The 126,711-nt window shown below is 47.2% G+C and overlaps 1 protein-coding gene across 1 annotated transcript; it reads right to left on the reverse strand.

The window, feature by feature from the left end:
- Positions 1–32,280: 32,280 nt before the first annotated feature.
- Positions 32,281–98,794, reverse strand: WNT9A (Wnt family member 9A). Its single transcript, XM_030971234.1, has 4 exons — positions 98,648–98,794; positions 55,722–55,981; positions 48,983–49,245; positions 32,281–39,040 (listed from the first exon to the last, which is right to left on the reverse strand). The coding sequence occupies exons 1-4, from the start codon at positions 98,740–98,742 to the stop codon at positions 38,567–38,569; spliced, it is 1,092 nt and encodes a 363-aa protein (XP_030827094.1). The 5' UTR covers positions 98,743–98,794; the 3' UTR covers positions 32,281–38,566.
- Between the last annotated feature and the right edge of the window lie 27,917 nt (positions 98,795–126,711).

Consider the following 126,711-nt stretch of genomic DNA (forward strand, 5'->3'; position numbering starts at 1 on the left):
ATTAAAGATGTTAAGGATGACACAGCCCCTGAGTGTACTGGGAAATGGGCTGAGACCACAAATTTGTTTCACGTCAGTCACCACCAACACTCCAGAGCCCTTGGCCACTGCTACCCAAACAGGCTGCTCCAAACTAGAAGAAAAACAGGAGAGGGATATTTTCTATTTTTCACAATAAAAGTGGATCCAACTTCTTCGGTGGCACTGCTTGGTTGTCAATACTGGGAACCTTTCTCAGAATGATGGAATAAAAACAAACACTGACATTTATTTTCTGGCCAGGTGTAATTCAGACAAATAACAGGATCTGTTTTCTGGTCGACTTCATGAATTGCTTTCACTTCATGAATTCCATCTTTCCAAGGCAAGTGCAAGTTAGAGGGGATTCTCTTAAGGGCCAGATCCAACCGTGGAATTCCCAGCTGGATCCCAGCTCAGTGACACTGAAGTGTGATCAGCAGCACAATTATAACAAAGCAGCAAAGCAAGAAATCTGAAAGAAAGGCTAAGACTAGACTTAGAGCTGGTTCTTGAGAGCAATTTCTTAAATTCCACGTTTTATGGGAAGTGTGGGATCAATTGGGATTAAAGCAAAGGTTACACCTCCCTCTTCCCATCATCCACAGTAACACTGCTGAGCCTGTGCTGAGCTGCACGTAAAGTGATCAGGCAAGGACGTTAATTACTTCATTAACGTGCTTTGTGCTCTCTCTGGGTGAGGATGGACCTGGGAATTGCAGTGGGATCAAAGGCAGGAGAAGTTTAGAGCCAGCCTGGATGATGGAGAAGCAGAAGAGGTCCTTGGTGGCAGCTGTGCCTCGTGAGCCATTCCTGCTCAGATTCTTGGACTTCTTTCAGGATCTTTCCACACCCTTCCCCTTCAAACACAAACATTCAAAAGTACAAATACAACACTGGGTGATTTTTAAGATCCCTTCCAACTCAAACTGTTCTACAATTCCGTTCCTAAAATCATCCCAGACAAAGTGCACCCACCATCACCAGGATGTGCCACACAAAATCAGCTTTTCCTGAGATCTCCTGGTGCCCTGGTGAGACCATGACACACTCACTGCACCCTCTGATCTCCTTTAGACTTTGATACAATTCCCATATCCTGCAGCTTCAGGAGGATCAGGTCCAGATTCACAAATGTTTCCTTAAAATACATGAGCCTTGTTTAGGAAAAAAAGGGAAGAAAAAGGAAAAAGGAAAAAGGAAAAAGGAAAAAGGAAAAAGGAAAAAGGAAAAAGGAAAAAGGAAAAGGAAAAGGAAAAGAAAAGAAAAAAAAAAGAAAAAAAAAAAAGAAAAAGAAAAAGAAAAAGAAAAAGAAAAAGAAAAAGAAAAAGAAAAAGAAAAAGAAAAAGAAAAAGAAAAAGAAAAAGAAAAAGAAAAAGGAAAAAGAAAGAAAAAGAAGGCAAGGCAAGGGAAAGGAAAGGAAAGGAAAGGAAAGGAAAGGAAAGGAAAGGAAAGGAAAGGAAAGGAAAGGACAAGGAAAGGAAAGGAAAGGAAAGGAAAGGAAAGGAAAGGAAAGGAAAGGAAAGGAAAGGAAAGGAAAGGAAAGGAAAGGAAAGGAAAGGAAAGGAAAGGAAAGGAAAGGAAAGGAAAGGAAAGGAAAGGAAAGGAAAGGAAAGGAAAGGAAAGGAAAGGAAAGGAAAGGAAAGGAAAGGAAAGGAAAGGGAAAAGAAGCCCCACCACAAAAGACCAAATATGGTGTATTGTGTTTCCTTCCTTTTCACCACTGACCCTGGTCCATCACACCTGGAATTATTTGTGTGTCTTCAGTTGTCCGTAGGAAATTCCCAAGGAGAAAAAACAGCCAATAACCCACATCAGGTTTTATGTAAAATCCAGGATTTGGAATAGGTGAAAGATCTGGGGGGAAGTTCTGCTCTCTGATGAGCAGTAATTTTTTAGTTATTTTTATCCCAGTTAGTACCCCTGAAAAGATTTGTCTTCTGTCCTTGCCAGTGGATCCAAGAGAGGCAATAGCAGAATAAATTAAGGAAAACATAGCTTTGGGGCTGGGCAGGAGAAATGCTGTCACACCCAGCAGATCCCTGCAGCTCACTGGAGTTGCTGGGCTGGGTGCTAAACTTATGTTTAATGCTCAGAGTGGAGCCTCCAGCAGATTCCTGATGAGGATTTTGGAAATCTGAGCACGAAAAGAGAACTCTCAAATCTTCCAGCTCAATCCAAGCTTAGTGTAAAACAGGAAAACAGGATTTGTGTAACTTAGTGTTAGGGTGGAGGGTTTCTCATGGATAAAGTTGTGCAGATATTCCCCAAAAAAAAAAGTCCAGAGCAGTAATAGATGGGAGTCTGTGGGACATGGTTCTAATATCCAAAGTATTTCTAATTTATTGGTTTATTGCTTTATTTATCTACTGTTTTATCTACCACTTGAACAGCTCTAGACATCAATGCTGAGATTATTGATTATAATCCATGGGGATATTCTCCAATTTCAAATACTTTAACCAAGAAAAGAAGCTAGTAAAAAAACTGAAATAATTATGATATAATCTAATTATGTTCTACTATATATAATATAATATAATATAATATAATATAATATAATATAATATAATATAATATAATATAATATAATATAATATAATATAATATAATATAATATAATATAATATAATATAATATAATATAATATAATATAATATAATATAATATAATATAATATAATATAATATAATATAATATAATATAATATAATATAATATAAATAATAAATAATAAATAATATAATAATCATTAAATTCTCTACAATTGCTCATTCTCACACTTTACCGGATATCTTTGGATATTCGAAATTAGAATTTTATAGGAATTCAAATAACATCAGGCACAAAGCTACCTAGTCCAGAGCAGGAGTAAGGACTGCTCTTATTTTATGGAATTACTCAAGAAATAACCAGAACAGACGTGGTTATTATCTCCTCATGCTTTGGAGATATTATCATTTGTTGAGATTTTCCCTTCAAAATATTTCTGACCAAGCAAAATTATAACTTCTTACTTAGAGCATGAGAGTCCTGCTCGATGAACCTGTAAATGCCACTCAGGTAAGATTGCTTGGAAATTTGCTTGGTTCCAAAGGGCTCCTGGATTATTGTTTGTGATGGAAAATTTTCTGATGGAAAAATGTCATTTCATCACAGAAAAATTTGTTCTTTCAGGAAGATACCACCTTAGACTGTGTCGGGTTCAGGATAAAATTTCCCATCAGAGCCTGAAAAATATTCCCAAGCTTGGGAAAACAGATTGGATGAGCAAACCAGAGTCAGTGACCAATTTCTGGGATTTATGATGATGCAGGAATTTTATTCTGTAGGCACCCTTCCTTCCTAGCTCTTTGCCTTTGGAAGTCCTTGGTTTCCTGAAAAGTTCTGCTGACTTCAGACAAAGAAACATCAAATTTCTCAGTTATCCAGGTAGAACACAAAAAATACTGGCAGTATCTTTCTGACTGCTATGGATTTTAAGAGAAAAGCTGAACTTGGCTCTATGCTCCATTTCCTGCAGTTCAGACCCTTGTGGTAATTCCAAATTCAGCCTGTTTCATTTTTAGACAAAGGTTTGAAGGACAAAGAAATATCAAAGAAATATCCAATTTCTCAGTTATAAAGGTAGAAAACAAAAAATACTGGCAGCATTTTTCTGATTATGGATTTTAAGAGAAAAGCTGAACTTGGCCCTGTGCTCCATTTTCTACAGTTCAGACCCTCGTGGTAATTCCAAATTTGACTTGTTGCATTTTCAGACACAGGTGTGAAGGACACTTTCCCAAATGCCAGTGGAAGTCCCAGCCCCAGGAGAGGATTCCTGTGGCAGAGTGAGGAGGAACAAGCAGAGGAAGGCTGAGGAGCCATTCCAACCTTGGATGCAGTTAGGATGACACCACACAGCCTTCCTGGGCGCTCAGGAGCCTCAGTCTTCCCAAAATCCCCAGGAGGCGGGGTCCTGAGCTGGAAGATGTGTGTGTATTCTGTTCCTATCAGAGGTGGGGCAGTTATCTCCTGTTCATGGGGCAGTTTTCTTTATCTCTTCCAACCAATCCTCTCTCCAGGAGATTTCTTCTGTTAATTAGCCATTAATTATTAATTATCTGCTGTCCATGGCCACTGAGTGTCCCTGCAGGGCTGATGCAATTCCAGCATCCCATGGGGAGATGCTGCGCCCAGGGGAGGAGCCAAGCATTCCTACCTGGATCCAATCTGAGCCTGGAGCAGCACAGCAGCCTTTGCCCACTGCATTGCCAGAGGAGCAGCTTTCTGCTGCCCTGCATTGCCAGAGGGAGCCCAGGCCCATCTGCAGCAGCCCTGGAGCTGCAGAGGAAAACTCCCCCCTTGTGCAGGATCCCTGCTCCAGCAGCAGCACAGCTGGCACTGCAGGAGGGCTGAGCCCCCATGGGATGGGGCTGTGCCACCCCCTGACACACAGGGGGGCAGGGCAGGGTCTGACTCTGGCAGTACGGGTTTTTTTGTGGTTTTTGTTCTGTTTGTTTGGTGTTTGTTTGTTTGTTTTTTGTGGGGTTTTTGTTGTTGTTGTTTGTACTAGTGCATTTGTATTTTTATTTTTCCTATTAAAGAACTGTTATTCCTACTCCCATGTCTTTGTCTGAGAGCCCCTTAATTTCAAAATTATAATAATTCAGAAGAAGAGGTTTGCGTTTTCCATTTCAGGGGAGGCTCCTGCCTTCCTTAGCACGCACCTGTCTGTTCAAACCAGGACAGGCAGGTAAATGAAGTTCACCATGAAGTCCCCTCCCCACGCCTCTGTCCTTGCCAGTGCTTCCAGAGCCAAATCCCTGAGTTGTGGAGTAAAGTTCTCACATTTCTGTGGCACCTCAGGCTTTCCCACCCTTCCTGTTTCCCAGCACAGCTTGTGCCCAAGCCTGCCTTGCACCGTGGCCAGCAGCAGATGGAATTGCAGAGGATGAATTCCCCCGGCAGGGAGGGGGCCAAGGAGCGCCCAGGAATTTCCCCCAAAAGCTCCAGGACCCCTCCAAGCTTCCCAGACATCTCCACATCCTCCAGCTCCCAAAAGCCGCAGCCCAAAGAGCCTGAGGCTTTGTGCAACCACTCTTGTGCTGCCCTGAGGGGAACAAGAAAAGCATTTTCTCTGCTTGTCCCTTAATTCTGTTGGCAAACATTCCCCACACAACACAGCTGGGCTGGGAAGAATGGCTGGAGGCACCATCTTGCATTTGCCCAATGGATTAGTTGGTAATTCCTGGGTGTCTCGAATGCGAAAGGGCTCCTGACTCCTGTGCACGGCAGGACAAGGCTTGGTCTTTATTTAATTTATTGGTCATTATTATATTCCTCCCCCTTTCTCACCCTGAGCTGTTTCCTAAATCCTTTTTCTCGGGAGGGAGAGGGAAGCAGGGGAGGGTTGTGGGGTTTTCATTAACAAAGCCTTGTGAGCCCCAGAGTGACTTTGGAAGGCGGGATATTGACCTTTATGGCTCCTAATGCCACCTTACAGCATCTAATCCCACATTCCAGGCTGGAAAATGGGGAGAGGATGGGCAGAAGAGAAAATGCCACTCATTGTGCAAAATGCTCTGAAGGAAATGGAGATCCTTGCAAGGGAGAGGCAGAGACATGGCCAAAAAAAAAAAAAATTGAATAAAATTACAGATTTTTCTAGGTTGGAAGAGACCTTTAAGATCATTAGATTTGGGTGGATTTTTTTATGGGGTTGTACAGAAATTTCCAATGCACAGACGAGCTCTGGAGTGATTTACCATAATGAGAATTTAATTTCCTCTCCTTGACTTCACATCACTGCCCACGTTCTCCCAAAATTCACCTGCTTATGACTCTTATCAAGCATTTATCACCCAGGAGGTGAGGCCAGGGCAAAGCTGCCCCAAGCAGAGCCAGGGAGGAGCTGGGCAGGAGGTGAGTAATGATAGATATAGGTTGGGAAAGCCGGAGCTGCTCATCCTGGAGAAGGGAAAGCTCCCAGGAGACCCTTCCAGCCTAAAGGGAGCTTCCAAGAGAGCTGGAGAGGACTTTGGACAAGGGCTTGGAGTGACAGGAAAAGGGGGAATGATTTTAAGCTGGGAGTGGGTAGGTTTAGATTAAATATTAAGATGAAGGTGAAGAAACCTGGCACAGGGTGCCCAGAGAAGCTGTGGCTGCCCCTGGATCCCGGGAATTGTTCAAGGCCAGGTTGGATGGGGCTTGGAGCAGCCTTGGATCATGGAAGGTGTCCCTGCCCTGGCAGGGGTGGAGCTAGAGGATCTTTAAGGTCCCTTCCAACCCAAACTATTCTAACATTGTGTTAACAGCCCTTCCTTCTGGATGAAGAGTGGCAAAACCCCATTTGTTTTTCCCTGTGGGAAATGCTGAAAGACAAAACCTTCTTCCTTTGTCCAGGGAGCGAAGAGGCTCACCCCACCAATCCATCCCAAAGGGTGACAGCGTCCAGGACAAGCCAGTTCTGCCCCCATTATCTCCCCAAAATATTTCCCTCCTTGTACATTGTACGGATGTTAAATTCTGATTGTCAGTCCATGCACGTCTGAGCAAAACATCACTGAAAGTCTTGCTTCAAGGCACTGTTACACACATAAACAAGGTGGTGGGGAAAGGAGGGATTTGGGCAGAGCAACCCCAAATAACCAAGACATCAGTCAAAATAGAATTTAAAAAAAAAAAAGGAGGTAATTTATAACATTTGACAGTCGACACTTGATACCTGTGACCTAAAGAACATCTCAAAAGTTTGGTTTGCATCCAAAAAAGAGCCAGGGATGTTTCCAGCACAGCCCTTCCCACTGGTGCTGACTGGGACATCACAACACTGTCTGACCACGGGCTGGTTATTTCTTACAGGGCTTTTTTGCCAGCAGCAGTGACAAAGCAAGGAACAGTGACACAATTTGTTAGAATCTTGGTGGCTGTCGAGCTCCTGAGAGGTTTTAATCTGGAAGTTTGTTTTTCATGTAAAAAGATGGAAATACGATGTGAAAACAAATTGATTTTGATAATGCTTTATTCTAGGAAAAAAACCCAATAGAAAATGGATGCTTCAAGAATAAAGTTTCCTTGTCTGCCATGTGCAGGGTGGAATGATTCATGTTTTTCAAGCAATCTGGGGGAGAGAGAGGGTAAGGAAGGGGATTAACTTCTTGGGAAAGTTTACAGTGTTCTCTAAGATCCAGAATTCTCTTCAAAGCCAGGGGCAGGCAGATCCCACACATTTTGTGTGCCTTCCAGTCTGCCTCTCTGTGCTGATACATCCCCACGTAGAAACCCAGACATCCAACTAATAATTAGAGTTCATTATTGCAGCCTCAGGAAGGCTCCTGGTGTCTTTCTTAGAGCCCCGACTCCCCTTCTTGTCTGGGGGCAAGTGAGAATCGGAGTTTGTGGCTGGAGATCTGAGAGCTGGGGATGAACACGCTGCTGGAAAATCACCCCTTGGTCCCTTTCCTTGATCCCATCCCGGCTCCTCTGCTCAGACACCCCACTTCTAAACCATTTCTGGTTTATGTTCATGTGAATTAAACAAAATAAACCCAAGCCAATCAGCCCTGACTAGATTTGGGTTTGCTCCCTTTCCACAAGACGCACACCAGAGCTTTGCTCGCAGCACAGCCAAAACCAAAGGACAATTAAACTCCAGGTTCCCGTTTAAATTAAACATTCCCTTCCAGGTCGTGGGTTCTGCTCCAAACCAGACAGTGAATCCACCAAGGGGTCGGTGAAAGAGTTCAGTGTTCCCTGAAAATCCCCCTCGCGCCGTGGATTTCAGGGATGCCGACCCCGTGAACTTCGGGATGGGAACATCCTGATTTTTCACCAGGTCTGCAGAGGGGGGGGAAAGGATGTTTGCTATTCTTGAGGAATTTTATTATTTTTTCCTGGATCCACAACGGCCCAGAGGCTTGGAGGAGCTCGTTGCTTTGCTAATGTGTGGTTTGCAACAGGAGCTGCGGGAAGGCTCCTTGAGGGAAAACCAACTGGATTCGGGAATGAGCCAAGCCCAAGCGTTTGGGAGGGAAGAGGATGAGGAGTGGGGATGGGGAGAGGCAAAGGAGGGTAATAAGAGCTGTGTGTGGTACTTCCACACAGGAAAAAAAAACTCCTGAGGAATGGATTTGGGATGCCTCCCTTTGGAAACAGTTGAAAAAAAGGGAGCAGAAGGCCGCATTTAAGAAGAGGTTAGAAATGTTTAAAGAGCAAATAGACCCAAAAAACCCCAAACCATGTCCTTGAGGGCTCCTCTCCCATCAGCATTCCCATTCCAGGAGAGCACACTGGGTAAGGCTACGTGACCAGTGAATGTGTCCTGACCCCAGCTGCACCACAAGAATAATAGAACTCATATTGTGCTTTCCTCTGGTAGAGTTCAGAACACTTTATGGGAAAAGTTGTGTTTTCCACAAAAAAATGTTCTCCAACAGGAACTGGAACCAGGAAAACAAAACAAAACAAACCCCAACTTTCAGAAATTTTCCATCTGAAATATAAAAATGGGAGGGAGAAGCATTTTAAAGAGGGGAAAACAGTTTTGCTTGAAACCAAAACATTTCATTTCTGAGAAAAAAAAAAACCAAAAAAAACCCCAAGGCACGGGGGAGGTTCAAGTGGCTTGTCCAGAATCCCACTTGGGACTTGCACCTACATCTCCTAAGCCACAAGTGAGTCTGTCTTCAGTTAAACTGCAACATCAACAGTGATTTCAGGCAAATATTGAAAAATGAGTCCAGTTTTACTGGTAAAGGCGCCGGGCTCTAAACCAGCCTCTGGAAGAGCTCTCCATGCCCACACACATTCCCCAGCCCTGGGGTGGAACAGCAGAGGAGGCAGGAAGAGCCCAGACAGAACATTTTAAACATTTAACGTTTTAAAATTTTGATGACAGAAATGACCTCTCTACCTCTATCAGCTGGAGGAGTGTTCATGTTTAGCTTGAAAAGATGGGAAAGCACTGAAAGTCCCTCTGAACACCCACAAGCCTTTCCCAAGGCTCCCAAATCCCTGCTGCTCCACTCAGGCAGCTCCTGGGAATGAATTCCCCTGGACGACACCGAATTTTGGCTTCCCCAGGACCTCCAGGTTTCCTCCTGAGCAAACAGCAAATCCTGCACGGAGTTTTCCCAGGGCACACAGATCATGGGGACTCTCAAGATGTCATCTGCCACTTCAGAGGGACTGAGAGAGCCAAGAATAGCAGAAAGCCAGAGCAGCACATACCCCTGGGTGCTCTACAGCTGTGCTCCAGCCTAAGACCTGTAATTTTCACACCATTTCTCACCACCCTACACTCAGACAACTCAATTTTCCCAGCTCTGCGGTCTGAACACCCAGATCTCCAATTTTTACATTGTCTTCTCTTTCCAAAGGGTTGGCAGAGCCTGGAGGCAAAGTGCTGTCAGTGTGCTGTGCTTCTTGCTCTGATTTATATTGGCTTCTGGAGTTAATTCTTCTGTTCAATAATTATCACGTTAAGCAAAAAGTGGTGAAAAATACCCAAGCAATGACATGGATGGGTTGATGGATGTTCCATGATGGTTTTACCACACAACAGCTGTGAGGGAGGTGGGACACTGAAAGCTGGAGAGGAAACCACAGTGGAGTGAGGCAGAGAAAGTCCATTCTACCTCCTATCCACCTCTTCCTTTTGGGGGTTGAAGAAATCTTTGGAACTTTCAGTCCTTTCCCCTCTTTTCAAGCTAAACGTGAGCACTCTTTCAGCTGATAGAGGTAGAGAGGTCATTTGTGTAATCAAAAATTTTTAAAAGGGGCGAAAAAAAGGAGGAATTCTTTATTTGGAAGGCAAATTTGTAGCTTGGCTGTTGGACCATCTGTGCAGTGACCAGTGTAACTCATCTCTCAGCTGGACCCAGCCACATTCCAGCAATACCCTCACCCTAAATGATGCAAATCTCTTCCAGATGGAGAGATTTCCAAAGAATTTTACACCTCAAACCAGCATGAGGTGTAACCAATCTAATCTTTCATCCAGTGGGAGAGTAGAGGATATGGAAAAACACCTTGTAAGGTGGATTTCTTTTCCTGACTTGGTGGGAGTTGGAGCAGAAGTGTTGGATCTGCAATGAGACCTTGACACAAAAGCCAAAGCTTGGTCTCTGCTGGGGGATATTGTTGCTTTGGGTTGACGATGTATTGTTCAGACATAGCAGTGTGTGATCTTGCCAGTGAATCCAATCTCTGAGGTTTTCAAACCAAAATGGGCTTAGATATTTAGATTTTATTTTTTTTTTCTTAGTATCTAAGTGAGTTTAGGTGCTGAAGACTCAGCGAATGCTATTTCTAAACCTCTTGTGGACTTCTGGAAGTCGTGCTGGAACCAGCTCTGCAGCCAGCCCTGAAACACAGCCTGGCAAGAGAAGGGTCAACACAGCACCTAAGGCACATCTCCAAAATGCAAATGGATTAAAGTCAGACTTCTGTGTTATTTACTGGCAGATACAGGATTGGAAATACATCATCCTTTACCAGTGCCAGTGGCCAATAGCTCAATGCACTCAATGATGCCTTGTGCAGGCTGCCCTAGAACAGAGGCTGGACAGAGCTAAAGAATAAAGCAGGGATTTATTCAAAGGATCTCCTCCATGGATGCACCTTGGGCAGCACAAGAGCCCAGCCAGGGCTGCACCCAAGATGAACCAAAATGGCCCCAAAATGCACGAGCGCTCCCGGGGTCTCTCCCTTGGATCAGTTCTGCTCCATTTGCATCTTGCAGTTCATTGTCCCATTCCAGCTTTAGCCCATCCAGTCCCACCCTGCTTGTTTTTCTCTCTCCAGCCCACGGTGTTTGTGCTCTGGGGCTGAGATTTGGATCATTTGTCCTTGGTGCCCAGCTGGAGCAGGAATTGTTTTGTCTCCCTGCTCTGTGCACAGAGCTCACCATGCCCTGATGTGAAGCTCAGACCCACACACTAAAGCAGCACAGAATCTGAAAATATAAAAGCTCAAACCTGAGGCATCATCAAATCCTCTCAGGCTCAGGAATTTCATAGAGCAGATTCCTGGTGTGATTATCTGCAGTTTTTTGAAGATGGGTCTTTCATAGAAGCCTAAAAACAAGCTCCATGTGAGGAAAACACCTGCCAGCAACTGAAAGCAAAGAGAAACTGCAGATTGACCAGGTCTGTCAGGGATGTCTTCTCCAAACTCCAGCTAATCAGGGCTGAGGGAATATCTGTCTCCCTGGATTACAGCGAGGGGCCCATCCCAATCCTCTGGGTGGCAGCCCCTGTGAGAGATGAGGGAATGAAGGTCAGCTCCAAGGATTCCTCTCTCAGAGGAGGAAAATGTTGTTGGTGTGCAAGGGTGCAAGATCCTCTGTGTAAGGATCTGCTGGGGATCATCTCCTGCCCTTTTGTCCTATTTTTGGGGTGGGAATGTTGTCTGAGAGGGACTGCACATCCAACACTCATCCATCTCAGCAAGGCACTTCCCAAAGGGCTCTCTCACCACCCTAAGGATGCCCATGGATATCTGTGTTGAGCCAATAGATTTTGGGTCAAGATATAACCAAATGAAATTCATTCTTCCAGGATCTGCATCCATCCCTAAAGCACCATGATGCACATCCTGGAACATTTGGGATGGAGGTGAAGAAAAATGTTTTTTGAGAGAGGGTCCCAGTGATTGGAACAAAAAGAAAACTGCACTAATTTAAATTAGGATATCTGTGTTGAGCCAATAGATTTTGGACCAAGATCTAACCAAATGGAATTCACTCTTCCATGTACTGTATCCATCCCTAAGGCACCATGATGCACATCCTGGAACATTTGGGGTGGAGGTGAAGAAAAATGTTTTTTGAGAGAGGGTCCCAGTGATTGGAACAAAAAGAAAAGTGCACTAATTTAAATTAGGACCAGACTTGCTCAGAAAATCAAATAAACACCAAAATCTACCTATCAATCCACATCTGAACTTTTCTTTTACTCTTTGAAAAATTTAAAGGAAAAAAATCCCAGTTTGGCTTGGATTGACCCGAGTTGAGTATGAAGACCAAAACCAGTCACTAATTAATGGTGTCTCGTTTTCTGGTATTTATGCACCATAAAAATTAATAAGGGACTTCTCTGGGAAAATAAATGGTTAGCTGGAAAGCCAGTTTTGGCCTTTGGTTTTTTTCCTGTTACTCATAACTCCTCAGTGAAATTCCTTGAAACTTTGAGCTGGTTCCTTCCCAGGAAATTTTAGCAACTTCCCAGAGCCAAGGTTTCAAATGAGGAATTGATGCAGCCTCCTGATATCAGTGGAGAGAGACTGGGTGCAAAATTTAACTGTTCATGCTGATTTCCAGACCTCATATTCTCAAAAAAAAAAAAAAATTCAGGAAGAATACACACAAAATTTTCAGAAGCTTGTGGATTTAGGTACATCCATATCTGTAATGTTCTGCATTTTAAGATTTAAGCACCAAAACTTCTGTTTTTAAGAGTGGTAATGACCTGTAGTGGTCACATGGAAGGCAGCAGCGGTTTCCTTTCCTAAAAAAGGTCCAAAACTTGGGAACATCTCCAGTGAGCAATGGAATCCTACACTGATACTTAGTTTTGTCCAATTTCTTCATATAATCCATTCTGGCACGACATAAGATATCAGCTTAATCCTTTAAACACCATAGCTGGGATTAAATGTTGTATCTGCGCTGAAAACTTCTGCTTTCCGGGAGGTTTAGATGGGGAAACAAGAGGAGAAAGCCACTCGTGCAGCAAAGAAGAGATTTAGAGCACCAGCAAAGACCAAAAACTGGGATATCAGATATTACCTGCCTTGCTGGTGGAGTTCCCAAATTCTTTATCAGCCTCTCAGTCCCCCAAGAGGCAAATCCATTCCACCAGCACCATTCCCACTGGTGGAGTGACCTCCAGCAGCCTGAGTGGGCTGGAGAGGGGAGAGAGAGCACAGCAGAGCTTGGGATGGATGAGCAGAGCTTGGTGGATGTGGAGAAGATGAACCAGGAACTCGTTTTTAGGGCTTCATGGGAAAAACCACCACTGACTCCACATCCTTGCATGGCAAACAGGAGCCTCAGGTGGAATATCCTGGGTGAATCTCCATCTGGATTAAGCAGGGATAACTTTGGACATTGTCAGAGCTTTGCTGGTTGGTATCAGCCCAGAACCAGCCCAGGATCCTCTTGATTTTTGTTCTGTTGTTTTTGTGGTTTTTTTTCCTCTGTACATGTCTTGGTTTGAAAAGACAGGTGTCTGCTAAGGAAGGCAGGAGCCTCCCTTGAAATGGAAAATATAAACTCCTTCCCTCTAAATTATACCTTTGACACTAATTTTTTATAATTATAATTTAATTAAATAGTACTTTGATTATTTATTAAATAATTATAATTTAATAAATAATTATAATTTGATTTTAATTATAATTTTGTAATTAAGGGTCTCTCAGGCAAAGATATGGGAGGAAGAATAACAGTTCTTTAATAGGAAAAATAAAAATTAAAAAAAAAATACATGCAGTAATACAAAACATCACAGACAGAGTCGGAATAAGAGTTGAGCCCCTGTGTGTCAGGGGGTGGCACAGCCCCATCCCATGGGGGCTCAGCCCTCCTGCAGTGCCAGCTGTGCTGCTGCTGGAGCAGGGATCCTGCACAAGGGGGGAGTTTTCCTCTGCAGCTCCAGGGCTGCTGCAGATGGGCCTGGGCTCCCTCTGGCAATGCAGGGCAGCAGAAAGCTGCTCCTCTGGCAATGCAGTGGGCAAAGGCTGCTGTGCTGCTCCAGGCTCAGATTGGATCCAGGTAGGAATGCTTGGCTCCTCCCCTGGGCGCAGCATCTCCCCATGGGATGCTGGAATTGGATCAGCCCTGCAGGGACACTCAGTGGCCATTGACAGCAGAGATCTCCTGGAGGGAGGGTTGGCTGTGGGAGAGATAAAGAGAACCGCCCAATGAACAGGAGATAACTGCCCCATGTCTTACAGATGGAAATAGAATACACATATCCAGCCACATCTTGCATTTCCAACTTAAAGCAGTACAATTCTCCTGGAATCTTTAATTCCAGCTTTTCCCCTTAATGAATCCTCTTCCTGCAGCAGCCCAGCACTGGAGAAGGAATCCTGCTTGGGCATTTCTAGGCAGCCAGGTCTTCTTTGAGGCCTGTGGAGAGCAGCGGGTGTTTGGCTGGGGATGAAAGCAGGAACGAACAATGCTGGTTTATTCCTGATATTTTGCTGCAATATTTCAGTGATGTCAGAGCCAAACCTTCAGAAAAAAAATATATATGTAGTACACAGGGTTGGGTCCAGTGGCTGGATTAAAAGAACAGGATTATTTTGATTACCTTGATTTAGAGCACCAGCGGTGCTGAATCATGTTCAGCCAAAGAAACATCACGGAGGCAAAATTTACTCCTCTGTACGGAGAAAAGCAGGAGAGGAGGAAGGCAGGGAGGAAAGAAAAATGACTCTGAATCAAAAGATGAAAATATACACCAGTTCAACATTTTCTCCTTGTAATGATTTTCTTTCTTAAGCAGGCAACCACAAAAGACAGAGATGTTTAATCCATTAAAAGTGCAGCTTTCTGGACAGAATAATCCAAGTTCTGTCAAGCCACCAGCCTGCTTCTCCCTGGGTGGGCCCAGGCTGGGGCAGGAATAGGTTTTTATTTGATTCCCTCAGAACAGGTCAGTGTGCAGAGGCTCTAGGGATGGTATCAATAACCCCTCCTGGCAGGTTGTCAACAGGAGCATGGGGAACACTGATTTTCATCAGGGAGCAGCATGAATCTGAATTTTATCTGGTACCATGGTGGCAAGAGGGAGGATGACTTTGGGGAGAGGGATGAAGTTCTGCTTCTCTTTCAATGGTTTCCTTCACCAGTCGTTCCCATTTTCTCCAAAGGCTGGAAAGGCAGAAGATTCCCCCACTTTCTGCAACACATGCATTCATGGAGAGAGGTTTTGACAGCCTGGCTCGAGTCAGAGCAGTGCAAATCATCTCTGGTGAAAAAGGGACTTTCCTTGAGTGTTAGCACTGGCAGGGACAAGGAATGGGTGGAAATCTCTCCTGTCCCTTCATCCTCTCCTCTGGAATAGGGAGGACAAGACCAGGATCACTGTGTGGCAGAATTTATGTACAAATACTGAGGGCCTGAGTGGAAAATAACAATTATTGGAAGAAGAGAGGGGGGGGGGGGGGGGGGGGGGGAGGGGAGGGGGGGGGGGGGGGGGGGAGGGGGGGGGGGGGAGAGGGGAGGAGAGGGGAGGGGAGGGGGAGGGGAGGGGAGGGGGGGGGAGGGGGAGGGGGGAGGGGAAGAGGAGGAGAGGAGAGAGAGAGGAGAAGGGAAGGAGAGAGGAGAGGAGAGGGAGAGGGAGGAGAGAGGGAGAGAGAGAGAGGAGAGGAGAGGAGAGGAAGAGAAGAGAAGAGAAGAGAAGAGAAGAGAAGAGAAGAGAAGAGAAGAGAAGAGAAGAGAAGAGAAGAGAAGAGAAGAGAAGAGAAGAGAAGAGAAGAGAAGAGAAGAGAAGAGAAGAGAAGAGAAGAGAAGAGAAGAGAAGAGAAGAGAAGAGAAGAGAAGAGAAGAGAAGAGAAGAGAAGAGAAGAGAAGAGAAGAGAAGAGAAGAGAAGAGAAGAGAAGAGAAGAGAAGAGAAGAGAAGAGAAGAGAAGAGAAGAGAAGAGAAGAGAAGAGAAGAGAAGAGAAGAGAAGAGAAGAGAAGAGAAGAGAAGAGAAGAGAAGAGAAGAGAAGAGAAGAGAAGAGAAGAGAAGAGAAGAGAAGAGAAGAGAAGAGAAGAGAAGAGAAGAGAAGAGAAGAGAAGAGAAGAGAAGAGAAGAGAAGAGAAGAGAAGAGAGAACCCAGGCTTTGCTGCCATGGCATGGGCACCACCAATCGGTCACCCTCCCTCCAGCACTGGCCTGTGTGAGGCTGCAAATCATCTTGGACATGGGAGGTCTAAATTACAATTTCCTTTGTCACTTTTCTTGGTACCAGTTCTTGGGCTGCTCTCCCATGGGCTTCATGCCTCTGATATGTTTAACAAGTGCTCAGGGAGCTCAGTTTTGTCTTGAAGTAAGAAAAGTGTGTGAAATCTCTTAAAAATATAGAATATTTACGGCACTTGGGGAAAAAATGTGTTTTCCTACTCCTATTATTTATACCTTCTGTTTTCATTTGCACGCAGGCTCGCACAGATGTAGAATCACAGGATCACAGGATCATTTGGGTTGGAAAAGGCCTTTGAGATCATAAAGTCCAACTGTTAACCTTGACAAAAGCAAAGAGGTTTTGCCCCTCTCTCCTTTGGGAGAAAAAGAACCCCAACAAAACAAAACCTCAGGCAAACATACAAAAACCAAACCAAATCAAAAAGAAAGCACCAAAAACCCTGAAAATAAAACCCCAAGAATTACAAGTTTCAGTTAAAACTTCAGTTAAGAAGATTTCCATATTAAAAATTAATTTTATTCTCATCAAAATGATCAAGTAGAAAAAGCAACACTGATGCCCCCCAACCCCCAACACAGCAGAGGGCTGAGGAAATGTGAGCTGAAATGGAAATGCTCCATCTACAGAGCTGGACTCTGATGACCCTTGTGGTTCCCTTCCAACTCAGGATATTCCAGAGTTCCCAAGAGGTCTCCACACTGAATCCAGTGCTGCCATTTATCCCAGCCTCTGGAGAGAGCAAACAGCAAAGCCCCCATGCTGCTGCACCCCGCTCTGGCAAGGGATACGGTGCCAGGGGGGAAAACAGGAAGGACTGACAGACAGAGGTTGAAGGTTGGGATTTCCTGGAAGGAAACTCAAGGAAAAATCCCTTCTGGGGATTCCAGAAATGTGGCTGTGGGTCCTTCCTCACCAAAGTCATCCTACATTTCTGTGTTCTTACCTGACTTTGGGAGGAGCCAGGTTTATCCCACCATGGGATTCACACAGAAGAACAACCAGTTCCTTATTCCCAAGGATTTGAGGATCAACCTTGGCTGCAGAGGTTCTCTGAATGAGTGGACACATTCCTGGCCTTATCAAGCCATTCCTGATGGATAAAGCCCCCCTGAAGGAGGGATAGGACTGCCAGGTACAGGGACAAACCTTGTGATGTGGTCCCAAAACCACACCTGAACTCCATGCTTTGGGGCATGGAGCAGATCTTGCAATGTCCATCAGGTCCCATGGGAAAGACATCTTCATTGCTGAGAATTTTCCCAGAAAGGTTCCAAGTGCCCCCAAAACCCTGTGCATTACCCAGGCATTAAACCACACACAAACTGAACCCCCGAGGACGTGGAATTAATTGCTCATTTCCCAGAAACCTCAGGCAGTTTGTCACAGGCTAATAAAGAGAATAATGGATCATGGGGGAAAATCATAATTAGGTTCACCAAACGTGGCCTAGGCTTCTGTTTTTGTTTCAAATATCAGTTCCACCAAAGTAGGAGTATTTTGTGTTTCTATGATTTCCTGAGTAAAATTGGGAGGAAATCGTAAAACGCTAAAAAACGCCCACAAATTAAAACTTCTTATCTTGACATGAAAATATTATTCAGAATCTCTGTGGATTGTTTTACTAATTTCCAAAATGGATGATCAAATACTGAGTGATCCCTCCATGGCTGCCAATATTTTTAATAGGCATCTTAGTCAATGTTAGTACAGCTGTCCTTTCAAATCAACTCTTCTGGTGACTCACACTTGGACTGGGAGATTTCCCGAGGTTTTATCTGCTCTTGGTGGGCCCGTCCTTGGATCCCGTCACACGAGAGAGCAGGAGGTTCCTCCTCATCCAAAACACACAACCCACAGCACAGTGAAAAGGACACACACACAATTAAAAAAGGCAGGAAAAGAAGGGAAAAAGGGAAAAAAAAAAAAAAGACCAGCGGGGTCATTTCATGCTCCAGCAGATCGGCATTTTTATGTAAAACTCTTGGAATGTCATATTCCTGCAGCCACCCTCCAGCTTTACTCATGGCGAGTTCACATCACCTGTTTCCCCTTGGAGTTGACATTTCCAAGGGAGCTTTGGCTCCCTGACGTGCAGTTGGAAAACTGAAAGGCAAGAAAGTCTCCACGTTCTGGAGAAAACAGAAAAAAAACTTTGCTTCTTCGCAAAGCCTCACGGAAACGTCAACAGCCAACGGAAACGGGGATGAGGAGGCCATGAGACACTCACCCTCCTGCAGAAAGCAACTGGGAATGTTCATCTGAGGAATTAATATTCATTTCAGGCGTTTTATTTCTCAGATTGAACTTTTCCCAAGTCCATCTGACTGAAGGTTCCAGGAAATTTAGTAGTGCATTGACAGACGGAGAAAACTTTGCCCTCTAAAATCTCATTTTTCAGGTGGAAAAGTGCTTTTTGACCCCAGCTGTGACACGAGAGAGGTTTTATGTCAATAGCTGGAGTTTTGTTACTGCCCAGATTGCTCTTAGTACTGAAAACAAAAATATAGAAAACTAAGGAGAAGTCTCTGGGCTGAATAATTTTGAAGCCTCCAGTAGCTTGAAATATCTCCAAACCTATTAAACCCTGAAACCAAAATAAACATTTTGTCCTCCCTTCATGGAAGCATAAAGAATGTCTCAAGGCAACCCGTCCACTTGCCTGCCAATCCCAAATTGCCCTCAAGAACATATTCTCCAGGGCTTTGTCAAATCAGCTTCGACATTCCTCAAGCAACAGGGGGTTCTACCGCGTTCCTGGAAAGGCTTTTCCACAATCTGGTCCCGTGTCCTTTTCAAAAGCACCATGAAGCACCCGTTACCTGTGAGTGCTGGAGCTGGAGAGAAACCCAACTTTCCATTCTGTGGTAAATCCCATGCTTTCAAATCTCTTTCCAGTCTGGATGCAAGGGAAAGCAAAATATTTTCAAGATTTCCTACTAAACAGGGCTCTGAGGGAAAAGGACACTTGCAGCTGATATAAATGTCAATAAAGACAAAATTCGGGACTGAGTCGAAGGTTATTGTTTTTATGTAAACAACATGCTGCAGCATCTAAAAGAATATAGGAATAAAAACCCTTCTTGAAATGGAAAACCAAAATTTCTCTTTTTAAAGAAAGCTTGTCAGAATTGCTGTTTACAAACCATATCAGTTTTATCAAACTGGCTTTTTCCAACAGGAAAACATTCCTGCAGAAAATTTCCCACTGGCTCACGAGCAGGGCTTTGCAATATCAAGGTCACAAATTCTGCTCTCCAAGAATTTCAACTGCCCAACTACTGCTTTCCCAGAAGATGCATTTCACAGAAAATTATTATATTGGAATTGAATCCTTTTAAATTGAAAGAATTTAAATATTTTAATCAGTGCATTCAGGAGCAGTGCAGGACCAATGACTAAATTCAAACAGTGTTTACATTGAGCCAATTCTTTATTTTCTCAGAATTTAAATTCTTATACCCTTGGTTTTCAAAATATATTGATTCAATTAAGAACCTACATGTTCCTTAAATTAAAGAAATGTCAATATACAACTTGAGCTACTCCAGAATTTCAAATTAATTCTGGGCTTGAGGTGGATTCTTGAATCACAGAATGGTTTGGGTTGGAAGGGACCTTTAAAGGTCATTTACTCCAAACTCCCTGACATGAGCAGGGACATCTTCAGCTAAATCGAGCTCTGTTCAACTTGTCCTTAGATGTTTCCAGGGATGGGGCTTCCACCACCTCCCTGTGCCAGCGTTTTACCACCCTCATTGTAAAAAAAATGTCCTTTTTTCTATCTAATCTAAACAGCAATACCTGACATAAACACCCATCCCCTCAGCCAAAACCCAATTCAGGCACCCTCCCATCCCAAAGGCTTCTTGAACTCCCTTCCCCACCAAAGCCCCACACCATTGATTAATAATTATTTGCAGAGGGAAGCTGCCTGCACTCTCAGCCCTTTAATATTGATTAAGAAGCACTCGGCAAGGAAAGGCTGGGTGGCTCCAGCTCTGGGAAGTGCCAAGGAAAATAAAGCTGGTATTAGTGATCCTCAGCGTCTTTGCTGAGAAAAAGGCAGCATTGTGGGCTGGGAGACTGCTCACCAAAGGCAGATCTTTTCCAGTCATCCAACAACAATAACAGCAATGGATAAATAGGTGGGATACTCACAAGGGGAACCGACGGAGGGAATTGAAAATGAGCAAAAGAAGAAGAAAAAAAAAAAAAAAAGAGAGGGAAAAAAGGAAGGTGTTAAGACTTTCCAGCATTCTGAGAGAACAAGGTTTTATCCTCAGTCGGGGGAAAAACAGATTTACTAAACAGGGTGACCTCACTTGTTTGCACAGCATTCAGTAACATGAATTTTATTACCTAGGGTACCTCCGTGGGAGCTTGCAAAGCCTTTCCAGCAGCCCTGTGAAAGATGCCGAGTGTATGGAAAAGACATAAACCAGCTTGAGGAAGGAATGGCACAGCTGGGGGAAACAAAAAAAGAGAGGCTAGAAACACCCTGGTTGGGTGCAAGTAAAATTGAGAGGGAAAAACCCTTTACTGTGAAGGTGGTGGTTGCCCAGGGAAATCATGTATGGCCCTGGAAGTGATCAAGGCCAGGCTGGGTGGGCTTGGAGCAAGGGAAGGTTGCAGGGGTGGGATGAGATGAGTTTTAAGGTCCCTTCAACCCAAACCATTTTGGGTTTCTCTGATCTGCTGAGCACTCTGGGAAAACATTGCTCTGCTCTGCCCAGGGAGGGATGCTTAGCTGGTGGTGGGGAGGTTTCTCCTTGTTGCCTGGGAGAAAAGACCAACCCCACCTGTCTACAGCGGGGCTCCCATGAGCTGTTGGGTGGGAGAAGCTGTCTCAGTGTCTCCTGGGGTTGAGAGCCTCTCGTGGATGGGAGAAGAGCAAGTGCAGAGCATTTCCACACCCACTGGCCCAAGGCTGAACGAACCAGGATGCTCAGGAATGCTGCTGCCATTTCCTGAGCAGTCATCAAGGGGTGGGGACAGAATTTCCGTGTGAATAGCTTGAAGCCAGCCTTGTTCCCAAGAAGCTTGGACAGTCCTGGGCTATGAGGTGGCCACAGGCAGGAGTGAAAACCAACCGAGCAGTCACACATGAGGTGAACGATGACAGCGCTGTACCCGCTGCTCCTCTGAAGCCAGAGAACCCCAGAATCCCACAGAGGTTTGGGTTTAGAGATCCTAAATGTCATCAAGTTCCAACCAGCCATGCAGGAGCTCAGAGAATTCCCAGAATTCCCAGAATGACCAGGCTGGAAGAGACCTTCAAGACCATCGAGTCCAACCCAGCCCCAACAGCTCAACTCAGCCCTGGCACCCAGTGCCACATCCAGGCTTTGTTAAACACACCCAGGGATGGGGACTCCACCACCTCCCCGGGCAGCCATTCCAGAACTTTATCACTCTTTCTGTGAAGAACTTTTCCCTGCTATCCAACCTGTATTTCCCTTGGTGCAGCTTGAGGCTGTGTGCTCTGGCTGTGTCAGTGCTGCTGGAGAAAGAGCCCAGCCCCAGCTGAGCACAGGCACCTTTCAGGAGCTGCAGAGAGTGATGGGGGCAGCCCTGAGTCTCCTTTTCTCCCAGCTGAGCACCCCCAGCTCCCTCAGGGGTTCCTCACAGGGTTTGTGTTCCCAGACCCTCTCCAGCCTCGTTGCCTCCTCTGGACGCTCTCAAGCATCCCGAAGTCCTTCTGAAGCTGAGGGGCAGTTTATTCATTTTAAATTAAACAGTCTGTGATTTCCCCTTTTTTTTTGCTTTTCATGAAGAAATTTCCCTGTGTGAAAGACAAGAATTTTCTGGAAGAAGGCCTGGAAGCAACCAGAAGAGCAAACAAAAATTCCTCTTTTTGTTCGTGCCTTCATCCTGGGGTGCTGTCAGCTGGCCCCTTCCAAGGAATTCTCTCCCAGCTCCACCTGGTGGCAAAAAGGACATTTGGGCCATTGCTGTGGTCATCAGGTTGGGCTCCAAGGGGACAGGGATTGTTTCTGCTGAGTCCCTCATTCTGGGTGGCACTGGTGTGACTCCTCCTGTGGGGCGGGAACAGCCCTTCACTGCACAGGGAGGCAAATTCAGTGCCCGTCCCCTGCCCATGGTGAGCGCCGTGGGAGGAAGGAATTTGGGAGGAAAGCAGAAGGAGCCTGGGGCTGGCAGCTGCTCCCAGTATTTGCCTTGGGGTGGAATTTTTCTTGACCTGTAAGACCATCAAGAAGAGTTTGGACAACACCCTTGTGTGCAAGGTGTGGCTCTTGGGGATGGTCTGTGCAGGACCAGGAGCTGGACTTGCTGATCCTGATGGGTCGTGTCCAATTTGGGATAATCTGTGATTCCATGAAGGCTTCTCCAAGTGGGACCAGAGCAGTGAAATCTGCCAGATTGGCCTTTGGGATGTCCAAGCAAATTCAGTGCCCATCCCCTGCCCGTGGTGAGCACCATGGGGAAGCCACAGCTAGGAGGAAGGAATTTGGGAGGAAAGCAGAAGGAGCCTGGGGCTGGCAGCTGTTCCCAGTATTTGCCTTGGGGTTGAATTTTTCTTCACCTGAAAGACCATCAAGAAGAGTTTGGACAACACCCTTGTGTGCAAGGTGTGGCTCTTGGGGATGGTCTGTGCAGGGCCAGGAGCTGGACTTGATGATCCTGATGGGTCCTGTCCAATTTGGGATAATCTGTGATTCCATGAAGGCTTCTCCAAGTGAGACCAGAGCAGTGGAATCTCCCAGATTGGCCTTTGGGATGTCCAAGACTGAACTCAGCTGCTCAGAACTAGGCATCTCGTGTCCTCTGAGATAACCTGAAGGGTCTCACCTGTCCTGCTTTGCTTCCCAGACAGAGGAGTGGAGGTTGCACCTCTGCCTCACACTGGTGCAGATAACTTCACCTTTACCAATGATAAGGGGTTGTAAAAAGATAAGATACAGATACAGACACCATGAGATAACATTGGATCAGTGCAGGACCCTTCAAAGCTGTTTGAATGATTAAAAAAAATAAATCCTGATTAAAATATCTGCAGGATCAGGTCAGTTCATGGTCCAAAACACAGCTCAGACCAGGCCTTAACACAGATTTCTCCAGACACAACTAGAACAGCAGCAGCAACATCATTGTCTGGTTTTTGCTGTTACCAACTGAGAGAAGGAAAGAGAGAAAGAATAAAAAAGAGAAAGGGAGAGAAAGAAACCAGGAAGAGAGGGAGAAGATTGCAAAGAAAATCCAGGTAGCTGCAGAAATGCAAAACATTCCCTAAAACCAGGAATTAATAATGGCTCTTTTTTTCTTTTTGCAAACTAGAAATTTGATATTTTAAGATGAATAACAGAATATATTCCCGAGAAAATAAAAAATAAAGAAAAAGGAATAATGAAAAAGTCCCGAACTTTTTCTTAAATATTAAATTTTTAATTTCTAAACATCATAAATTATCAAAAATCATGAGCTGGCAAAAATTCCAGGGCCTGGCTCATGACTAATTAAGATGTCACAGCCCCAAACATGCAATGCTTTGACTTCTATCATCAAGCTGACTCCAAACACTGTTATTTATGGCTGCTGGAAGTGGCTTGGGAATGCTGGGTACATCCATTTGGGATCTTCCCCTGGCTTCCACATGCCAGGAGCTGAGGTCACTGGCATGAAAAACATCAGGGTGTGGGAAGTGGAGCCTTTCTAGGGAGTTACAGGAGCTATAGGGGGAAATTCCAGGTTTGGAAGCACTGATGGAGCTGTGGAGAGACAATATGGAATCAGGAAGGGTGAGAAAGGGAGGCAAAGCCATGGCAACAGTTCCTAAAACTCTGCATCCCACAGAATCCCATTTATTCTGTAAATCACCTCAGTGTGAGCTAAGGCCACGTGGAGACCAGCAGAGCAGATGTCCCAATCCAATCCCCACCTGTCAGCATCTCCAGGGGTGTTTCCTGGCGCTCCACATCCTCCACCCACTCGGGCACATCCCTGTGGGAAGGGAGAGGTGCCCGTCCCAGGATGGAACATGGAATGTTGTCCTGGGTTGTAAGATAAGTGTGTATTCTATTTAACATCTGTCAGAGGTGGGGCAGTTATCTCTGTTCATTGGGCGGTTCTCTTTATCTATTCCACAGCAAATCCTCCCTCCAGGAGATCTCTTCTGTTAATTAGCCATTAATTATTAATTATCTCTGCTGTCCATGGCCACTGAGTGTCCCTGCAGGGCTGATCCAATTCCAGCATCCCATGGGGAGATGCTGCGCCCAGGGGAGGAGCCAAGCATTCCTACCTGGATCCAATCTGAGCCTGGAGCAGCACAGCAGCCTTTGCCCCCTGCATTGCCAGAGGAGCAGCTTTCTGCTGCCCTGCATTGCCAGAGGGAGCCCAGGCCCATCTGCAGCAGCCCTGGAGCTGCAGAGGAAAACTCCCCCCTTGTGCAGGATCCCTGCTCCAGCAGCAGCACAGCTGGCACTGCAGGAGGGCTGAGCCCCCATGGGATGGGGCTGTGCCACCCCGTGACACACAGGGGGCAGGGCAGGGTCTGACTCTGTAAGTGTGGTTTTTTTTTTATTTGGTTGGGTTTTTTGTTGTTGACTTTTTTCTTGATTGTACTGTTGCATTTGTATTTTTATTTTTCCTAGTAAAGAACTGTTATTCCTACTCCCATATCTTTGCCTAAAAGCAGAAATCAATAATGGCTCTTTTCTTTTGCATATTAGAGATTTGATATTTTAAGATGCATAACAGAATATATTCCTGAGAAAATAACAAGAGAAAAAAAATAATTTCGAAATTACAATAATTCAGAGGGAAGGGGTTTGCATTTTCCATTTCAAGGGAGGCTCCTGCCCTCCTCAGCCAACACCTGCCTGTTCAAACCAAGACAAATGTGCAGTTGGCTCTTCCCTGGGGCAGGGGAGAGCATGGACAGAATTCCCACCCTGTAAAAAGGAAGTGTTGGAACCACATTTTATCCCCCAACTCCAGATTAAGAGAAAATGCTTGGGAATAACCACAGGGAAATCTGGAATTGCTGACTGATTCCCAAGGATATTTGGCAGTTTTCATAATAATTCCCATTTCAGTTGAGGTGGGCGTTCAGTGGGAGCCAAGTTGTACAGAACACTGGGGAGGACATCCAGCAAAAAGGCTTTAAATAAATAAATAAATTTACATACTATTCCCGTTTTATGCTTTTCTTTCCTCAAAATAATCAGGAATAACTCTATCACATTCCTTCCATTGGTGATTCCTACAGCAAATGTTCCACACACATACTTTAAAATGGGAATTAAAAGGCCCTGTGTAAAGCAAGAATATTCCAGAATGATCATGTGTACAGAAAACAACAGGAATTTTAAAAATAACTAATTTAAAATGAATAATAATTAAATTATGAACCATATTTTCAGTTCTATAACTCCTGAATACTTAAATTATCAGGCCTCCCACACAGCTGCTTGTTTTGCGTTTTGAGTGTGTTTAGCCTGCTGGAGCTGGCTCTGGATTTCTCAGAAATTCATAATACAGGATCCAAAAATAAAAATGAAATATGGATTTATGTAAACAACCTTCTCCCCCTGAGAGTGCTGCAGCACAGCTCAGATGTGATTTTGGATGAGTGAGAGCTAAAATTGAGGTGGTTTGGGTGAATTTGGCCTTGGGATGCATCTTGGCATCAGGAGCCAAGAAATTGGATCAGGAATCTTCAGGATATCCTGATGATCTCTGAGAATCCTCTTATCTGCAGAAAAATTTCCATAAATTCTTGCAGTGGAGCTACCTTTCTTTATAAAATATATTCTGTTTTTCATGAAAAATATTGGTTTTTCATCAGATTTCCTCCCTGCTATCCTTTCCCTTGTACTTCCATGCGCTGAAAATACTATATTTATTTTTTTAAATGAGAATTAAAACTCAAATATTTCTTATCACTGCTCTGAGACACAGCCCAAACTTCCTGTCCAATTACTCTTCCATGGAGGGGACATTTCATGCATCAGGATAATCTGGTGTGCCCAGGAGACAAATCCACTGGGGAAAGTGGGAATAGAAACCATTGAACTCTGATTTTTGAGGCATCAGAGCTGAATTTTCTAATTATTTCCTCAGTTTTTCAAGCAAAAAAAATTCTTTTTGCACAGATAAAAAGGAAACAACCCAAAACATTGTCCAGTCCACAGCAGTCACTCTCACCTGGGTTGTGTTTATGCTGTTGAAATAACCTGTTCCAGCTCATTTTCTGTCACCAAACCTTGCCAAAGCTTCAGAAAAATTCACCTGTGCCTGCTTCTCCCACCTTTGCAGCCTCAAACCGTGACTGAAAGTGGAAACCTTCAGCTCAGCTTCTCCCCAGCAAAGCCCTCCCACTGCAGATCCCACTTTCAACTCAAAATCCAATTTATTGCCACAATAAACCAAGGAAGACTCAACCAAACATGGTTTGGGCAAGGCCACCACCAGCCCAGAGCATCCAAAAAAAGTCAGGAATGGCTTCTTTGGGGTTTTTTTTTTTCCAAATGGCAGCTGATAGAAGTAGGATTTTTAAGAGGGAAAATTCAAAGTTAAAGGCAAATGCAATCCAGAAATAAAACTCATTTACGAACAAACCCCCTCCTCACTGTGGCCCTGTAGTTTTGGAGCTGGGTTGGTGTCCCAGTGACTGTCACAAGGAATTACAAAGGAAAACAGGCACAAGTGAGGTCATTCCCACCTGAGGAGGGGAAAACTTTGGTTTTATTGGAGTTTCCTTGCCTCAGGAGGCAACAAATAGAGGAACAAGAGAGGGGTGGCTCATGGAAAACATGATTCCACACCAGCCTTGATGTTTGGGACATTTGGCCATTCATAACCAAAACACCAAATCAGGCAAAGCGTCCCAAATGTCTTCTTTATGCCTTTTTTTAAGCTCTGACCATGATAATTTAGTGCTACCTTGTTAGAAGTAACAAACCCCGTTTTTTCCTCCTTAATTCTTACAAAAATAAGTGAAATTTCAGACACACAGAGGCTTCACCAAGCAGGTTAACTGTTAGAATTCACCAGAAGGTTTTGGGGGATTTCTTTAGGCTGGAGATCGCTTTAGTCAACACCTCAGTGCCCAACCACTTTATTTTCATTTTATTCCCTCAGGCCTCCCAAAAGGCTGCCCAGTTCTCCTGGGACATCACTCAGGGGAGCCTGAAAAGCTTTAAAGCAGAATTTACTTTTAAAAAGTAGAATCCCAGGTTGGTTTGGGTTGGAAAGGACCTTAAAGATCACCCCTGTCCCATGGGCAGGGACAGCTCCCACCAGACCCAGTTGCTCCAAACCCCATCCAACCTGTCCTGATCCTTGAGAGATTCTTCCCTGCAAGTGAGAGGGAGAAATGAGTGTTAATTTAGGCTGAGTGCCCTCGTAATTAGCACCTTGCAAATTAACAATGCCCTGGGAAGCTGAGAAGGCCGGGAATGAAAGAGAAGCCAGGGACAGGAATGCCATTCTGGGGAGCTCATCATCGAAGGAGAGGTGGGAAATGGATTAAAAAAGCAGGCTCTGGACTTGAATTCTAATATTTATAATCGATATTCTAATATTTATAATTGATATTCTAATATTTATAATTGATATTCTGGTATTTATAATTGATATTCTGGTATTAGTTGTGTGGATCTGGGATTCTGGTCTGGTCAGGGGCCATCAGGGTCTGTCTGTTGACTCAAGAAGATTTTGTGCCAGTCCCTGAGTTTGGAATTCTGCCGGGAATGCTGCCAGCCTTTAACTTTATAGGATATGGGAATGGAAATCATTAATGGGAATCATTAAGGCTGGAAAAGACCTTTAAGATCACCAAGTCCAACTGAGCCCAGCACCACCACATTCACCATTTAACCACGCCCCAAGTGCCACAGCCACACATTTTTTTTACTAATTTCAGGGAATTCAAGCAAAATAAGAAATAAATGAGCACGTGGCCAGACACACCAACAACCCAAGGCGCGAAGAGTGGAGGAAGAGGAGGATGAAAGGCACCACTTCCCTCTAAATCCCACTGATTGTCCCCCATTAACCCCAGGTGGAGGTTGCACCCCTGCATTCCTTGGATAGAACCTCATGTAAATAATTGAGAGGAGCTGTGGCTGTTCAGTCCTTGAGGATGTGGAAGGAAGCCATGGAAGGGTTTTAAGGGCCTGCAAACACTGGTAATCCCCCAAATGGATCACCCCCACTTTGTCACTCGATATGAGGCTTTTTTCAAGGTCTGGCCACATTTTATACAAAAAATTATGAGTTTTGTAAGGTCCAGTTATATCTACTCACCATTACTCCAGGGGTAGCTAGAGGCTGATGTGCTGGAGCAGCTCCATGGACTTGTTCCTTGCTTTAATTCCTTCAGTTAATTCTTTAAGTCCAACTAGGAAGATCATCCTTCCAGAAATGTGATTTTTACAAAAGCAGAATCAAAGAACCAACCCAAAACACTTCAGGCTTGGCTCGTGGGGGTTATTTGCAGAGCACTTGAATTTCTGCACCATTTAAAGAGTGGCAAGGAACATTCCTGGGCAGTGGAACTCACTGAAATATATTGTTAAAATATTAGAAAATCCCTGGCGTGCTTCTGGCTCAGGTAAAAGCAGCTCCCAAGTAATTCCTTGGCATGGCTCAGGAGCTGGCACGGGCCAAGGGCCATTCCCAGGAGACATTTTGGATGGAACCACCTTGTTCTGGAAGGCCAGGACATTTCACAGGTTGGATGTGGGCTGGTTTAGGCCAGGTGGCATCAGCAGGCGGGCTGTGTTTAATTAATTCATGGAGCTGTAGCCAAAAAGTCCAATCCACTCCCTGTGCTGGCAATAACTCCTGGAAGCAGGAGCAGAGACGGCCTGGGAGAGGATGAGGAAGGTTGGATGGTCCCTCCTCTTTTCCAAGCAGCTTCCCACCACCTGGATATCCCAGATCCTGAGGGAAATTGCCCATTTTGCATTTGGCAGCAGTTACACCCTGGAGCCACCAGCTCATGAGGGAGTCACACCTTCACCATCATCTCCAGCTTTGATTCCCACTGCAGAAATGGATGACACATCTTGAAATAAATCCCTTGGGAAGCAGGAAAACCCTGCTGCTCTCCCACCCACATCCCACAGCACAGAGCAGGAGGTGAGCTCTGAAATGTGGCACAACGTGGGGCTCTGCCCTGCTCACCTGTGGTGCCCCCACATCTCAAACATTTTTGGGGGCCCTTCCCACTGCCTGGCCTCAGTTCTCAGAGGGATTAAGGGATGAGCTTGGCCAAGTCATGTCTCATTTCTGGCCCTCTTTCACCTCTCTGGCTCTGTGTTTGTCATTGTGTTTAGACTGAAAAAGTTCCTGCGTTGCTTCTGTCCCTTAAGCAGCTCAATTAGAACCTCTAAAAGGAGATGTTCAAAACCACTACACAGCTTGAGCTATGTTAATGGTGCTAATGATGTAATGATGATGATGATGATGATGATGATGATGATGATGATGATGATGATGATGATGATGAATCAATACCAAGTGTTTAAGGCCAGGCTGGAGCAACCCGGTCTAGTGGAAAGTGTCCATGCCCACAGCAGTGGGGTGGAAAGAGAGGAACTTTAAGGTCCTTTCCAACCCAAACCATTCTGTGATTTTGAGACCTGACTCTTTCACCTCATCTCTTGTTGATTAATTTTATTTTTGTCCAAATAACACTCAGATTTTAGTCTTTCATGCCTATTTAAGAGGAAGCTCAGTATAAAGTTTGTCCTCTCATTGTGTTTTCTCTCTCTTTCTCCTCATTCTGTGTTTTTACTCGCGTGCTCTTCTTCACTCATCAGTGCTCCATCACTGGTTGCCCAGCTGGGTTACACAAAATTCCACACAAAGCACATCCCTCAGTGTACCTGCAAGCTTGTAAGAGATTCAGGCAAGTCACTACTTCTTTCTAAACTAAAGGCAACTCTGTCTTTACTGGATTTTACTTCTCATGCTCCCCTCCTGCTCAGCACATCCCCAGCTGCAGCCTGACACCACCTTCAAGGCATCTCAGTGACGCCGAGGGAAACAACGTGAGAGAAAGGGGGGAAGAAACCTACTTTATTTTTCTGGAGGTGAAATCTCTCATGTGATCCTTGTTTTAATCCCAGATTCTTACAATGCATTCTGAGTCACCCACTTCCTCTGCGGGAACAGCTGTCAAAACCCCGCCACATCCTCGGCTCCTGCGGCTTTACAGCTCCCGTTAGCAGCTCCTTAAGGGGCTGCCTGTGAGGTTCCAAACCTGCCAGTTCCCATTAACCAGCTGCCAGGAAGTGCAAATGGGAGGTCGGTTGGGAAGCTGAAGAAGGCAGGGGGTTTACCCTGCAGGGTTTGGTGGGAAGCAAAGCCGAGGTAGATCCATCTCTTATCCCATCATCTCCAATTGTTCGCTCTTCTGGTTTAAGAGCTGAGCAGCCTGGTTTAGTGGGAAGTGCCCATGGATGGGAATTAGGTAATCCTTGAGCTCCCTTCCATCCCAACCTCTCGGGACTTCTGCTGCTCAGAGTGACCCCGAGATGTGTTAGAAAGTCTCTTTTCCCAGCCCAGCTATCGAAGAAGGAGTCAGAACTCTTCAGTTCTCATTCTCAAGGTTGTTTATTGCTTCTTATCTATAAAATTCTTTTTCTGGCCTGCTGAGGTCTGTTCAGCAGGACAGACAGAGGCACAGTGGCTGCTCTCGGAGCAGTGTTATCTTTTTATACTAAAAACTACGTGTACAATATTTACAATAATTTTCCAATACCTATAATCTATGTTAGACACTGAACTTCTACTCTAAACCAATCCAAAAGTGCCACCATCACAGCAGAAGATGGAGGCCAAGAAAAAGAAGAAGAAGGAGAAAGGCTGGACACGCCCAGATTCCTCCATTTTGCCCCCTGAACCCCCATTCTAAAAACCCAAAAAATCTATTTTTCACCCCGTGAGAAACTAATTATTATTCTACTTAGACTTTTGTGGCTTGCAGGTCTTCATATAAGGTTGGTAATTTTTTCCATGGGTCATAATCAAAGTCCCAGGTGTCTTGGGCTCTGTGCCAGGGTCTCTGAGCCCCCAGCAAGGGTTCAGGCAATCCAGGACAGCCAGAGGGATGTCCTGAATTCCAGCACCAACCCATCCCATGATTGTATGAAAAATACATGGATCAAGGTGTTTGCCTGGTTCCTCAGAGCTTTGAGCTGATGTTTCTCACCACAAGAACAAAGCAAAGCAAAAGCAGGAGGAGCATTGGTTGAGCAGTTTTCACTGATTTAATGAACAATTCCTTGGGTGAATAACAATCTGTGAGGAGAACAGCAGCGGGACACCATCCCAACACCAGCACAATCCTGGGTAAAGCCCCAGCATTCCCGTCTGAGGATGGCAGCGCTGACTCTGTGTAAAGGAACCAGCTCTGAAGGGGTGGATTAAAAGCCTGGGTGCTTTTCCCACAGCAGGAAATGGGACTGGAAGGTAAAACAAATGAATAAATGCAAGAATTCTGTGTGCATGGGAAGGAGAGAGCTGGAAAGGCAAGGGGACTTTGGAAATCCTTTGGAGACACAAGTGAGAGTTTTCAAAGTAACAGAACCATACAGTGGTCTGGGTTGGAGAGGACCTTAAAGATGGTCTTGTTCCAAGGTTTAGGTTGGATATCAGGGAAATTTTCTTCCCCCAGAGGGTGCTGGGCACTGCCCAGGCTCCCCAGGGAATGGGCACATTCCCAAGGCTGCCAGAGCTCCAGGAGGGTTTGGAAAATCCTCTCAGGGATGCCCAGGGTGGGATTGTTGGACTGGACGATCCTCATGGGTCCCTCCCGACTCTGGGTATTTAAAGCTCAGCTGCAGTGAGGAACTGAACAGCTCCAGAGGTCCATTGTGAAGAAAAGGACATTTGATCAAGCAAGACAATGTGCCAGGCAAGGACACATTGACATCAGCGGGTCAAGCAAGTCAAAGCCTGGGATAACAACAGGTTTTTTTAATTGTTGTCATTCCCTCAGACTAAATTTGGCCATGTCCAACCTATTCCGAGCTCCAGCCAGCTATTTTGGAATCACATCCTGACAGTGACACCCTGCCAAGGTATCCTGGCTTCTCCACCAAAGTATGATGACCATGGAATCCTATGGGAAGCCGATGGAGTCCCTCAGCCTCCTGAGCTTGTTTAATGATGTAATTTACAGTGGATGGAGAGGCATTTCTCCAGCTCAGGGTACCACTTTTAGGGCTTAAATTAACCCCAAGGCCAGGCTTATGTTCATGAATAAGGCTGAAGGAAGGGTCTCCCACAACCACTGTGCAAAGACTTTTCCAACAGATGTGAAGAAAGAGGAGCACGCTTCAAGTATAATTTAAAATACATTTATTGTTTCATTTGTTCTTGCTTTTTTCCTTTTTTTTTTGTTATACAAAGATGTTAAATAACTTAAATACATTCTCAACAGTCACTCAGAATCAGATTTATACCTACAAGCTGTACATATGAGGTAGAGAAAAATAACTTAGGCTCCCATAAGACATTGGAAAATAAACAAAACAAAAACAAGAAAAATACTAATCCTTCATGTTAGTATTCCCACCTCCCTTTAAAAAGAAATGCCATCCCAGGTGTGCAAAACAAATCCTAGACTTTACATTCCTGCTTCAAATTATTAAAGGTGGGGTGGTCCAAGGGAAATTCCTGGGCTGGTTTGGTGATTGGTGTTTCAGATGGATCCATGCTCAAGGGGAGCTGGAAGGATTACCCACACATCTCCTGATTTTCCTGAATTCAATCTCACCTCTACTAACCTGGATGTCTTTATCCCTTTCTACTGTCAGCAGGGAAAACTGGCACCTCCACGTGGGCCAAGCACCTTCCAGAGGAGCCCCAGATCTGCAGACCAGGGGCTCCTTTCCCAAGGGGGATGATTCCAGACCCACTGCACATCAGTGCCAACAGGGAAGTCACCTCCTGGCCTTTTGGGTCATCTTGCCCGGTGCTAAGAAGGTTTTTTTTTCCCCATTTCTGAAAACACTCAGCAACAGCTGAGAGAAAGGCAAAATTCTGATGTTTCCCCTGACAGGTGAAGTTGATGTATCTGCATAATTCCTGGCCTCACTCCCCACTCCCTCCCTGCACCTGAGGAATTGTAGTTACAGGAAGCCAAAGTAAAACTGTGCTGCCAGATCCATTTTCCTTTCCTCCCCACCCACAAAGCCTCAAGATTCCCTTTTTTCTTTTATTTGCTCTATCCAGAAATACTCTGTGAATAATTTGGTCAAATCGAATGTTAGTTGGTGAAGAATAATCCAAAAGCTATTCAGTGGTAATACCCATGGCCAGGTTTCAGGGGGTTGAGCAGATCTAACCAGGAGGTTGGAATGAGATGGATCTTAAAGACCCCTTCCAACCCCAAACATTCCATGATTCCTATGATTCCTCTGGACCTGGTCCTGTGCCGTACTGAGCGATGCGGTCCAGAAAGGCCGCATCTTGTATTTCTTGTGGGAAAACGTCACTTTCTAAAAGTCATCACCTAATTAGGACCCCAAAAACTGAAATCCAGGATGAGCTGGCCACGGAAGCCAGACTCAACCCAACAGATGTGCCCGCAGAGCTGGATAAACCAGGAATGAGGAGCTTTACTGCACCTGTTCCACAGGGTACAGAACAGACCGGATTTTACTGCAGCATCAACCGAGGAATTTTTCACAGGCACCATAATCCACCAGAAAATCACCTTAAGCAGCATCTACTCCATGAAAGTACCCTTGAGAAATCTGTCCCTTCATCTGGGGTCTCATCCAACCCTACCCCAGCCAAAACACCCGACTGTATGTTCCCTAAAACAGGGCAGCTGAAAAACCGCAGACAAAGGAATTCCGGACCTGGCCTGAAGGAAGGCAGATGTCAACGAGCTGCTTGACAACAAAATCTCCTCAGAAATTGTTTTAGCCCCTGCTCAGGTCTCCAAACCAGCAATCCCAAAAGTTCTTTAGAAAACAGGGGGTCCATAAATCATTCCCTGCTTCCCAAGGTGATGGGCAAACTTCCTGAATCACAGCAGATCAAATCCCCAGCTCCCCAGTTTTATACTGCCCCATTCAAATAGATAAAAGTTGCTTGTGTTGGATCAAGCCTGGAATTTGGTCCTCTTCATTTAACCTTCCAATGTACTCAGATTATGATTTTATTTTCCCCAACCACCTTTTTAAGAGCTGTTCTTCCCCAGCCAACTGAGCTCAATGGCAAATCCCCAATAATTGCAAATAGATTTGCGATTTCCTCCATCCAGACCCATCTCAAAATCGGGATGTTCAGCTAAAAAAGGGTAAACTTGAAATTTTGGGGTAGATTTTTTTATATTTCCATTACAAGCTACTCATTTTTCATTTTCAGCATTAATAATGATAATAATTAAAAATCTCCTTTGATTAAGCACTGCTTGTTTCACCAACTGGAGTTTTTGATAACTGGAAGATAAGGAGAACATAATGTTTAGGACTTGTTTTGCATTTCTCCACATCCGGCATAAATGAGTCAGTCACACAGAATAGAAGCTTGTTAAAAAACAGATGACGGGTGCAACAATTATTTCTGTGGGTTTTTATTTCTTTTAATAGAAAATTCTAATATAAAACAGCAAACGTTTTCAGTTTGCCTTGTTTACAAAAATATTATATATTTTTTTTTATATTTCTGACATAACTAAAATGCACTATTCAATAAAAATATTCTTCCATCAGCTAACTTCTCTTTTTAAAAAAATTAATAAAAAAGTTATATAAATAATGGTTGCACCCCCCCCACCCCAAAACTGATCTGGCTGGATCAGCTTAGGAGAACCAACACTTTGACACTTTTGGGGGGACAGGGGGTGAAAGGGGGTCAGGAACCAGAGATCTCCCCTCCACCCATCTGTCCTTCTCCAGTTACATCTGAGCAAAATCCTGTTTCTCTGGGGATAAGAAAAAGGGGGAAAGTTGCTTTGCACTTTTTTAATATATATATATATATATATATATATGAAATGACACCATGAAAAAGTTCAGGGACCCAAACCCACCGCTGAAGTAGTTTTACAAAACCGAGCAATTTCACTGAATTGCACTAGAGATCCAATGGTGTGGTGGCAGAATCAGCCTCTCTGGAAAAATCCAGTTTAATCTAGCTGGGACAAAAAGGTTTTGCAGGACACTCCCCAATGTTTTACACAGGAGTTCCCAGTCTCTTATTTAGGGTTTTCCAGACTTGTGGATAAGAGTAGCACTTGTACTCCATGAGTTAATTCAACTCCAACACATCTCTCACCATCAGAAAACCCAGGCCTAGCACTTCAAAGGGTTTTGAGATGGTTTGACAGATTTTCTCCCAGCTCCTACTTAAGCTCCACTGGATTTTTCCAAAAGGAGGCTTTTGCCCCCATTCCTTCTTCAACGATAAGGCAAACATTGGAAAACGCTGGAACTAAAGACCCCCCACCCAAAACACACCCACAGCGTGGTGCAGGGGGGAGAAGAAAAATAACCCACATTTGTTTTACCACCCTAGGTCAAAAGGCCAAGAAGACAAGTTCTCCTGATTTCAGAGTGTTAGTATATTTTATACACTGCCTATACATTTAACACATGTGCCTCGCTACTATTTAGTTATTTATATTTTTTTTTTAACCACAGGAGAATAAACCTTGCTATTTACAATATATAACAGGCAAGTACTATATCCACATGAACATAAATACAATTTGTGGTGGTTTTTTTCCTTGTTATTCATTTTTTTGTAATTCTTTTTTTTTTGTCTTTTTTTTTGTCTTTTTGTCTTTTTTTTTTTAAATACTTACAGAAAGCATCCAGGCTTCAGTGCGTGAGTTATAATACACAGAAGAGCTCTTTCACTCAGTAGTTCATTCACTCTTTGCTGCTTCCTTCTAGACAAGCTTGGACAATCTGCCTTATTTCCCACCCATCTCTCTCTCCCCCACACTGCTGAACACACCAAGCTTCCCTACCCCATCCCATCCCATCCCAGCATTTTTTTTTGGCCAGGATATCCATGCCAACACTCCCCTCTCTTCTGCTTCTAGGGACTCATTCTCCTCTCACACCAGTGCAATGTGGAGTTACTCCAGCGAGGTCAACGGAGACAGAGACACCAGTGAAAAGGAGGAAAATGAGGCCCATGGTTTAAATATAACAATAATAATAATAATTAAAAATAATAATAATAATAATAATAATGCACATAAGTTGCGGCCCATCCTTTAATTAAGAACAGATTAAAAAAAAAAAAAAAAAAAAGAATGGAGCCAGAAATAGTAATTCAGATCCCAAAGTTCCTGTTTTGAGCAGGTTTGGATCTGCCTTTACTTTAAAGGGGAAGAGCTATTCTAGAACACACAAAAATGTAACAGTGAGTTTGCACACATGTGTGAGAGAGAGAGACAAGGGGAGAAAGAGAATTTAACATAATACCACATTGAAACCATAAGAAGGTCCTTCTGAAGGGCTTTACAATAAATAAATGATCAATATTTATATATATATATATTTATGTGTCAAGGTGTGCATATATATCTATATATACACACTGAATAATAGGTTTCTAGGCGATTTATTTTTTAAACCATTAGATAAACTGCTCAGGGGTGACTTTCCCAAAAAGCTGTGAGACCTTCCTGGTGCTTTGCTGGGGTGGAAGGTGGGAATTCCACATGTGGATTCCACCTTCACTCCTCCAGCATTATCCCAACCTCCAGAATAGTACAGCAAATAAGGAAACACCAAAAAAAGAGACATTTTGCTTCACTCTGCAGAGCCATGGTGCTATTAAACAGTAACACCCTGTCCCTCCCCCTGCCCCCACCTCAAGATTTGATACCAACAAGCCAGGCTGGACTGCAGGTATTTGTTACTAAGAAAACCCCAAATCTATCTTTTCTCTTCCCAGCAGATGCGTATGAACAGCTTAAATATTAGTGGCTACAATTTGGGGGAAAAAATTAAATAAGGAAAAAAAGACTTTAAAAAATAATGGTTCATTTTGGGAAATTGCTCTCTTTTTTTTTTACTAATTTTTACTAATGTTTGAGAATCTCCTCTTTTGAACACCAGATCAATGGCTTAGAGAAACTCGCTGGAAATTGCTACTACTGGACAATCAAAAATTGCTACCAAAAATCAAACAAAACACCCTCTTCTCCCCATTTTTTCCTTAGAAAGCTTCATTCAGGCAATTTGCTGGCTGCCTCCAATCCACTTTTATATGAAGAATATTGGCACGCCAAGTCCTGGATTGTAAATCTCCTCTTCCAAGCAAAAAAGAAATGCTGGAGGTTGTCATGTGTTTCACAGCACTGGAGTGATCAACCCCTGCAGTCAAATTTCTGGCTTCTCTCAGGTTGTCTCTGTGTCGATTGGTTATTCCAAATCCACGAGTTTGTTAGGATTTAGCAGGTGTGTTTTTAAAGTACAGTTCTCGATCTAGTGGTTAAAAAAAAACCAAAAAAACCAAAATCATCTTAAGGTCATAGGGTTTACATACAGCTTGTGTCATGTACCACTGCCATGGTTTAGAGTAAATGGAATGATGACCTAGGAAAGAAAAGTCAGCTCCTCCAGAGGTCTGATCCAGGCCAAAACAGCTGCTCCACAAGGCAAGACAGCCCCGGGTTCCAAGAGGCACTCGGATTCCTCTCGTCCTACTCAAGAGAAACACGTCCAAATTCAACTGGCATAAGGCTCCACGAGTTCCAGTTGGGATTTCTGAAGCAGTTACCACAGGTTGACCTCCATCAGCAAGAGGTGGGAAGAGGAGAGAAAAATAAATCATGCGCTAAGTGAAAATGAAACAAAAGTATCTAGTGGTTTAAAAAAAAAAAAAAGATTAAATTTAAGACAGCGATAGTGCTAAAGAGCCTGTATTTGGGTGAATTGTTTTAAATAAAGAAGGGGATTGGACTGAAGGGGACAGGCACATCTGGTGTTCTGCTGTCTTCCCAACCTCTTTCTTGGATCTGTTTCTCTCTGCAGCGTGGTGGACCCAACGTTTCTGAGCTGTACTGGTGATGATGCACGCGGACACAGAGCTGTCATTAAAGAGCTGATGCTCCAGTGGGTCTCTTTGTCAGAGCCTGGTTTGCTCCATGTGCAGAAACTCCACTGGAAGAACCCATCATTCTCTACAAATCCCACTCCAATTTTAGGAGTAATAAATGTCCGCTTCCGGCACCACCGCACTCAAAGCGGAAAGATCTTTTGCATCTGCTCAGCTCTCTGAGCAGTTGGGTGAGCTCCAGGAATAAAGAAGTACAGGATATTCATGCCAAAGGAATCTCTTAGCCCAGGAGTTCATGGAGGATGGCTGAAACAACGTTCCAAGGAGAAATGATCCGTCAAACTACGTAGGTGATGAAGGTGAACGTCAACTGGTGTCTAACCCCAGTGTGACAGGCACTTATTTCCACATGGTTGGACCTCATGAAAATTCAGTCTACAGGATAAACAAAACAAAAAAAAAAACCAAAACAAAAAACCCCAAAACAAAACAGCAACACAGCTGGGTCACCTGTACCCTACAAAGTGCTTATGTCTCAACATAGCTTCCAGATGCCAGAAGGTCAATCAAACCCTGTTTGTCTCCATAGGCAGTTCTCCAAGCTGGCCCAAGTGCAGCAGGAGCCGCAGGTCGTGTCAGTCCTTGCAGGTGTAAACCTCCTCCCTCTGGGTGCACTGCTTGCACTCCACGTAGCAGCACCAACGCACCTGGCACTGGCACGGGCGCGTCACCACCCGGCTCTGCGTGTTGTGGCCCCGGCCGCAGCAGATGCTGTCGCAGTTCTTGTCCTTGTAACACTTCCGTCCCGAGGTGCCGGGGGAATAGCGACTCATCAGGCAGAAGCTCGGGGAGTCGTCAATGTAGACAAGATCCGTAGTCCTTGGGATTTGATCGCTGTGGCCAGGGATGGATTTTTTAGGGGGGGAAATGTCGCCTTCCCCCGTGGCCTCATTGGTGGTGCTGCCCACCTTGAGCGAGGTCTCGTACTTCTGCTTCAGCTGCTTGCCAATCTCGTGGAAGGGGGACAGCTGCCTCCAGCACGTCCGGACGGTGCAGGAGCCGGACACGCCGTGGCATTTGCAGGTGGTCTCCACGCCGGCTTTGATGACCTGCAGACACACACACATGGCCCCAAAGAGAATCAGTCATCAAAGCATCAAGTAAAGCATGATATTTTCTAGAAGACGCTTCAGGGACACCAAGTTGAAGATAATGCCAAAAAATATCTGTTGGAAGCAGACAGAAAACACATCCTACAGGAAATACTTCAAAAGGCTCTCAGTTCCCAAAGTACGACATTCAAAACACATCCTACAGGAAATACTTCAAAAGGATCTCAGTTCCCAAAGTATGACATTCACCTGCAAAAACTTTGCTTAATTGGCTAATTAAAGATACTAGAAAGGTGCACAAAGATTGTCCAGTGCTGCCACTCATCGTGTAGATAGAGATCTGAAACTGTGATACAACTAAGAGATTAATACATATTTTAAGACCTATTTATCTTTGTCAATAATAAGTAGATAAGATATAAAAGTGGAAGAAGTGGAAAGAGGTGGGGTGGCACATGCTCCAGAACAGAAGCGTGGACAATAGGAACCTTCTCCATACCACAGGACCCCAAACCCAAGTACAAGAAGAAGCAATCTTAGTTTAGCATCATCAACTGACTGATGCTAAACAAAGAATCCCATCCTTTTCAAATCAACTGCAATAAAGAAGTTTCATGGCACAAAGCCACATCCGTCTACTTAGAAACAGCATTGGAATGTTCCAGTTCCCCTTCTCCAGAGAGAGATTTACACCTGGGGTACCTCCATGGGCAACACATGAGCAGAGATGTTATTTGGACAGCCACAGACACCCCACATTTTGTCCACAGATTATAAACAAAAATTTCTATTTCTAATTCTCCCACCCTGCCCCTTCCCCAGAATTAGGTTCTGTTGACTTTAAATGGGTAAGGTACAACCACCCCTTAAATCAGCAGGTGAGGACAGAGTTTGTTTGACAGAGCTGGGTCCTGACAAGGTACCAAGTCCTGTTAACAGTGCCCTTCCTTTGGGCATCTACGGTGCCTAAAAAAGAAGAAAACAACCTCCCCCTGTGCCCATGATGGCATCTGGCGCTGCTGTGGCCTCCTGACAGCAGAGGACTGGCTGCAGTCCATTTCCCGACCATCCGGTTCTTAATTATTTGGCTGCACAAATCCTGCTGAGCCCCATGTGCAACCGTGCAATAGGTCATGGACTCGGAATTGGGGCCTGGCCCAATTGTGATATTCCAGAAACATTTTTAGAAAGACAATATGCATAATGCAGCCTTCAGCAGAGCCTGTCCAATGGTCACACTTCATTCCTGTGACAGCCAAAGACCTTTGCAAGTGCAATCCAATAATACACAGTAGCATTCAGAGTGGTGACGGGTTACAGGGGGAGATGTGTTGCTGGTTATAGCGCTCAGCTGGGATGGCTTGGGTAAGGGCTGTCACGCTTTGTGTGCCAAAGTGTCTCGCCAAGTCCACAAGAAATCCCACAATGTCAGACAAGAGCGTGCAGAACACATTTCAACACCGAGGGGGAGGGGGGAAAACCCCAACCCTCACCCGTCCCCACCCTCGTGTAAAGTCCCGTTTCACTGCTTGTCCAGAAGTGAGAGCTGAGTTCGTGTGAAACAAAGCTCCTCCACCTGATTTCACGCCCACACCATCAGCAAACCGGGCAGAAATTGCTGGGATACTTGGGAAAGGGCTGCACACTGCAGTCATTCATCACTTCAGGCTTTCCTCAACCTTTCCTCCTCCCCCAGCGCATTTGCATCTGCTCCACCTGGAAAAGGAGACAACCCCCATTGCACAGGAGCTGGGAAAGCAAGAAACCAACGGGAACTGGCTCAGCTTGTAGTCCTGCTCCTGGGCTTGGAGCTGATTGAACAAGACAGGGTCATGAAACTCAGGAAGGGAACCTGGAGTCGGGGCTGTTCTCGTCAGGAGCCACCTCTCTGGAGCTCTGCGGGAGTGCTGACGTTGCAGGAGCACTGCAGCCAAGGCGTCCACGTGGGGCTGGTGGATACAGCCCAACACGTGTTGGAAAACCTGATCCTGATGGATTGGCAGCTGGCTGATGGCACAGAACCTTCAGTCAGGTGTAAGCATGTAGGTTTAGGCACTTGAATCCCATCAGCCAGCCAGGGTTGACCTCACCGAGGCAAACACTCGAGTTTAAACACCTCACTCTGAGAAACACCTCAGAACTCTCATCGCAGTGAGGGCAGCCAAAGCAGGGCAGGACCCTGCAGTGAGGCAAACACCTGCTCCACTGAACAGCTCTCCAGGCTCCCACTGACAGCTGAGCACACCTCTATCACCAACAGGAGCCTGGGGACCCAGCCCACACAGAGGCACCTCAGTTCAGGGGAGTCTGTGAGCAGAATCCTGCTCTCTGGGCCAAGCTCAGGTGTTTAAATATCTCCACCTAGCACTAATTGAGGTGCTTTAAAACATTCTCATCACACCAGCTGTCCCTCCAGCAGCACAAAGGTCCCTCAAGGGGTACTAATCAGTGTATTTGGGTAGATTAATTCTATTCTCCTCATCTGGGCTCAAACAAAGTTCCACATGAACCCCAGTCTGGATTTTCCTGACTCACTTCTAGCTCCTTGTTAAGCAGTGGCTGGGACAGCTCTGGTGGACCAAAGCATAAAAGGTTTCCATTGTCCCTGTCCCCATGAATGCAGCAGTTCATGAAACCCAGATTTTCCTGTGGCTGCCGTGAAAGCGCGGTGCATCCCGACCACCCCGTAAAGCTTCTCCTGGAAGGACCGGGAAGGGCTCAAGAATGTTACGAGGCAGCAAGAGTGAAAATCCTAGAAAAATTCCCTGCCCAGGCAGCCTCCCCTGCTGCTGTCAGTCACGCTGCAGCTCCTCGAGGCGCTGCGTGATGGGGAACTGCTGCCTGCAGCCCCAGCCACCCACGAGCCAAAATGAATCTTGGCAAAGCCCTTCTGGTTCCCGTCCCGCTCCCCAGCTTCCACAACGACCTTTCCTCCTCTTGGTGCAAGCTCCTGTCAGAGACACTTAAATCCACCTCATTTCTTCAGGAAGCAGAGCAAGACTGATCCAAGTCAGCAGGTTGCTTGGAGAAAGCTTTGCTGGCTGGATCCTGGGACAAATGTCTGGATCATGCTTTCAAACCTGAAGGTCTTCTATCCTTCTTCCAGGATAGAAAAACACCGTTTTTATTCCCAAAAAACTCTTGGTTAGATGAGGAAGAATAAGGTTTTACCATATAAAATTGTATTTCAAGAGCTGTAGCAGCTCCTGCTTTCTTTTCAGGGCTCATCACAGTTCAGAGCCTGATCTACCTCCATCCTACACAGACCTGAACCTGTTCTGAACTGACCACTGAATAATCACTTCATCCACACCAAGGATGTGGCCACCTGCACCTTTGTCACAGATGTGGAGCAGAATGGCTCAGCTTCCATCCAAGGCACAAAATATTTCATGCTCCCCATGGCCCCAACTCCACAGATACCAGACAGCAGCACGGTTGTAGTAACTCAGGAGCAGCAGCAACAAGGCGCATCCTTTTTGTTTTGTGTGCTGTCGAGAGTGCCTACCATGAAAACAAAGCCAAACAAAGACAAGTGGTGGGTCAGGGATGGCATCACACACGGGAATTCTGTCCTCCCACTCTCCTCTGAACAACCACCTGGTCTGGCAGTATCAAACAGAACAGTTTGGGAGGAAAGTAAAGATTTTTAGCTTGACTTAGGAACACAAATTCCCACTGACCTTGCCGTGAGAACACCCAATACTGACAAAATCAGAATGAGGGAAACACAAAGCAAGACAGAACTGTTTTTCCTGGGGTTTTCCTGCTCGGAGGAAACCAGATAGCTCTGCTGGACTGCCTTCCCAACTGCCTTTACATGGGGAAAAGGGATCACAGCAGAGCATTGCTATGCAACATGTAATCCTTCCTCCCAACAATGGTGCGCCGCGAAGCTCAGACTGAGTGCCCCCGTCATGATCAGTCTCAGACATGCTGCAACACACAATTTCTCAGTGTTTTAGCTGAAACGCCGAGGACAGGATTCCCATTCATTCCCAGCTGGGTCACGGGGCTCTGGCAGTGGGTTTTTTTTTTTTTTTTGGTTTTTTCAGACAACTCTTGTCTGGGCAGCAGCAGCCCAGGGCGGACACCCGGCCGTGGGAATTCCGCGCTCATTGCTCCGCTGTCGTCATGGCTGGGCTACGGCTCCAGGGCTTCAAACCATTCGCTATGGTTTGGGGGAGAGGAGGGCAGCAAACCCTCCTGGTAGGCAGCTCATCCAGGGAGAAGCCTTGCCTGGCTTTGGGAAGGGCTTTGGGATGCTTCCCCACAAGTCCAATCCCCTCCGTCCCCCCGTACAAGGAGCCCTCTCCAATTTAAATAGGCTTAGTCATTCTCTCAGCTCAAGTATTAACGTTTGTTTGGACAGCAGCCACGGTCCCCACACACAACCCGTGGACCAGGCTTGTCCCTTCACACTGGCCAATGCCACTGGCTGAACTATGAAAGTTTCAGATTGTTAGTTGTCATCCTTTCTTTTTTCTTCTATCTTGTTAAAAAAACCCTTCCTTTCAGCCTGTTCTCAACCTGCATTTTCAGAACAGCTTTCCCCTCCCACCACCATTCCCTCTTTAAAAAATGGGAACATTCATATTTCAGTGACATAGGTATTAAAACACAAACATTTAAGCATAGAACAACATAACCCTACTTAAAACTGAGAACTTCAGAAGTATTTTCCCCATGCCCAGTATTCCTAGCATGCTTCCCATGCTAAAAAAGCTCCACATAAACAACCAACTGCAATCGCTTTTGGGACACAGCAAGCAATTTTTTTTTCCAGAGTATTGATTTCCAGGCCTAAGAAAGGCTTTGGCTGAGCCATTCTCAGCCTGAAATGAGAGGAAAATCCAGAGAGCACGCCTGGGCATTCCTACCTGTCATAACCTGCAGCAATTAATACCAGTGGTGGCCCTGAAAACTGATCTGTACATTAAGAGCTCTTCTCGGACTGTTATTTGCTGGGTTTGATTTGTACCTTGGTAAACATGTGATGCCCCATTTCTCACTGCAAACACATCCCTAAAAAACTGCCAAGAAGGATGCTTTATGTCTTTTGGGTTTTTTTTGCATGCACCAAGTGGATTAAGCTCCAAAACAGCAATTCTTACACACCATGAGGGTGCAGCAAAAGCTGGAGTCGGACTGGAACTGTGTTAATGAGCAGGAACTGTGTGAGACTCGATGGCCAGTGCTTGTAAACACTGTCTCTGCAACAGGAGAGTTGTGCCTCTCTCCGCCTGTGTGTGACCTTTAGTGAGTCACTTAATCTTTCTGGGTCTCAATTTCCCCCCTCTGCCCAACGGAGCTCCAGAAATGAAGAGGGTGGCATGCTCTGATAACATGTTATGTGATAGCTCATGAGGTTCCTCAGACAGATGATAGCTGGGCAAACATCTCCCTGATATGGAGAGCGCATCTCCAGCCCTCCAGAGAGATCCCTGCCAGCGCTGCCTGGGGGGGAAAAGCCATTCCTCAGATGGAATTCCAAAATAAGCAAGTCAACAGCAAGGGAAAGTCCAGGCACCTCCCACTATCCTCTCCAGAGCATCCCAGATGGTTCCAGGTGTAGCTGTCTCAGGGTGGGTCTGGACTTTAAGCCTACAAGGGTGACAAGGACCATGACAGGGGCTTGGGACAAGGCGACCTTTAGGGTCCCTTCCAACATAAGCCATTCCAGGATTCTGTGGTCCTTCAGAAACACTCGCTCTGCACAGACCAAAGCATCTTGTGCAAAAAATAATGAAGCCTCATGAAAGGAACCAGTTTCAAAGCAGGAAACTGCTGGAGGAGAGATCTTTTCTTCTTCTCCATCTCTACCTCCCCATAACTTTGTATTAAACACTCAAGATAACTGCGGTTATACACGGACTTCAGGCAAAGGTTTGTGAAGGATGAAAGAAAAAGGCTGTGAGAACATAATTTTTTTTCCTAGGGTAACAGCAGCCCCTTTTAATTGTGCCCCTTGGATCTGTAAGACATGCTTGACCAGACATACCTCTGGAAGAGGTCAGCACTCCTGGGATTAAGAAACTTAGCAACGCTCCAGAGAGGGAGTTGGAAAGTCATGTTTAATGATACTTGGCTGAGAAACTGGGCAAATTTAATTAAAACATCACTTACTCAAGCCCAGTGGAACTAATTGAGTGCTCTAATATTCCGCCTTTTCATTAATGGGTTACAAAAGAGGGCTGCACTTGTGTGTACAACGGGGAAAAGGGGGGAGGATGGAGAGAAGATGAGAGCTTTAGCAAGGCTGCCTGGGCTTCATTTAATATAACTCAGAAACTTCATTGCTGGCAACGGAGCTTTAATGCAGTTGACTTCTCCCCCCAAAACACCCTCTCCACCCAAGACCCCTCGGAAAGAATGGCTGAATGAGGGAGAGCAGATCTGGCAAAGGAAGGGAAATTGCTTTTTTAATAAGTGGTCTATTCAGAGCTCCTGCTTTTCAATAAAGAGAAGGCTGGAGAAGTCCTGCTCTAATTACCTCATCCTCACACTAGACAAGCTCACCCTTTCATTAACCACTGAGGTCATATCATATAACTTGGTGAGCCACCACGGGCACAACATGTTCAGTGATTATTTCACTGGTGGCAGCAAAATTACACGCAGCCCATCAAGGTTGTAAAAAAGCAGAAGTAAATTCATAATTAAATGGGAAGGTCTACCAAGAGACACTAAAACTAGGCGGGATAGGATCATGTCACCCTCGCAGAAATACAGGGATTGTTTGCTGGGGTGACACCATGGAGAAACTGGTGTGGTGACCAGGAGGGGAGAGGGTTGCTTGCCAAATTAGTCAGTCCAGCACAGGTCCTTTTTTTTTGCTGGGTCTCAAGGGACTATTTGTATGTTTTGCCGTGGCTGGGAGTAATTAGATGGGAAAAATGACACGTAAAGAATCAGTGAGAGACCACCAAGCTTGTGCTGTGTCATTGCTAGAGACTTCTCCACTCCCTCAGCGAACACACACATCTACACACTGCAAGAACTTCAGCTCCAAACTGCACAGCTCCAAAATGGCACAAACCAAGGCTGTCTGCACCCCTCTACTGCCTCTGATCCACCCCAAAGCAAAGCCAGATGAGTTATTGTTCCAATAACCACGCTAGGTGAGTCCAAAGGGGTTTCAGACTGCTGCAGTCACTGGGTGAGCAAACCCTGCTTGATAGTGGCAAAGTCTTTATGGCAGGAGTTGGTTGGTGGGCAGCTTCTTTGAAGGCACAGAAAACATGCTGAGAATCATCTTTAACTACTCACTACCTTCCTCAAGGAAAATATCCACAAACTCAGCAAGGAATGCAGCAGTGCTCTCAGCCTCCATCCTTTCATCCCTGCACGTGCAGTGGGAACAGGAGGATGAACAGAGATCAAACCTGGTATTAATCCACACCTGAGAGCAAGCCGTGCCCAGGCAATCTCTCCACCACATCAAGAGGGTCAAGCTGGTTTCAATGTTCTGGAATCTGAAGCAAGCACTGCAAGTTTTGACTTTGTAGTCACGAAGCCAGGCTGGGTCCTCACTCTGATCATCGTCTTAGTGACAGTGAGTTGTGCCAGGGGTTTAGGACCATACAGATGTGTGCTCTCCTGATCTTCAACCACCACCCTCCTGAAAGCTTCCTCCTCAGCATTCCCTCCTTCTCTGCCTGGCTCCGTGGTGGAGCTGTGAGCCTGCTGGGCTGCTTGGCTTGGCTTTCCACCATGCCATGGCCCGATGAATTATTATATCCAGCAGCACAAACAGAGAAACCATTTCAACTGCTGCTGCAAACAGGCAAAGGAGAGCTGTCACACAGCAATCCCAGCTCGACAGAGACGTTGTGGGTGGACGAAAATAGGAGCAGTGGATCACTGATCTGCAGCAGAGGTCTGTGACTTGGGTTGCCAGGAGGGCTCTGGGTGTCTGGACAACCGTCACAACTGTTACTCAGCTGTTCAGCTGCAGATACCACACTGAGAAACCACTGCCAGTGGCCACAGTCCCACTGTGCCAAGGGGAGCGGAGGCAGAGGATGCTGGAGAGTCCTGCATCTTCCCCTGGGAGCTAACTCACAAGGATCAGGATACAGAAGGGAAGGTTCAACCTCTCCCGATCATCCTTGGAGTTCGTTTAGCTCAGAGCCGTGCAGTGTAGAGCACAGATGATAATTAAGGACGCAAATCCCAAATCCAAGAGTGGCCTCAGCCATATAGACATCCTGACTGCAGCTCCTGGGATTGGGAACACTGGGAGTGGGGCCAAACCCATCTGGGAGGTTTTCAGCCCTGCCACTGTTGGTGGATATCCCTGGAGCTACAAGGACGTGCCAGTGGCAGCCAAAGTCCCATCCTTGGAGGTTTTGATGAGACTGTATTGTGTGATGCTGGAATGACAGGAGAGCCAGGACATCTCAGAGAAACATCCAGCATGGAATCACAGCCTCCATGGGCCACCTTCTCCACTGCCATCCCATCTGCTACACACTCAACTCCAAAAGATGGGACAGAGCAACCAACACCAGGGTTGAGACAAGTCCCATCATCCTGCAAAGCCTGTTTGACACGTCAAAGAGCTGCCACAGGAGTTCAGAGACACTGAGCCCTTTAATCCAGAGCAGGAAACTGTCAGCCAAAACCAGACACCAGCTAAATCCAGGATATTTCTAATCCTGATCTCAGCACTGTCTAGGAGCATCTGGTAGTGGGGAGAGGGGGAGACACTTTGCTGGCCAGCCCTGGCTGGTGGCATTCCCCGATGCCCCAATTCCATCGCGAGGAATGACATTTTATACATAGACACAGCAACAACTGAGCTGGGGTGGCCATTCCTAGAATGCACAACTGGCTGGGCTGCATTTGCCTGGGAAACTGGAGACCCAGGTCCCCCATCCCAGCCCCAAGCCTGCATCCAATCACACAGACAATAACAAGGCTCGAGGGCTATTTCTGGCCCTGCAGTATGTCCCCCTTGGAGGTTGGTGCAATGAAACACTGATCCTAAGCACCTGTGCTGGCCAATCTGAGGGATTTTCGTGTTGGAGCAACTCTAGGCTAGGTACAGCCAAGCATTTTATGGGAGAAGGTGGAAAGCCTCTTCCTTTTCCCCTTGCTGGGATGACCCAGCACTCGCAGACACTTTGTCCTTTACATCTGTCACGGAAAATGCTGAGCTGGAAAGGGACCCACAGGGATCATCGAGTCCAAATCCCGGCCCTGCACGGGACAAACCCAAAAATCACACCATGTGCCCCAGAGCATTGTCCAAATGCTTCCTGAACTCTGGCAGTCCTGCAGGGAGGCCCCTAGGCAGCCTCAGAGGAGGTGTAAAGAGCAGGAAGAGAGGATAAAGATGGGAAAGAAAAAAGGGACTCTACAACCAAGCACCGTCTCCCGCTCTAGGTGACACAGAAGGTTTCTGCCAGAAGACAAAACTGGAGGGGCTATTAGGTCTGAGGTCAGCCAGAAATTAATCTCTCCACCCTGGTTCCCTGCCAGCTGTTTCTCCAGCCGGTTTTAAAGAAACCTGGCCAAGGAGATGCTACACCGTCCATGCTCTACTGAACTGCTGCAAGAGAAGCGTCCCTCAAGGACATGTTGTGGCAACATAAAATCCTTCCTCTATGCTCTACCTCATGTAAGTCTTTCCATCCCTTTGTGGTGTGAAACCCTCCTCCCTGTGGAAAACCAGCAATCCTTGTCTCCACCTCATATTTCCTAAACCTGGCCAGTCCCATTACTTTCCCTCTGGTCTCTCTCCGATGGTTTTGCACAATAAAAACCAGGGCATAATCCCACAACTCAGCCTTCTCCCCTCCAGAAGGAGCACCACTCCATCCATTTCACATCCACCACTCTTATTCCACACCCAAAACCAGCATAATTCCCCCCAAAACCCCACAGCAGCCTGACCCCCACCACCACCACCACCCCGTGGCGCCTTCAACGCACCTTCATGCCCACCAGGTTGTTGTGGAAGTCCACCCTGGCTCGCAGGTCCTTGTTGGGCTTCCTCCCCAGGAACTCCTTGACGAACTTGTTGCTGTACTTGAGGTTGTCCCCACAGCCTCCCCACTGCCAGGCCTCCCTGTTCTCCAGGTCGGGGGCCTCGTCGCAGGTGCAGCGCTCCATGCGCCCCGCGCTGCACGCCTTGGCCATGGCGTGGGTCAGCCCCGCCGAGGAGATGGCGTACAGGAAGGCTGTCTCCTTGAAACCTGCAGGGACAGCAGGGACAGGCTCTAACTGCAGCTTAAAGAAAGGGAAAACACACAGGAAATGGAGGTAAAAGCCTATTGGGAGAAGAGCGTGAGTTGCGTCACGGAGTAAGAGAGTGGTAAGGTTGGAAGGTGTGGGAATTCACAAAATTAGAGGGTTTTGGGAAAGCTGCAAAAGGCAGGCCTCAGAGACAGCAGAACTGTGATTAGAGCTAAGCAGCAGCCATGAGATAGGTCAGCAGAAAAATTATTTAAACTGTAAAAAAGCAAAGACAAGTAGAACAATGATCTGTGTATTAATGCTTGTCTAGAATAACTCTCTAAGCTGCAGAAAAGTTTATCTGGTGAGATATTAGGAAGGTTGAAGTTTAATAATGGAGCTCTGTGCATTGTGTTTTAAGGCTCACAAGCATGTATTGTATTTGAAATAAGCAAGCATTCTTTAACCAATGGTACGTGTGCTAATAGTGATTGGATGGAACTACTGTCAATGTGCTTTTGCTTTGTGTGATTGGTCAAAAAACTTATAAAGTTGTAACATTAAGTTCTTAGTCTGCTGCCTGGGATGTGAGCTGCTGGCATCTTCCCATTGTCATAGCCATGGAATGAGGCTGATGCTGGAAAATCAAACAGCTCAAGGCACGTTCCACAGCAGCACCATCCCATTTGTGATTTGTACACAGCCCCCAGCCGGCGACAGAAGGGACCACGGTGGGGCAGCTGGTGGCAGCTCCCTGCTCCAGCAGGGCCTTCCCACAGCACAGGGCTCAGGATTACCTCCAGACTGCTCTGGAGTATCCCCAGTGAGGGACACTCCACACCAGAGCTCAGTCACTGCCCAGGAAAGAAGTTCTTCCTCAAGTTCGGGTGGAATTTCCTGGGCACCAGATCCTGCCTGTTCCTCCTGTGGCACTGCTGGGCACCTCTGGGAAAAGCCTGGGCTGTGCTCTCCTGGCTCCCACACAGCATGGGAAGCTCTACTTGCATCACTGATGGTGAAGAGGGCACGGGGGAAGGCAAGGAATGATGGACAGAGGTGGCACAAGGATTCAGGAATGCACATGGAATCTGGCCAGCTCGGTGCCTGTCACTCTGTGTCACTCACAGCCTCTGCCTGAAAATGGAAAGAGTTGAGCAAGAGTTGTCCGATCCCTGGAAGTGTCCAAGACCAGGCTGGGCAGGGCTTGGAGCAACCTGGTCTACTGGAATGTGTCCCTCCCCATGGCAGGGGGTGGAACTGGATGAGCTTTAAGGTCCCCTCAAAGCCAAAGCTTTGACTCCATGAAGAGTCGGACAGGACATGGAGGTACCACTGCTGCTACCAAGGGGACAGCAAACTGCAGGAACCCAGCACAGGCTTCCAGTCCTCCTCACTCTTCCCTCTCCTCCTGAATCAAATCACTGGGTCCTACTCCAGACTGGCAGAATTGTTGACAGATGACACCTGAGGGCTGGGAAGCAGGAGATGTGTCACCCAACACAGCACCTCGCTCAAAAAAACCCAGTTTACACCTCAAACCTCCATGCACAGCCTTTCTTTACACCCCCACACTGATCTGCAGGGATGTGACAGCATCCACACCTCCAACAGGTAAGTGACAGCCAGAGGGACCCAGGGTTTCAATCCAAATTATAAAAGCCAGAACTAAAAAGCAAACATGGCAGTATTTATAGCTGCCCATTCCCCAGCTATGGAAGCTGTAAACGACTGCATATTTGAGATGCAATTCCAGAACAGCTTTGGATGGGACTCAAGAAATCCCCCACTCAAAAATAACACAAGTGGATGGTGACAGTAGTGGATATATCTGTGAGCTGGTGTGTCAACCAAGGACATGCAGAGACACTGCCAGGTCATTTTTGGAACTGTTCCTTGGGAGGTTCATGACACTCCAAGCAAACTCATGTGGCCATTCCAAGAGTCTGCCTTCCCAAAACACTCCCAGAAGCAGGAAGAGTGATGAAAATCCTCCCCAGGAGACTGAGGCTTGGTCCTCCCAAGTGTTCTGAGGTTCTACTTCTTCCCAGATTGTGGTAGGAATTATCCAATCATTCTAATGCTCACCTGGAAAAGGAGAACAGGAACCTTTTCCTCACTAGAAATGACATTAAAATAAAGAAAGGTTCAGCTCTACAATCACTGAGGACACTGCAAAGAGTGGTGAGAGTAAAAATAACAATTTTTTTTATTTTAATATTCTGACAGCCCAGAAACACCTTCAGCACTGCAAATATGCCACTGGAAGTGGAGTATTCTAAATTCATTGTTATATGTATGTGTGGAGGAGAGTATTCTTCATATATAAGTGGAGTATTCTAAATTCTACATTCTAAATTCACACAACAAAAACTCATGGGTACCCAGATGACTCCTCTGGGTAGAAAATGCCTTCAAAGCATCTCTCATCCTTTGTAAACTGTGTTTTTTCACTAAAATCCTTTGGCTTTTTCCTAGGTTACACCCCAGGTCAGACTGCCCACGTGCCTGCCAGAGGGATGCCACTACCAAAGACAGATGTTCCCAAGCTTCTGTGCTCCTGGATTGGAGAATCCTTGCCACAGCTACACAGAATGAAGAGGCACCAGTGTCAAACAGAGAATCCTCAATGGGATGGGGTGTGCAAACCCTTGGAGGTCTGAGCCTGCAATCATGGCATGTTTTGGGTTGGAAAGACCCTGAGATCCATCCTGTCCTGGGCAGGGACACCTTCCACTATCCCAGGTTGCTCCAAACCCTACCCAATCTGGCCTTGCACACTTAACTCACAGCCATCAGCCCTCTAAGCATCTCTCATCCTTTGTAAACTATGATTTTCACTAAAATCCTTTGTTTTTTCTATGTTACACCCCAGGTCAGACTGCCCACATGCCTGTCAGAGGGATGCCACTACCAAAGACAGCTGCGCTCCTGGATTGGAGAATTCTTGCCACAGCCACACAGAATGAAGAGGCACCAGTGTCAAACAAAGAATCCTCAATGGGATGGGGTGTGCAAACCCTCCAAACAGAGAATTCTCAATGGGATGGGGCGTGCAAACCCTCCAAACAGAGAATCCTCAATGGGATGGGGCGTGCAAACCCAGCCCTGGAGCTCTGAGCCTGTGGTTTGGGTTGGAAGGGACCCTGAGATCCATCCAGTCCTGGGCAGGGATACCTTCCACTATTCTAGATTGCCCCAAACCCCCTCCAAGCTGGCCTTGCACACTCAGCTCCCTGCCACCAGCCTGAATTGCTGAATTGGGCAGCCCAGCTCTCCACCCTGCTGAATCTGGAGCGGTTGTGGAATCCCAGCAGAAAGTCAGCGCCGTGCGACCACAACGCATTCCAGACCTGACAGAAAGCCAGCAGGAGCAGCAGCTCATCTGCCAGCTTCTCCCCTTGCACCAGCTTTGTCTCCACTCCTCCCCTTCTCCACCACCGAGAGCTTCCCAAATTCCCCGTGCCCATCAGCACGGGGATCATCTCACAGCTCCCAACGAGCTCCATGTGACATTTGGCTCTGGCCAGATTTTAAAGCCATCTCCACCACGCACTATTTGATTGCACCAAGATATTTTGTAACAAGATAATGAGCTTTAAATCAATGCAGGCATTCTAAGCCCCAGTGCATTGACAGTCTGCCGGGCCTGGCTATCCAGTTTCAGCCATTTCCAAAATTGTGCACGAGTATCCAAAGAGGATAACGAGTCCCTTAAACAATCCCCTGTTATTTTAAGAAACCAGGGCTGCATCAGCCCAAGCTGCAAACCAGCAGCCAGGGTTGGTCTGGTGACCAAAGAGTAAGAAAATTTCTCCTTTTAAGTGAAAAAAGTGGGGTTTTTTTCCCCTTTTTTTCCTTTCTCCCCGGAGGAGGAGGAGGAGAAACAAGCCCTCAGTGATGGATTTGGAAAGCTGTGTCCTAGTGGGTGATACATGCCAGCCTTTGTCCTGGGGTACCACTTGCTGCAATGCTGAGCCAGGAACCAGCAGCTCCTGCAGAGGAGGAGGAGGAGGAGGAGGAAGATTTACAGAGCTCTGTGTTACTGCTCAGGAACACCACCTGAAGGATTTACAGCACCGGGGCAGGGCAGAGATGCTGCAGGGATATAAACCACGGCAGAATGAGACAGCAGCAGAGCCCTGCAGCCCTCAGAGCTCTCATTTATCACCCAGATCCCTGACAAGGGCTGAGATGGGGGGGTCTCTGTGGCGTTTTAACTCCAGGCTGCCCTGCCCAGGGGACAGGCGGGTCTGAAGGAACGAGCTGTGGCCTCCAGGTGTCAGCATGAGAAAGTGCTTGGCTTCCCCAAGGCACCACTAATCCAGGGACTCCTCTGGCATGCAGGGATATTTTTAAATGTCTTGCAGCTCTGGCCCGGACCTCTTGGGTTTCATAAGGACTTTCCTTGTTTCCACCAGTCAGTGACAGTGCATTAGTTAAGCCCCGGCGCTTCTGAATTACTCCTCCTCACTAATTAGCCCTGCAAACCTCTGCTCTTATCTTTAAAGCCTTTCACACCCTGGCTTTTCCAGGTCCAGGCCCATTGCTGAGCGTGGGGTTTTCTGGAAGTCACCAAAGCCCTGGAGCCCCTTGAATGCTGTCTGTAAAATGGTGCTGCAGCCTGGAAGTAAGAACTGGGTTTTACTGGGAGGGTGGAAGAAACTGGATTATATGTGGTGGTACGAAAAAAAGAACCAAAAACATCAGCTTCTCCTCCAATACTCCTAATTTCTGGCCATCTCCACCTGAGCTGCTGAGAAGAGGTGAATTAATTACCCACTGCTCACATCCATGGCAGTAACAGCACACAGCCACTTTCAGGTTTTGCCCTGTACTATGACAGGGTTCCCCTTGCCCCCTCTAACAGGACAGCACAGAACAGTCTGGTTTGCCTTATTTCCTTTAAAAAAGGCATTTTCTCAACTTCTTTCCTGAGAGACTGGCATGATAAACAAGGAGAAATAAATAGGAGAAATAAACAGGAGAAATAATAAAGAAGGAGCTCTGAGAGCTTCCCAGCCCTGTCCTCCAGCAGCAGCTGAATTTCCAGCAGAAATGGGCAGAAAATGTAAATCCTGGCTGCAGAGACCTGCACAAACACCTCCAGCCTCCAAGGGGAGCAGCCAGGGCCAGCAGCGGGAAGCAGAGAGGGCAGGCCCATAAATTACCCCCATTAGCACATTCTCTGCCTGCCCTGCACTTCCAGGGACGAGCTCAGGCCTTGCACGGAGCTCTTGGTGGGCCTTGGGGGCAGCACCACCAGCAAAGGATGGCCCAGATTGGCCATCAGGGCAGGAGATGACAGCAGAGACCCCTGAGAGCCCCCAGACTCACCTGTCTTGAGGAGACCCCTGAGGCCCCGCAGACTCACGTCCCTCGAGGAGACCCCAGACTCAACTCTCTTGAGGAGGCCCCTGAGAACCCCCACACTCATCTCTCTTGTGGAGCCCCCCAAACTCACCTCTCTTGAGGAGGCCCCTGACACCCCCCAGATTCATCTCCCTTGAGGAACCCCAAGACTCACCTCTACTGAGGAAACCCCCAGAGCCCCCAGACTCGCCTCCCTTGAGAAGGCCCCTGAGGAACCCCCAGACCCACCTCCCCTGAGGAGCCCCCAGACTCATTTCTCTTGAGGAGACCCCTGACACCCCCCCAGACTCATTTCTCTTGAGGAGCCCCCCAGACTCATCTCCCCTGAGGAATCCCCAGACCCCCCAGACTCACCTCTCTTGAGGAGCTCCCTGAGGCCCCCAGAATCACCTCTCTTAGGAACCCCCCAGACTCACCTCCCTTCAGGAGCCCCCCAGACCCACCTCTCTTGAGGAGCCCCCCAGACCCTCCTCTCTTGAGAAGGGCCCCCAGTCTCACCTCCCTTGAGGAGCCCCCAGACTCATTTCTCTTGAAGAGATCCCTTGAGGCCCCCCCGGACTCACCTCACTTGAGAACCCTCCAGACTCCCAGACTCATCTCCCTTGAGGAGGTCTCTGTCCCAGACCTCCCGTGAGGAGCCCCCCAGACCCACCTCCCTTGAGGAGTCCCACAGACTCATTTCTCTTGAGGAGACCCCCCAGACCCACCTCCCTTGAGGAGTCCCCCAGACTCATTTCTCTTGAGGAGACCCCCCCAGACCCACCTCCCTTGAGGAGTCCCCCAGACTCATTTCTCTTGAGGAGACCCCCCCAGACCCACCTCCCTTGAGGAGTCCCCCAGACTCATTTCTCTTGAGGAGGCCCCACAGACTCATCTTTCTTGAGGAGCTCCCCAGACGTACCTCCCTTCTGGAGCTCCCAGACTCATCTTTGTTGAGGAGCCCCCCAGACCCACCTCCCTTCAGGAGCCCCCAGACCCACCTCCCTTGAGGAGGCCCCACAGACTCATTTCTCTTGAGGAGCCCCCCAGACTCATCTTTCTTGAGAAGCCCCCCCAGACTCCCCTCTCTTGAGGACTCCCCCAGTCCCCCCTCCCTCGAGGACGCCCCTGAAGCCCCCAGCCCCACCTCTCTTGAGCAGGCTGGCGCGGTAGCGGCCCTCCAGGGTGCAGTTCCAGCGCTCGAAGCGGAACTGGTACTGGCACTCGAGGGCGCTCATGCTGATGGCCTCCATCAGCGTCTCGGCCACGCCGGGGTCGCGCCGGCACATCCGCCGCTGCTTCTTCTCCAGCTTCAGGCGGTCACACACCTTGTAGTGGGCCTTGACGGCCGCCTCCTCCATTTCTGAGGTCAGAGGGAGGATGGTCAGGGGTTCGTTCCCCGTCAGCCTGCCGAGAAACACAGAGGGGCACCACGGTGAGGGCAGGGAAACAAAAAATTACTGCAAGAGTTCCCAGAATCACAGGAGACAGCAAAGCAGAGATGGGTTTAGAGAGACCTTTTGGGCTGGGACACTCCTGCTGCAGCCTTGGCTGGGCACTCAGAGGAGACCTGTGTGCTCTGGCCAGTGCTTCTGCCCTGCCATTAAAGCCCCTTCCTTTCACAGAATCACAGAATTCCCAGAATGACCAGGTTGGAAGAGACCTTCAAGGTCATGGAGTCCAACCCAGCCCCAACAGCTCAACTGAACCCTGGCACCCAGTGCCACATCCAGGCTTTGTTAAACACACCCAGGGATGGGGACTCCACCACCTCCCCGGGCAGCCATTCCAGAACTTTATCACTCTTTCTGTGGAAAACTTTTTCCTGCTATCCAACCTGTATTTCCCTTGAGGCTGTGTGCTCTGGTTCTGTCAGCGCTGCTGGAGAAAGAGCCCAGCCCCAGCTGAGCACAGGCACCTTTCAGGAGCTGCACAGAGTGATGGGGGCAGCCCTGAGTCTCCTTTTCTCCAGGCTGAGCACGCCCAGGTCAGAAATTCTCCCCCGTGAGGGTGGTGAGGCCTTGGCACAGGTTTTTTAGAGAGGCTGTGGTTGCACCATCCCTGGAAGTGTCCAAGCCCAGCCTGGACACTGATCTAGTGAGTGGCATCCCCACCCAGGGCAGGGGCTTGGATCTAGATGGTCTTTAAGGTCCTTCCAACCCAAACCATTCTGGGATTCCATTAAATACAGCCTGTGATAGAAATGGGGTCAGTGGTGGGATCAGGATCTCCTGGCTGAGCATCCCTGTGGACTTGATTTACAGTGAGGCTCCTCACAGTGTGTATGCAAGGCGGCAGCAGGAAAAAGGTAAGAGGAAATATTTGGATTTATGCTCCCTACCAGATATCACAGAGTTTGTTTGGGCATAAACCTTTGGTCACCTCCACCACAGGACTGTGTTTGAAACAGAGAGTGGAAAGAAATCATTCCAGGTGCCTCACTGCATGAACTTGGGGAACCAGCAAAAATACATGAGCACCACTGTCACTGTCCTGGGCATAAACAAAAAAATCATTTTAGCACATCAAGCTGAGCCAGAACCCAGCTGGGGAAGGGACAGAGCATGATTTGTCCCACCACAGCCCAAGAGACACCCTGAGAAGGCACAGAAAGCCACCCTGCCCTCAGCAGAGGAGACCCTGACACAAAACCCAGCGAGCCACAGCCTGAGGCTGGAGAGCAGGACACACTTTCCACTGTCGAGATCTTTAGCTGCTCAGAGTGACCCCGAGAAAAGCTGGAAAGTCTCTTTTCCCAGCCCTGTGCTTGAAGGAGTGAGGGCTCTTCATTTCTCAGTCTCAAGGTTGTTTATTGTATCTTATCTATAAAAAATTTTCTCCTGCCCTGCCGAGGTCAGTCCAGCAAGACAGTCAGAGGTTCTGCCCGCCCCAGGGCGGTGTTATGTCTTTATACTAAAAACTACGTGTACAATGTTTACAATTACTTCCCAATACCTATCACCTGTGTTAGACAGTGAGCTTCTACTCTAAACCAATCTGTGAGTGCCAACATCACAGCAGGAGATGGAGGCCAAGAAGAAGAAGAAGGAGGAGAAAGGCTGGACACAGCCAGTTCCCTCCATCTTGCCTCCTGAACCCCCATACCAAAAACCCCAAAATCTATTTTTTTACCCTGTGATAACTTCACTATTATTCTACCTAAACTGTTGTGGCCTGCTGATCTTCATCTAAGGTTGGTAACTTGCTCCACGGGTCATAATCAAAACCACAGGGGCATCTTAGGCTCTGTGCCAGGGTCCCTGAGCCCCCTGGCAGGGGTCCTGGCTGCTCAGGACAGCCAGAGGGACGTCCTGGGTCCTGACATTCCAGGAGATGCTGCCAAAAGTTTTTACAAGACAGAACAAGCTCAAAACCTAAAAAAAAAAAAACCCTAACCCAAAGAAATTAATGTCCCTTTGCCTCGTCTCCTCCCTCCAGCACAAGGTCCTGGACTCTACAGCGGGCAACAAAAGGTGCCAGGGGACTGTTCCTGGTGTCCAGTGACAAGCTGCTGGCAAAGGACCAGGCTGGCATGGTCCCCAGGAGCAGAGAGGCTGCAGGAACATCTGCTGGGCTCAGGAGAGCTCTGCTGGCCAGGCTGGCTGTGCCCCACTGTGCTGGCTGTGCCCTGCTCGTGCCAGGTGCCAGTCCCCACAGCCCATGGGAATCACCACCCGGGCTCACACAGCACCTGCAGACACATTCCACAGCCAGAAAGGAAAAAAATGGCTGGAAAATCTGGAAATCCAGGGCTGGGAACACACTGGAATGTTGCAGTCCTGCACTGGGGAAGGCTGAGGGCTTGGACATCTCCAGTGTTGCAGGAGCACTGGGAAAAATGGGTGTGGCAAGGGAGGATGGTAAACAACCACAGAGAAGAAAAATAGTTGGAAAATCGGAATAAGACGGATGTTGAGGCTGGGGAGGTTGAGGGCTTGGACATCTCCAGTGCTGCAGGAGCACTGGGAAAAATGGGGTGATGGTAATGGGAGGGGAGCTCCCTCACCCCCTTTGCTGAGGTGCTTTGAAACCCCTTAAAGCCCCATTTGTCCTGCAGGAGCAGTGATTGGCTGGTTTTAATGACTATTTCTCTGTAATTAATAGCACTGGCAAACATGGGGTGATGGCAATGGGATGGGAGCTCCTTCACCCCCCTTTGCTGAGGTGCTGGAGAAGGCCCACCTGTCCTGCAGGAGCAGTGATTTTAATGCTGGTTTTAATGAGTATTTATCTCTAATTAATGGCACTGGGAAAAATGGGGTGATGGCAATGGGAAGGGAACTCCTTCACTCCCTTTGCTGAGGTGATGGAAACCCCTTAAAGCCCAACCTGTCCTGCAGGAGTGTGGGAACCCAGGACATTCCTCTGACTGCCCAAGAAGACTCAAGACCCTGGCAAAGAGTTTAAAATCCTTGGCACAGAGTCAAAACCACCTGTGCCTTCGATTTTAGCCCATGGAGAAAACTGCCAAATTTGTGTGAAGATTTACAGGCCACAAGAATTGGAGTAGAGTGATAGTTAATTTGTTACAAAGTGAAAAAGTAGGATTTTAAAGATTTAGAATGAAAGTCCAAAAAGCAAATAGAGAGATCTAAGCATGTCTTGTCCTTCTTATTCTTATTCTTATTCTTATTCTTATTCTTATTCTTATTCTTATTCTTATTCTTGTCCTCCATCTTCTGCTGTGATGGTGACACTTCTAAATTAGTTTAGACTGTCTAACATAAGTGATAAGTATTAAAAAATTATTGTAAATAAAGTACATGTAGTTCTTAGTATAAAAAACTAATGCCACCCCAAAGACAGTCAGTGTGCCACAAACCAACCTGCCAAACAAACCTCAGTGAGTCAGAAAATAAATGTAACAGATAAAAAAAAAGAAACAGCTTTAAAAACCAAAGCATCTCGACTTCTTCTTCAGCCAGGGCTAGAAAAAGACTCTTTAATACCTCAAAAGCCATTTCAACCACTAAAAACTCAAGACAGGAGCAGTGATTTGCTGGTTTTAATGAGTATTTCTCTCTAATTAATGGGATGCATCCTGCCAGCAGCACAGGCACTCAGAATGCTTTAACTCCCAAACCTTGGTGCACAGTGGGCATAAAATCCTGCCCTGAGTCCCAGCCAGGCACATCCAGCACAGATCCAGCCATTACTGAGGCATTGATGAGGTGACTTAATATCAGGTATATCTCAGGGAGGGAGCAGAAATGGGATTTTTAGGACAAAGATGGGCAGGAAAATGTTCTCCTTCAGTTACACTCAAAGGTATTGATATCTCCAGAAAAGCCCTGCAGTGATAAAAGCACAGAGGGATTGGTGGGAAACATGGAAAAATGTCTTCCCTCAAGTTTTGCTCCCCCCAAAATAATAATAATAATAATAATAATACTGAATCTGAAAGGCCAAACAGCAAGGTCTGTTTGAAGCATATTTTAACCCTTTCATTTCTGGTCTGTCCCAGCTGCTCCCAAAGGAGAGGGGGACATCACCCAGCTCTGGTGTCTTCCAAAACTCCCAAAACTCAGCCAAAGCTCCCAGAGGCTCATTCAGGAGAGAGGTGCCTCAGCCTGAGCTTCACTGGAGCAAAGATCTGTAACAAAATCTCCAGGATGTTCATTCCTGGCTTTCCTGGTACTCTAAAGATTCATTCCTGCAAACTTTCATGGCTGGCACCAGAGTCCCTCGGCTGGCAAAGGGGAGAGAGGGAGGCATCCAAGCATTTCCCAAGCTCCCTCTCCCTATTTTTTTGTTCCTAGCTGAGCAGGGATTGTTCACCTGAATGGTCTGGGAAAAAGCTCCAAGGATCCTGTAGCAGATTCTCTAGGAGTGAGGAGGAAGATGGGAATTGATCCTGCAGCCAAGATTTCTGCAGAGCAATTGGTGATTTTCACCCTCTTCCCACCTTTCCCCTTCAGCTGCTTGGCTTTGGGGTACTTCAAATTACACTTTCCCACAGATCAGCCTTCCAAAACTGGCTGATAGCAATGGTGTTTAGGTGACAAAAGTCACCTAAACACACCCAAAATAAAGATCCAGGGACCAGCAGATGGTAGGAAATGGGATTCAAGGTGCTTCACAGAGCCACAAGCCTCCCACAGCTGGTGGAAGAACAACCCATGTAACACCACGATGAACAGAGATCCACCCATCACTGCCCGCATTGCTGCTCAGAAGCACCCCTGGAACAAGCCAAGGAGTAAATTGAGGGGGAAAAGGGGTTTTCCCTCACCAGCAGAAACTGCCAGGTGAAGAGCAGAAGCTTGGCTTTGGAATACTTCAAAGTCCAGTTTCCCACAGATCAACTGACCAGAAAACTGGCTGATACCAATGGTGTTTAGGCGACAAAAGTCACCTAAACACACACAAAACAAAGATCCAGGGAGCACCAGATGGTAGGAAATGGGATTCAAGGTGCTTCACAGAGCCAGAACTAGAAGAAGAACAACCCATATAACTCCACGATGAACAGAGATCCCATCACTGCCTGCATTACTGCTCAGAAGCACCCCTGGGACAAGCCAAGGAGTAAATTGATGGGGAAAAGGGGTTTTCCCTCACCAGCACACAGGAACCCTGCCAGGTGAAGAGCAGAAGCCACACACACAGACCCACACCCGCGTTTTCCCTTCAGGGGCCCTCGGCTCCGCACGCGCATTCCAGAGGCCCTGGGGACAGGGGTGAGGTGGCACTTTGCAGAGCGTGGCATCAATAACAAAGCCCGGGCAGAGGCAGGGAGAGCTGCCCCACCTGACACGCTGCTGCATGGAGCCCTTCTAATCCCATAAAGCCCTTTTATGCAACCTCAGCTGAGTGAGGTCCTGTAAGGCAACGGTGTCAGTCGGACGCTTTCTCAGCTCCTCACAAAGGCCAAGCTGTTCTTGCCAAGGAAATGTTTCAGTGCCTCTGTGTGTGTGTGTGTGTTTGTTTTTTTGTTTTTTACACACCCAAGCCGCAGTTGTTACAATTAAATTGCCAGCCAGAACCCTGTGATTGTTTTATTTTGCTCCAAGAAGGGGTTGAGTGGGAGATGGAGTGGACACCTCTAAGTGGAAAAAGGTTGAAACTGGATGGTCTTAAAGCCAAGACCATCTAAGCCAAGCTTAGCTGGTTCTAAGCTAAGAACCAGCTGTTCTAAGCAAAACTGTTTTAAGCTAGATTCCAAGATTCCAAAGGGCTCTGTGTGTGTGTCCACCAGGAACCTGGAGAGAGAGCAAACAGCTCATTGCACACAGCCCAGGAAGCTTTACCTCTCTGGAAGTTAACTCTGAGAGCAACATCAACCTCCAGAGTCAAGAGACTGTTCACAGAATTCAGGATTTTTAATTCCTGCTGCAGAACTTTGCACCTCGTGGGTCCAACTCAGGATATTCTGTGGGATTTGACCAAATCTTGCCCAATTTCTGCTCTGACTGCAACATCCAAAGCTCAGGAAGGACCTGGCTGCCCCACCACCCTGAGAGGAACCTTTGCAGCATCATTTGTGCTATTCCCATTCCAGTTCCATCAGTCTGAAGCTGGGAAATCAGAAGGTTTATAATTAAATCAAGTGCCAGTGGAGCTGGGATCCAAGGTGAGCTGTTTCCTCTGTTGCTCCCACCTGGAATGACAGGGCTGCTGAAATTCTGCATTCCTATCCCACTTCCTCCTCTGTTAGGAAATTTCTCTTTGGTCCATCTGTACAATGACTGGATTAATTCTAGCTCCACTTTCCACATTTATCATTAATTGACGTAAAAAGCAAGACCCATCTGGTTTGCACACACTCTGCTGGTGTCACTTCCTTGGTCGTGAACTTCATCTCAAACATTGCTGATTACATTTTTTTTTTTTCCTGGAGTTCAATCACCCAAGGATTTGGGAGAGATCCCGAGCAGAGTCCTGGCCACTACACAGGCCAAGTTTTATCTGTGACATCATGGAATTATTGCCCTTCCAAGAGGCAACTCAAGACAGGTCCTGCTTCCCACTCATCTCAGGGGTCAGGAGTTTTTATGGCCTCATCAGCTCACACTTCCATCAGTGCCCCTGGATTTTCCCTTGCTGAAGTGGGGACTTTCCTGCTGGGGATTTGAGCAGGACGAGGCAGATTTAAGGCACCTACACAGACCTGTGAGGGCACCCTCAGTTTTGAGGTGCTCCAGAGTTTCCTTTGCATGGGCCACTGGAGCTGGGATCCGAGGTGAGCTGTTTCCTCTGCCGCTCCCACCTGGAATGACAGGGCTGCTGAAATTCTGCACTCCTATCCCACTTCCTCCTGGATTAGGAAATTTCTCTTTGGTCCATCTGTACAATGACTGGATTAATTCTAGTTCTACCTTCCACATTAATTTTTCCTTGTGGAATTGCCACACTTTCAGCCCTTTTTCATCTCTTTCCACCACTTTTCCTTTAATAATTAAAAAAAGTTTCTGGAAACTTGACAATTTGACCACGAGTCTTCACCACAACACCTAAATTAATGATTGCACAGCTCAAGGAGTCTGAGTCACGCTGGACACCAGACCTGTATTATGTTATTTTGCACCCAATAACCTCCAGTTGCTCTCTCTCTCCCCCCCTATCATCACATTCCCACTCTGTGAATCTTTCTTAAATTGATTTATCACACTCCTCCTCCCACAAAGGCTATTGAAGATTTGAAGTATAAAAACCCAGAAGTCCAAGAAAAAAACCTGAATTTCAAGATGAGTGGTGAAGATTTGATATTTGGAAGAAGAGCTGGACATGGAAAGCTCAACCACCTCATTCTGCACTGTCTTGTTTGGGTTTTTAAGTGTTTAGAGATTAAAGTGCCCACATGAACTCTAAAATATCCCAGATCTCGTTAGATTACAGAAAAATGAGGCTGTGGATTCTCCAAACCTCAGGCTTCCAAAATGAAATCTCAGCAAGTGTTCACAAAGATTGTTCTGTTGGAATTCTCCACTTCCACCTCACCCCTTTCCCGGTGTAATTTTCCCAGTGATCCCCTGACAGGATGCTGTGACATTGTGAGGGTCAAAGAAGGTGACAGGAGGAAAAGTGTTTTTCCCAGCCTGAGGGAACCCAAACCACCCAGGCCTTTACAGGACAGAGCTGAACCCCAGCCAGGAATCAAACCCAGCTTTGCTAAAGCTCCTCTTTGCTTGTTCCACTGTCCCTCATGGCCGTGCCAGTTCTCCTCCCTCAGGTCCATTCCCAACCAGCCCTGCCCTGGGCTCACCTCTCCCTGTCATTGTCCCCAAACAATGGGGCCTGGCTGTGGGAGACCATGAAATAAAGCAATTGGTAACTCCAGCAAAGAGTGAAGCAATTCCCATCACAATTACGCCCCAGTGGCTGTTTTGATCCTTATCTTCCTCTCAATAGCGTGGCCAGAGCTTTCTTTAGGTGACAACCGCTCAAATGTCACTTCCTCCTCAGCCAGCAGTGCCCGAATCTCAGTTGGAGCTTCTACAGGAGTCACAGCTCCAACACAGAGGGTACTACACACACAGAATCTCAGAATTCACAGAATCACAGAATTCCCAGAGTGACCAGGTTGGGAGAGACCTTCAAGATCATCGAGTCCAACCCAGCCCCAACAGCTCAACTCAACCCTGGCACCCAGTGCCACATCCAGGCTTTGTTAAACACACCCAGGGATGGGGACTGCACCACCTCCCCGGGCAGCCATTCCAGAACTTTATCACTCTTTCTGTAAAAACTTTTTCCTAATTTCCAATCTGTATTTCCCTCGAGGCTGTGTGCTCTGGTTGTGTCAGCGCTGCTGGAGAAAGAGCCCAGCCCCAGCTGAGCACAGGCACCTTTCAGGAGCTGCACAGAGTGATGGGGGCAGCCCTGAGTCTCCTTTTCTCCAGGCTGAGCACCCCCAGCTCCCTCAGGGGTTCCTCACAGGGCTTACTACAACGTTACATGCTCCCCAAAACACCAAGTAGGGGTGAGAGGCCCTTCCAAGCTCACAGCATGCAGGTGGGAAGCAGCCAAACGCCACAGCCCTGCTCCAAAGGAGAGAATGTGCTTGATGGGTTTTTCTAGTGGAAGTTTCTGGGATTTTAGGACAGAGGGAAATCCTCTAAGGTCCTTGGATCAGCTTCTGAGCAATGGGGAGGAGGAGGAGAGAGGATAAAAGCAACAGCACAGGGGAACTTCCAACCCAGCAGATCCCACTCACCAGGGAAGGAAGCACCAGTCTCCTTATGGAATCTGCTCAAAGAGATTTTTGGGGTTTTTTTACGGGCAAAAAAATTGCAGATTCTTGTAGGTTTCAATCATTCAAGCTCTCTTCAACCATGCCTGGATAGATCCATACAGTGGCTTCCTGTGAGCCATCTCAGGATGGACACATGGACATGGAAGGATCCACAACCTTGGGTCCTACCCAGAGTTATTCCAGCATCCAGCAAAAAGGGAAGAGAACAGCTGCTTCTGGACAAAAGAAACCAATGGTGCAAAGCTCCCGCTTGCCCCTTTCCAGCACAGCTTTCCTGAGTGCCTCCAGCACTCAGCAACCACTCTGATCCCAAAGTTCTTTTTGGATGTTAACACAGAGTTTCCCATTTTAGATGTAGGTGAAGCTCACGTGGAAGTTGGGAGATTTCTCCAGGTTGCTGAACACAGAGGAATTTCCCCAGGCCTTCACTGGGGAGAACACAGGACTCCAACCCCCAGCAGGTTTTTAAATCAGTTCAGAAGGGATTTCTCTGGGAATGGCACAAAACACGGATGGTTTTCTCCCAGATACAGAATGGTTGCTGCACGTATAAATAAACTTCCACCCAATTTCCTGCCAAAGCAGGCCCTCACCTTCCACTGGACAAATCACCAACAAGTTTGGCATGTGACACATAAAGGGAAAAACCTCTCAGTGGATGAGCTCAGCTGTGGAGGGCTGGAGATGTTCCCATTCCTGCAGAGGGCTTCATGGGATGGAGATGCCATGAGGAACAGCTCCATCAGGAGCACCACAAGGAATTCCTCCAAGCTGCTGCAGCATTCCCCTCTCCTGCAAAGCAGAAGGCCTGCACAGGTGATGAATTACAACTCACTGAAGGGAGGATTTGCCTTCCCTTCCCAGTGAGCAGGAACAAACTCAGCAGAGGAAAGAATCAATTTTGGGTCTTTGATGGTGCACCTGAACCACAAGGCTGAAGAATTTCTCCTCTTTCCCCCTCCTCTCCTTACACCAAACCTTATTCAGGAGGTTTCTAGCCCATCAGAGCAAAAACAATTTGATTTAGGTAAAAACCTCAGCCCCAAGACCTAATAATTCCCCTGGAAGGACCCACTCTGTCCACAAACAAGCAGAAGCAGAGAAAGAGGGCGGGGAGGGAAAGGTTGTTTCCTCTGCCCTTCATCCTCTCAAGAATGAAACAGCAATCAGGGAGATTTACAAAGGATTTTCAACCCAACGGTGCCAGTGGAATGCACGGGCCAGGCGGCAACAGGGGCTTTCAGTGCTGATTTAAGAGGCATTAGCTCTGCCCCTGGCAGCCTGTGCCAGGAATTATCCCCCACACCATCCCCTCCTTGGCTGGACAGCTCCTGGACCCCCACTCCAAACCCCTGCTCCTTGGCCAGCCACTGATTATTCTTATTTAATTTAATTTTTCTAAAAATTTATTTTATTTATTTTAATTTTTAGCCTAACATCATTTCTTTTGGGCTAGAGCCTGCTGCAGCATAGAAAACAAGGAGTTGGGAGTTTGATGCAGGGAAGCAGGAAAAGTGCAATGGAAGATGAAGAATTAACCCAGAGAAGAAAATAAAAGGTTTGTTTTAACCCATTAACTCCACGTGGTCTGAAGGGGAGAAAAAAAATATCGAAAGCCCCAAAAGGGAGAGATTTTTAAAATATTGGGGCTTTTGTTTGGGGTTTTTTGGGGGGGAGGGGGGAATAGTTTGTGGGTTTTGGGTTTTTTTTTATAGCACTGAATATCCTTTCATCCCAGGATCTCAGCTCCATCCCTGAGAGGGGGTTAGAGAAATTCACGCTCTCAGGGTGAGATTGTTGAGGTGTGCTGGGCAGGAGTTGGCCTCAATCCTTGCAGGTCCCTTCCAACTCAAGACATTCCATGATTTTTAATCTAAAGTTGGGCCTAAAATGACATAGAAGACAAAGGACATTTCTAGATGCCACTTATAGAAAATATGCATCATCACCCTGCCTTGTTTTAGAGCTGTTTGTGGTGGGATTCGGGACCAGGAAAGGACCACAAATGTCATGGATCACATGACAGAACACAGCACAAGAATTCATACAAAATTTTAAAGACAGGACACCAAAGGAAGTGGCCCAGCTGCTCAGTGATCTGAGTTTCTTGTGCCAAACTTGAGACCCATGGAAACCCATCTGCTCCTACCACAAATCTCAAATTCCTAGAAGCCAAAATGTCATCTATAAACCTGCAGAAATAGCTTTGATTTTCTGTTCCAAGCAAAGAAAATCCAAATCCAAAATCCAAAAATCCAATCATGATCTTTCTCACCAGCTTCCCTTATTTGGGAAGAGTTGCACAGTATAAATGATATTTCGCATTTGAAATCTAAACAAAGAGGCCCAAAAGCCCCATAAATGTTTGTTCCCCATGCTTCTTGCACTGATGCTGCTTTTTATTTATTTAATTTACCAAGAAGGAATCAGAAAGCACCACACAGGGGGTAAGGACATTCCTTCAAAAGGGTAATTCCAGTTCCCAGAACACCTCCTGCCCATCCTTGTGGCTTTCTGCAGCTCAAGCTCCTGAACAAATCCTGCAGACCCAGCCAGGGCTGGAAGCTCCACAGGGAGAGCTCTGCTCAGGCCAGTGCAGGGATCAGATCTTTTGACTCAGACCAGGCACAGCATTAAAAAATAATAAAATAATAAAATAAAATATAATAATAATAATAATAATAATAATAATAATAATAATAATAATAATAATAATAATAATAATAGTATAATGGCAGCCATTGAGAAGGGAGCCATTTTTCCACAGCGCACATCATTAAACGTCAAGGCGCGCTGCCACCGGATGTTGTGAAGCCCAGAATGATGAACAGACTCCAAAATGGATTAAACAAACTCAGGAAAGGGAGGTTCAGCCAGCTGGGTGATGAAACACGAGGGCCCAGGAAGCCTTTAAACCACAGGCTGCCAGCAGGACACGTCAGGAGCCACATCACTGCTCCCAGCTCTCCTGGGATCCCCAGAGACCAAGGAGCAGCTGGAGAAACCTTTGATTTGGCCCCAGATGGCAGCTCTTGTGTTCCCAACCACCTGCAAGATGCTTCGTGCTCCATCCACAGCATTTGGACATTTAACACTGAACCCATCTGCACTCTGGAACCCTTTGGATGGCAGCAGGAACAGCCCCAGAGGTGTCAAGCACACACCACCCTGATATTTTACCAACTGGGGCCTTCCAGGGCTAAAGGAGTCTTATAAAAGACAGACTTTTTACCGATAATAAGAAAGGAAAAGTCAAATCTCGTCTTCTTTTTTGCCAGGGTTGGGATTAAATGTGTGAGATGATATTTCTTGTTGGGACTCAGATGTTTATCAGCTCTATCTCTGTCACAGTCTCACAAACCCTGAGTTCTGCAGCACTTCACTCTCACAAACTAAACATGGAACCCCATCTCTCTCTCTACAAGGCCTTTGAAGGATCAACTGACCAATTAAGAAATGACACCTCAATTATTTTCACTTTTAACTCAATAACCAACCACCCATGGCTGCAATGGGGACTTTTTTATCCAATTACACAAAACCACCCAAAGCCATGGAGAAGAAGTGGAGAAGAAGGTGGAGAAGAAGGTTCAGCCTCCACCCCAAAACCTCCATCTTGCTTTATATCCATTCCTATATTCTAAACCCTTAAACTCTGAGTTTCCCACGCTGCGATCTCACACACTTCTATCCAAACTCCACACCCACAATCCCAGTTCTATCATTCCATTTTGGAAGCTTCTCCACGGCCTCAGGTCAATGCAGTGTTCTCTTGGGGGTCAGTGCCTGGCAGCACAGAAATCTGAAATTCTCAGCAGCCCGGGGTCCAACAGGAACAGGACAAGGGGGAATGGTTTTAAATAAAGAGATTTAGATGAGGTGCTACAAAATTTCTCATCTGGTGAAAAACAGGTTGTCCAGAGGAGCTGTGGCTGCCCCATCCCTGGAAGTGTCCAAGGCGGCCAGGTTGGATGGGGTGGGAGCAATCCCAGGCCTGGTTGGATGGGGTGGGAGCAATCCCAGGGCAGGCTGGATGGGGTGGGAGCAATCCCAGGGCAGGTTGTATGGGGTGGGAGCAATCCCAGGGCAGGTTGGATGGACTGGGAGCAATCCCAGGCCTGGCTGGATGGGGTGGCAGCAATCCCAGGCCTGGCTGGATGGGGTACAATCCCAGGGTGTGGGGTGGAGCAATCCCAGGGCAGGTTGTATGGGGTGGGAGCAATCTCAGGGCAGGCTGCATGGGGTGGGAGCAACCCAGGGCAGGCTGGGTGGGCACGGTGGGCGGGGGCTCCCACAGCCATGTGTCAGTGTCAGTCTCCCCCTGCCAGGGAATGCATCTGACTTCCCACTGAATTCCTGCTTGTCTCCCTCACACCTCAGCCAGCCCTTTTGTCCACTTTGGGGGGGTGTGACCGTGTTCACAGGGGTCTTAGGATGAGGGAAGAGACGAGGATCTGACTCCATGTTTCAGAAGGCTTGATTTATTATTTTATAATATATATTACATTAAAACTACACTAAAAGAATAGAAGAAAGGATTTCATCAGAAGGCTAGCTCAGAATAGAAAAAGAAGGAATGATAACAAAAGCTTCTGTCTCAGTCTTAGCCAGCTGGGCTGTGATTGGCCATTAATCAAAAACAACCAACATGGGCCAATCACAGATCCACCTGTTGCATTCCACAGCAGCAGATAATCAATGTTTACATTTTGTTCCTGAGGCCTCTCAGCTTCTCAGGAGGAAAAATCCTAAAAAAAGGATTTTTCACAAAAGATGTCTACGACAGGGGGTGAAGGCTGCCCAGCTCTGCAGCAGCAGGGTCTGGCTGGGGCTGTCCCTGCCTTTTCCCATCTGTGGGATAAATGGTGCTGTCCATCCCCAACACTGCCCGGTCTGTTCCCAGCTGATGCTTCAGCCACAGAGCTGCCCTTGCCCAGACCACAGAGCCTGGCAGCCAGGCAAGAAACTCCTTGGAGCCAAGGCAGCAGCTATCCCTGTGCACACACACACGCTCCAGCAGCACAGCAGCTAAAGAGAAAATCAAGTTTACTCTCCAGACAACACAAATGAAATTAATCCTTTGAGTGCAAAGAGCTTGTTGAGTTCATTTGCACAGAAAAACAACTGGAGAATGAGCTTCTTCCTCCTTCCCCAGCCCTAGTTTTACATCCAGGACCTGGAGGTCCCAGCTGGAAGCAGGGACTGGCTCTTGGTCAACTTCTGGACAAATGACAACTTCTAGAAACAAGCATGTGGATTCAGGGAGGAGGGGTGTCAGCTCCCCCTCCCCTCCCAACGTTACCAGCCCCTATTAGATATCCCTGGGAGGTCAGCTCATGGAGGATTGGGATGGTTGGGCGGTTTGACACATCATCTCAGCTATTTTGGGAGCAGTTTACGGGTCTGCAATTCCTCCCCTGCACAGCCCCGATAGCTTTTCCACTCTAATGTCACATTATCCTCGTGGCAGGTTTCAAAACTAAACAGGTGAAAAAACAAACATTCAGGGCACTGCACAGAGCAGGATGCACCAGAGGCTTTGGGGTGATGGGGTGGTGGAAGTTCATCCTCATCCTGAGCCCCAGCACGGGTTGTGGGAATCCCTTGTGAATGAGCACAGAGGTTGATTCCTTACAAAACTCAACAGGAAGACAACTCAAAGGTTCTCACAGGGAACTCATCCCATGCCCAAAGGTGTCTTGTGAATGACTTCCTGGAGGAGCCTTGCAGTCCTGAGGCTTCAAATTGGACTTTAATGGTTAAACCTCAGCTAAACAAAGCAGCCGTGGCCAAGGTTTCAAACTCAGGTAAGGATGAGCCACCAGTGCAGGGGAATGTTCTTGCTGCTCCATTCTGTCACCAACACCACAAACCATGTTCTGCTCCAGATTCAGGGTCCTTCCTTCCCCACCTTCCACCACCCCCTGAGCACTGCTCTTGCCCTGGGGCTCCCCCAGCCCCCAAAGCCCTGCTCCTTCACACCTCAAGTGTCCCAGCAAGAGGAAATGGGAACGAACAAACAGTGTGAACATCTGCCCTCGACCTCCTGATGTTCCTTCACTGCCTTCCTCCAAGGGCTGCATCCAGGCCCAGCTTTGGGGAAGGGAAGCAGATGCTGGGACTGGGGTTCATCAGAGGGGACAAACAGATCAATATTGATGTTTTTAACAGACCTCAGCTACCTTTCCAATGTGACTTGACTGCAGAACATTGGCAAGGACCTCAGCCAGAGCGTGGCCAACACTTCAGGTGAACACCCTCAGGATCCTTGCTGAGTTCAGCTCATACCTGGGGTTTTTATACTACTAAAAGTCTGTCTGAACAAAGAGCCACATTAACCAAAATACCCCAGGCCAGGGAAAGTCACAGTTTTATTCTGTGGACTGCACAACATCCATAAAAAATGGGAAAAAGAGGGAGAGACATTTTTTAATACAGTGAAGGGATAAGCAGAAAGAGTTTTAAACTAAAAGAGGCGATATTTTGATTAGATATAGGGAATAAATTCTTCCCGGTAAGGCCCCACACACCTGGAAGTGTCCAAGACGAGGTTGGATGAGGCTTGGACCAACCTGGGACAGCAGGAGGTATCTCTGCCCATGGCAGGGCTGGAATTTTAAAGTCTCTTCCAACCCAACCCAACCCAAGCTCCGATTTTCTGATCCACTTCAAAGCAATGCATTTGTGCTCAGTAATTGAAAGGCAAATCCTTTGTGCATTGAAGCAGCAAGTGGGGCACACTCCACCAACCAGTATTAGGGAAAGCATTTCCTTCCTGTATTGATCACCCACCCACCCCACAGAGTGGCATTAGAAAGGCAGAGGGGGGAGGACAACAAGCCAAGTGTTATACATAGCAAATTCTGATTAGATTATGAAACTTTAAGAAGATCTTAACAAGTGGACAGTGTGCATTTTACATAATTAGCTTGTTGCTTATAAATGCCTCCCATAGTGCCAGTGGCAGATTTTCACCACCTAAAATAGCCTAAAGCTGTCGGATTCAAGAGCTCCTGCCATCCCAATTTAGATCAACTCAAACACACAAAACCACGAGGTGGTTTCGTTACACCAAGATTAAGAGTTGAATCGGCTCTTGTGTGCCTGGATGGTGGAAGGGGTAAAAGATTACAGAGGCCAAAGACACATTATGTCACCCTAGCCCAATCCCCACTGAATGTGGCAGCTGTTCCTCACTGGGTTTGGGGAGATTTTGGGTCACTTTTTGGGGGACAGAGCCTGGCTTTAGGGCTGGATGTGAAGTTGTGGGATGCCACAGCTGCATCCATATTCATGGAGCTGAGAGCTGCTGCCCAGCTCTGTGAGACTCATCCTTCATCAAACTGGGGCTCTTCCACTCCAATTCCAAGAAGCAGCTCGGAGCAAGCCACGAGTTACAACCACTGCCTAAAAAAGGTGACCTCAGGAGCAGCAAAGCAGGTAAAGAAACCATTTGATTTGCAAGCTGGGGGTGTTGGAGAAGGAAGTCCCAACAAAAGCAGAGCTACACTGTGTTATTCCTCTGCCTTCCTCCGTTTAAAGGGAAAAACATTTTAAATTCTAATTAAAAAGCGCAAGAAAATGTTATTCCTCTGCCAGTCCTCTGCATCCCTGCAGTTAAAAGGGAAAATATTTAAAATTCTAATTTAAAAGCGCAAGAAAATGTTATTCCTCTTCCAGTCCTCTGCATCCCTGGAATTAAAGGGAAAATCCTTTAAAATTCTAATTAAAAAGTGAAGGAAATGCTATTCCTCTGCCAATTCTCTGCATCCCTGCAGTTAAAGGGAAAATAATTTTCAATTCTAATTTAAAAGTGCAAGAAAACATGATAGGAGGTATCTTGAGGAAAAACCCTCACGGGAAGAGTGTCCATAGGTTTAGAGTTATCCCAGCATGTAAGCATCATCCGGAACACCTTCAATCAGTCTGTGTGAGTTCCCATTTCCTGAAACAGCCATCAAAAGCTCAGAAGAGCAGCAGAGCAGAGAGGCAGTTCCTAAATCATGGGTTACCCAGAAAAATGAGGTTTTATCTTCACCTGCTAGACAGGACTCAGATCAGTAAAGCTGCCATGGTCTAGCACTGGATCCTTTCAATATCCCACAGTGGGCATTTCCAAGTCCCAAAGAACTTGAGGGAAAAGGGAGATGCTTCTAGCACCTTCCAGGAGAAGGACTGCGGACAAGGGATGGAGGGACAGGACACAGGGAATGGCTCCCAGTGCCAGAGGGCAGGGATGGATGGGAGATTGGGAATTGGGAATTCCTGGCTGGGATGGAATTCCCAGAGCAGCTGTGGCTGCTCCTGGATCCCTGGCAGCGCCCAAGGCCAGGTTGGAGCAGCCTGGGACAGTGGGAGGTGTCCCTGCCCATGGCAGGATAGTGTCATGGTGTTGAGTTTTTATCTTTTTTTTCTCTATAAGGCTTTTTAAGGACAAATTGTCTAATTAAGAAATGATACTTAAATTGTTTTCACTTTTAACTTAATAACTAACTAGTCATGTTTCACAATGTGGAGTTTTTATCTAGTTATATAATGCTACTTAAACTCATGAAGAAGAAGGATTAGTTTCTGTTTTAAAACTTCTATTTTGTTTTATATATATTACTACATTCTAATATTTTAAATTCTAAGTTTTCCACTATGTGATATTATACACTTTAATTCAAACTATACACTTATAATCTTAGTTTTATCATTTAATTTTGGAAGATTTCTCTACAGCCTCTAGTCAAATGCAGTGTTCTCTTGGGGGTCACTGCTTGTCAGCACAAAAATCTGAAATTCTCAGCAACCAGGGTTCAAACAGCATAAAATCATTGATCCTTTACCCTTCTAATCCAAACCATTGAGTGATTCTATGATTTCCCTTTGTCTTAACAGTTTTACTCTTTAGACCTCAGAAATGGGGTATTGGGGGGGTCCTATTTCCCAACCAATCTCCAATATGGGGTATGAATTTTTTTTCCTTTGGAAAGATTGCAGAGTTTCAGCTGAATGGAAGGCGTTGGGTTTCATCTGTGAGGAACTACAGCGAGGCCAGAAGTCCCAGCTGAGAGAGACCCCAATACAATTTCTGCACTCTGCACAGATCATTGACCCAGGAGGACGTTCTGCCTCACAACATAAAGTGCTCGTGTTGAAAACACAGGATCCATTCCCAACCCACGCCTGGACAATCAGTTTTCTAAATATCCAGAGCTGACATCTCATTTGAAATAATTATCTGCATCCCTAAATTCCTCTGAAAACACCCAGAATGCTACAGAATCCATCTGTGAAAGAGATGAAGAGATTTGAAAGTTTGGGGTCTAAATTATTCCTTGTGAATTCCTTTGGGAACAAGGAGTGGAAGAAGGAAAAGGAACAAAATCATTACAGACAAATTACCTGAATTTGAGCCACTCAAGGGCCAGGAAACATCAGCATAATTCTACGTATGCAGTAGGAAATCAATTTTACTAAAAATAATAGAAAAATGGCCATACTCTGCAAGGTAGCAAAATCCTTTTCCACGTTCCCATCTTTTCTTAATTCCCAAAGGACAACTAAAGGGAAAGGAGGCAGTGGGCAATGGGAGGAGCAAACTCATTTTTGAGAATTAAAATTCATTCTCATAGTGTCACAATAAAAGGCAAATTCAGGGAAAGAACATTCGCAGTTATTCCCAGGTCATCAGTATTCCTCATTTTCCAGGCTTTAGGTTTCCCTGGTGTGACAACCAAATATAGGACAACCTATAATAATTCCAAGTACTCCAAAGTAATGAAAAGAAATCTGATTTTCAGCATCAGGAGCAATGCTGGAGTAAGTGGACTCCTGACAGCTTTCTCTGAGCTCTGTGTCAGACAGCACCTTAAAAACACCCACGAGGACCCAAATGTGTTTTCCATGGAATACAGAACACGGATAATGTGTTCTAAATCAGCCCTGGGGCCAGGCAGTTAATGAGAACAGAAAAGAAATATTCAGTAATTGCCCATTCACTGCAAGGGGAGAGGAACTGCAGAACAAACCTCGCATGGAATCACGGGACAGAATTCCATGGCAGGGCGCAGGCACGGAGGGGATGACTGAGGTAACTCCTCTGGAACTTCCCAAATTAAACTCTGAGCTCTTAATTAGCAGTAATTGTGCAGTAAAAGGTGTCTCCAGATACTTGGAGTGCTGGCATTGAATCACAGATCACAGCTGGATTCACTTGCAGATGCACTTTTGGTGGTTATGCTCAGTTTTTCATGGATTTGCCAGGAATTGTGTCTGGCACTACAAGGAACAAGCAAATTCCACGGAGTCCAGCCTGTACCTGAGTGTACAGACACACCAGGGAAATCCTGGGGAGTGAATAAATAAAAAGTGAATTTTTTTGACAACACAGGTGGAATTTGTCCAATATGGAAGCACAACAACAATAATAAAAATTAAATAAGGATTAAAACCCTCACATTGGGGTATATTCCAAAAGCAAGACAGCTTTGCTGGAAGTCTTCACAAACAACCCGAATCCTCCTTTTCAGTTCAGCTCTTGATATTCCAACACGAGCAGGGATAAAGAACACTGAGAACCATTCTTGAACTACTCCATCAACAGATGCTCATTAGAGCTAATCACAACCAGAGCAGCCCCAGCCTGAAATGGAGTTTCCATCTGTCTCCAAAATGCACGTGGGCTTAGCTGTACAAATCCCACATCCCACCTACTTCTGTGGATCTGGACACTGAGTCATTATTCCCAGGAGGATACAGGGCACAGCTACATGGAGCCTATCAGAATCAGAGTTAACAAGCTAAAAATATTTAAAAAAAAATAAAACCAGAAGGATCTCAATTAATTTCCAAGTGTCACAAAGGTGATCAGCTATAGAGTAAAATCTCAAAAAAATATACTAATAATGACACTGGAGAAAGAGTAGACTTATATTCCCAATTAAAAATTAAAATAAAAACTTGCTCATGACTAAATCTCCTCAACAGGGAGGACAAGCAGAACCAGAGCTGCCCACTCAAAATATGAAGACAGTTCAGGGCAAAAGAAGTTAAAATCTGTCCGAGCCCTGCTTGCACTCCAATTTAGCCTGAGTCATTATTTTTTCCCCGAATCCTGTGGCAAAACATATTTAAAAGGAAGGGTATGAATGTAAATTGAAGGGAAATTCAGGATATTCAAGGAAACTTGGGAGTTAAAGCAGACTCAGGGTGAGATTTGCCTTTGGTTTCTTGGACAAACCAAACCAGAATTCCCAGCTCTTTCAGCAAATCCTACACAACCACGTTGCCGAAGCAGCAGCTGAAACCCAAGAGCTCTGTGACAAAAATTGGCCACGTCCTTCCCTGGGAGCCGGGATCACATTCCCCAGCCCCTCTCTATCCGTCTGAGCCCGAGACTTTCCCGCTGGCCCCGAGTCAAGAGCCATGTCCCACTCCCAGCCTTGGTGGCTCCCTGCTGCCAGAGCCTCCTGCCAGACCTCCCCTGAGGCTGGGGAGGTGTCCAGCATCCATCCCTGACCCTCATATCCCAGGGACACCAACCTGGATGTCCCACAGCTCATTTCTGTGAAACCTCGTGAGCGATGCTGCAGCCTGAACCACGGGAACGAGAGCAGTGGGAGATTGGCGCTCCACAGGGTGCCATTTGTTTGCCACTTGTTTCCCTGATGCTGGAGAAAGGAATCCCTCCAGTTTACCCCTGTCAAGCCCCAAAACAGCAGTGCCCCAAAAATGTATTGCTCACAGACAGCTGGAGCAACGAAAAATGAAACCAAAATCGTGGAGATATAGGGACAGAACAACTGGGAGACGTTCGCTTTGTTGGTACAGGTCTTGGGATGAAGGGAGCAAGAATAACCCATCCTAGCACAAAAACATTGCAATTAATTATCAAAATACTCTTTGTATTAATTTCTTCCACCCTGTGTCGCTTTAAGCAAGAACTCAAGACTATTTTCCCAGGACCATGACTTCCCACCCAACTTTCTGCATCCACCTTGAGGGCTTTGACATTCCAGTAATAAACCCTAATCCATTCTAGAGCTGTCAAGGAGCAAAGTGAAGTTTAGCAAAGCAAATGGCAGCTTCAAGGAGGAAAGTAATGCCCAAAGAACACAAAGATAAGACGAAAACCTTTCTAACATAATTTCTTTGTGAATCAAAAACATTCTTCACCCTGGAATTTTCCTCTGAGGTAAGAAGGGCCATGCCACTAATTTAAAAAAAACCCCTCAAAGTTTCCAAAGCATTTCAAGTGATAAAACCCAAGTTAGAGCCTGAAAATAAATCATAACAGTAATATGCACACACTTGAGAGAAGAGGGGAAGAAAAAAAACAAACCAGATATAAACCTACACTGGAAAAATCTTGCACTTAAGTGTAGCCAAAATGCCAGTTGCTACATGTCACATTTGGGCGCTCCAGGCAACGCTATCACAATGGCTAACAGGGGCAGGCAGAGCTCCAAGACCTGAGTCCAAAGCCCAAGAGGACACACAGATGCTCCTCAGAGAACAGGGATGGCATCTCAGGCTTTCTGCTGAGGCTTTCACACACGTTCAGCATCCTGAGCAGCGGCGCGAGTCAGAGCAAGGCTGCGACCTCTGGGACGCCGTTCCCGGCTAATCCTGCCTGAAGGAGGGCCCCAGAAAACATTTAGATTGAAGGATCCGTGAGATTAAGATGTTTATCCATGCTGTGTCCTGCACAGTTGGGATTTCAGTGTCTCCTGGCTGCACGAGCTCGGGAGGACCAAGGGCCAAGAATGAGAGAGGGGAGGGATAGCAACGCTCACAACTGCTCCGAGTGTTTGCTGGAAACCTGTCCCCAGGCTGCAGATAAAGGAGTAAAACAGGATCAGGGGAGATTTTCCCCACATGGAAACACCTTGGGAGGCTGAGCCGACACAGCTGTTGGGGCCAACAAGCGGAGAGCACAGTGTGAGACTCTGTAGGGTGAAATGCTTAAGTTTTACAGATGTTCGTATCTGGCTTTGGCCAGGAAAGGTGCCATGAACCCCTAAAAGTCACCCCAAGCTATCAACAGCCCAAAGAGGACTCGGAACAAATGTTAAGGTCAATTAACTCCTGCTCTGCCTGGAGAAACCAACTGTATGCAGAACTGAGGGTCTCCCTCCCATTCCAGCCTGGAAGGGCATTTGGCACCAGAGTCCAACAGGGAAACCTCATGGACACACTCAAATCACAGAATATCCTGAGTGGGAAGGGACCCACAGGGATCATCAAGTCCAACTCCAGCCCTGCAAAGATAGTCCAACAACCCCAGCCTGTCCCTGAGAGCATTTTCCAAACGCTCCTGGAGCTCTGGCAGCCTCAGGGCCATCCCCACCACCCTCTGGGGGAAGAAGATATCCAACCTAAACCCCTCAACAGCTTCCTGCTGTTCTTCTGGATCTTTTCACTGGTCACTACAGTGCCTCAAGTTTGAGCTTTTGTATTTTCAGATTCTGTGCTGCTTTAGTGTGTGGCTCTGAGCTTCACATCAGGGCATGGTGAGCTCTGTGCACAGAGCAGGGAGACAAAACAATTCCTGCTCCAGCTGGGCACCAAGGACAAATGATCCAAATCTCAGCCCCAAGAGCACAAACCCCGTGGGCTGGAGAGAGAAAAACAAGCAGGGTGGGACTGCAGGGGCTAAAGCTGGGATGGGACAATGAACTGCAAGATGCAAATGGAGCAGAACTGATCCCAGGGAGAGACCCCGGGAGCGCTCGTGCATTTTGGGGCCATTTTGGTTCATCTTGGGTGCAGCCCTGGCTGGGCTCTTGTGCTGCCCAAGGTGCATCCATTGAGGGTTTTAATAAATCCCTGCTTTATTCTTTAGCTTTGTCCAGTCTCTGTTCTAGGTCAGCCCTCAGAAGGCATTCACTACAGAGAGGAGATCAGAGCCTGCACCTCCAATTCCCTCAGGAGGAAGCTGTTGACTGCTATTCCTGGAGGATAATGCTGAGCCCTTCTGAGTTTGCAGCAAGGGAATGAAGGTCCCCAAAGCAACTTTGGCCACAGAAAAACACACCTTGGACAAAGTGGAGGAGAGTTTAGGTGATACAGTGGGAGGGAGGATGAAGACAGCAGCAAGGAAAGAGACTTCCCCAATGCACCTGGAATGAGGAGACAGGAATTTATGGAAAAGTGACCAGTAAAAACCTTTCTATCCCACCTTCATCTAGAATAATTATCATTTGCAGAGTGTCTATAGCAGTTTGCAAACTCCAGGTTTAGGAACTTCACACAAGACAATCTGGGTCACAGATGAGGAGACAGCACAACTTGGCTCCAGCACAGAAAATCCACACTGAGCTACAACAGCACTGCAGTTCCTAGAGAGGTTATGGATCCCCCATCCCTGGAATTGTCCAAGGCCAGGTTGGACAGGGCTTGGAGCAACCTGGGATAGTGGGAGTCTCTCTGTCCATGGCAGGGGGTTGGAATGAGATGGGCTTTGAGGTCTCTTCCGACCCAAACCATTCTGGAATTCTAGAGTCGTTCCTTTGGATGCTGCATGGCAGGAACAGGATCTCTTGCAACCACTGCTTCCAGAATATTTCTGGCCCAATACATCCTGTGGCTCATTTAGGATGATGGGAAGCAGGTCCTGGGCAAGGATGGTCCCTGATAATTCCATGTTCTTCCACATTTGGTCATAATAAGTGGATGGGTGAATCAGAGAGAAACCACTGGACATTCCCCAGCAAGGTTTTACAGCTTCCAAAAAAAAAAAAACCCAACCAAAAAGTCCCCAAAAAACCCCAACATTAGTTCCACACTAAAGGTCCCAAAGCTTGTGAGGCAGGTTTAATTTTAGAGCACACTCATCGGATTTGCTTACATAATTTTCTTGATTTGGAAAGCTTTTTATTTTCCTTAGTGAGAAAAGCTGTCCAAATTTATCACGTTAAGTAGGGGGCTGCTTGCCCAAAAGGATCTTAAAATACATTGGCTGCGATTTTCCTTTTAAAGTTTGCATATCACAATTAGGGCAACATGGAATTAGAGCAGCTTTAAAGAGTGAGGTGGGAAAGAAACCATTAAAAAGGACAAATCCTTACCAAATTATCCTGGCACCTAAATGCAACAGCTCTCAGGTTGTCCAGAGGCTGCTGAAAACAGGGCAGCAAGAGATCAAGAAGTGTTCCAGTGTGAACCCATTAAGCAGGATGTATATAAATCCCACAGCAGAGATTTTGAGTGATTTTAAGAGTTTTCAGTGATTTTGAGAACATCATCTTTCTCTTTGGAAATACCGGGGAAGATGTTGGCCTCATCTAACTGGACAGGAGTTTGGTGGGCAAAGAAATTTCCCCTCTGGATCCTCAAAGTGACAGGACTTGGCTGTGATTCTACTCCAGATTTAAATCTGCTCAGCTCCTCCACCCAACCACCAGTTGATGACAGCAAGAACTCATGAAGTTCTTAGGCTCTTCCTAGGTTTGTTCTTCCCAACATGAAACCACAAAAAGCTATAAAATCCATACACTAACATCTCACTCAATCCATTACTCCCAATTTTGACGCTGATTAGTTCATTTTTGTAGATGGAAGTTGAGGATCTCCTCAAACAGTTTCTACCCCTGTGGAAAAGCTGCAGGAGTAGAAAGAAGGGGGCAACTTACACAGAAAATCTCACAAATGCCATGAATGCCACAGGTCAGCATCCCTCAGATTGAAAGTTTACAGGAGGAAAAATCCAGTTTTGGTGTTGCCAGGTATCTTCTACCTACTGAAAGCCCATTTTTAGGGCCATTTCAGCAAATCCTTAATCCTCCTGCCACCCAATGGTCACAGCAACCCACAATGAAAGAAGTGGCACTGCAGTGAAATAATTTAATTTGGGTCTAAAATGAAAACCTCCCAGGACCAAGCAGGTCTTACATTTAGGTTTCCAGCACTCCTGACTACTTACAAGAGCAGCTCTGGAGCCCTGCAATCCCCCCAGGAAGCCCCAAGGGATGGGAAGCGACACTGGGCTGCTCTTGGATGTGAGCAACTCCCACCTCGAAGGCAGCTTGTTGGGCTCCCTCTTTGGATGATGGTCACAAACTCAAACTTCGTGAGCCTGACCTCAAAGAGACCTTCAAAAAGCTGCCCTAGAACAGACAGAGAACCATGGAATTGTTTGGGTTGGAAAAGACCTTAAAGATCATCCAGTGCCACCCCCTGCCATGGCAGGGACACCTCACATTATCCCAGGTTGCTCCAAGCCCTGTCCAGCCTGGCCTTGGACACTTCCAGGGATGGGGGTACCCCAGCTATCCCTAAGAGAGGAGAAGGTTTTGATGTATTGATGCACCTCTTTATAGATCCTAAGGTTTAAAACCAGCATCATTCTCAAATAAAAATGTGTCCTGAGGTGAAAGAGTTCGCAGCAACACCTTGGCGTCTTCTCAGGAGTTCCTCAGTTGGACATTTACACAAAATCGATGTGTTCTAAGTAGTCTTTCAGTATTTCCCAGAGCAAAAAGTCCCCAAAGTCTTAAGATATGCTAAAGATGAAGTTAATGGCTTTGTGTCTTAAAGAAGAAAACACCAGCACCTCATGGTGCTAAACTCACCAGGCACTGCCACCAAAACCTAGAGAGAAAGAGCTCTTGGCCCAGGCAATTAAAAACAATGTCATATAACTAAAAAATTTAAATTAAAGAAAGGTTGGGTTTTTTTTGAGGGTACTTTTTGAGCAAAAGTAGAGACTTAGATTAGATGTTAGACAGAAATTGCTCCCTATGAGGGTGGAGAGGCCCTGGCACAGGTGCCCAGAGCAGCTGTGGCTGCCCCTGGATCCCTGGCAGTGCCCAAGGCCAGGCTGGACAGGGCTTGGAGCAGCCTGGGATGGTGGGAGGTGTCCCTAACCATGGCAGAGGGTGGAACAAGATCTTTAAGGTTCCTGCCAACCCAACCCAACCCAACCCATTCCATGATAAGAAGAAGAATAAGCTCCCCAAATCTGGCCATTGATTTCCATCACCACTCCAGAAAACTTCAGCAGAGAAACCAGGCTTGGAGCAGAACCAGAGCAGCCACATTGTCACTGTTTGTGCCAAGCCTGAAGGCCACCTGAAGGGATTGAGGAGCAGCTTGGTGATGTCCTTCAGCTGCTGTGGAGAGGGAAGGAGGAGTTCTTTGGTGGCAAGAAAATGAGATTAAATCAGGGCTCAGGCAGAGCTGTAAGCGAGACACAGCCTTTGCAGGGCAGCACAGAGGGGCCTTTGAGGGATTTCTGAGCTGCAGCACAGAGAGGTCTCACAGCCCCAGCACATCAGGGCAGCAGCAGCAGCATCCATGTCCTGCCTGTGTGCTTTGTCTGTTCCCCTCTCCACAGCCTGCAGGGACCCTTCAGCAGAGCCATGAACAACCCAACCTAAAGAAACTCTGGGTTTGTTCACCAACCTCCCCCCAAAAAAAAAAATCCCTACAGGGCTGCCAGCTGCTGCTGCGGCCACCCAAACTGCTCCCCAGTTCTGAAGGGATGCTGAACTAAGGAGAGGAGCTGAAATATCCTGAGCAGGAGGGGAGGGTGAAGTTACACAGGGCTATTAGTAAAATAAACCTTGCTCTGGCACGCTGGAGGAGCCTTACCCAGAGCAATGCTGGCACTCACTGCAGTCACTGCGTTTAACCCTTCCTTTCCTTGGGAAGGAAAGGTGGCAAAGCTGTGCCCAGCAGCCATGCCCTCCACAATCTGCTCAAAGTTGCTCCTCAGGGATTAAATCTGGATGCAAAGCACGGGTCAGGATGGTATTAGGTCAGAGAATGGGGTGTGGGATGAGGACAAAAGGCAGAGAGCCCCATCTGCAGAACAGTCAGTGCTACCTCTTCTCCTAGTCAAAATGTTTAGGATCAGCATGAAGGAAATAAAAAGTCATGATATTTTTCCCTTCAGGGATCTTCCCTGGCACTGGCAGGATTCTCCTCTTCTCCTCCACACCCACATCAGCCAACACTTCAAATGCAGAGGAAAAGCCCTGTCCCACCCAGCTCCCTCCAAAGCAAGAATTATCCAGGGCACCACATGGAAATGACTGTTTTTCACAAAAACTTCAGGAAAACCGAGGCCAAAAAGTCTTTCACAACCACAGCTCACCCTCAAGTGCAGAGAAACTCCCCAGCTAAAGGAGGAGTGTGCTGTTGGTCAAGTATTCCCAGTTCATCCAGAGACTTCAGGACAGCAGGGAAAAGCTGATGTGTGACTCACTGTCCTGCATTTTGAAGTGAAAAAGCAAAAAGAGCTTGGGTTGAAGAGTTAAAGGGGGAAAAAATTTAAAAAATATTTGGAAAAGAAAACAAAAGTTAAAAAAAAATAAGGAGAGTAAACACCTGTAAAACACCAATTTTAAGCAGTGGTTCAGCAGATGCAGGAGGAGCTCCGAGGAGCAGGTTCACACATGAGCTGAGGTGAAGTTTGCAGCTCTCTGTGTGAGAGGCTGCCTGCATTAGTCACCGGGAAGGAGACACTCCAGCAATGCTCAACTGGAACGAATGGAGCCCAGGAATGCAAAGTGGGGTGGTGAAACCACATCAGTTTTGGAGTGCCTCCTCCAAACAAGGCTCTGAAGTGCCCTTAATTCAGTTCAGCCTGCTTTGCATTGAAATCAAGTCTGTTAAAGTGAATTAAGGACCTTTAATCCCCAAGGAGAGTGTTTCCACCAGGGCTAGTTAAGAGTAATTGAACTAATCCACTTTAAAAGTCACTTCAGATTAGTTGTGCTAAGTGGCTGTGCAGATGAGGCCTGGGAGCACAGAACTGTCTCTAGCATGCAATAATCCCATCAATGTGCCCCAGGGAGGACAGCTCAGGCCTGGGAGGGATCCAAACCACTCCAATAAGAGCACTAATAGAAATGTCTCCTGGTGCCTGACAGGTGCCACCTGGTTGCAACCAAAGGCGTTTTCCACGTGGATTTTCTAGGCAGACCATATTTGCTGGGCATGGCCAAGGGGAAGCTGGGTTTTATGGGCAGCTCCCTGGTCCAACAAGTGCTGGCAGCATCTCCCACTCAAGCCATGCTGGAGGCTCACATCCCCTCCCTGAAATATCAAACACAGCTCTCCCTCCATTCCCCCTGTCCCAGAGGGGTCAGAGGATGGATTTGGGGTCTGTGCAGGTGGGAAGGGGCCAAGTCCACCCCACAGTGATGACTGGGGGTGATTGGATCCCCCATTTATAGAGATACCACACCCACCCCACTCTTCTGCAAGCTCCCACTTCCCGCTGGTTTTCATCCCAGCTTCTCCACTGCTTAGAGCAAAAGCAGGTCAGCCCCCCACAATTCCCACAGAAACAGCTATCAGAAAGCTAAGAAGGGCAATAAAACCAAACAAAGGGCTACCAGCCACCCCAAACCACATCCTGCCTCCATTTTTACCCCAGGTCCCCCCTTCCCCAGAGCCGCCAGCAGCACAGGGCAGGCTCAGCCCAGGTTTTGCCCTTCTAGGAAACCACAGAGCCCCTGTTTCACACAAGCCACTGTTTCCCCAGCTAAGAATAATCCCCCCAGCTGCTGTTTGATGTCCCCATCGCCATGGATGCAGTGTTTTTTCTCGGGGACATCCACAGGGAGAGGCTGCGTGTGTTCGCTGCCGTTAATGTTTCCTGTGCGGTTCGGGCTGCTTTACCTCCAGGTATGTTTATTCCACTACTTTAGCAAAGCAGCAGACTTTTTAATGGAACTGTTGATATTTTTCCTGGCTGCTGCTCCTCCTGGAGAGGCGAGGCAGTGTACAAACGGAGTTCATTGCTAGCTCCAGCCTGGAGCTGCTCTGCTCCTCCTGGGACCGCGGGGAATTGAAGGTTTCCATTGCACTGGTCAAGTTTCCTCCTTCTCCCAGCCTTCAAGTTTTAGACACACAAACAGAGGAGCTCAGGCAGCTGACAGCAGCAGGAGCAATGTGTGGCTGCTGCTTGAAGCAAGGGCAGCAGCTGCCCTGGAAATCCAGCCACGCATCGGGAAAGGAGAGCAGGTGCAACGCTGCACCCCCAAAATGAAGCCCGCACCACTCAGCTTGTTCTGCAGCCAGACCTCGTGGGCTGGAGCTTGGTGTTTCCTGCTTTTAAACACTTCAGACCTCACCAATTTAGCAGGAAGATTCCTACAAATTTGCCTTTGGATCCCCCTGCAAATTTGCTTTTAGATCCCCTACACATTTGCTTTTGGATCCCCTTTATTGCTGCAACAGGAGGAGAAACTCCAACCCAGAGGGCTCTGCCTTGTCAAGCACATATTGAGGGCATTTCCAAATAAAATCCATAGCCCAACAGCCTTTTGGGGCTTTAAAGGATGGGCACCAAATCTCTGACTCAGCTCAGAGCTGCTCCCTGTGAGAACAGCCCTGTGCCACAGCTGAAGTTGTTGTATTTGCAGGGACCCTTGTGGCAGGAAGGAATGATGAATCTGACTCCATGTTCTCAGAAGGCTCATTTATTATTTTATGATACTATATTCTATTAAAGAATGCTATGCTAAACTATACTAAAGAACACGGAAAAGATACAGACAGAAGGCTAAAAAGATAATAATGAAAACTCCTGACTGTTTCCAGAGTCCTGACACAGCTTGGCACTGATTGGCCAAAGAGCCAAAACAACTCACACCAGAACCCAATGAAACAATCACCTGTGGGTAACCAATCTCCAAACACATTCCAGAGGCAACCACAACACAGGAGAAGCAAATGAGATAAGAATTGTTTTCCTTTTTCTCTGAGACTCCTCAGCTTCCCAGGAGAAAAATCCTGGGCAAAGGGATTTTTCCAGAAAATGTGAATGTGACACTGAAGCACCCAAAGTCACTCAGACCCTGAGCAATCTCTGCTCCCTTCACCCACAGCAGGGTAAAACTGAACATCCAGACAGGTCAGACAGCAGCTCCAGAGCCACTTCAACCCAAAGCACTTGACAGGAGCCTCCAGAGAGCCCTGGGAGCAGAAAACCAGCCGCACACAGGCAGGGAGGAGCAGCTGTTTGGACAAGGCCACTGATGTGGCCAGCAGCAGCAGAGCATCCCTGGGAGCAGCTCAGCTCAGCCCTGGCTCTCAGAGCAGAGCAGTCACCCCCCACTGCTCACCATGAGTCTGTGAGGGGGCACATCCAGGCAGAAACGCCCCCAGAGCCATGGTGTCACAGGGTCAGCCCCAAACTGAGGCGTTTGTGTGGCTGTGAGTCAGCCCAGGCCAGGCTGTCAGCTCAGCTGCCCCCTCCCAGCGCCAGCTCTCAGATTTTCCATGAGCCTGGAGCAGCCCCAGGGGCGCAGGGCTGAGGGAGGATGGCCTTCTCCTGCCCTGGTACCTCCCACCCTGCCCTGGGACAGCCCTGCTGAACCCAGACTGTGCTCTGGGAACACAAAAATCCCACTGCAGTTACTCCTAAGGCATCTCCACAACATCAGATTTGTTTCTTCACGGTTGGGGATCCCTCTGCAAGCTCAGCTGATCCAGGATTATGCCTGGTCCCACCGCCCTGGAAGCACCATCCCTTTAGCCCAGCGCCTGCCCTGCACCTTGCAGAGAGGCAGATCTGCCTGAAAACACATTTTCCTAAGCTCCACAAACCCGTTTGGACATTGCAGCTCGTAACACTGACCACAGGGACTGCTCAAAGCCTTCCTCAGCCCAGCTGACACCCTCCCCAAGGGCAGCTCTTCAGCTCCAGTCCTCTCTCCAGACTCATGCTAAGCCTCTGGATTTCCAGAGTCAACAAGGGACAAGCCAGAAGATAGAAAGAGCCCCCAGGGATGCAGCACAGCTGTGCTAACGAGCCAGAGGAAGTGTTGGATCTCTGGTCAGACCCTGTAATTCAGCTCAAGTGGCTGCTTCACCTCTGGCCTGTCAGATCAACTTGTTAACCACAGACTGGGAAAGAGCTCCCTGCTTGCTCCCAGCAACAGACTGATCTTTGGCAGGGGCTGAAAATGCTGAAAACGACCCTTCCCCCCTCACCTTTGATTGCAGAGAGGCCCAGAGATGCAGAGAGAGAGCTGAGCTCCAGGTTTGCCAGGTATTTCAAGATCTCACCTTACACTGGGAGAGGATTAGGGCTAGAAAAGAATTTTGTCAAGATTAAGCCAAACAAGTCAGTTCTTTTAAATCAAGTATCAGCTCTTGGTGAGCCGTCCCCTGAGGGGTTTGGGGCTGCAGGATTGGGTTTCTTGTCAGAGGAGATGGGCAGCACTGGGGAGCAGCTGAACTCCATGTTCCTGAGCTGGGAAAGGTCCCCTGAAGTCATGGATTGCCCTGGGAGAGGCTCTGCAGCCAACACCAGTGGATGCAGTCCAAGGTGGACGCTCATCCCCAGTCCAGCACTGAGCTGGCTCCCAGCTTCCCAATCCAGGGTGCAAAAAAGCTGAGAAACAACCAAAATCCAGCAGCCTTTCCATGTTCAACTCAAGTGGAAACACATTTTTCTTTGATTATCTGAGCCCTTTTCAAAGCCTTGTCTGATGAGCCCTCAGCCACCGTTCCCCAGTACCTAAAAGCTTCAGCTGCCATCTCTACAAAAAGTGCAGTTACACCACCAGGGCTGCCTGGCTTTGTTTTGCTGGAATACCAAACATCAGGTCACAAGTCTTAAAAAAAAAATAATTTTGGAGTATAATCTGAAGAGAAAAGATAATGAGAAATTACATTAATTTCATTTACTATTAATTATTTTTATATAATTATATATATAATAAATAATACTAAATTTTTATATAAATTTACACTTATTATGTTTATATTATATATTATATATTTATCGTTATTTATGATATATTAATATATAATATATTAATATATAATATATTATTACATGTAATATATATTATGTATAACATATAACATATATATGTTATATTTATTCTTATGTATTACATTTATATTATTATATTTACATTACATTTATTATTAATTATATCTAATTACTTAATTATATTAATATTTATCATAATTATATAATTGTATTATATTGATACTTATAGTAATTATACAATTATAATCTATTAATATTTCTAGTAAAATAGTGAAGAAACAATACCCCCAGTTCAGCAGGGGTTGACAACAGGGGTTCCCAGTGAGGTCTGCACTGGGAATTAGCTGTAGGAAAGCCATGAGGAGCAGGGCACAGCAATCCCTCTGCGCTGATCCTTTTAGGATCAGCTGAGGGAAGGCTACAAAAATCCCAGCAAGTCAGGAGAAGACCCTGCCATGGGACACCTTTCACTATCCCAGGCTGCTCCAAGCCCATCCAGCCTGGCCTTGGGCACTGCCACGGATCCAGCGGCAGCCCCAGCTTCTCTGGGCACCCTGTGCCAGGGCTCCCCATCCTCCCAGGGAGGAATTCCTTCCCAATATCCCATTTTTTTCCTGTCCTCTGGCAGTGGGGAGCCATTTCCCCTCGTCCTGTCCCTCCAACCCTTGTCCAAGTCCCTCTCCAGCTCTCCTGGAGCCCCTTTAAGCACTGCAAGGAGTTCTGAGGTCTCTCCATGGCTGGAGTTAAGAGGCACTGAAAACCCAGAAGCAGAAATCCCAGTGCCAAGCTGTGGGCTCTGAGTCAGAACAATCCATCTTTGCCACTTGTGTCCCCTCCCAGGGGTCACACTCAGCACACCTCCCTAGATACTTCAAAAGAAGCTGTTAATTTTTGATATTATTTCTTTTGCTCATCAACTGACCTCTTCAAAAAAGATTTGGCCTTGAAAACAGCAGTGGCTTGACCTTCTTTGTGCTGGGAGGCTGCTCCACAGAAATTCAGAGAATTTCAACAGCACACCAAGGTTCTGGTTAAATTTCTGCCCATTCCTGCCAGGACTGCCCCAGCCAGCAGGTGTGGCATTCACATTCCTTGGAAAAATCCCTTGGCCCAGGATTTTTCTCCTGAGAAGCTGCAAAGCCTCAGAGAAAAAGGAAAGCAATAATTATCTGATTTGCTTCTCCTGTGTTTTGGAATGTGTTTGCAGATTGTTTCATTGGATTCTGGTGTGAATTATTTTCACTCTTTGGCCAACCAGTGCCAAGCTGTGTCAGGGCTCTGGAAAGAGTCAGGAGTTTTCATTATTATCTTTTTAGCCTTCTGTAAGTATCCTTTCTTACAGAATTCTTTAGTATAGTTTATTGTTTGTGTATTCTTTAGTATAGTGTAGTATATTATTTAATATAACATAGATCATAAAATAATAAATTAGCCTTCTGAGAACATGGAGTCAGATTCATCATTCCTCCCTGCCACGGGGCACCCCACAAATACAATAAGCAGGGAGAGTTTGCAGCTAAGCCCACATGTCCCTGTGAGCTTCTTTCAGTGCTTCACTCATGTCTAGGGGAAATCACCTCCTGCTCTGCTCCATGGCCAATTTTGCTGCTCCACTCTCTGGAAGACCCCAAGAAGTTTTCCCAAGAAAGGAAAGTTTAGCTCCAGTTGGGAAATTGCTCCATCCAGCATGCGGCAAATGCAGAAATCAGAGCAAGTTTGCCCCAAACTCCATGACCAATTAATGCTGTTTTAATCAGCTAGGCCAAATGCTCCTGAAATTCCTGCCAACCGCCATCCTGCCTGTTGGGAGTCAACAGGAATTGGGTGTTCCATGCTGTATCCCAGACTCAGCATTTCTGTCAGACACTGTTGAGTTTGCATTTTCTGTGGTGGATGGAGAGAAAAGAGGTTTTCCTCTGTGTTCTTCCCCAAAAAAGAGTTTATGTTTTTTTAACCTGTCATTTCCCCTTCCCCCAAAATCCTCCAGCAACTGAATTAACAAAATCCTCCCCATACCTTAGAGAATGGTTTATAATGACAGACTGGAATGCTACAAAACACAATCAGGAGCTGCTTGATTCATTTGAAACAAGAGTTCCTGGTAAGAGCTGAGGGAATAAAAAGAAAAAAAAAATAAATAAGAAATCAGGATAGATTTTTCTATCAGCTCCAACAAATCCTGTAAGTGCTGTGTTTATCCACGGAATCAAAATACTCCCTGTTCCACTTGGGGAAGTGCAAACACACATTACAATAAAATGTAAAGCTTGCTGAGCTGATAAACTTCATAAGTGTGTTTTATGACAGTATCTGCAGAGATAAGGCTCATTAGCACTTACAGCCACCAGCTGAAGGAACCTTAAAAAGCACAGTCACAAACAGGAGAAGAGGAAAAAAGTTTGCATCTTGACGTCAAAAAAAAAGCTTCTAAAGGGTTAACTCTTTCCATAATAATAATCCTAATAGGTTCTGGGGCCTCTCAACTTGACCTGAGCTCTGGAAAAAGTCAGGAAAGCAAATCCTAGCTGGCTGATGTTGGTCCAGAACCTGCAGCCACGTTCTGCAGGAGGAGCAGCGGCCCCCCATGACCATTTAGGAGTGCAAACACCAAGCCCTGTGCTCCAGGGCTCCTCAGGTCAAGGAACCAAGTGTAGGAACACACCACAAGCCACCAGAGAGCTGTTCTGGCTGCAGAGAGAAGGGGCTGCTCCAGTGTGGAGGGAAGCCAGAGGCTCAGCAGGTTTCAGGTTGGACAAACAGGTACAGGAGAGTCCTTGGATTGCTCCAACGCAGCCCTGGGAGCTGGGAACTTGGGAAGTTGGTGTTTAACAGAAGGTTTCAGTGTGAACTCAGCACTATCCCACCCCAGAGGGGTCTCTCAAGGCAGCTGGAACCACAGGGACAGAAATTGAGGGGAGCAGATCAAGACACTTAGAATACATCAAATCCTCTCCTCAGTCATCAGGGGAAGACTTGACCCCTTTCTCTTCTACAGAACTCAGGTGGCCACAGAACACAAGCCCTGAAGGGGCCACATTATTCCGTGGAACTGGAGCAGAGGGGATCTACATGGAGCTTCTGGCATCAAAAGTCCTCCCACCTCTGGTGGTCCCCACTGTGGGGATATTCTGATTTAACATCTCCAAAACCTAACTCGCTCTTAGAAGGTGCCAAGGCACAGGGATGAAACAGGAGACGGGGAGGGCAAATCCACTCTTGAGCTCTCCTGGGCCAAGATTTCCATGTGACACCACCCCTGTGCAGCTCTGGACCACAAATGCCTCATACTGTGGGAACACCAGTGATGTACACTGGTCCAGCACCTCCTCTGGCTGCCCAGCCACCCCCACAACAGCTTAACCTCCACAGTTTCTTCTGACTCAGATTTTCCACTAAAAAAAAACCTCAAGGAATGTTTAAATACCAACATTTATTAGAAATAACAACACTGTCAGCATGTCCATAAATGAAGAGAATGGAATGGAGCATCCCTGGGCCAGGAATATCCACAAGAGAGCCAGGGAGAACTTTTTACACAGGTAGATGGTGATGGAATGAGCGGGAATGTTTTAAAGTGAAAGAAAACAGGTTTAGGTGAGGTGTTAGGAGGAAATCCTTCCCTGGGAGGGTGCTGAGGCCCTGGCACATGGTGCCCCTGGATCCCTGGAAGTGCCCAAGGCCAGGCTGGACAGGGCTTGGAGCAACCTGGGATAGTGGATGCTGTCCTTGCCCATGACAGGAGGTAGAACCAGAAAATCTTTCCTAACCCAAATCATGCCATGATTCTCCAAGAGGAAACTACACCAAGTCTGCCAGCACAATGATTTAATCCAACAGAAAATGAAGAAAGCAGCAAAACCTGACAAAACTTGCTCTGGTCAGGAAGGTTCAGACTAAGCTGCATCACAGAGGCTTCCACATGCAGTCTTCCAGACTTTCCACTTCACCTGCTCCCCCTTCCCAATCCCACAGCCTAATTCAATTACCTGCCACCAAATAAGCCTTCAGGCCATTCTCATTACCCCGATAAAGCACAAGGCCTTTAATTATTAAACACTCTGGGGCTCTTTGTGTTGGGGTTGTGGGGCTGGACCTCCCTTTTATTGTTGTCAGCAGCTTCCAGAAATCAAGTTAATCATTGACCAGGCCTTTCAGCAGGAGACCAGAGTCCTGTGGATTCCTGGTCTCTGGTTCTGCATCACCAGTCAGGCTAAAGGAAGTCACCAGCCTCCTGCTTTGCCAGGTATCCACTCAATAATCTCCTAACAACCCATCTTCCCTCTCCAAGGTGTCATTTACAGCACTGGGAAAAAGAAAAACGCAATATTTGGACATGGAGGCTGCAGCAGTGCTCATCATTAACCTGAGTTCAGAGAGGAACAGCCCGAGGTGAGGGAAACTGAGGCACAAGGCGGTGGTTCCAAAATGTCAAGCAACGTGATCAACCCACTATTTAAGCCAAAAAATTACTAATTCTTGTCTGAGTTAATGCTGCTCCATCCTCTGCAGGCAGGAGCAGCTTCCAGGCACTTCCCAGCCCGATCTGGGACAAATCCTGCTCCCCGGGGATGAAGGTGCAGGTCTGGCGCAGTTATTTTTCCGAATATTCCTGGCTTTGTCACCATGCTCGTGGCACCTCATCCAATCCAGGGCTACTTCCAGGCACCTCCAAAGCAAATGCTGCTTCTGGGCACGGGGTTCCCTCTCCAGAGGAATGGAGGTTAAACACTGCTTTGAGTTGACCCAGAGAGGCCAACTTTGGGAGCCAAGCCAGGCAGGACTCGCAGCAGTGACAACTCACCCAACTCCAAAAAAGCAAGGGAGGGGGGGAAAAAAAAACCAAAACAACCCACCCACCCAAACCAGGCAAACCCTTCCAGTTTTCCAAGGAAAACCCCAAATGCTGCAGCTGAACCCCGCAGAGCCGTGTGGGAGCGGCAGAACGCGCGGCTCAGGGCGGGATGGCCCAGCCGTCCTTTCCGGGCACTCCAGCTGTGTTTGCCTGCCTGCTGCATTCCTGCCTCACCAGCCCAGGCCAGGTTTTGTTTTTTTGGGTCGTGCTGGGAAGCAGCTGCTCCATCTCACACACGCCAGAGCCCGGCGAAGCCACCGTGGCCTGGAGCGGCCTGCACGTGGCCCCACACCACCCTCCAGTGACAGCCACGCACACACGGGCTCTGCCAGCGCCCAGAGGCGGCCCACGGGCTGGAAAAACACAGGCAGAGAGCCCGTGGGATTGCTTCTCCTGGAGGGGACACTCCAGCTGGCAAAGCCCATGGGATTGCTTCTCCTGGAGGGACACTCCAGATGACACTCGCAGTGACTTCAGTGACTTCACGCCCCGCTCAGGAACCCGCCCCAGAGGGCTCACGGCACCTGAACAGCCCCTTCAAGTCCAACATCGCGCTCTTTTCTAATTCTCTCTTAACAAAAACACACCCTGAAGGACGAGGTTTCTATTCTACAGCTGATGCTGAAACTTGAGGTGACTTCACGCCCTGCTCAGGAACCCGCCCCAGAACGCTCACGGCACCTGAACAGCCCCTTCAAGCCCAACATCCTGCTCTTCTCTAAGTCTCTCCTAACAAAATCCCACCCTGAAGGACGAGGTTTCTATCCTACAGCTGACACTGGAACTCGCGGTGATTTCATGACCCAGTCAGGAACCCTGAAGGCGTCTGAACAGCCCCTTCAAGTCCAACATCCTCCTCTTTTCTAAGTCTCTCTTTACAAAATCACACCCTGAAGGACAAGATTTCTATCCTACAGCTAAAACTCACTGTGACTTCGCACCCTGCTCAGGAACCCGCCCCAGAGCACTCACGGCACCTGAACAGCCCCTTCAAGTCCAACATCCTGCTCTTTTCTAATTCTCTCTTAACAAAATCACCCTGAAGGACGAGGTTTCTATTCTACAGCTGACACTGGAACTTGAGGTGACTTCACGCCCCACTCAGGAACCCACCCTAGAATGCTCACAACGCCTGAACAGCCTCTTCAAGTCCAACGTTTTGTTCTTTTCTAATTCTCTCTTAACAAAATCACACCCTGAAGGATGAGGTTTTTATCCTACAGCTGACGCTGGAACTCGCGGTGACTTCATGCCCGGCTCAGGAACCCACCCTAGAACGCTCACAATACTTGAACATCCCCTTCAAGTCCAACATCCTGCTCTTTGCTAAGTTTCTCTTAACAAAATCACACCCTGAAGGATGAGGTTTCTATCCTACAGCTGAAACTCATGGTGACTTCACGCCTCACTCAGGAACCCACCCCAGAGCGCTCACAGTGCCTGAACAGCCCTTCAAGTCCAACGTTTTGCTCTTTTCCAAGTCTCTCCTAATAAAATCACACCCTGAAGGACAAAGTTTGTATCCTACAGCTGAAACTGGAACTCGTGGTGACTTCATGTCCCGCTCAGGAACCCACCTCAGAGTGCGCACAGCACACGAACTGCCTTTCAAGTCCAACGTTTTGCTCTTTTCTAAGCCTCTCCTAACAAAATCACACCCTGAACAGCCCCTTCAAGTCCAACATCCTGCTCTTTTCTAAGTCTCTCTTAACAAAAAACACACCCTGAAGGACGAGGTTTCTATCCTACAGCTGACATCAGAACTCACAGTGACTTCATGCCCCACTCAGGAACCCACCCCAGAATGCTCACGGTGCCTGAACAACCCCTTCAAGTCCAACATCCCGCTCTTTTCTAAGTCATTCCTAACAAAATCACACCCTGAACAGCCCTTCAAGTCCAACATCCTGCTCTTTTCTAAGCCTCTCCTAACAAAATCCCACCCTGAAGGACGAGGTTTCTATCTTACATCTGATGCTGGAACTTGGGGTGACTTCGCATCCCACTCAGGAATCTGCCCCAGAGCACTCATGGAGCCTGAACAGCCTCTTCAAGTCCAACATCCCACTCTTTTCCAAGTCTCTCCTAACAAAATCCCACCCTGAAGGACGAGGTTTCTATCCTACAGCTGACACTGGAACTCACGGTGATTTCATGCCCCACTCAGGAACCCTGAAGGCATCTGAACAGCCCCTTCCAGTCCAACATCCTCCTCTTTTCTAAGTCCCTCCTAACAAAATCACACCCTGAGCAGCGAGGTTTCAATCCCAGAGCAGAGCAGGGCACCTATCCTGCACCTGCCAAAGGGAATAAAAATACACAGTGCTTCCCACACTGCAAAGCCTGCAGTGAGTGGTGTGTTGGTAAATTAGGGCAAGCTATGCTTCCCCTCCCTCTCCCCCGTGAGCATTTGAGGGTTCCTGTTGCCTGCGTGCAGGGGACAGATCAGTTACATTTATGCAGAACATTGCAATCTGTCAATATAAACACTATGTAAGCATGAGCCACTTGTAACATTACTACTGTCTTGACAAGTGTTTGCAGAGGGGGCAGAGCTGCTGGGATCCTTCTGCTCCCAGAGGGAAGGCAGAGCAAATCCCAACCAGCAGCAAAAATATTCCTTCCAGCAAGAATTAAAAAATATTAAAAAAAAAGGGGGGGTGCATCAAAACTGAATCAGACTCTAAACCAGAACAGAAAATAAAGGAGTTGATTTATGGTTGTTTTTCCACAGATCAGGAAAGCAGAGGCTCCCACAGGCTGGTTTCCCTTCCCACCAGCACAGGGCACAGCAGGATTGAAGTTCCTCAGCCACCCTGTCACCCCAGCATGGCTAATCCTGTCACCTGCCACCTCCAAAGCCCAGGAGTGCAAGTCCCAACACAATTCCCAGATGCTGCTCTGGCATTTCCACCACCCCCAGCCACACTGGAGAGAGGAAAGGGAGGGAGGGAGGGGAGGTACCCACGCCCAGAGCGTGTCAGGAAAGCAGAGCAGGGAGGAAAACTGAAATGCAATGCTTTCTCAGGGATCCTGGCAGCCTGGGGCTGCTCCAGACTCCCCCCAGCAGCCTGCTGGAATATGGTGCAAATTAGTGCTCAGACAGCCCAGCGGGCAGAGGCCATGGCTGGACATAAAAGCAGCCTCACTCCTGGGGCAGCCAGCGCATCCCAGCAGGCTGACAGCAAGCCCCAGGCAATGCCTCCCCCAAAAATTCAAAATTCCACAAAATTCACCCACCCCCATCATCCTCCTCCTCCTGAGGGGCAGCTCTAAGTGCACAAAAAGCCAGCAGGGCAGTGCTCAGTTTTGTAGGAGTGTTTTTTCCTCTCTGTCAAAAAGTTTCTTATCAGCCAAGGTTTAGGAGCTGCGGCATCACCACATCGCTGATCCCTGCAGCCAGGCTCCTCCAGCTGCTTCCCAGGAGTTAGGGCAGAGCCAAACCCCTGAAAACCCCTCCTGAGCAGGTGCCTGCAGGCTCTCAGCTCTGCTCAGCATCATTGCAGGTGCTGCTCCTGGGCAGGAACCCTGGCTCCTGCTCCAGGAGGAGGGCAGCAACAACCAGCTGCCAGAATTTCCCCTCAGAAAAAGGGAAAAGCTGTCTCTCCCTCCACAGACCATCACACTTCCCAGTCAGGCAGCCTGGGGATGGAGCAGAACAGCAGCAAGAGCCCCACCTGCACCCCAAACTCTGCTTCCAGAGAGGATTTATCCTACTTGGCTGCTTGTACATCCCTCCAAGAACACCAGGGAAGCACAGCAGCCTCCAGCCGTGGTGCCCCCAGCCCAGCATCCCTTCCTGCCACAGACATAACTCCATGCTGACACAATCTCATTACCCTGTAACCATGCCCCATTTCTGTCCCTGGGCACTCATTCCCCACCAGGCCAAACATTTGGAGACGTGGAATTCTTTCCCTGAAATAAGACATTGGGGCTGGGGGGGGGGGAAGGGATCATCTACAGCTGTCTCTATCCCCCTCCAGGCTGAGGAAGGGAGCAGCCAAGCCACAGCCACAGCGTGACATCTGCTGAGCACTGCCTCACTCTGTGCCCCACCACCTCCTCCACAGGGATGCCAGCACCCAGAGGGGCCAGCAGGCCACCAAAAGGTGGCTTTGGGACTCAAAAGAAGCATCCCTTTCCCTGCCTGGAGGGTGTGTTTTAGCTCAGGTCATTCAGCCAAGCTGCTAGCAAGGATTTAGCAGAATGAACAGATGTGCTGCCTCACCTGGAGCAGCTCCTTCATGCACATGGCAAAAGAAAAAAGATCAATACCAGCCTTCCCAGGGACTGGCAGAGAGACCTGGGGAGTTCTGCAAGAATTCTCTGCAGTTCTACTTGCCAAGAGAACTGGGGAGCTCAGCAGGATCATCCAGCTTTTTTACCAGGTGGGATTTCTTTCCTTACCAACAAACAGAAGCCCACGGTGAGGAGGGCTCAGCTCTTCCACACACACACACTTGTGGATTATCAGGAGCTGGGATCTCAGCACTGACTATTCCCAGCGTCCCCAGCAGCTCTGCAAGTGCAACCTCTGCTCTTGGAAGAACAAAGAGGGGATCAGCTGCTCCTTCACTGGGGCTTTAACCACAGACAAGGAGGCTTTGCATAAGCGAACTCCACTGCACAGCAGCCTAGAGTGCACATCTGGCAGCATCTCCTCTCTGCCAGGGAGGGAATCTCAAACCAGAAACAGCAGCTGTACCAAGACAGAGAAAAACCCAAAGCGGTCAGGACAGACAGCAGACAATGGCCTTGGCTCAGAATGTCCCTTCTAAAGCTAAAACCCCGACAAGCCAAGAGAGAAATCCCAGAAGGAACTGGAGTGAGTTACCTGCTGTTCTAGAGTAGATAGCAGCAGGGATTAATAGGAGAGTTACAGCCAAGCTCCTTGCAAAGCCTGTCAGTCCCCAAGGCACAATCGAGCTGCGCAGCGCCGGTGGTCCCGGGCAGACACATGAACCAGCGGGCTGGGAACAGCGCTCTGCACACTGCCCAGGGAGAAAAGGGCTTTTCCTAAAAACCTGCACACACAGGACAGGCTGTTTCCTTAGAAAACCAGCCCCAGCAGCAGGAAGTGATACGGTTCTGGAGTTGGAAACAGAAGATGTAAGTAGCACTGTTTGGAAAAGTTTGCCAGACCACAAGCAATGGACAAGCCTCAACACCAGGATTTGTTTTACTGGAAAGAAGGGGGGAAAACCTCAAGTCTGCTGAAACATTCTCCAGGGCTGGTCCAGTGGCTCCTACCAGTGGCCACAACACAACATCCCCAAAAAATGGGGGAAAAAAAAAAGCAGCAAGAATCCCCACTGTTGTGTAAACTTACACAAAAACCTCTTACACAGGTGCTCGCGTCAAACTCCTCTCTCAAACCGACAACATTCGGCGACAAATGGTTTAAAAATAAGGATAAGAGACAGCAACACCCCAAAAAGCACAGAGGGAAAACCCGCACGGAGCTGACGCGGCTGCGGGGGGCGTTGAAGGGGATCGGGGTGAATTGGCTGGTCCAGCTCACCGCACGGAGCCGGGACAGCGGAATAAGAGAGATAAAACCCTTGGGATAATGGGGATAAAACCTCAATATAAGGGGGAAAAAACCCTCGGGATAATGGGGATAAAACCTCAATATAAGGGGATAAAATCCCTCGGGAAGAATGGGGATAAAAGGCCGGGATAAGGGGTCGGGAAGGGAAAGGATCGGGATCCACCTGCGCGACGCGCACCGGGCCGGGAGCGCCCCCTGCCGGCCGCGCCCCGCCCCGCGCACAGGTGAGCGCCGGGGATGCGGCGCCTGCAGCCGCGGATCTCCCCAAAAAACAACCGGCAGCACCCCCTTGCCAGCACCTGGTGTTGAAAGCGACGCTTAAATTGCGGGGAAAATGGAGTTTTCTCCGCGCTGTCCCGTGCTGGGGGGGTTACAACCCGCGGCTGGTGCGCTGCAGGTCCGCTCCGTGCGGGGAACGGGAGAACGAAGCGCTCGCCGGCCCCGGCCCCGGGACACAGCCCAGCAACTCCCGGGGGGCTGCGACCCGCGGCTCCCGGAGCGCCCAGTCCCGCCTGGCAAATCCAAGGGGATTCCGGGCGCTGGGACGCGGGACAGCAGCGGGCACAGCGCTGTCGCTGCCTCTGTCCCGGGCCGGCTGTCACTGCAGGAGGGGATGCCCGCACCCCCGAGGAGAACAGCAGCATCCCCACCTCGGGCGGGACGCGCAAAGCGCAAAACCCCTTCAGCATCAAAAAAAAAAAACAAACTCGGGCAAAAGTTAAAGAGCAGGAGCGGGGGGCACCTACCCGAAGTAGGCGGCGGAGGGCCGCGGGGTGCAGGCGAGCAGCCCTAGGAGCGCGCAGGAGGAGAGCCATCCCAGCAGGACGTGTCCATCCAGCATCTTGCAGCGGCGCCGGCGCTGCTCATCTCGTTCCCCCGCCGCGCCCGCTGCGGCCCCGCCGCCCGCCCCGCTTCTTATAGCGCGGCCGGCGGAGAGAGCCCGAGCGGCGGCGGGGCGGGCCGGGGAGGGGCCGCCGGCGGGGGAGGGACACGGAGGAGAGGCGGGGTGGGACGGGGGACACGCCCCGGGAGGAGGGACACGGAGCGGCGGGGCGGGGAGAGCGCGGGCAACGCGAGCGGAGCGGGGAGAGGGGAGCGCGGGACGCGGTGGGGAAGGGGAGAGGGCAGGGGGTGAGCGAGATGGGCAGGGGAGAGAGGGATGAGTGTGCCAGGGTGGGTGTGCAAGGGACTGGCATCTGGGTATGGCATGGGCAGCACGGCCAGGTGTGCAGGGCGTGGGTGTTGCAGGTGCCAGGGCTGCAACAGGGAAGATATGCAAGGGGGAGGTGTGCCACATCTGGGCAGCTGTGCAAGAATGGAGCAGTCGTGAAAGGGCTGGATGTGCCAGGGTGGATGTGCCAGAGGTGGGCAGCTGGGCAAGGGGGAGGTTTGGCACATCTGGGCAGCTGTGCAAGAATGGAGCAGTCCTGAAAGGGCTGGGTGTGCCAGGGGTGGGCAGCTGGGCAAGGGGGAGGTTTGGCACATCTGGGCAGCTGTGCAAGAATGGAGCAGTCGTGAAAGGGCTGGGTGTGCCAGGGTGGATGTGCCAGAGGTGGGCAGCTGGGCAAGGGGGAGGTTTGGCACATCTGGGCAGCTGTGCAAAATGGAGCAGTCCTGAAAGGGCTGGGTGTGCCAGGGGTGGGCAGCTGGGCAAGGGGGAGGTTTGGCACATCTGGGCAGCTGTGCAGAATGGAGCATTGTTAAAGGGCTGGGTGTGCCAGGGTGGATGTGCCAGAGGTGGGCAGCTGGGCAAGGGGGAGGTTTGGCTGGGCAGCTGTGCAAGGGATTGGCATCTGGGCATGGCACGGGCAGCAGGGCCAGGTGTGCCAGGCGTGGGTGTTGCAGGTGACAGGGCTGGGTGGTGGTGCAAGGGTCAGGGAAGTTGTGCAAGGGGTAGGTGTGCCACATCTGGGCAGCTGTGCAAGAATGGAGCAGTCGTGAAAGGGCTGAGTGTGCCAGGGGTGGGCAGCTGGGCAAGGGGGAGGTTTGGCACATCTGGGCAGCGGTGCAGAGGTCGGGTGTGGGAAGGCACAGCCGTTGCACACTCGTGTACACACCCACAGCGCTGTGAGCAGTGCAGGGACACCGAGCAGCCCGGGCAGGAAGCAGTTAATGCCCTAAATGTCATCCCTTTTGGCCGGCAGCGTTTTTCCAGGTCTGTCGATGTCACTGTCATCGTCATCCCGGAGGTAATTCCAGCACCCGAGGACGGGAAGGTTCCCCTGCTGAGCGTGTGTGTGTCACACTGCTGAGCCAGCCCGTGTCCCCGTGGGGACAGAGCCAGGAGGACACTTGGCACTGGCCTCTCATCTCCAAAGCCACCATCCCTGCGGGTTTAAGCTCAGCCCCAGCAGGTGACATTTGGGTGTATGATGAGCAGCAAGGTGCTCAGAACGGGGTCATTGGTGTTTCTGACCCCCAGCATGTGTGGACAGAGCAGGTCAGGAGCCACAGAGGGGGACAGTTCATGGGGATGAACCTTCTGTCCTGGAATATCTCCTGGAGTGACACAAAATTCACTGGGAGCTCAATAAATTTGTTCTCACCTCTGACTGCCCCCTTGAGCATTTCCAGCCTTCCCAGCCTTGTGCAAACTGTGCGCATTCTGCTTATTTTTTGGGGTGAGAAGGAGAAAGATTTTTTTTTTTTAGTTTTTAATGTTTAAAACATCTCAGCCCAGCTCCTGACCACATTTTTGGCAAAACAAAAGTGTCCTTGTGGAAAAGCACCGTCCAAAGCTTCCCACATCCACCCGTGCATGGGATGTGGGGCTCCCACTGTGGCTCTGCATCAGCACCCCTTGGGGTGGGGGCTGAAAGTGGCTTGGGGTGGGTGTCCCATCCACTCCAGCTTCCTCAAATCCATGTGATTCACCATGATCTGGGAATATCTCAGCTTCCTTCTCCCCATGAAGTGGCACCGAGTCAGCCCCCTGGGGGTGCTGGGGGTCAGAAGCCCCAAGGGGCCACCACAGCCATTTTATTCCATTAAAGCCCCATCTAGAGGCCTTTCCTGGAGGAGAATTTGGGAGATAGGACCCGTGCCAGGGTCATGCTGAGCGTCCTTATCCTGCCACCCGAGCTCTTCCAGCTTGGGAAAAGGCAAGGCAGGGCTGTAGGTGGAGGCCAGGACAAGCAATGTTATCACTGGGAGGCTTTTCCTGAGCGTTTCTCTGGTGGAAAAAGCAGTTTAAGAGTCATTTTCCACGCACACCCCCAAGAAGCTGGTGATCCCAGCGCGTGGAAGGAAACTCCAGTTGCTCCAGGCAGCCCCTGTGGGTCATGGAAAGGCAGTGAGCCCCTCGCTGTTACTCATTTTCTCTGCCAGACCCGGGGTGATGCCCTGGCTGTGTGTGTGACTCTTTCCAAAGCGAGGCAGCACCAAAAATAGTCCCCACTTCTGCTTCCAGCCAGGAAAAAAGGGAAGCCCAAGCAGGCAGTGGCTCCTCCGGGACTTTGCTGCTTGTCATGCCCGGGGACCACACATGCAGCATCTTCCTGGACAGCTTGGTGGCTTCCAGGTCCTTCGGGTGACAAAAATCTCGGTGTTTCTGCTCAGAGCAGTGGCCTGGGTGCTGTCCCCGCAGCCACCGACAGCAGAGGGCAGTGCCACATAGGTGCAGTGCCACGGCTCTGGAAAAGCGAATTTTTCTCTCCGGGATGGAAGGGACACAGCAGAGCCAGGGGGAAGCAGCCAAGCACCCAAGGAGTTTGGTGGTGTAAGCAGCAATTCCAAAGGGTCATAATTGTTTTCTTTGGGAGCAAAAGATGCCAGGTGCAAGGGTAACGCTGGACAAGGAGCCCCAGAGTTGTTGTCACCTCTGGCCTGGCAGCAGCACAAACCCTGTGTCCTCACCCTGTGGGAAATCTATTTGTAGAGAATTTTTTAAATGACCACGACCCCAGCATTGTGCTTCTGGAATGTGCTCCTGCAGGCAAAGCAGTCGTGGGAGTGACCTGTGAGGATCCAAGCCTGGCATCCTGCAAAGAGTCCCAAAATCCCATTCCGTGTGTCCCTGTCCTGTGGGTGACACTGTCCCATGGCAGCTCAGGTGCCAGGATCTCAGCCAGCACTGCTGTGTCCACCCCAGCAGGCTCTTCCCAGGGGGATCTGGAGGGTGATTTCAACTTTTCCTGCTCCATGACTCAGCTCTGGAGCAGAGCCTGCCTGAGGCTTCCCCATCCCAGAGGAGCCCCTGCTCCCATCCTTGTGTTTTTTGCAGGAATCCCAGCTCATCATTTCTCCAGGGCTTCCCTTCTGTCAGGACCCAGGACATCCCTCTGGCTGTCCTGAGCAGCCAAGACCCCTGCCAGGGGGCTCAGGGACCCTGACACAGAGCCCAGAACACCTGTGGGTTTGATTATGACCCGTGGAGCAAGTTACCAACTTTATATGAAGATCAGCAGGCCACAACAGTTTAGGTAGAATAATAGTGAAGTTATCATGGGGTGGAAAAGTAGATTTTGGGGGTTTTGGTATGGGGGTTCAGGAGGCAAGATGGAAGGAACTGGGCATGTCCAGCCTTTCTCCTTCTTTTTCTTGGCTTCCATCTCCTGCTGTGATGTTGGCACTTTTGGGTTGGTTTAGAGTAGAAGCTCACTGTCTAACACAGGTGATAGGTATTGGGAAGTCATTGTAAATATTGTACATGTAGTTTTTAGTATAAAGACATAACACCGCCCTGGGGGCAGGCAGAGTGCCTGGAACTGTCCTGCTGGATGAACCTCAGCAGGGCAGGAGAAAATTTTTTACAGATAAGATAAAATAAACAACCTTGTGACTGAGAACTGAAGAGCTCTGACTCCTTCTTCAAGCGCCGGGCTGGGAAAAGAGACTTTCCAACTTTTGTCGGGGTCACTGTGAGCAGCAAGAGATCCCGACACCCTTCCCTCCCTAAAGCTTTGCTCCAGGTGTTTTTCTCTGCAGTGCAACACCAGGTTCCACCCACCATCCAAAACATCCATTGGAGAGCAGGGGATTTTGCCCATGGAGGATTCTCTGCCTCTCCAGGGCAGCCACTCCAGCTCAGCGGGGCGACTGACTCACAGGAGGGTGAGAGGCAAGGAAAATACCCGTGAGCTCATCTCTCTCATCCCTCACTGCCAGTCCTGCATGGATTCCCCAGCAGATATTTGGCAGCCACTCCCAGGTTGGAGTAACCCAAGCAGGGCAGGAGAGGCGGGGACCTCACCGGGCTGGGGCTGGGCCGGGTGGCCGAGGCCGTTCCCGGGATAGCTGAGACACCTTTGGTGGTGTTTCCTCCGAGAGCAGCCACTCACATTTCCCTTCCTCAGTTCCCTGAATTAGAAGTGGGCCTGGCATTTCTGTGCCCTCCAGAGGGAGGCTGAAATAACAGACAGGAGCTGGGAATGTCACATTCACATTTTCTGAAAAATCCCTTTGCCCAGGGTTTTTCTCCTGGGAAGCTGAGAAGCCCCATAGAAAAATGAAAACAATAATTATCTCATTTGCTTCTTCTGGGTTTTGCTCCTTTGGAATGTGTTTGGAGATTGGTTACCCACAGGTGATTGTTTCATTGGATTCTGCTGTGAGTTGTTTTTGCTCTTTGGCCAATCAGGGCCAAGCTGTGTCAGGACTCTGGAAAGAGTCACAAGTTTTCATTATTATCTTTTTAGCCTTCTGTGTGTATCCTTTCTGTATTCTTCAGTATAGTTTAGTATAGCATTCTTTAATATAATATAGTATCATAAAATAATAAATTAGCCTTCTGAGAACATGGAATCAGATTCATCATTCCTTCCTTTGTTGGGGATCACAGCAAATCCAATAGCAGGGTGTGATCCCAGCGGCACAAACTGAGCTGTCCCATGGGCAGGCTGCGTTCCCAATATTGTATTTGTGGGGTGCCCCATGGCAGGGAGGAATGATGAATCTGACTCCATGTTCTCAGAAGGCGAATTTATTATTTTATGATACTATATTATATTAAAGAATGCTATACTAAACTATACTAAAGAATACAGAAAGGATACACACAGAAGGCTAAAAAGATAATAATGAAAACTTGTGACTCTTTCCAGAGTCCTGACACAGCTTGGCCCTGATTGGCCAAAGAGCGAAAACAACTCACAGCAGAATCCAATGAAACAATCACCTGTGGGTAACCAATCTCCAAACACATTCCAAAGGAGCAAAACCCAGAAGAAGCAAATGAGATAATTATTGTTTTCATTTTTCTATGGGGCTTCTCAGCTTCCCAGGAGAAAAACCCTGGGCAAAGGGATTTTTCAGAAAATGTGAATGTGACACAATGGAGGTGTTTAATGTTGTCTAAGACACTGTGGGGCACCTGGGACATCCACCTGCAGGTCATCACACCTTTTGGATGTCTGCATGCAGGTGGGGCAGCCCACGGGGGATTTTTGGTGACAGGAAGTGCCTGTGGTCAAACCCCTTCAAGGTGAAGACACCATGATTTAGGTGTTTCAATGTGCATCCAAACCCCAGTTCTTCAAGATCTGGAGGTCAATCCAAAGGCTTTGTGTGGCCAGCAGAGCTTTAAGGGCAGTGGGGAAGGAGAAGAAAGCAGCCAAACTGGTGAATTTGTGGTCACTGAGACCTGGGGTTGCTTTTCCACCCTCTGCATCCTTTCCTTGGGCATGAACTCTGGCACCAAGAGTCTCCTAAATAGTCACGAGTTGCCCTGGGCTGCTGCCAGATTTTCCTTTGGCCATAGACCTGAGAGCCCCAGAGCTCAGGTTTTATTGGGAAGTGATAAAATAAAACCATTTGCTGCAGGAACATTCAGAAGGGGAATCCCCCAGGATCAATGTCAAGAGTTTTACCCAAGCTGTTTTTGCAGGGATCACGTGGCCAAGAGCTATGGCTTCACAAAGGACTGGAAATTTAAACCCTGAAGTTTTTATTTAGCAGAAAATTAGCATGGCAAACAATGTAGACCTGCTGGAGAGAGAAACCTGGCTGGGGACAGAGCTTCTGGTTGCTTTTATTGGTTTGCAATGATCTGTGTTGGGCATTTTTTGGGGGATCATCTCCTTTCTCTTCCCTTGCACAGGCAGGAATTTCAGTTTCTTTTTTTAGGACAATGCAAAAGGAGGAAAAAAAAAAAGCTTTAAAAGAGTGAGATGGGGAAAGTGGAGAGTGGCTACAGGAAGCAGCAGAGTGATCTGCGGGGAGGAATGATGTAGAAATGATGATGGATGGCTGAAACACTGATTTTCTGTAGCTTGTAAATGCCATCTGCAGAAAATGAGTTGGGATTTGAATTGAAACTGAATTTAATGGTTTATAGCCCTTGGAAAAGGGAAAAGTGGCCTCAAAAAGATGTAGCTGATCGGACTGGAGACAGTTCCTGTGATTTTCATCTGCTGCCCCATCCCTGGAAATGTCCAAGGCCAGGCTGGAGCAACCAGGCATAGTGGAAGGTGTCCCTGCCCATGGCAGGGAATTGGAACTGGATGATCCACAACACTTCTTCCAACCCTGACCATCCTGGGATCTTGTACCAGGCATGAAAGTGCCTTTTAGTTCCTCCTCAGACAGGTTTTTCCTTGATTCCTGGAGTAAAAAAAAAAAAAAATCAGTCTGGTAGCAAAGGCTTGAAATCAAAGCAATCAGAGCAGAGCTGTTTTCCAGAGGGATGAGATCCCAAAGGCTGGAGGGTTTGTTGGAATTGGATGGAGAGGAGCTGGGCTAAAACAGAGGGGACAAACAGGCGGGGGTCAGCTGTGTTTATTTTAAATATGTTCATTTTTTGTGCAGGGGAGGTTTTTCTGTGTGTTACTTTGCATTTCTGTCTTGAGGAAGAGGAGTTATTTTCTCTTTGCTCCTTTGAGTAAAATGCTCTTTGTTATTCTACCATTTGCCTTGGTGGATTTCAGCTCCTGAGTGAATTTCCTGGGTGTCCTGAGGTTCCTGGGGTTGGAAGCCAAGCTGGTGATTTCTGAGTGACCCCTCCACCCCCCAGCCCTGTCCCTGCTGCTGCCAGCCAGGCCTGCAGACAGGTCACACTAATGTTTAACTCCAGCCTGTGTCACTGCATTCAGAGCCTGTTTTCCCTTCCCTCTGCACAAGTTTATTCCCAGTGGATGCAGTGACCCCCTCACCTCTCGGTGTCCCCTACACCAAACAAGGCTGGCTGTCCCTCCCCTGCCCTTCACTGGGCATCTGCTGAGAGCTCTTTTCATCTCAGCTCTCCAGCTCTGACCCTCTCCAGGGGGGCACATCCTTCCCTGGAGCAGCAGAATGGATTTTTGTAGGGAGGATCAGGTGGATTCCTGTGCTGGGATGAGGATGGGGTCCTGAGACAGGTCACATCCAGGACTATGGGGGGAGAGGGCTCTGGTTTATTGTCCCTGGGCAGAAAAGCCACGTCTGGGATCCTTTGATGTCAGATTTGCTTCGTTATCTTTCACTTCAAGGTTGGATATTTGGTCAGGGCAGTGAGATTATGATTGATGATTATGATATGATGACTGTGATGATGATGATTTTATGTGTTATTTTTATCTATAGTTGTAGTTATTAGGATGACTATTATGGTTTTGGTTTTATTATGTATTTATTGCATTTGCCAGGTCCCCTGATGAAGCAAGGAATGATGCATCTGACTTCATGTTCTCAGAAGGCTCATTTATTATTTTAAGATTATATTATATTATGTTATGTTATATTATATTATATTATATTATATTATATTATATTATATTATATTATATTATATTATATTATATTATATTATATTATATTATATTATATTATATTATATTATATTATACTATACTAAAGAATACAGAAAGGATACTTAGAGAAGACTAAACAGATAATAATGAAAACTCCTGACTCTCTCCAGAGTCTTGACACAGCTTGGCACTGATTGGTCATTGAGTGAAAACAACTCACAGCAGAATCCAATGAAACAATCACCTGTGGGTAAACAATCTCCAAACACATTCCACATGAGCACAACACAGGAGAAGCAAATGACATAAGAATTGTTTTCATTTTTCTCTGAGGCTTCTCAGCTTCCCAGGAGAAAAATCCTGGAGGAAAGGGTTTTTCAGAGAATGTGAATGCCACACACATTATTCTCATTATTGGTGTGATTATGATTGATGATTATTGATGATGATGATGATATCAGATTATCATCACCATCTGCAGTACCTGTGCTGTGGGCACTACCCCATAAACTCTCCCAGGAATGCAGAAACCTCTGGCACAAGGGCAATGGAGGAGTTCCTGTCTGGACCCAGCCAAACAGATCCCTGCCAGCTCAGCCTGGCTGTGTTTACCTCACCCTAAATTTCCTTGAGGAGAAGCCTGTCCCATTCCCCCTGATTTTAGAACCCTCAGCACATTTTCCCTCCGGAGACAGGGACTAATTCCTACTGCTGACCCTCTTCTCCAGCCTGGTGGCCACGACCTGTCCCCACCATCCCGGGTGACATCACTGCTTAACAACAGCAAAATCAGCTCCATGACACAAGAATCCAGCCAGGCTGTGGAGCTCTCTAAGTGGGAAGGGAACCTGCACTTCAAAGGTTGCTCATCCCTGCCCTGGAAGGCTGTGAGTACTTCCCAAGTGCCAAGTGTCCTCTGGGGAGGAACAAACACTCCAAGTGTTTGCAGTCCATTCTCCTCCTGCCTCTTTCCTCCTGGGATGATGGCAAAAAGTCAACGCTGCTGTTCCTGGAGTGGACTTGAAGTGTGTTGACCTTGCTGAGTCACACAGGTCTCAAAGCTGCTGAGGGTAGTCCTGTGTCTGGTCTGTCAGCCCTGAGTGGCTCAGATGTCTCTTTTTCCCCCTCCTGGGTGTCGTTTCCTGGTCTTGGGGGGCCAGGCTGTGTGTTTTAGGAGATAGGCAAATGGTTATATCCTGCTCAGGGTGATGGGAATGGATCAAGGGAGTTATTAAATGTTGGATACTGAGAATTTCAGATTTCTGTTCTGCCAGGCACTGACCCCCAAGAGAACACTGCACTGACCTGAAGCCGTGGAGAAGCTTCCAAAATGGAATGATAGAACTGGGATTGTGGGTGTGGAGTTTGGATAGAAGTGTGTGAGATCACAGGGTGGGAAACTCAGACTTTAAGGGTTTAGAATATGGTAATAGATGTAAAGCTAAGATAAAAGTTTTAGAGGGGTACCTAGTTCTTCTTCTCCACTTTCTTCAAGGGTTTCAGGAGTATTTTGTAATTAGACAAAAAAATCCACATTATGAGACATGAGTGATTAGTTATTAAGTTAAACATAAAAAGGACATAAATAACAAATAAATAATACTAAACAAATAACAATAATAAATAATAATAAATAAATAAAGTACATGTTCCCAGTGTATTGGGGGTGATGTTTCCTCCTCTCAGTTCCCTGTCGGAAGGGACAGATGCTCTGGAAGGACCCAGCTCAAGGGAGTGGAATTGGATGCTTAATTTTGATCATGTGTGGAATCAAACTCCTGTCAAATTAAGGTGAATCATAGAATCATGGAATATCCTGAGCTGGAAGAGATCCACAAGGACCATCCAGTCCAACTCCTGACCCTGCACAGACACCCCAACACCCTGGGCATCCCTGGGAGCAGTGTCCAAACCCTCCTGGAGCCCTGGCAGGGTTGGAGCTGGGCCCATTCCCTGGGGAGCCTGGGCAGTGCCAGCACCCTATGGGGGAAGGACCTTTCCCTGATATCCAACCTGGCCCTCCCCTGGCACAGCTTCATGCCATTCCTGGGTCCTGTCCTGTCACAGAGAGAAAAACTCAGTGCCTGCCCCTCCACTTGGGGTGAAAATGCACATTTGTCACTGTCACACAGAGATGTTTAAGTCAGGATGCAATAATGAAGTTTGATATTTGCTGAATACACTGAGGGAGAAAATTTGACCCAGAGGCTCCTTCCTTGACGCTGACAAACTCTGATTTCTCATGTGGATGAGTCCAGATAATCAGGTAGATGTCCCCAGGGCCACAGCAGATGTGGTGCTTGGGGACATGGTTCAGGGGGATTTGGCAGTGCTGGATGAATGGTTGGACTTGGATTCCCAAAATTCCCAGAGTGACCAGGTTGGAAGAGATCTTCAAGATCATGGAGTCCAACCCAGCCCCAACCGCTCAACTCAACCCTGGCACCCAGTGCCACATCCAGGCTTTGTTAAACACACCCAGGGATGGGGACTCCACCACCTCCCCGGGCAGCCATTCCAGAACTTTATCACTCTTTCTATGGAAAACTTTTCCCTGCTATCCAACCTGTATTTCCCTTGGTGCAGCTTGAGGCTGTGTGCTCTGGTTGTGTCAGTGCTGCTGGAGAAAGAGCCCAGCCCCAGCTGAGCACAGGCACCTTTCAGGAGCTGTGCAGAATGATGGGGGCAGCCCTGAGTCTCCTTTTCTCCAGGTTAATGATGATGATCTTGGCTTTCCAATGTCAGCGATTCCAAGGTCTCCCAGGAATTGAAATATTGGTGTGAGACTTCTCCAAACAAGAGACTCCTCCAAAATGATAGCAGGGAGTAGATCTGAGCCCCCTGACTCCTCCATGACACCTCTGATGGATCTATTCACACAGCAAAGGGTGCAGGGTGGGGTGTGCAAGATCAGGACTTGCATTCAGAGTAAGAGGAGACACTCCTGAGACCCTGAAACCCTGAATGGTGATGGCTCTCAGCCTGACTTGCTGCTAAAAGAATTTGGAGTGAGTTTTGCCTGTAAGCTCACAACTATTTGTGTGAAATTCCACCTGCTCCAGGGGAAGGTGTCCTGCCCATGGACAGATGATTTGTAGGATCCCTTCTGACCCAAACCATTCTCTGATTCTGTGATATCTGATCATCAGCTCATTTAACTGTTGGCAAATCATCTGGGGTGGAAATAATAATTTAATGACCAGACAGGAACTCCTCCATGTGTCCCTGTGCCAGAGGTTTCTGCGTTCCTGGAGGAGCTTACGGGGCACTGCCCACAGCACAGGTACTGCAGATGGTGATGATAATATGGTATCATCATCAATAATCATCATCACACCAATAATGAGAACAATATATAATAAAATACATAACTGTAAGACTCATACCAATAACTACAACTAGAGATAGTAATAAAACATAAAATCATCATCATCATATCATAGTCATCATCATCATCGTCATCATATCATAATCATCAATCATAATCTCACTGCGCTGACCAAATATCCAACCTTGCAAGTGAAAGGTAGAAATAATAATTTCATCATTTCATTTCATGGATCTGTGTGTGTTTCTGCCCTACACACATTTTTGGTTGTGCACACAACATGTGTATCTACAGCCACACGCGAATTTATGTGTGGTTTTGCTCATTTTGTAACCACCAGAGCCTCCCAGCCTGGCATTTTCCCTCTCCCTCCTTGTCCCAGTGTGAAATCCCTTCCCTGCTCTGCCTGGGAAGTCAGCCTGTCACATGAACAGCAGGCCAGGGGCATGATCTGCCTGCCTTTCCTCCTGAACAATGTAAGTAGATGATTAACCATTAAAGCAACACACTTTGCTGAGCCATTAACCAGGGAGGAAGGCCTGAGCTGGGCTGAACAATGGGCTCCATACAGAAACCAGCCCAGCCTGCCCATCCTGGAAGCGCCTCTCTGACAGAGCCAGGTGGATTTTGCCTTGGAATGGCTCAGTTTGGGCTCTCACACAGCCAGCCCCACGCTCCCCACCTTTCCATCTGCCCTGTGCTGACCTTGGAAGCTGACCTTACCCAAATCCAGGCTTTGGATCAAACCTTGGGAGGTTTAGGAGCTGCCACTGGTTTTCCAGCCTCCCTTTTGCACGCTGTGGGAATGCTGTGTGGGAATTGAGGAGATCCTAATGATGCCTTGAGAGGCTGACCTAGAGCAGAGACTGCACACAATTAAAGAATAAAGCAGGGATTTATTAAAAGGCCTCCATGGATGCACCTTGGGCAGCACCAGAGCCCAGCCAGGGCTGCACCCAAGATGAACCAAAATGGCCCCAAAATGCACGAGCGCTCCCGGGGTCTCTCCCTGGGATCAGTTCTGCTCCATTTGCATCTTGCAGTTCATTGTCCCATTCCAGCTTTAGCCCCTGCAGTCCCACCCTGCTTGTTTTTCTCTCTCCAGCCCACGGTGTTTGTGCTCCTGGGCTGAGATTTGGATCATTTGTCCTTGGTGCCCAGCTGGAGCAGGAATTGTTTTGTCTCCCTGCTCTGTGCACAGAGCTCACCATGCCCTGATGTGAAGCTCAGACTCACACACTAAAGCAGCACAGAATGTGAAAATATAAAAGCTCAAACCTGAGGCATCACTAAGTCAGCCAGATTTACTCATCTGGAGGCATTGGCCAAACACATGAGACAGAATTAACCATGTCTCTCTAGTTAATAATTACTAATTAAATCATTTTGGGGTATTATGGTGCTTCATCCCATCTTGGCTGTGTCTGTCAGATGCATCCTCAATCAAACCATCCCAGAATCACTGAAGGGCTTGGGTTGGAAGGGACTTTAAACACCACCCAGTTCCATCACTCCTGTGATTTAAAATCCACCCAATTCCCTCTGGATATGTGTTTCAGAGTCCCTCTTTTTGGGTTTTAAAGACCATCTAATGTGTTTTAATGACTAATTCCATCATTCCCATGTTTTAAAGACCATTGAGTTCCATGATTTATTTTGGGCCTGCTCCTGCCCAGCTGTCCCATACTCACCCCCTGGCATTCTCCTTGGTAGGTGCTACTAGAAAATCAGGGAAAAGAATTTCTCAACTCTCTGATTTCAAAAGAAAAGGAAAACTGGTGATGTGATAAAACAAAGGAGGGAACTCTTCTGTCTGGATGTCATGAAAATCAGGATGTGACACAAAACCTGGATACTGGGATGGGAAGATTCCCACTTTTTTTTTGCCCCTGCCCAGGTTAGTACATGGATACAGATTGGGGGGATGTTCTGCAGCGTGTACATTTGGTACATGGAATATTCCCAGTGCACCTCAGGCTTCCCAGAAATACTGAAACAGGAAGTGCCCCAAAGGCAGAGATCCTTGGAGTTCCATCTGACTCAGATTTCCAAGGTTCTTTAGTACAGTGAGTATGAAAACAGAACAAAAAATGTTTCTTTTGGGGCTGGGAAGAAGAATGAAAACCAGGTGAAAATCCTGCTTTTGTGGCATTTGGAGATCCACTTTTGGGGTGATTATGTTGGTGTTAGGTTCATGCTTAGAGTGGACGATCTTGAAGGTCTCTTCCAGCCTTCATGACTCTGTGATTTCCCAAACTGAAACTCTGGAAAAAAACATTTATTTGAAACGAATAAGGATGAACTTTCCTACGTATTGACCTTCATCTCTGCTTCCCCACACAAATTCCTTGAAAAATCCCTTGTCAGATGAACCAAATACATGATAGAAGTCAGATTTTGGGCCAGATGTGGAGTGACCCAATACTTTGAGGATGGGCATCCTGCCCTGGAGTCTGCACACCCATCCCAGCTTTCCACTGGGAATGGGCCCTGCTTCCCATTGCTCTGCTATCCACACCCCCCCCATGTGATGTCACATCCCAAACACCCACCAGACAACACGGCCTTGGACTCTGAGCTCACCCAGCCCTGTGGGCACAGAAATTGGGATGCTCGAAAATTCCAGGGCTTCTGGTTGTCTCCCAAACTGGGTTTGGTCAAAGATTTGGACAGATGACAGCAAAACCAGAAGGCCCCAGTGATATTCAGAATTTCCCCAGCTGGGAGTTACCTGTTGAGAGCTGGAATTTCTGTTTTGCTGCTTAGCTGGAAACAATCCTGGGAAAGGATTTCAGGGATGTAGCAGGCCGGGATGAGGTTTGCGAGAACTTGAGCAGCAACTGGAACTTGTGAAATTATTATTTCTGTATTTTGGCCGGGCAGGGAGGCAAAACCACTGGCAGCAGACAGGTAGGGCTGCAAGAAAAATACTCTGTGCTCAGAAACTCCAGAATTGCAGAACAGATTGGGTTGGAAGGGACCTTAAAGTCCATCCAGTTCTACCCAGGAACACCTTCCACTGTCCCAGGGTGCTCCAAGCCCCATCCAGCCTGGCCTTGGACACTGCCAGGGATCCAGCCTGTGCCAGGGAGGAATCCCTTCCCAATATCCCATCTAAACCTTCTCTCTGTCAGTTTGGATCCATTCCCCCTTGTCTTGTCACTCCAGGCCCTTGTTAAAAGCGCTTTTGAACTCGAGTTTTCTTTCAAAAGGCTCATTTTACCCAGGGATCACTCACAGGAACCTTCTCCTAACTTGGCCAAAACCTGGCAGTGCTCACAAACCAAGCCAGGTGACAACACCCAGCTCCCAGAGACTCTGGCTGGGGACCAGACAGATGACAACCTTCTAGACAATGACATTTCAGTTCCAGCAGGAAACCATAAGCCCAGTTTCAAATAAAGCAAAACACTGTGGAATAAAACACTTTTATTAGCAAGGAACATCCAAAAAAGTGAAATAACACCACCGGAATCACCCGTCCTCCAAAAATAAAAGCAGCGAGAGGGAATTTTCAGCAGGGCTGGAAAATCCCTGCCACACTTTCAATGGGTGGGCTTGATGTTGTGGCTACAAAAATATTTCTGCTCAGTTTGTTTCTGGCTGTTCTGCAGCTGAAGGGTTGCCAGATCTCTTGGCTGGATGTCGCCACATTTCTCTTCCCAGAGAAAAGCAAGGCACAATTCTTCCCAAGAATATTTCTGGGATTCACATTCTCTGAACCTCAGAGAAAGGAAAAACAATTCTCATTTGCTGTGCCTGTGTTTGCTCACAAGTGAAATGCATTGTAGAAGATTGTTTACCTAAAAAAGAATTAGTAATTAAATTCTAGTGCGTTTTAATTCACTAACCAATTAAATCCAAGTGTGTGTGTATCAAGACTGTCAGCTGACAGTCACAAGATGCTGCACAGTAAAGTACAATCAAGTGCTTAGCAAATTCAATTTAAATGTAATAATATAATATAATATAATATAATATAATATAATATAATATAATATAATATAATATAATATAATATAATATAATATAATATAATATAATATAATATTTAACCTTCTAATAAGATGAAGTCCTCCTCATCATTCCTTCATCAAAAGCAAAAATATCCACCATAGTTGGATCCCTTTTCCTTCATCATTCCCTAAAATGGGATTGCTCATCCCAAAAAGGCTTGGAGGGATGGTGGACTCAGGGAATAACTCCCCTGGTAAATGTCCTAGAAATATCCCAGTGTTTTGAGCCACAGCAACTGCCAACAACTTCAGAGAAATTCATTAAAAATTGCCAAAAAGCTTAATTTTTTTCTCCAGAATTTCAGGCTTGGGAATAGCAGGACTGAGGAGCAGCAGCTTTCCCATTTTTGTTGGATAAGTGTGGCTGCTCACAGGATGGAGAAGTGCAGCAGCATTACAGGTAAAAGTTAAGTGAAATTAGGGCATAGTTCAATTATATTGTATTAATTGTATTATGTTAAGGGAGGGGGAGGGCTTATTAGAATGTGCTAGAAGGGTCCAGGATTTGGTGGAACAGTGGTTGGGCGGGGCAGGGTGAGGTTGAAGAGGGATTGGATGGAAGACCTGACCAATCATTCGAAGCCCTGCAGAAATGATTGGCCCAGAATGAACGGCGTTAAAGACCAATGGGAAGCCTGGAAATGGACCAATCACCATGCGGATCCAAAATGGATCAATCCTGGACTCGAAGGGGGCTATAAATGGGGGAAGTTCGGTTGGGTTGGGGTTCTTTTTGGATACTGGTTGGGTTTTGGCTCGCTGTGTGGGTGCCTGGGCTTATCTTGGGTACTCCGTTCCTTGTAGCTATTTTAATAAACGAGAACCTCTTTCTGCGGAGAAAGTTTGGCCTGGTTCATATTCATAACAGGAGGACACATCCCTGGGGACACTCCTGCCCCCCAAGAGCTGCTTTGGACAACGTGGGGTCTCCCAGAACCCAAAACCAGCCTGGCTTCAGGAGGAACCTCAGGTAGTTTGAGAAACACCAAAGGAATTTTGTCTTATTTTCTTCTTTTCCAAGGCTTTCCAGCAAAAAATGAAACCAGAGAACAGCAGATGTCCTTTAGCTCACCCCAGGACATCCATGGAGCTCACTTTTGTTCCCCTCTGAGGGCGTTTCACTCTTCCCTTTCCAGCCTTTCCTTTGCACACTGGGATATTTTTTAAGCCAGCATGGAATTTGCAGGCAAAAAGGTCATACTTTGAAATATCCAAGGAAATCTGTTGATGTTTTGGACCTGCTTTGGGAATACTTTCATTTTCTTCCCCACAGAAATTTTCTCCCACCTTTTGTGCCACCCACACAATTTCAATGTGGGATTTTTTGGTTATCTTCTCTTCCCTGCCCAATCTCCATTCCCAGAAAATTCACTATTAAAAAACAAAAACAAAAAAAAACCAAACAAAAAAGAAAAAAGAGAGAGAAAGCACTGCCCAGACCTGCTCCTCATCCTCATCTATTTTTATGATTTTTTGTTCTTGGCTGTGTTAAAAACTGACCAAACAACCCATGTCCAGTGAACCCAATGGAGAGAGGATTTTTAAACTGGAATTATTTTATCAGAGCAGTAATTAATTAGAGGAATTTCCAAAAAAACCCCAAAATTCTTTTATCAAAGCAGTAATCAATTAGAAGAATTTCCAAAATCCCGTGGTGGAATGCACCACTCACAGACAATGGAGATCGTTGGAAACTGTTACAAACCTTCAACCAGAAATGAATTTGTAGAGATTTAAAGAGGTTCCTGTTACCTCTCTCCAAGGTGACAGCAGTGACCCCAGCCAGGGACAGCTGAACTCCAGCTTCTACTCCCCACTTTCTACTCTTTTTTCCTTTTTTTCCTTTCTTTCTTTCTTTTTCCCTCTTTTCCCCCTTTTTAAATTTTTTTTCCTTTTCTCTCCCTTTTTCCTCTTTTTCCTCTTTTCTCCCCTCTTCCGCCTTTTTTCCTCTTTTTCTTTTTTCCCCCCTTTTTCTTTTTTCCATTTTTTCTTCCTTTTTTCCCCCTCTTTTCCCCTCTTTTATTTTTTTTTTTCCTTTTCTCTCCCTTTTTCCTCTTTTTCCTCTTTTTCCCCCTTTTCTCCCTTTTTTCCTCTTTTCCCCTTTTTTCCTTTTTTTTCTTTTTTTCTCCCTTTTTTTCTCCTTTTCTCCTTTTTTCCTCCTTTTTTTTTTCCCTTTTTTCCTCCTTTTTTTCTCCCTTTTTCCTCTTCCCCCTTTTTTTTTTTTCTTTTTTCTTTCCTTTTTTCCCTCTTCTTCCTTTTTTTTCCCCTTTTTTCCCTCCTTTTTCCCTTTCTTTCCTTTCCCTTTTCTCCCACACTATCTCATCTCCTCTCCCCGCTCAGGACCTGTGCATTAAATGGTTTAATGTATGTTCAAGGTCAAAGAGCCTTGACTGGGGCATCTCCCTGGCCACTGCCTCCATCCCCTGAGGGACAGAGGCGGGTGACCCTGAGGACAGAGGGACAGGTCACCGGGGCTCCTGTCACCAGATCAGCACTGGGATATTTACCTTCCCTGTAACCCTTGATTCTCCCTCTTCTCCCCCAATTCCTGCCCCCACAACCTCAATTTCTTCATTTTCCCCTTCCAGTCGCCCTCCCAGTGAGCCCAGGAGTGTCACAGCTCAGGAGCAGCTCAGGTTTCAATATTAATTTTGTTCTAGAATAGAATTAATCAGCTCAGGAATAGCTCAGGGTTTCAATATTCATTTTATTCTGGAATAGAATTAATCAGCTCAGGAATATCTCAGGGTTTCAATATTCACTTTATTCTAGAACAGAATTAATCAGCTCAGGAATATCTCAGGGTTTCAATATTAATTCTATTCTAGAATAGAATTAATCAGCTCAGAAATGTGTCAGGGTTTCAATATTCATTTTATTCTAGAACAGAATAATCAGCTCAGGAATATCTCAGGGTTTCAATATTCATTTTGTTCTAGAACAGAATTAATCAGCTCAGGAACATCTCAGGGTTTCAATATTAATTTTATTCTAGAACAGAATGAATCAGCTCAGGAATATCTCAGGGTTTCAATATTCATTTTGTTCTAGAACATAATTGATCAGCTCAGGAATATCTCAGGGTTTCAATATTCATTTTGTTCTAGAACAGAATGAATCAGCTCAGGAATATCTCAGGGTTTCAATATTCATTTTGTTCTAGAACAGAATAATCAGCTCAGGAATATCTCAGGGTTTCAATATTCACTTTGTTCTAGAACAGAATGAATCAGCCCAGGAATATCTCAGGGTTTCAATATTCATTTTATTCTAGAACAGAATTAATCAGCTCAGGAATAGCTCAGGGTTTCAATATTCATTTTGTTCTAGAACAGAATAATCAGCTCAGGAATATCTCAGGGTTTCAATATTCATTTTGTTCTAGAACAGAATGAATCCTCAGGGTTTCAATATTCATTTTGTTCTAGCACAGAATAATCAGCTCAAGAATATCTCAGGGTTTCAATATTAATTTTATTCTAGAATAGAATGAATCAGCTCAGAGAGGTGCTGAGCTCACACAGGGGTTTCTCCCGCCCTGGGCACAAATCCAGGTCTGTTTTTTACACCTGATTTTCATAAGGAAATGACAATTTTCCAATTGTCCTCGCAATCCCTCAAATAATGGCTGGTTCATGCAGGTTTTACAACACAGGCTGAAGGTGGGAAGAGTCCCTGTTCCCTTGGCACTGCTCCTTCAGAGCTCAAAAATCCCTCCTGCAGCTCTGCCTCACAAAATTCCTTCATTCCTGACGTGTCTGGATGCCAGAAAGACAAAATGGACCTGATTTTGCACTGGGATTAATTGTACTAAGAAGCATTCTGGTCCAGACTATAAAGTCCATCATTCTCCATGAAATTGCCAGCAAAAAGGTGAATTCCATGTGAGGAATTCCTGCCTGGGCTTGCTCAGAGGGGCTGTTCTGACGGGATGGATGTAATGAAGGAAAAGCTTTGCAAGAGCAGAGCACAGCTCGGGAAGGATGTGCATGGAAGCAGGAGGCAAAAAAATTCTCGTTTTGGGTAATTCAAAAAATAATTTGCCAGCTTTTGGAAACATCAGTGAAAGGAACTGTGTTTTGTTGCCAGGACAAAAGGATTGGACATTAACAGAAGCAAGAAGAGAGAAAAACAGGGATATGTGGGCTGGAGCCCCTCTGCTCTGGAGCTGGAGAGCTGGGAATGTTCCCCTGGAGAGGAGAAGCTCCAGGCAGAGCTCAGAGCTCCTGGCAGGGCCCTAGAGGGGGCTCCAGGAGAGCTGGAGAGGGACTGGGGACAAGGCATGGAGGGACAGGACACAGGGAATGGCTCCCACTGCCAGAGGGCAGGGCTGGGTGGGAGATTGGGAATTCCTGGCCGGGATGGAATTCCCAGAGCAGCTGTGGCTGCCCCTGGATCCCTGGAAGTGCACAAGGCCAGGCTGGACAGGGCTCCCTGGGACAGTGGGAGGTGTCCCTGCCCATGGCAGGGGTGGGGCTGGATGAGCTTTAAGCCCCTTCCAAGCTTTTCCCAATTCCATGGTTCTCTGAAGGTCTGTGCAGGCACCTCAAGGTCTGTTCATGCAAAAAGGTGAAGAACTGGTGCTACAGCTTCCTAAATTATAGGGGAAGGGGAAAAAGAATCCTAAAAATCACCCCTTTCTCTTCTTGCATGAGATACTTTCAAAGTGTTTCATTGTGTGTCCTGTAATCAGCTGAGGGAGGGGATCCCTGAGGGGAGGGAGGTGTGAGGAAACCTCCACCTTGTTGAGATTTAAGGGCCTCTGCTGAATTTTGACCACCTTGGTGCCCTGGCTGATTCTTTTCCCATAAGATTGCCCAGTTTGGGATAGATTTACAGAGGGAGAATTGACCATGTGCAGCCCAATAAGCACAGCTTTGAGTCCATGGATCTCAGTGGGATCCCAGAAGGATCCCAGAGGGCAAAGCTGGTGGCTCCACACCTTCTGCAGTAGGGGACACACTCAGCCTTTAAACACCCCCATATCCCTCCATCCAGCTCTGCTTTGCATGGAGAGTGAAAAACTGCTGTAATTTGCTTTTTGTTTTCCATAACACTGCAACTGGCCCAAGGCCTTTGCTTCACTCACAAACTGGGAAAGGGCAGGAGTGGGAACCAGGGCCCTGCTACTCCTTATTCCAGTGATTTACACAATCCAGAGCCCTGGGGGAGCAGGGATGGTCTCAGCCTGGCTCTCAGCACTCCAGCTGAAAGGGTCAGGAGTGTTTTCATCACATTTTTACCCCTCAGAATTATTGACCTTGGTGCCTTGTGCAGGCTGCCCTAGAGCAGAGGCTGGACAGAGCTAAAGAATAAAGCAGGGATTTATTCAAAGGATCTCCTCCATGGATGCACCTTGGGCAGCACAAGAGCCCAGCCAGGGCTGCACCCAAGATGAACCAAAATGGCCCCAAAATGCACGAGCGCTCCCGGGGTCTCTCCCTGGGATCAGTTCTGCTCCATTTGCACCTTGCAGTTCATTGTCCCATTCCAGCTTTAGCCCCTGCAGTCCCACCCTGCTTGTTTTTCTCTCTGCAGCCCACGGTGTTTGTGCTCTTGGGCTGAGATTTGGATCATTTGTCCTTGGTGCCCAGCTGGAGCAGGAATTGTTTTGTCTCCCTGCTCTGTGCACAGAGCTCACCATGCCCTGATGTGAAGCTCAGACCCACACACTAAAGCAGCACAGAATCTGAAAATAGAAAAGCTCAAACGTGAAGCATCACCTTTCCCTCCTCTCTCTTGTTTTGGTTGTTCCTAAACCTCCACAAGGAGCATGAGGGAAGCAATCTGCTCTCCTCTCACTGCTGGCTCTGGGCTGAGAAGCAGAATCCATCCCCTGCCCTGTCCCCAGGGGATGGAGTGCGGGCTGTAGCTGCAATTTGCGAGGGCATTTTGGCCCCTGGGAGTGTGTGTGGGCATGCAGAGCTCTGCTGGCCTGTAAATCATTGTCAGCACCCACACACAGCAGGCCACAGGTCAGGGGCTGAGCACTGAAGCATCCCCTGCCACCCTGCCCTGATTTACAAGCAGCCCCAGCACTCCTGAGGTGGTTCCTCACCCAAGTGCAGTGGGGTGCCAGGCTCTGGGGAGCTCAGGGCCTTTTCAGGGGGTTCTGTGGGTGCAGGAGGTGCAGCTTTGCCACGCTGAGATGCCTCAGACATGGGAGGTGCTGGAAAGGAGTGATGGAAAGGACACGAGGCCCCTGGAGCGCTCAGCTCCTGCAGAACCATCTCTCAGTCCTGAGATTGGTGTGGGTGAGGCGTGGCCAAGGCACAGGGCAGCCAGAACATGTGCTGGGGTTTGCTTTGGGTGATCTGCTGAGAGACCTTGTGCTTGCTGGGGTGAGCCTGAGCCAGGCAAAAGCAATGAGAGCGAAAAACACAAAAATCATCACGATCACCTTGCAGCTCTTAATCCCCTTCTTAACCTTCTTATCAGCCCAGGGCCTTTCTTTCCCCCATTCCCACATTCTTTGTTCATCCACCTCCAGGTCAAACCAGTGTCTCACATCCACCCCGCCAAACCAGAGCCCTCCTGAGGGATCTCACATCCATCCCCAAACCAGAGCCCTCCTGAGGGATCTCACATCCATCCCCCCAACCCAGAGCCCTCCTGAGGGATCTCACATCCATCCCCCAAACCAGAGCCCTCCTGAGGGATCTCACATCCATCCCCACAAACCAGAGCCCTCCTGAGGGATCTCACATCCATCCCCCCAAAACCAGAGCCCTCCTGAGGTCCCCACCACCCTGACTGGTTCAGGTGCAGCTTCCCCCTGAGGGCAAGGGGAGAGCTCTGTGTGGTCCCATGTTGTCACCAACTGTGAGGGTCCCCAGGATTCAATGAGAATTGACTCCAAGTTCTCAGAAAGCTGATTTATTATTTTATTAAATTATATTATAGCATATTATTTTATAACATATTATACTAAATATTATATTATATTATATTATATTATATTATATTATATTATATTATATTATATTATATTATATTATATTACATTACATTACATTACATTATGTGATGTGATATGATATGATATGATATGATATGATATGATATGATATGATATTATATTATATTATATTATATTATATTATATTATATATTATATATTAAAATTATACTAAAGTATAGAGAAAGGATGCAGACAAAAGGCTGGAAAAGAATGGAATACAATAAAAATTTCAAAAAAATAAAATGGAATAAAATAAAATAAAATAAAATAAAATAAAATATGGAATAAGAAATAAATTACAATATTAAAAATACATAAAAATAATAAAAATAAAAAATGGAATAAAAATAAAATAAAAAATAGAATAAAAATAAAATAAAATAAAATAAAATAAAATAAAATAAAATAAAATAAAATAAAATAAAATAAAATCTCGTGACTGACATGAGTCCCGACACAGCTGGACTGGGATTGGTCATTAATTAAAAACAATTCACATGGAGCCAATCAAAGATGCACCTGCCACATTCCAAAGCAGCAAAGCACAGGGAGAAGCAATTAGATAATTATTTACATTTCTTTTCTGAGGCTTCTCAGGAAAAAAATCCTGGTGAAGGGATTTTTCGTAAAATATCATGGTGACAGTCCCAGGTGGAGGAAAGGGAGGATCCCTTGTGCCCTGGGTTCCTCCACTGGGGAAAAAGCCAAAAAGGCCAAAAAAGCCTTTTGGGAAAAAAAAAAAAAAGCCAAAAAGGCTTTTGAACACAAAAAAGAAGGCGTGCAGCTTCCAAGAGCGTGTTCCTGCTGGCCTGGGCTGCTGGGCAGATAAAAGCAATTCCCATCCCATTTAACCACTGACTTTAAATCCTCCCAAGCATGTGTGAGGAGGCCAAGGCTTGTTGGCACTTCCAGCACAGGCTGGACCCCGTCCATCCTTCCTTCAGGTCCTGTCTTGAAGCAAAGCCACGCTGAAGGTGCAAGGGTTCCTGCAAGTTGCAGCAAAGCCTGGGACTGGCAGGCCAAGCTGGAAAAGGCTGGGATAAATCTCCAGTAGCAGCTTTTATGGTGAGTGAAGGTTTAGGGGCTGAAAGTGGCCTTGCTAGTGGAAGTCAGCGCTTCTAGTCTTGGCCTGAAGCAATAGAAGCCTCCTCCAGCCAGGTCTCATCAGCTCTTGGAGGTCTTTTGTTCACCTAAGATAGCTCAGCTACTTTTGGAGGCATAAAATGGCATCTGTTGCAGCGTTGGAAACAAAAAGGTTTAATAAAAGCCAAAATAATAAACTCTTTACAGAGAATAACCAATCTAGGTGCAAGAGGTTCTTGCTCCTGGTAAAACACCTCGCAAAAGCAATCAGTTTCTTTTTTCTCTTCTTTTTCTAGCAAATTGCCCAAGCAAAACTTTTTAGCTCCTGTCCAATTAGCTATCCTTAAGTTGGAAGTCCTCTAAGCCTATAAAATGCATTTTTCACCTAATCAAAGGAAAAAACATCTAAACTTCTTTCTTTAAAAAAAAAAAAAAACAAAAAATAGTTTTGTCACTCCATCAACACAAAACACATTCCTACAATAGGAGGAGCCTAAAATTTGGGGAGAGGGTTTTGGGTGAGCCAGCTGGGAGGAGGTGAAGGAAATGGGGTAACTCAGCCTTCCCTCAGGCGCAAAGTTGGGGTTTGCATTTTCTCCCTCGTGTTCCCTTAGTAAACCACAGTGTGATTTTGGGGTCAGGACCAGGATTTGGACCCCGTTGATCCTCGTGGATCCCTGCTGGCTCAGGGAATTGTGTGATTCCAAGTGAGATTGGCAGGGGCCTTGTAAAGCTCCAGGACTAGCACTTACCTGTGCTGCTGGATGATGCCTGGGTGAGTCAGCCTTGTCCTGGGCTCAAACTGCGCCTTGCTGGGCTTTCCTTTGATGTTTGGGGTTTTTCTCTTCGCTTTGGGGGCTTTCTTTCCTTCCCACAGGTCATGGGTTAGAGGTGAACACAGTGGTGCTGGGTTGCTGCCTGGATTTTATGATTGCAGTGGTATTGGTTTGTTAATTAGAGATTTTTAGGTTAACAAAGTAAGAACTCAGTGGTTCAGGCAATTAAACCCACGCACACAGGATGGAACCTGGCAGGCCAAAGCAAGTGCCGGCACTGCTCTCTTCCACTTGGCAATTAAATAATATTTATTATTATTTATTTATTATTTATTATAATTTTGTTATTTTTATATTTTATTTATTTCTTCATATTTATTATTATTTCTATTCTTAATCAGCAGGAAGATTCCTGCTATAAAAGGTTGAATGCCCTTATTTTGCTTTTTACAGGTTGAGGTCTTAACGCACAAGGGATTGAAAGCGTTGAAAATGGAATAAAAGAGGGGCTCTTATTTGCTTCTGCAGCAAGTGTTTCTCTGCTTTTCCAGATGTGGGGCTGGAAAAAAAAAAATGGGTTTTCTGCCTTTTTGATGGATTCTTTGCTGGTCCCTGATCCCCAGCGTGGGAATCCTGTGATTCCCTGGTGTGTATCTGAGCTCCTCAACGTGCCATGGCTCACGAAATGATGAATAACTGGATTTTCCCAGGGCAGAGAGAAATCCTGCATCCCTACAAGTGGAAAGCTCAGGAAAAGAGATGATGCTCCTGCTGGGTGTGGAAAAGGTTGGGCAAATCTGTGCTGTTCTCCAGGTGGGCAAAGCCCTGCTGCTCCTCTGAGGAGCCACCACTGCCCTCGGGGAGTTTTTCCAGGTTTTATTGGCAGAACTGGCAGCTTTTATCACGGGAAAGAAGCAGAGCAACAGGATTTGTTGGAGACTTGCTCCCGCCTGCCTGCTGGCCTTTTCCAAGACCTTTTCCACTGACCTGAAAGCTTTTCCTCAGCACATCCCATGGAAGCTTCATCCCAGGGACTCCGGAGCCACCTTGCTGTGGGCACTGGGAGAAGCCGCTCTGAGGGATCTGCAGGAGGAGGGTGTGGAAATGGCCCCATCTGTTGGCCACAAACCCTGTGTGGAAACCCAGAGCACAGAGAATATTTCTGTGTCTGCTCTGGGGTGCCCTGACCCCCAGGGCAGCACTGACTTTGACCCTCATCCATGGAGAAAGTTTCCCAGACTTCAAGATAGACCAGAATCTGTCACAGACATGTTTTATGAAAAATCTTTTCGTTAGGATTTTTTCTCCTGAGAAGCTGAGAAGCCTCAGAAATGAAATGTAAACATTGGTTATCTGCTGCTGTGGAATGCAACAGGTGCATCTGTGATTGGTCTCATGTGGTTGTTTTTAATTAATGGCCAATCACAGTCCGGCTGTCTCGGACTCTCTGGTCAGTCACAAGATTTTATTATCATTCCTTTCCATTCCTATCAAGCCTTCTGATGAAATCCTTTCTCTTTCTTTAGTGTAGTTTTGATATATCATTTTCTTTTAATATAATATAGATCATAAAAAAATAAATCAGCTTCTGAAACATGGAGTCAAGATTCTCATCTCTTCCCTCATCCTGGGACCCCTGCAAACACCACCACAAGAATCCACAAAAGTGTGAAATAGATTATAGAGAGCAGTGCAGGTGTGCCACTGGGTGAGAAATTGAGGTTTTGGGGTTTTTAGTGTGTTGTGGATGGAAGCAAGATGGAGGGCACAGGGTGTCATCCTGGGTTTCTTCTTCATGCTTCTTCTTCCTCCTTCTCCATGGGTTTGGGTGGCATTTTGTAATTGGGCAGAGAAGTCCCCATTGCAGCTCTGTGGGATCAGTTATTGGGTTAAAAGGGAAAATAATCCAGGTCAGCTCTTAATTGGATAGTTTAGTCTGAAAAGGCCTTGGAACAAGAGATTGTTGGCCATTTTTGTGGTGCTTTTCCAGCACAATGAGCCTGGTGTGGACAGCGTGCAAAACTCTAGATAGGATAACAACAAACAAGAACCTGGAGACCAAAAGAGATCCAGTGGGTCTCTCTTTCCTGACACAAAACCACTGAGAGGGCCCAGCCTGAGTCCCAGAAGTCGGGGAATTGGCAACAGGTACCCAACAAAAACCTGGCCTGGAGCACAGGAAGCTCCAAATCACCTCAAAATCACGATTGTTCCTCTATGTCAGAATAATAACCTCTCATTTCCCACCTCTCTCATGATTTCCGTGGCCTTCTGGGAGCTGGAATGAGCAGATGACCATCTCCAGTGTAGAGACAACCAGAAATTAAATAAAATAACCCTTGCCAAGCTGGAGACATTTATTTATTTCAGGTGCTTTTTCTCCTTTAGAAAGAAGGCTGTGAGTCAAGGGAGTGAAACGCTGCAGGAAACAAAAATAACAAAAAAAAACCCCAAACAAACAAAAAAGTGGCTTTTCCATACACTTACAAGTGAGGAATCCACTCTGCCTGCTCTGTGCTCGTTGTGCAGGAAGAGCTGTGAATTCCAGGATATTCTGTGTGCAGATAAAGCTGCCCTGGTGCTCCTGAGAAACCCCAAATCTGCGGGATCCCTGGGAAGGGCTTTAAGGCCAGCAGAGGAGCAGAAGCAGCTGGGATGGGTTGGGATGCACCTGCTCCACAGACGGTTCCATGGAGAACCAGTGCCATCTTCTGGCAAACGAGACCTGTCCCAGCACTGCTCCAGGTTTGGGGTCTTTTTGGGCAGGGAACTCTCATTGTGTTTTTCTGAGCTTTGTGCAGGTGGAGAATGAAATAATGTCCCAAGGAGAGCTGGAAATCCATCTCTTCTCCACATCCATGCAGGATTGGGTGATTGTAAAATGTTCTGGAAGCTCAGAAGTTTGGGCTTCTCAGAGGGAGGTGGAGCTCAGTGACATTGGCTCACTTCAACGCCCACCATGAATGGCACCACCCAAACCCATGGAGAAGGTGAAGGGGAAAAAAAAGGAGAAGGGAAAAAAAAGGAGAAGGAAAAATGGAGAAGGGAAAGGAAAAAAGGGAGAAGGGAAAGAAAAAAAGGGAGAAGGGAAAGAAAAAAAAGGGAGAAGGGAAAGAAATAAAGGGAAGAGAAGGAAAAAAGGGAGAAGGGAAAAAAAAAAGGGAGAAGGGAAAGAAAAAAAGGGAGAAGGGAAAGAAAAAAAAGGGAGAAGGGAAGAAAAGGAGAAGAAGAAGAAGAAGGAGCAGCCTCCACCCTAAAACCTCCATCTTGCTTTATATCCATTACTTTATTCTAAACCCTTAAACTCTGAGTTTCCCACCCTGTGATCTCATACACTTCCATTCAAACTCCATACCCGCAATCCCAGTTCTATCATTCCATTTTGGAAGCTTCTCCACGGCCTCAGGTCAGTGCAGTGTTCTCTTGGGGGTCAGTGCCTGGCAGCACAGAAATCTGAAATTCTCAGCAGCCAAAACCCCAACATGGGACTATTTCTAATTCCAGTCCCAACTCTAATTCCAGTCCCATTTTCCTAATCCACTGAGAGCGAGGCTAAAATGTGGGATCTGAGACATGGCTTGGGGCCATCCTGAGGTAACTCAGCTCATGGGAAGGTGAGGATGAATAGCTGGCAAGCAGAGCCCTGAATTACCTTCCTTTGAGCTGTGGGTTCCTCCCAGATGGCAATCTTTAATTTAATCACTCTAATCACCTAATTTAATCAATTTAATCAATTAATTAATGCTCTGATAACTGAAACTGCTGCAGCTGGGTGGTTCAGCTCTGGCTGGAGCCACAGGGAGGAGCAGAGCAGCTGAAACAGATAGAGATGGATAAATCCCATCCCCCCGACCGCCTTTTCCATGGACAGGACAGCTTTTCCTGGGAATGTGGGCAGGTCATTGGAGTGACCAGAGTCAGGAGCTATTCAGGTCTTATTTTGCCCCTGTTCTCAGCCCTGGTGTGGCCACACCTCAAATTCC

This window comes from Camarhynchus parvulus, chromosome 2 (assembly GCF_901933205.1).
Source record: "Camarhynchus parvulus chromosome 2, STF_HiC, whole genome shotgun sequence".
Classification (NCBI taxonomy): domain Eukaryota; kingdom Metazoa; phylum Chordata; class Aves; order Passeriformes; family Thraupidae; genus Camarhynchus; species Camarhynchus parvulus.

Bases quoted from the DNA above. Each gene is read 5' to 3' on its own strand.
- WNT9A (XM_030971234.1), bottom strand. From the start codon at position 98,742: ATGCTGGATGGACACGTCCTGCTGGGATGGCTCTCCTCCTGCGCGCTC. The intron at 55,982-98,647 runs GTAGGTGCCCCC...GTTTCTCGGCAG, and splicing joins CCCTCCGCCGCCTACTTCGG to GCTGACGGGGAACGAACCCC. The intron at 39,041-48,982 runs GTGCGTTGAAGG...GTGTGTCTGCAG, and splicing joins ACAACCTGGTGGGCATGAAG to GTCATCAAAGCCGGCGTGGA.